The sequence below is a fragment of the Nuphar pumila genome, chromosome 10 (genome assembly GCF_984573655.1).
Source record: "Nuphar pumila chromosome 10, dmNupPumi1.hap1.1, whole genome shotgun sequence".
Taxonomy (NCBI): Eukaryota; Viridiplantae; Streptophyta; class Magnoliopsida; order Nymphaeales; family Nymphaeaceae; genus Nuphar; species Nuphar pumila.
The window spans coordinates 114,900,965-115,045,143 of record NC_143258.1 but is presented as its reverse complement, the minus strand read 5'-3'; the positions used below and the strand labels follow the sequence as shown (position 1 = coordinate 115,045,143).

At 37.2% G+C, this 144,179-nt stretch overlaps 2 protein-coding genes and 1 non-coding gene across 3 annotated transcripts; 2 read left to right on the top strand and 1 right to left on the bottom strand.

Moving 5' to 3' along the window:
• The first annotated feature begins 24,688 nt into the window (after positions 1 to 24,688).
• LOC149827996 (DNA-binding protein) lies at positions 24,689 to 124,830 on the top strand. The gene is made up of 15 exons (XM_090019788.1): positions 24,689 to 24,950; positions 35,927 to 36,031; positions 36,167 to 36,235; positions 67,944 to 68,033; positions 68,172 to 68,255; positions 71,543 to 71,704; positions 78,426 to 78,613; positions 81,858 to 81,930; positions 82,054 to 82,107; positions 82,251 to 82,508; positions 108,156 to 108,362; positions 108,494 to 108,597; positions 121,794 to 121,938; positions 123,099 to 123,233; positions 124,215 to 124,830. Exons 1-15 carry the CDS (start codon positions 24,861 to 24,863, stop codon positions 124,389 to 124,391), a joined length of 1,941 nt encoding a protein of 646 aa, XP_089875914.1. The 5' UTR covers positions 24,689 to 24,860; the 3' UTR covers positions 124,392 to 124,830.
• On the bottom strand, positions 32,035 to 32,116 carry LOC149827997 (small nucleolar RNA R16). Its single transcript, XR_016438307.1, has one exon. It is a non-coding gene; the product is annotated as a small nucleolar RNA R16 (small nucleolar RNA).
• A 6,166-nt stretch (positions 124,831 to 130,996) lies between the features above and the next one.
• Positions 130,997 to 131,863, top strand: LOC149827995 (Integrase-type DNA-binding superfamily protein). Its single transcript, XM_090018617.1, has one exon. It carries the CDS (start codon positions 130,997 to 130,999, stop codon positions 131,861 to 131,863), a length of 867 nt encoding a protein of 288 aa, XP_089874743.1.
• Positions 131,864 to 144,179: the final 12,316 nt, after the last annotated feature.

Genomic DNA, 144,179 nt, shown 5'->3' with positions numbered 1-144,179 from the left:
CTTTTGTCTTAAAATATATTTCCCTTGATATTTAGATCTATTTCTTTGAACTGTTGTACGAACTAAGATTTTTTTTGTTTTTTGATTTTTTTTTAATTTTGAAAATCTAACCATATGGATGTGTAGGCTCTTTGTTATGAGACCCACAATGGCTCCCCTTATCTGATAGGGGTGACTTTTGGATGTCCCCAAGTTGACAGGACGTCACAAGTTCCAAACCCACGGTGGTGTCCCATGTGGCAAGGTCAAAGCTGGTGTGTACTCCCCTGTGGGCAGGAGGGACCTTAAAGGTTTTATTAGCGGCAGGCCAGCCAATGTGAGGTCGGTGTTGAGGGTTTTCCATTGGACTATTCCCCCCAAAAAACATAAAAGTCATCTTGTTATGTCACTTGAATTGGCTTTTAGGACTTGTAAATAAACAACTCATAATTTACATAAATTTTCAAGCTTTAAAAATCGAGCCCGAATGCAAAAACTGAGCTCACACCAGGATTGAAGACCATGTTCAATCACTAGGTTTTGGGTATTTAGACTTTTATTTTAAATCAATGTAATTTTTATTTTTTTAGATTAGTTTCGATGGCCTGGTAGGATCCGTTTGGGCCATCTGTGGGTGTATGTAGAATTTTTTGAGTAGCTTTTATTTTTTACCCAGCTAGCTAGATCCACGTGAGTTTGAATTAACCGGCCCGCTTTTTAGACCAGTCCAACCGTTGGACTCAAGGACCTCTCTCCCCTCTCTTGCTGATAAAGTCCGAAGCAGATCAGGTCATGCTGAACATGAGCTTTTTGCTCATGCCACTCTCTGTTTGCATTTTGGATGAATGACACTTAGCGTATAACTGTTTTGTTGACTTTTTAACTTTTCAAAATACACATGTTCAGCATGACGCAGATTAAAGCCCTAAAAGAAACACCCCTTGAAGGTAATTGAAGGAGACGACGTTGAACACTATTCTCTCTCTCTCTCTCTCGTGCGGTGCATCGTGTGGATGCTGTCCTGCATGGAGCAGCCACTCAAAACGACAGCCGGCTATGTGACCATTGTGTCCAGCTGTGTGCCGGTGTCGGAGCTAAGGAGGATGAGAGATCTTTGGCTAGCAACGATCTAGCAGGTGCTAAGGGATGTTTCCCAACTTTGCTGACCCCGTCTTTATTTTATTTTTTTTGCTATTTTTTTGTATGCGATTGATTTAAACAGTAAGAACACCCTTAGTGCTAAGTTTAGTTGGAGCAATGCCATCGATAAGACCTTATACTAAAAAAAACTCATATATTTTCAGGTTAATATTTTGAAGCATTACAGACTCTATATCGAAATTAAATCTCAAAATGAAATTCAAATCAATTCGAACTCATATTCAAATTCAAATAAAAATAAAAATAAAAATTCAAGCCAAATTTGAGACAAAAAAAATCATCTTTATTATTAAACAATTATAAAAAATTCTCAAGTGTTACAGTATAAGCAGGTTCATGAATGAATAAATAAACATGTATATAATTGTTCTTTTGTGACTTACATTTTAAAGTTGCATCTAGAGTCTATTTTGATTTTGTCGAGTTTGATGTAAGTTCCCCAGTTCAGGTGAATCAATACCCCGAAGGGGCAACCCGTATACTTGAACTGTAATAAGCCTGCAGGCAAAATTGTGAATGAATCAAATGTGTTGAGCTTTCTTTTGTTCACCCTCATTGTGATTGTTTCTTGTGATTGCAATTCTTCTCCTTCTATTCTATTTTGCTCTCTTGCACTCTGATTACAAGCTTCCGCGATTGGCAAGCGAGCGATAAGTAGGCTTGCGACAGTAAGGAAGGATTGTCCCGCCACGCTGGCCTATTGAATGAAATAGGCTCGTGACAAGTGGTACCAAAGCTCATTCTCGTGCTAGGTAAGGGACTCTAGAGTCGGTGTTGACAGACGCATCGATAGGCTATGATTTGTGAATAAGACATCATGGCGCCCTATCAAAACTTGCGTAACACCAAAGGCAAAGTAGTGGCCAAAGTTGAGGAGATGGGTTTACCTAGAGGCCAAGAGCAGATGGTTGCAACTGTCAACAGGCTGGTAGAAGATGTGACTTCGCACGAACAAGTGATTTCACGCGCAGTTGAATCATTCGGTGGACTGAATGATGTGGTGGTGAACGTGCAAGAGCAGGTGATCTTGCTGATGAAACATGTCACTTCGTTGATGACTACAGTGTCCGACTCGCAGACTAAAGTAAGAGAGCTTCAGTTGAAGAACCGCGCATTGTAGCAAACAACGACCCTAAATGGGAGAAATGGTGATAGGCCATCAAGGATTGATGTGCCAAGACCAGTAAAGTTCAATGGTTCTCGCGATAGCAAGGCCATTGAGAACTTCTTATTCCAAGTAGAAACTACTTGAACATTCAGAATGTGACAGTTGAAGATCTCAGGATCAAGGCTGCAACAGCCCTACTAGATGGAGATGTTATCACTTGGTGAAGGCGAAAGTGCAGTGACATGGAGAGGGGTCAATGCATGATAGATACCTTTGACGACTTCAAAGTGGGACTGCATAACTATTTCATACCGAGGAATGTGCAAAGATAGTCTTACAGATTGATGGTGAATCTTAAACATATTGGTTCGTTGCAAGACTATGTCAGAATGTTCCGAAAGCTTATACTTGAGGTGCCTAACATGCCAGACGAGGACAAGCTCAAATGGTTCATTGTGGGTCTTCAACCTTAGGTACAATCTGAAGTAGAAAGGAATAACTCCAGAACTTTGGAAGATGCATATGTGACGGTCGAGCGCTTAGCTGATACTCAGCGCAAGCCCTTCACCCCATCAACCAAAGTCGGGAAGAAGCTTGACCACGGAGGCAAAAAGAATGAGTGATGCGACAGCAAAGGTGAGACATCAACACACCACTAATCCAACAAGAAACAAAACTACACAAAGTATAACAACAACAACAACAGGGGTGCAATTGTGACATGTTGGATCTGTGGTGTTAGGCATATCACCAGACAGTGTCCAAAATGTCTTGTAAAGGATGATCGGCAAGCCAATGCAACGTAGGTAAAATGCAATGACATTGAGACTATGCAACCGCAGATAGGAGTCATGCGGTCAATTAACGCAGCTAGAAGTTGCATAATTGAGAACATACAGGTTAGCAAAGAACTGATGTATCTTGAAGTTATTACGAATGGAAAGTCTACTTCAACAATGGTAGACTTTGGGGCCACACACAACTTCGTCTCACGGGAAGAAGCAGAGCGGTTAGGCTTGAAGCCTGAGTCAAAGCAAAGGACCATCAAAATGGTGAACTCTGAGGCCAAACCCATCCTTAGTGAAGCAAGAGATGTAGTTATCCAAGTGGGGAGTTGGGTCGACAAAGGCAACTTCTCTGTGGTGCCTCTGGATGATTTTAAGATGATTTTGGGTATGGAGTTTCTGCGAAGCCAGAATGTTATGATGTTGCTAAAGTTTAACATATTGACGATCATGGGGTCAAACTTGTCCCACACAGTGCAGTGCCTTACACAGAAAGGAAAGTCTTCAGTGTTATCGGCAATGTAGCTGAAGAAGGGTGTCAAGCATAGGGAGCAGACATTGTTAGTTGTCGTGCGCACAGAAGAAGGGATGGTGCAAGCAGCAATGCCGCTGACCCTAGCCCAACTGTTGGAGGAGTTTCGGAGGGTGATGCCTTCGGAATTGCTGAAGTGTGTTCCACCAAAACGCAAGGTCGACCATAACATTGAGTTGACCCTAAGAGCGAAGCCTCCCGCAATGGTTCTATATTGCATGGAGTCAGCTGAGTTGAAAGAGTTGCGCATGCAGCTGGATGATATGTTGGATGCAGGCATTGTTCATCCATCGAAAGCCCTAGTTGGCGCACCAGTTCTATTTCATATGAAACATGACAACTTTAAGCAATTATGTGTGGATTATCATGCTTTAAATATGGTCATGGTGAAGAACAAGTACTCGTTGCCACTGATAGCGGACTTGTTCGATCAGCTACGCAGTGCCTATATCTTTTTTAAGCTAGATCTGTGATCGGGTTACTGACGGGTGAGGATTGTTGAAGGTGATGAGCCGAAGACAACTTGCGTCACCCGCTATGGTGCTTACGAATTTTTAGTAATGTCATTCAGGTTTACAAATACTCTAGCCACATTCACGACTTTAATGAACCAAATCTTCTATCCTTAGATAAATTCGTGGTAGTCTACTTGGATGATATCATGATCTACAACAGCAATATGGAGGAACATGTCAGGCACTTGCGAACAGTGTTTCAGGTGCTAAAAGAGAATAACTTTTGTGTCAAACAAGAGAAGTGTCTCTTCGAAAATGAGGAGATCAGCTTCCTTAACCACATTGTGGGGCATGGTATGCTGCGTATGGATTGACAAAAGATAAGGGCCATCCAGGAATGGGTTCCATCAAGTAAAGTCTCATAGTTGTAGTCATTCCTTGGTTTGGCAAACTACTATCAGCATTTTATCGAAGGCTATTTTCTCATTGTTGGGCCCTTCACAGATTTGTTAAAGAAGAATCGGGTATGACTCTGGACATGAGCGTGCCAAGATGCCTTTGACAGTTTAAAGAAATTCTTAGTGAGGGAGTGAGTGCTACGACTACCTAATCACTCAAAACTTTTTAAGGTCCACACAGACGCTTCAAACTTTGCCATCGACAGAGTTATTATGCAAGATGGTCATCCGATCGTATATGAAAGTCGTAAGCTAAAAGATGCAGAGAGGTGTTACATGATGCATGAACGTGAGATGACCACCATCGTGTATTGCCTCAGCACTTGACGTCACTACCTTCTAGGTGCTCAGTTTATCGTCAAGACAGACAATATTGCCATGAGTTATTTTCAGACACAGAAGAAGCTAACGCCTAAGCAATCTCGGTGGCAGATGTTTTTGGCTGAGTTCGACTTTGCCTTCGAGTACAAGATGGCGAAGACCAATGTTGTGGCAGATGCCTTAAGCCGCAGGGTTAAACTGGCTGCTGCACATGCGGAGCCTTCTGAAGTTCATTTGAAGGGTGTTTTGTTGAGCCGCATCTATGAAAGTATACAACAAGATCTAACAGCACAACACCTTGTTTCTTTGGCACACGCAAGAAAGACTCGACAATTTTGGCTACAAGACAACCTCCTCATGACAAAGGGGGGATGCATCTTTGTGTCGCGGTGGGGAAGTCTCTGTCGAGAACTGCTTAAAGAGTGTCATGATACACTATAGGTCAGTCATCCTGATCTGGAACGGACCTTAGCACTCTTTGAGCGCAGCTACTATTAGCTACAGATAAGGGATGATATGGAGAGGTATGTGCGAATATGACTCGTCTGCCAGTAAGACAAGGGGTCCAACCAGAAGACTGTCAGCCACCTTGAGCCTCTACTGATTTCAGAACGTCCTTGAGAAAGCATCTTCATGGACTTCATTGTTAGTCTGTCAAAAGTAGAGGGCCTCAGTTCTATCCTAGTTACGGTAGATCATTTCTCAAAGTATGCCACCTTCATCTCAGCCTCGAAGGAGTACCTTGCAAAGAAAACTGCAAAGTTGTTTGTAAGGCATGTGGTGAAGCACTGGGGCATACCAAAAAGCATTGTGAGTGATTGCAATGCTCGCTTCACAGACAAGTTCTGGCATGAAGTATTTCGGCTACTTGACTCTGATTTGCTGTTTTCAACAAGGTTTCATCTGCAGACTGACAGGCAAACAGAGTACGTCAACGAGATACTTGAGCAATACCTTAGGCACTTTGTTAGTGCCAATCAAAAAAATTGGGTGAAGCTCCTTGACGTGACACAATTCTGTTTCAATCTGCAGAAGAGCGAGTCTTCAGGCCACAACCTATTTGAAATAGCCATGGGACTGCAACCGCTGACCCCGCACACTCTTGTCATGCAAGAAAAGGGAAGGTCATCCTTCGCCTATCAGTTTATTCGAGATTAACATGAGCAGAATGAGTTGACGAAAGCATTCCTACATAAGGCGGCAAAGAGAAGGAAGAAGTGGGCGGACAAGCATCGTCGGCCCGCTGGGTTTCAAGTTGGGGACCAAGTGTTGGTGAAACTTTATTCTGGTCACATAGGCATTTTCCGTGGGCGGCAGCGCAGACTGATCAAAAAGTATGAAGGATTATTCACCATCACAAAGAAGGTGGGCAAACTGGAGTACAAGCTGGAGTTGCCCCCTCACACGCGCTCTCATTATGCAGAGGGTCCCGACAACACAACGGGCTGAGAAACACATCTGTCAGATTCTTCGCCACAAGGTCAACTACTTGGGCAAAGTGAAGAAATACTTAGTGCAGTGGGAGAAAACAGCAGAACCTATGTGGGAGCCAACTTTCCGGATAAACAACCACTACTCAGCTGAAGTTAGATCTTATCATGAAGCAGATGACGTCGAGAACGACGCATGAGCATATTCCCTTGTGACTTATATTGTAAAGTTGTGTTTAGATTCTATTTTGCCTTTGTTGAGTCTGATATAAGTTGTCCGGTTCAGGTGAATCAATACCCTGAAGAAGCATCTCGTATACTTGAACTATAATGAGCCTCCAAGCAAAATTGTGAATGAATCAAATGCGTTGAGCTTTCTTTTGTTCACCCTCGTTGTGATTGCTTCTTGTGATTGCAATTCTTCCCCCTCTATTCTCTCTTGCTCTCTTGCACTCTGATTATAAGCTTTTGTGACTGGCAAGCAAGAGATAAGTAGGCTTGTGGCGGTAAGAAAAGACTGTCACGCTGCGCTAGCCTATTGAAAGAAATAGGCTCATGACAATAATATTTACTGTATATATAAGCAGGTTCATGAATGAATGAATGATAACGAGAAAATAAAAAAAAGAGATTTTTATTGGCGTGAAAATCTATTTACTGATACAAATTTTGTGCCATTAAAGATATTTTTTTTAGAAAAAGTTGTGCCGGTAAAGATCTGTTTATCAGCACAAATTTTGTGCCAATAAAGATCTTTTTATCAGTGCAAATTTTACACCAGTAAAAATATGTTTTCACATTTTTTTTAAATATCTTTACTGGCACAAAAATTGAGCTAGTAAAGAACACTTTATTGGCGGTAAATATATTTTTTGTATTTTTATTTAAAAAAATATAATCTTTACAAATTTTGTTCCAGTAAAGCTTTGCCGGCAAGGGCTAGACTGGTGCACTTATCGACGCTTCACCAGCGCCAATGAAGACTTTGCACGATTTTCACACTAGTAAAAGTGGACTTTTTTATGGTGGCAGTTGGCACCGTCAATTATTTTCCAACTGAACTAACATTGGTGGTTTCTATCGTTATAAAAAGAATCTTTTTATATTAAATTATACGGGTCAAGTTTGGGCTCTCAACCTCTTGAACCAAACATAAGTTGAATCTGAATCCAACTCCGTGTTATCTACATAGATGCGTAAGTGTTGTTGTGTGATGCGTCTAACTAAAACGGATCCCATCCTTTCGCATAGGATACAAACTACTCTATGTCAATCCTAGCCGTCTAGACGACTAGGGTCAGTTTACATTCCAACATTTAGAATAGGATATGGATCAATCCTAGGTGTTGGTTGGATAGCTAGGATCGAATGTAAGATAGAACCATGACAAACATTTTTTTTGGCAAAATTTCATTTTTCAAAAATTTGCGAGAAATTAAAATTTTTTCATAAATCTCGCATTTTTCAGCAAAATCTCAGCAATAAAAAGATAAATTAAAAAATATAAAAATAAATTTTATAAGAAAATATTAATATAATTATTTAAAATAAAAATACATGGTTTTTTCATGATAAATAGCCGTTTAAAATGTAAATATCACATTTAAATCACAGTATTTATGTTTTTTCATAAATCTCATGATATTTTGAAAATCTCGAGAGAAATTGCCGTTTTAAACTTTTAGGCAATTTCTCGTGATATTATCATGAGATTTTCATAAATCTCACGATATTTGTCACTATGGATAGAACCCATCCTATGTGAAATGATGGGATCTGGCTCCCTATTTGACCCATTGACAGTCCACAATTTCACTCTCAACATGTTTATTACATCTTTAATGATTCGGGTTTCTTTTATTAATCAAAACCAATTATCTTCCTTTCCATCTCAAACCTAGGTGCTAGATTCACAAGCAGAATTGCTACATTGGATATGGATCTTTCTCACAATCTGTTTTTTATTAATGAAATTCAGATTTGGAGACCCATCTCAGACCAACCAGTAATCTATTTAATGTTGAACCAAAGTAAATGGATATGTATGCGTTATGTTTTTTTACCCAAAACACACCTTTGACATCCCCAATTAATAGGCTGGTAAATGATCCAAACAAGCCGAGTTTTGGGCATTCAAGAGGTTTATTTTAAAGGTTGCAAAGCTTACAACCTTGTTTCGAGCTTGTCAAGAGTTTTTTTATTACTCCAAAGCACAATTATATATTATTTTTGCATTTTTTTTATATAAAAAGGAAACAAGAACTTTTTTTTGTTTTGAAAGACAAACTGGGGTTTAGCAGACCCTACCAAATACATCTTAAGCCTCATGTGGCATAGGGATTCGAACATGGGCCTTCAGCTTGGCACAGGACACCACTTACCACATGGGATACCATTTTGGTGCTAACAAAACAAGAACTCTATTATATATAGTTATCAAAATTATGGTTACCCTTCCTTTTCTTATCGGATGTTGCCCAAAGGTTATAAATGGCAGCTTCTTGTTGAGTTTAATCTTTACGGCTCGCTCGCTTTGCTTGCTCACTCTATTGCTCGCTTTGCTCACTCAATTGTTACTTTCTTTATTGGTTGCCTTACTCCCTCTTTTAAGCAAGAAAGGATCGATGGCACAATGGTGGTGAAACAAATCATACTTTTATGGGTTCGATGAAATAAATTTTTATCGGTCGCTTTACGTCTGTTTTTTTTTATAGCCAAGCTGGGGTTAAGCAGACCCACCAGTTATACAACCATATGCTTTATAATCTGAACTTGAAATGTCCCAACACAAGGTGACGGGTACTAACTGCTGCTACCAGACAAGCGGAGACCCCCATTGGTGCCTTTACGTCTAAGTTTTTTTTTTCGACAGAGAAAACTGGGGTTACGCAAACCCCTACCAGTTATACAACTAACCCCTACCAGTTATACAACTATACCATTGGGATTTAAACTTGCAACATTCAAACACAAGGTGACCTGCACTAACTGCTCCGGCACGAACTTGTTAGTTTAGCATGCCTTTACGTCTAAGTTGTGAATAGCTTTTGACAGAAATTTTCTCATGCCCAAAAAACTGCTTTAATCATGGCAAGATTGTGTCTAATAAGTCTCACATCTAAGTTGTTAAAAAACTGTGGTAGTATTTACTCACACAAGTGCCACATGTTAGATATTTTGTTGGCCCTTACATAACTTTTGGTGAAATCTACACATACTTGAGTAACATTTTGATTATGCTAATGGACTATTAGTTTGGTATTACATGCAATTGTGGCTAATGCAAGATTTCATCTTCCTATTTTATTAATTGTGGTTGCAGGGCGAGTTCATTTGAAAACTTATATAAGTACTATCACTTTGGATAAAAAAATGGAAAATGATCTTATTATCTTATTATCCTTGTAAAATGGCATATTTTTTAAAATGCCTACCAATTTGCCAAAATTCTCCTCGTGTCCAAAATTGTTGATTCTTGACTTTTTTAGAACATTTTAACTGTTCGCACAAGCAAACCTAGTGAGGTTCACTCAATAAATATGTACGTTGTTCAAAGTTTACAAGGTCTCAACAACTAAAAAATCATCAATTTTGCGGAGTTGACCACATTCACATAAAAAAAGATAGTGAACCTCGCTATCTTAAATCCCAACATAGGAGTTTCACATCTAAAATGCATGGATCTTATGAGATTCTCAAGCCTCATGCGAACCTTCTAGAGTTTAAAAGTTCGAGCTCGACAAGTTCGCGCTATAAATTTATGAATGCTCTCGTGCAGTCGACATGTGAACTTCCTTTAACTAAAAAATCGAGTTTCTAACATTGGCAAATATGACATGCAAGCCTTCTTTAACTAAAAATTGCAAATTCACAAGACTCACAGCTCATTGTTGCGAACATTCACAAATATGACAAGCGAGTCTCCTTTAGTTAAAAATCACAAATTCATGAGATTCGCTTCACGTACTTGCGGATCTTATGACATTTGCATTAGCAATCTATAAACCTCTATTAGTTAAAAGGTGCAAATTCACTAGATTTGTTGTTCATTATTGCGGGACATTCACAAATATTATATGTGAACCTTTTGTTATTGCAATACGAATCTATTTTAACATGCGAATGTCATATGGTTATTTTGCAAATGTCCTTACCTTCATGTTTCATGATATATATATATATAAAGTCATTCAGTTTTGGTAATTCTTTTTTCATTTTTGTCTCTTTAAAACCCTAACCCTAACCCTTTTCTCTTTTTTCTTGTGTCAATTCATGGGCATTTCATCTTTTAGCATTCTAGTGAGGTTGCGACAACTTTTGGGTCAACCTTCCATGTCTTTCAGCTACTGACAATCCCCTAAAAACATAGTACAAAAAGTCATTTCCATATGTTATCTTGCATTCTTAAGTTTTTAAGTTATATATATATATATACATATATATTTGTTGGTCTTATAACATTTGTGTTTGGTTGTTGCCGTTGATGATTTTTTGTTTGTTTGTTTTGCGTTTTGTTTAATATTTGGCATTGAATTGTATGTTTACAGTTGATTTATTTAGGGGTAATGGGGTTAGGGTTGATTGTGTACAAACATTCAATTAGTTTAATGGGATTAGGGTTGAAGTGACTAATTTTCAGTGTGAGACAACAACTGTGGGTTTCTTATACATAAGTTGTGTTGATTGAATTTATAATAATTATATGAATGAGCTTTTGTTAGATGTCATTTTCCTTTGATGCATGATATATTGTGTAATTGGTGTAGGCAATTCATGATGGCCTTAAAAATGGTTAAAGTATATTATTGTGTCATTAATGTCTTTCATTGAAGATCTATAATGGTGTCAAAGAACAATAGTTTTAAGGAATTTATAACCTTAATGTTTCATAAAAATGGATATGTCAAAGAGTATATGAGCTTCTAGTATAGTTATTTTAAAGACATAAAAAGACCAAAAAATTTTGACATACATTTTGGATTATGATTATGTAGATTCTAAGTTATGTGGTGGTGATATTTACTAAATTGTTTCCATCATACTACATCACAAAATTAGATAAGAAGCAGTTAGAAGTGATTTTAAATAAGCAGTTGATAGACGAAATAGCCACCAAAAAAGCAAGGCTTCAAATGATTATGGGATTCATATGAAAAATGTGCATTTATCGCATGCAGTTAGAAATGTATTTGTTGGGGGAAGTCATGTGGTGAATATCTAATTCTCTCAAACAATTGGCAATATAGATGTTTGTAACATGCATGTGAAAGACATACAATTATCCTAAACAATTAGGAATATAGAAGTCATACGCGTAAAAAATGTTCAACTTTGACAAACAATTAAAGTTGTACATGATCAGATGATACATAAAAAGAATGTGAGGTACATCAATAAACTAGTTGTAAACAAATTAATTTTGACCAACCATTATTGCATGAATTTTGTCCAAATGTCAGATTTCTCAAAACACCAATGTCTCGTATTCAAAACTATTGGATCCACTTTAAATAGTTTTTTGGCTTGAAAATTAATGTTTTCAAGCTTTTCATGTAACACCTGCGAATTCAATTCATTTTAACTTTTAAATTTGAGCAAAATTTAAGTTAAAATCAAGTTTAATTCAAGCAAAATTTAAGAGTTTAAGTTGAACTAGGTCTCTAGTTAAATGCATTATGAGTCGTAGATATCGTAGAAGATCAGATTTTGTGGTTTTGGATATGGGTTGGCTCAGAAAATGCGATTTTTAAAATTGACTGACCTCTATTTTGGGTTTTTCAACTTTAATAAGGTTCAGAATTTGCTTGTTTAAAATTGAATGAGTTGTATTTTGGACTCAAACCAAGTTCTTTATAAAACCTAGAGGGTCATGCTCAACCCAATGGTGTGCCATGTGCCAACGTGGTGTCCCACGAGGATTTAGGAGTGACCAATGGCTTTGATAGATCTTGAATGAATCATATTCATATTCAAACGTTAGTATTTGGATCCAATATTGATTTTGACTTCATTTATAGATAATGACAATTAATTTAAGTATTAGATTTGAAATTAATGTATAGTACATGGATATAACCCAACTGAGATTTGATATGGTCTAAGGTTTTTGGATATGAATTACTTGGATTAGACCCAAGTGGAATGCTCTAGGTGGGGCCCACTTTATATTCTAAAGTCCTCATGAAAGAGGTTCTCTAACTAATTTATGAGGGTTCTAGAAAGGGTGGGATGCCCCCTCCTACTGGCCCCCACATTTAGTTAGAGATTAGGAATTTTATTTTAGGACTATTAAAAGACCTAGGGGGTTAGGAAGTCTATAAGAGGAGTTTGAGAATAGTCAGAAGACTTACCTAGAGGAGTCTTCTAGGTGGGACGTCCCACCTAGTGAGGCCCACCTCTTGGTAGTTAGAGATAGAGTTTTAACTCTAGAAGGAAAGGGAGAGCCCAATAGGTGGGGACGCCTCCCCCCCCCCTATTGTCCTTATTTAAACTTTCTCTCCCAATCCAATTGCATCTCTCTCTTCTCTTCCTTCTCCTATTCTATTTTTTATCTTCTTCTTCATTTCTAAAGTTTTTTCAGCAGCCATTAAGATGAGAGACAAATGTATTAGTTCATTTGAGAACACAATTCAGGTAGGATTCATCTTACTCATAGCATAGATCGGATGCAAACACATAAATCGTGTCTTGCCGATTCTACAAGCTAATCCAGGATGGATCAGATCTGAAACAAGTTAGAAAAGGGTTTTAAAGTTGTTTTTAAATCAATACCATGTTTTGAAATGTATTTAAAAATATGATTTCAGTAAAACTATATCCGAACGGCTAAACCAAAAAATCAGTTAATGTGAACCGCATAGTTTCGCATTCCTATGTGATTTAAGATTGTTATATACTTGTTTTTAGCATAATTAAATAAATATTGATTTTCTTTCGTGTGCTTATATTATAAATCATGTTTCTGCAAATTTATTTCATGTGTTTTATGATGATTTCACATGCCAACATCTTAAATTGGTTATTTCGTGTATAAATCATGAGTTATATAGATAGTTTAGGATCCGAAGCATGTTTTATGATCATATGATATTTTTATGACTTAATATGATGTTTAGATATTGTTTATATGACTGATGCATGATTTAAAATCAATATTGCATGTTGATGCATGTGTTTTTCTTATTTTTATCATTTTTATTTTATGATACACATGCTCTCATGATGTCATGATTTTCATGACATACTCATTATGGAAAAATAATTATAACTCTCAAATATATCACATCTAGCCAAACTCTTTTTAGAAGACCTTCCAAACATCTGGGATGTATCTTAGAAAAAAATTAGGCCTTAGTGGTGGTGAGGGTCATGGCTGCAACACAAGACAAAAATCTTGTCATGTGTGTAGAACAATATTTTTAGTCAATTTTGCAGAAACTCTAATAAATCAAAGGTTTAATGTTTATGACTGATTTTTTGATATGTGATGGTTATTATATGCATTAATAAAAAAAAATAAGTTTAGTTTTTTGTGAATCTTGGAGTCTAACACAAGTCCTCAAAAATTCAAGATTTTGCAGAAATTCTGGATCTAGAAATGTTTCAGATAGAGTCTGATCCAAAAAACAATAGAAAATTCATATGATGGTGTTTTCCTATAAGCTTAAATGCTTTTAGAAAGTAACAAGTATAGCTAACATCAAAAAAATTGGGAGGTTGAGATCACTCTTGAATTGGGTCTGGTGATTGCTTCTTTATGCGATAAGTTTCAGTCAGGTTCTGATAAAACTGAAAAATAGTTTTTTGCCTGTGAATTTCTTTGGGTAAACAAAATTATTTTTCTTTTAGCTATCATTTGGATATGAGAGCTAAGACATTATATATGGCATGACTATAAATATTTATGGGTTCATATTTATTCGGGATGATGGTTTAACAGATCCATGAACAACATAAAAACTCTGATATATGTAATCCCTAGTTTGAAACAATATCTTGGCTTGTGAACTTATTTTGTTTAAAATCATATACTTGCTTATGATCTAAGATGTTAATCATGTATATTCTGATATGTGATGTTTCATGTTTATGTCGTATGCAAGCAAGTTGATTATTTGTGCATAGTGACATATGAGATTGCATGTTATTACATGAGATTTAAGCAAGATGATTGGGTCATGTAGTGTACATAGGCATACATGTGTTATTTTATTTTATGAAATTCATGGTTCATACTATATTGAAATGAATTTTATGCATCATATAGTATAGTATGTAGCATGTGATATGTTGTAAGTTATGTAAAGCATGCATACATAGGGCGCGAAGGTGAGCCAGATTCAGTGGAACTAGGGGTGCTAGTGAGCACCTAGCTAGTTAAGTTATAATAAACATACTCATACACACTTAAGCCTTAAAGAGACATAATTCTTGGGTGCTCCTTAAAGGGGAGTACATACCGTCAGATGAATCAAATGGACTATTTTTAGTTGCACCTCAGGGAGTTCAGGGGGTGTAGGTTCATGCCTTATGAGGCAATGGATCAAGCTATCCAGAGCGAAGCTTGGGCTATCCAGAGCAAAGCTTGGGCTATAGAGCCTAGTATCATAAGACCTATTAACCCAATTGAACCATGACCAACTTTGAAGATGGTAGGAGGTACACATGCTGACTGGCAGTTTTGGTTTCGAAGGGCAAAGGTGTCTCCTTGGTGCCTAGTCGTTGGTTGTAGGAGATTGGGGCTGCCAATAAGTCTTAGGTAGGCAGTTAGTGGCTCTACAAAGTAGAATTCGATTTCCTGGACCACTGTAAGTCTCTCTCGGTTATGGACCGCTTCAGTAGATATTTTTCAGACTCTTCAAATCAATGCGGTAGTTAAAATATATGCCATAATAAAACCTCATCTAATTATAGAGCTTAAGTAGGTTCATAGGAGTGTACCCTTACAAGATAGAAAATAGAAACAATACATTAAATTAGGTTCACAAGTATTTAAATGTTTCATTGAATATTGGCATAAATTTCTATGCATGTCATGTATGATTTTGAGTATGCATATAGCATATATGACTTGTCTTATTGTAATCTTGATTACTAATGATATGGATGCAAGTTCGTTACTTGAGGGTAAGAATGATTAATTGTAAAATTTGGCATGTTTATATTTATCATTATTGTAATTATGATCCTTGTTGTGCTTATATGTCATGACATGCTATGATTTGTCTGTTTGGAGAAAGATATGCACTTTATGTGTTTGTATTCTTTCTATACCTATGTTGTAAGGTATTTTCTACTTGGGTCATTATTGATGCCCCTACTTTTAATATTTTCAGGTAATGAGTAAGCGGGCTAGTAATGATGGGAGGCTCGGGGTAGCGTCAAGAGAGTCACACTTATTTTAGGCTTTTGGGAGGACTTGATTATTTTTATTATTTGATTATTTTATTAAGATTTATAAACTCTGATTATGTGAGACTAGTATTTTGATTTATTTCAACCTAATTAATGGTTTGATTCAATTATTTCTAGTTTTACATGTGTGAGTTGGAAACTATAACCCACCCAAGGCTTGAACTGTGTTTAAAAAGATTTTCCATTGTTTTCTTGAAAATTGTATAAAGTGATTAAAAATTTTCCTAAAGTTTTGGTTTCAAATATTGGATCATTACATTTCATTCAAAAGAAAAGTTAAAGAGGACATTATAATATTTTCAAAGCACAAAAAATTACCTTAAAACAATATTGGGATTAAAAGTTATGACCAAAACAAAGTTTTTAATATGTTTGAATATGGTTCTTAATCCTGATCCATCCTAGGTTATTGTCCAAATTCACTTGTCATCCATACATTATCATCTAAGCTCACTTATCATCCTTACTATTTGGATTTGGATCGTACTTGTTGTTCCAAGATTGGGTATGAACCCGGATTGTTGTTTGAACTAAATGAATTTGTATCAAATATAGTTTAGTTGTTGCCTTTGTTATTTATATCAGGATTATAACTAAACTTGGCTGTCAACTAGACTAGTTGGAACCAAGCCCGATCCAGTTTAGGTTGTCGCCCATATTGTTTGGATTTGGATAAAATCCAAGCTTAGTTGTCACTTATATAGTTTAGGTTGTTGTTGCAGGGCGGATCCGAACCCATTTCGCTAGAACAACAACTTAGGTTATCACCCTTACTGGAACAACAACCTAGGTTGTCGCCCAATCTAAAAATGATCTATTTTAACCCATAACCTATCATTTTTTTTGTCCATTTTGCATTTCAAAGGTATTTTAGACCCAAAAACTCACCCCAAAACCTTCATAAAACCTAGAACTTATCCCCTCACACTCAAAAAATCTGATTTATCAACCCCTAAGCTTGATTTTTGGCCAATATAAGCTTTTCACGTTATTCTTCTGGCCAATAAGATCCAAGCTCCTGCATGACACCTGGATATAGATCCTTTGGCCCAGAAAACTCAAAATATAAATTCATGACTCAGTCCTACACCTATAAATAGGTGTCTAGCCCCCTTAGTTCAATATCTATGATCTTAAAGCCTTCATAACTAGATTCTACCAAACTTGTCACTTGAAGCCTAGATCCATAACCACCTAAATCTAGATCATTGTCTCACCAGTCTTCAGAGCCTCTACCTAGCTAAAGTTCTTCTTGTCTACCATCACGCTCTCCATCGTCATCGCAGAAAGGGCAACCTAAGCTTGAGGTGAGACTCATATTCATTGATTTTTGTTGTTTTATTTGTTATTTTAGTTGAAATAAGTGTAGATTTATCTAGCAGATCGTATACTTGTATCTTTTGGATCTTTTCGAGCTTTCATAGTGTTTTTACACCATCATACTCACATTTTTCTCAGAATTCGCATATGAAGTACGTAGTGTTGCACGCTAAAGCCAAGATCAAAGATGAGCCAACGTTTTTGGTGAGGTTGATCCCTTTTCATTGAAAAAGGAAAGACACTCAACTTGCAAGTGGAGATCCCACATCTCCTGCAACCAAATCAGAATCCAGCTCAAAACTTCTCTTTGCCAAAAACCCATCGGATCAGCATATTCACAAAAATGGCATGCCCGATGGAACTCCGCTTCCGCAACTAAAGAGCCTCACGATTTTGGAATAGCGTGCAGAGGTCAGTTCACATCGTATTTGTGCCTTTGGATTCGGATCCACCTAGGATCCAAATTTTGGTTATGTCCTCTGTTAACTATGCACACTTTGCATGGTCATATCTCTGCATCTAGGTATCCATTTTGCGTGTTCTTGGTGTTGTTAGAAATCTTAGTCATAGTACTTTCTCTATTCTTTTCGTCCAAACTTGGATTCATGCTCCATGGCATCCAAAATCACATGAAAAGTTGAAAAAATGCATAAAAACATTGTTATTCAGCATGCATCTCAACTTTCATTCATTGTCGGACTGTTTTCTATACCTTGTTGAAAAGCTTATATGCATTCCTTTCTTTTCTCTTTTGGGTGTTTTTCCAAAATCCATCATTTTGTTCTGATTTTTTGACACAAAGATACAACAAAAATCTATCCCCGAAATTTGTTACGATAGAATAGTCTACTTTTTCGACACTCTATCTGAGTGATCCCTTGATAAAATCCAATGATTCATGTCTTGTTGGAATGCTAAGATAACAAACCTTTTTGTCACTTTTTTGTTTTCTCTAATTTTGCATCTAGATAGGTGTTTTTGTCTTTTCTACTGCATATAGGCACCGGTTGCCTATATTTTTCAGTTTTTAGGCACGTAAATAAGGCCATATTTTCATCCTTGTTTGTTATTTTCTGATGAGTTTAGTGTCGTTGGAAGTATGAGAGGATTAACTTTCTCTATTTTTTTGGCATCTTTGTCAAAATATGTCCCTATTTGGCATGAAATGACAATGAACCAATCACTATCAAGACTCAAAAAATTTTCTACAATAGTCCTTTTTTTGGGACCGGAATCCAACGACCATTCACCATAATCTGGTGATTCCAGTGACATTTGAAAGATGTCGCATTGCTTGACGATTTTTATTTTTAGCAATTTCTAAGATTCCTTTTAGGTGTGGTGTGAAATCTGTCTCCAATTCGACAAACATGTTTCGATCTAGGACAGTACCACGACAGACCCACTTTCCTAAGATCAACTCAGGTCCCTATGACATTTCTTGAGTAGTGAAAATTATTTTTTCATTCAAAACTAATATCCTTTTTTCAAAAATTCTTAGTATACAAAAAAAAAATTGTGTTGTTGTATTTGCGTTTTCAGGTAGAAACCCTATGTAGGAATCAGGTTGTTTGCATGTTTGAAACTTCCTTGGAAAAGCACTTCAGAATTTAGAAACCCTTGTCAGAAAAACATTTCACTTAAAATTTAGAAAAATGTCAAGTTTCAACAAGTTAGGCTAACATTTTGATTGAGACCTTGTTTACTTCGTCTATGTTCATTCCTATTTTATCCTCTCTTTCTTAAGACTTTGATTGTAGAGCTTATTATTTTTTGCATGGACTTTGTTTTTAATTACAAAAGTACAAATCATTTGAAATTAGATCCACTTAGATATGCTTAAATATATTAATCATCTATAGATAATCTCTTGTATTAATTTAGAATAATGATTTGAGCACGAAATTTTCACTTGCGTATTTAAATTGCTGTCTTGTGTGTAAGAATGTATAAATTCTCTCATAAATATGATTATTTATCATAAAAGAAAATATAAAGAAAAGAAATGTGATTGTTTCTTACAAAACAAAGTGATGAAATAATTAAGTTCTACACTTAATCGAAACTATGCATGGATATACCATACTAAATTTTACTCAATTAATAATATTCATTATAATATTTGAATTTTGTAAAATTTATAAGTCATCTTTAATATCTTGACCTATCACATTTTTTCAATACCACATGACCTTATATGAAAATCTTCTTCTTACTGCCACCCTCTCTCTCTCTCTAAATTGCCACACAATAGCGTTTTAATGCATCCAACTCAAGGTATTTGTATTGGGTGGAAGTTGGGATTAGGGATGGCAGTGGATAGGGGGCATGCGAGGGATGCCTGCCCCATCTCAAAATTTTGCCCTCCATCCCCGCACATGTTTTGATTTTAACCTCCATCACCTGTCCATTTCTTATTTCATGTCGTCCATCCCCCGCCCAAACAAGGCGAGGCTTCATTTTTCTGATCCTTCCGTCACTACCACCTTTCACCGTTAGAGAAAAGAGAGGAGAGAAATGAGAGCTTACACGGCTTATTAAAGGAAGGAGATGAATGAGAGAGGAGAGATTTGAGAAAGAGGTTTATGTTAGGGTTTGATATATATATATAGGATTTTATAATATGTATAAAGGTATAATAATAAATTTCTTAATAGGTATTAGGGATGGAGCGGGACAGGGCGCTACGAGGCGGGGCAGGGTGGGGCAAGAGTAAGTCCATCCCCTGCACATATTTTGATTTTAACTTTCATCACCGGTCCATTCCCCATTTCATGTCCTCCATCCTTGGTCCAAACGGGGGGAGGCGGGACAGGCCCCGTTTCCGCTGGTCCACTGCCATCCCTAGTTGGGATCTTATTGGACTTGACTTATGTAGTAACTGACTCAGTATGAATTCAAAATCCATGACTTATATCCAGCAAACATATATTCTCTTAATGTTTTTTAGTGCATCATATTAGAGCTGCGAAACAAACTTAGTTGCTTGTCGCTGAACTCCTAGTAATCACATTTTTATTCGTAAAATAAACTCGTCAAGCCAAACAAGAAAAATAAACGTTCAGCTTGGCTAGGCATAGTTTGTATAAGCTCATTAAGTGGTAATAAATATATTTTATTTCATGTAAACTAATATCCAACACATAAGTGAAGTATTTGGTTTGTAAGCAATAATTTTGAAAATAAAATCTTATTGTTTTAGGTGTAACTTTTAGCAAACTAGTATAGTCTGGTATATGGCTAAATTTGAAAATGGTAAAAGTTTTCAAAGAAAAATTAGAATTTTCATATGAAAATCATGTATAGGTGAAAATTTGGCAAAAAAAAAATTTTCCACCTCTTTAAATGGAGAAAATTTTCATGTATGATCAGAAAAATCATACAAATCATGGAAAATTTCATATGAAAAATGATTTTTTTTTAAAGGCAAGCTGGGGTTAATCTGACCCCTACCAGTTATACAGCTATACCATTGGGTTTTGAACCTAGCTACTCCTACCAAACAAACCGAGCACCCATTGGTGAAAATTGATTTTTCTAATGACGTGGAATCTATTCTTCACATTTATGACATCTCTCTCTCTCTCTCTCTCTCTCTCTCTCTCTCTCTATATATATATATATATATATATATATATATATATATATATATATATATATATATATGTGTGTGTGTGTGGAAAGTTGGTAGCTGCTAAATGCTTATGTACTAAATAGGTGGTCAATCGCACTGGCTGCCCACCACGCGTGTTGATTGATGGTCATGAAAAAAAATAGCGTCAAAATGATGAGTTTTTTTCTGTCAAAGGGGAATTAGCGGCGATAGATGAGTTTTTCCACCAAAGGGGAATTAGCGGCCACAAAATTGTCACCACTAAAGGTTATTAGCGGTGCGGCGATACTTTTGTCGCCTCTAATTGCCCTTTGGCAGAAAAACTCGTCAAAACGCTATTTTTTTGCTTTGTTTTGTGCTGGTCTTCCATCAACATACAGTAAACGCGTTTGACCACAGATTTAGTACCTATGGATTTGGTAGCTACCAATCACTCATATTGGATTTTACAGCTACCAATCACTCATATATATATATATATATATATATATATAGGAGAATTGGTAGCTGCGAAATGCTCTCGGCCAAAAATGAGCATTAGCAGCGATAAAAATCGCCGCTAAAGACCTTTAGCAGCAATTTTTGTTGCTAATGCTCGTTTGACACTTTGATGGTGTGTTTTTTTTTGCACGTGACCGTCCATCAACGTGCATGATAGACGGCCAACACAATTGATCACCTATTTAATACCTAAGCATTTCACAACTACCAATTTTCCCCTATATATATATATATATGTGTGTGTGTATTGATTGCATCAGATAAACAAGTCAAGGGCTTCGAAAAGACGAGGTTGAATATAAGGCTGGTAAATGAACTTGGCAACCCGGCATGGTTAGGCTTGTCACAAACTCGTTCATGATCAGTTTGTATAACTGGTGAGCTAAGCCATGAGCAGCTCATTTAGCCTAAATGAGTTGACTCCAAACACAGTGTCTTCGGCTCGACTTGGCTCGGGAGAGCTTGTATAAATAATATTTTTTGTATAACATTTATTTTAAGTGAAATATATAAAATGAAGAATGCATAAAATATATATACAAAGATAAGGATGCATAGAAAATTATACATAAAACGTGAACTATTAAATGTAATATATATATATATATATATATATATATATATATATATATATATATATATATATATATATATATATATATATATGAGTGATTGGTAGCTGCTCACAGTTAGGTGCCTAGGGATCAGCTCTTGAAGCGTTTGATTCCGACACATGGGTGGGTTTTTATAAGGTTAAAAAAATCAATGGTCCAAAATCTTTGTAAATTTGTGAGGCTCCAAATAACATTTTTTTATTGAAAACACATGATCCAGATTCCTCGTAAATCGACCATGTCCGCTACATTTATAGGGCCAGAACTGCAAAAAAAACCTCGGAAGGGCAGAAAAACCATTTAGCTCATATAATTTTGCACCTAACTTATGAGCAGCTACCAATCTCTCTCTCTCTCTCTCTCTCTCTCTATATATATATATATATATATATATATATATATATATATAGCAGAGCATAGGTTCTTGTGATACATGGTCGATTTACAAGGAATCTGCACCTGGATCATGTGTTTTTTATGAAAAAATATTAATTGGCGCCTCAGAATTTTACAGAGATTTTGGACCGTTGATTTTTCAAACCTTATAAAAACCACCCAGGCATAGGAATCAAACACTTCAAGAGCTGATCCCTATAAAATCAAGTACATAGATCACATCTGTATGGTCGGAATTTAAAAATAAAATAAATAAAACCCTGAAAAACCCATCAAACACTTATCACAAACACCTAATATTCAAGCACATACTCTCTCTCTCTCTCTATATATATATATATAACATGAAATATTTTTACACAAGCCAACATGTGTTCATCTCGTATCGTTCAGGGACAAACTGAGCTTGAGCTCAGGCCAGCTAAACAGGAACACAAGCTCAATCCACTCGTAAATGAGCCGAAGATACCCTGTTCAGTTCATTCAGCTCATTTACCAGCCCTAGTTAGAATGAAATAGTTGGATGGTAAAGTCACATTATCATAATCCCTAGTTTTTTTTTTTGGATTTATAACCAGAAGAAACTGCACCCGGCATGAAGACCGGGTCACACTGGCTCAGGCTGCCATACCTACCGTCATTGTGCCAGCAGCGTAAAACTCCGAGGCTAGGACCCCTGCCCGGAGGCCTACACAACACATTGGCTTGCGCAGAGGGGCGACACCCATGCAAATTGAACCTTGACTGCCCATCTAGCAGCCAAGGCCCCACCCCACTAAGCCAACCCAAACTTTGGACAGCCATCTCTAGCTTACCAATAAAAAAAAGAGTCCACAAAAGACTAGTTAAACTGAATCCAACTAAGTATCTCATGTGCAAACTCAAACCGGTGAACATATAAAAAGCTTGAATTCGGTTCACCAGCAATGACAATGGATATCCATTGAGAAATCCATTCAATTTGGCTTTATTTTGAAGACTCATTTACAATTAATACCTTTTTCAAGCAGCCTGGTATTCCAATCATAAATCTCTAGATATATTTCATTTGATTCTATAAAATGCTTTTGGTCTGTAAACTTTCATTTGTCAGGATCAAGAGTATCAGATCAATGTTTTTTTGGATCCCTTAGCAATCATAAGTCATCATGTTTTTTCATATGAAACTTTGGATATCCTTTCTTGTTAGGTTAGTCTGATTTAGATAAAAAGCTGAATTATGTGATTCATGATATGTATTGTTTTTGGGATCGTAATAGCCAGCAACTGTGCAGCTTGCATAATTGATGGCTGATTCTATTTCAAACTTTCTACACTCATACTGAAGTGGACAAGTTATGAAATTTGATCTTCAGATCCTAAGATACCATGGGTTCTTTGATTTATGAATACCAGAGGTTATGTTGTTGAAATTGAAGGATGGATTTTCACCTTGTAACAGAAAAACTTGATGCAAGCCTCCTGTAGTATCTCCAAGGATTGGGATAATATTGATCACCAATGACTCATAATTTAAGCTCTTTGATTGATGTTGCAATAAAAATTTCTCTTCTCACCTTCACAATAATCAACAATTACTGTAGTTTTGTTAATATATTTGCTATTTTGTTTGAGACAGGCGCATAGTCGTTGGATTTCACCCATTGATAATTTGTCAAGGGCCTGAGAACACCATGGCACTAATATATTTGATAATTTGTTGCATTACCACTAGTGAGCCTAAATTTTTTTTTTTTTTTTTCATTAAGTTAATAGTTAAACACTAAGAAACTTATGTTCTGTGTTCCAAAAGTAATTGACACGTACACAAAGATAAATAATTTAGCACTACTCTTCCACATAAAGCAGCTTATGTTCTGTGTTCCAAGTGTGATAGACACGTAAACAAAGATAAATAATTTAGCATACTCTTCTACATAAAAAGACCTTATGATTGAATAGTCTCAACATCAGTAAGCTCTTTGAGTATGGTCCAAACAAACGCTTGGACTTGGAACAGTTGTTATGGAATGAACATAACCAATGTTCTGTTCGTTTTGTTCATTTGGTCCAATCTTAGACAAACTATCAAACATACCCTAAGGATCGACATATGTGACAAATGCAATGTTTTAGTTGCCACTTTAAAAATAGCAAGATATTTTAAAAACGGTCATGATTTTTACTGTAGTGGTTAACTTTATGTAAATTACCTTCTTTTTTAGATATTATTTAATGATTATTATTTTTATATTCTAACTCATTTAATTTTGCTTATATCTAAAAATAGCAGAAGAAATCATGATGTTTTTTACGGCCGTTAAGTTTCTGTTCAAAAAAGTTTGTCACGCGAGGGATGGCAGTGGGACAGGGGGAAACGGGCCCCGCCCCGTTTCAACCGGGGGTGGAGGGCATGAAACCAGGATGGAGTTATAATCAAAACCATGGACTTACGCTTTCTCCCGCCTTGCGCTGCCTTCATTCTTCTTTAGGGATGGCAGTCGATAGAGGAAAAAACAAGGCCCCTCCCTGCCTCACCACGTTTTTATCGGGGATTGCATCGGGGATGGAGGACATGAAACGGGGACGAAGGTGAGGATGGAGGTTAAAATCAAAACTCGTGCAGGGATGGAGGGTAGGACTAGGTGCAGCTTGGTTCATCGCCGAGTTGACCGCACGTGCTGCCTACCGAGCCGCAGTCTCGCACATGCCGACATCCGCACATCTTTAAAGTGTTAGAATAGAGGGCACAAAGATAGGGAGAGGGAGAGGGAGAGGGAGAGGGAGAGAGAGCATGGAGGTAGGCAAGAGTAAGAAGGGTTCTTCCTCAATCTCTCTCCAGCAATTCATAACCACCATGATGCCCTTGATCGACATGGAGAAGGTTCTCTCTCTCTCTCTCTCCATCTTTGCGTTCTTGTTCCCTGCATGCTTTTAGCTCTGTTTTTGACAAATTGGGGCCATTAGAAACGCACTTGATGCTCATAATAAGGCACCCATGAGGTTTTATGGTGAAAATTGCTAAATCTCACCCATTTTGTCCACCAACTGTTGATGTTGGGTGATATTCCTAGTATAATTATGGAATTGATGCTTTTTGAGAGGCACCCACTTGTTTGCTTGCTGTGAATTCGTGAGACTCATAGTTAGAAGAAGCTTCTTTATGGGCTTGTAAGCTCGTCTTCCGAAATGGTTTCTCTCCTCTGCTTCTTACTTCATCCTATCCCGCTTACTGTGCTGATTTCCCCACGTCTTAGTATATGCATTGTTCATTCCCTGCATTTTCCCCATTTCTTCTTCTTATTGTTTTTCTTTATGAGTGTTACGCTTCCTGGTTTGGGCTTTTGTATTGCTTATGGAAAAGCACCTGTTCCTGAGAGACCTTCTTTTGCATGTGGCAGGAGGGCGTGTGTGCTGGTTAAGGGGGTCTATTTAATACCTTCCCATTAATGGGTCTAAGTCGTTGTAACATTAACATGAGTATTTCTATCAGCCTCCGTGCCCATGCCATACCCGCACTGGTACTTGGCTACTTTAGATATGGCGGCAACTGGGGTTCGAAGTTGGCTCGACTGTCTCATCCATTTTATGATCCAGTTAATGTGTAGCCAACACCGAGGATAAAAAACATCTATATATACTTTTTGATTATTAGTTGGTAGCTAATGATATATTTTTGACATACTTTGGACTTTAGTTCGTAATTGACAATCTACAGTATGTGGAGCATTTTGTATTAGTATAGCTGTCTCCTTACTCCCAATATATATATATATATATATATATATATATATATATATATATATATATATATATATATATATATATATATATATATATAGGAAAAGTGGTAGCTAGGGATGAATATCGGGCCGAGCCGGGCCTGCCTGATAAATGGCCCATAAAGGCCCGACAAGCCTGAATGATTTGAATAGCCGCCGAGAGCCCGGCCTGACACCTATGGGGTCGGGCTCCTTTGAGAGTGTCCATGATCGGCCCGCAGCCCATATGCCCGATATTGACCATGGTGCATAAAGAATATCCACAAGAACCAGTTGCAAATAGTTCGCATTTCCTTGTCATGCAGCGATTGATCACTCCAAGTCCCACCAACAGTTCAACTTATACCAACTTAAACATAATGGAAAGCAAATATTAAAATACTGCAAGGAACTTATCACTTATCCTGCAAGATATTGCTTCTACACATATCCTGACAATGTTGTATAAGATGCACCGAACCCTATATATATATATATATATATATATATATATATATATATATATATATATATAGAGAGAGAGAGAGAGAGAGAGAGAGAGAGAGAGAGAGAGAGAGAACTCGATAATCGTTATTAGGGCCTCTCTCTATGTTAAATAGAGAGAGGCTTAAAAGCATAATTACAACCAAGCCCCATTATAAAAGCAAAATTACAAATAGCATCTAATATAAAAGGACTTCACTTAAAACCACCTATTCTCAACACTCCCCCTCAAGCTGGAGCATAGATATCAATCATGCTCAGCTTGTCACAACATTTTGAGAAATTTGGTCTAGCAAGAGGTTTTGTAAACATATCTGCAACTTGGTCTTCCGACTTTAGATATTTGGTAGTGATATGACCAGCTTGAACCATATCCCTTACATAGTGGCAATCAACCTCAATGTGCTTTGTTCTCTCATGAAATACAGGATTGTTCGCTATATATGTTGCAACTTTATTATCGCACATCATGGTCATGGGAGAGGAAACCTTTACCTGAAGATCATGAAGAACAATATGCACCCACATCAATTCAGCAGCTGTTTGGGCCATAGCTCGATATTTTGATTCTGCACTCGACCTAGAAACCACATTTTGTTTCTTACTTCTCCAAGAGATCAAGTTGTCTCCCAGGAACACACAGAATCCTGTGGTAGATTTTCTATCCACTACAGATCCTGCATAGTCAGCATCAGAATAGGCCACTATCTCCAGAGTTCCACCTTTCCTGAACAATAACCCCTTTCCAGGAGAAGATTTTAAATATCTGAGAATCATAATAGCTGCATTCTAGTGTACCTCAGTTGGTTTGTCCATAAACTGACTAACTTTGCTTACTGCTAAAGCAATATCCGGCCTGGTCACAGTTACATACAGTAGCTTCCCTACTAGGGAGCGATAGCTTTTGCTATCAACCAGTTTTGACCCTTCTTCAGACAACTGAACTTTATGGTCCATGGGAATATTTGCTGGTTTAACTCCCAATATTCCTGTTTCCTTTAATAAGTCAAGAACATACTTCCGTTGAGACAAAACCATCCCTTCACGGCTCCTGGCAACTTCTATACCCAGAAAATACCTGAGTGAACCAAGGTCTTTTGTAACAAAGTGTTTTTGAAGATGAGCCTTTGTGGCTTCAATAGCTTTCACATCATCTCCTGTAAGAATGATGTCATCCACATATACCACCATAACAACTATGCCAGTGCTAGTTTTCTTTATAAATAGTGTATGATCTGCTGCTGACCTAAAGCCAAAGCGTGACATCACTTCAAACAACTTTTGAAACCATTCACGAGGACTTTGTTTCAAGCCATAAATCGCCTTTTTCAATCTACACACCTTCTAACACTCCTCCTCAACCTCGAATCCTGGAGGTTGTTGCATGTAAACAGTCTCAGATAAGTCCCCATATAGAAATGCATTTTTCACATCTAATTGGTACAAGCTCCAACCATGCTGAACAACTACTGAGAGAACAAGACGAATGGTACCCATCCGTGCAACAGGAGAAAAAGTTTCAAAGAAATCAATACCATATGTCTGAGTATATCCTTTGGCTACTAATCTGGCCTTGTACCTTTCAATAGAACCATCAGATTTGTACTTTATGGAATATACCCATTTACATCCAACAATGTCAGCATCTGCTGGGGAATCAACTAGATCCCATGTATGCTGAGATATTAAAGCATCCATTTCTTCTTGCATAGCCAGCTTCCAGCGAGTATCAAGCTCTGCCTGCTGATAGTTCAGAGGAATAGCTTCAGCAGATAAGGCTGAAATAAAAGATTTCATCTGATTTCCAATTCTGGCATCAGAGACAAAATGAGATATGAGATATAAGGTATATTGTCGTGTCCCCTTTCGTAGAGCAATAGGCCTGTTATCATCATCATGAAGATCACTATTGTCAGTAGAACTTACCTCAGGGGAAGAAGAAGATGAAGGCACTTGCGGAGGTGGATCTCTACGCATATATACCAATGGAGGATTATGAAATCTGGAAGAGGATGAAGTTTGTTTCGGGAATGAGGGCACAGATTCCAAAGGAAAAGGAGGTATAGGTAATGGACAAAACTCAGTTGGATTAACCTGCAGCGGGGAACCAGTACTAGAGTAATATGGAGTGGATTCCAAAAAAGATACATCCGCACTGACATACTCTCGGCGAGAAGTAGGATCATAACATCGATATCCCTTTTGATTTTTGGGATAACCTATAAATATGCATTTTGTAGCTTGAGCAGCTAATTTATCACGGTCAGGCCAAGTTTGTGTACAAAATAAACACATCCAAATACTTTGGGCGAGAGGGAGAAGAGGGGGGGTATTGGGTTTTAGGATATGAATTGGAATTTGATCACCCACAGAAGATGAAGGCATGCGGTTGATCAGATAGCAAGCAGTTGTAATCGCATCACCCCAGTATAACGCAGGAACATTGGATTGAATCATAATGGTCCTGGCAACATCAAGCAGGTGACGATGTTTTCGCTCAGCCACCCCATTTTGTTGAGATGAATAGGCACAAAAAGTTTGGGGTTGGATGCCATTATCTTGGTAAAATTATAACAGACCTTTTGATTTAAACTCGAGAGCATTATCAATGCGAACAATCTTGACAATAGATTCAAACTGAGTTTTTATTTCAAGAATTAAAGATTTGATAATACTTGGAACGTCAGATCGTTCCTTTATTAAAAACACCCATGACAACTTAGAGAAATCATCAACAATAACTAGATAGTATCGACACTGAGTCCTAGTAGGAATCTTACTAGGACCTCATACATCTGCATGAAGAAGTTCAAAGACTTTATTACTAGACTGACTCTGACTCGAAGGGAACAAACTTCGATGATGCTTGCCCAGCTGACATGCTTCACATTGAAATGATGTGGTGGAAGGAATCTGAGGAAAGACCGAACGGAGCTTTGACAATGAAGGATGACCAAGACGACGATGCCACTGAACATGACTGAATGAATGTTCCACTGCAGCATGAACAATACCCATTGGATGATGTAGGTAGTAAATTCCATTTTCTTCATAGCCTCCACCAATCTTCTTCCCCGTCAGCAAATCCTGAAAATGACAACCCATTGGATCAAATATAACTCTACAATTTTGTTCTTTTATAAGACAACTAACAGAGAGTAAGCTTTGAGGAAATTTTAGAGCATGAAGAGCATTTTTCAACTATAATGAGGAGGATATAAAAATATTTCCCTTACCAACAACCGTGGAGGAGCTCCCATCGGCTAATGAGACTCCAAGCTGAGCCTTAATATCCTTTAGATCTGAAAAAACAAGTGAATTTCCACACAAATGTCTGGAGGCACCAGAGTCAATAATCCACTTACTGTCAGTCGGATGAACATGATTTCCGGTTGAATAGGCAACACCAGCTACAGGAGGGGTGGAATTCAAAGGACTAAGAGCTATCAGCTCATCATATTCAGCACGACTGAGGGTGATACTACTATCACTTGCAGAGATATTTTCCTGTGCCTTTGTTGCCTCGAGAGTAGTAACATTTGCTTTAGAAGCATATGACTTTGATGAAGAGGAGGTTGGCCGGCCATGCTTATCCCAGCAATGATCTTCTAAATGTCTAGATTTTCCACAGAATGTACATTGAAGCTTTCCTCTGCCTCCCACACCTCGTCCGCGACCTCGTCCTCTGATGTTCTGAAGATTTCCACGCCCATAACCAGATGAGACAACTAAAGCAGATGACTGAGAATGTGGAAGAGAGATCGCAAGTCTACTCAGACGATTATATGCCTCAGCAAGAGTAGGTACATCTGAACCAGTCAACATTTGGACTTTTGCAACAGAGAATTCTGAAGATAAACCTGTAAGAAACCGAGCAACCATAGTTTGTTCTTGATGATCCTTTTGTTTCGAACAACAGAGGGGTCTGTGAGCATTAAGTCTTTCAAAGGCAGCTTTTACGGAGGCATAGTACTGGGCCAAGGTTTGATCTCCCTGCTGTAAATTATATATTTCCTGTTCAACTTGCAGGATACGACTCACATTAGTCTCTTGTGAGTACGTATCCCGAAAATTGTCCCACATCTGTTTGGCTGTATTATAGTAAATTAAACCATCTGCAATATGGGGTTCGACACTATTCATAATCCATGACATAACTATGTCATTATCTTCATCCCAGGTAACATATTTTCCCACCTTTTCAGTGGGTTCGTCTTCCAACAAGACATGTTTTCTACGATGTCCAGATACCGACATCATAAATGTTCTGGACCACCTGGCATAGTTAGTTTCATTCAACCTTACAGACGAGCCGTACGAAAATGGATTGGCAAATGCCTTATATTCTCCAATATTTTCCATTTTTGAATCACGTTTCGAAGTTTCAGCCATACTTCTGGTTCAACAAACAAAAAACTGGACAGACTCCAATCAACACAGGGAAAAACGTGTGTTACACTCACACACCAACCGATATGACAATCAGCAGCTGTTCACACACGAACCAAAAACCACGACAATAAGGAATAGCAACCCACAACAAGAGTACTTTCCCAGCACAGCAGGGAATCTAGCCTGCAGTTTCCACGACAGTAGTGAACAACAGCCCACAAACATGAATTTTTTTTTTCAGCACGTCAGTGAATCACGACCAACATAACTCTGCATACGCAGAACCTGTTTCATAACAGGGGCTGCTCCCCAGACATATACAACCAAATTGCCGTTTCATAACAGGGGCTGCTCACGAGCAACACCACTACGAGTTTGATTGCTGTTTCTCCAAAAAAAACCAGGAAGCGCGACATGAAATCACGATACAAAAAAAACTCAGGGCCCAAATATCAGGGTATCACGGCTGAAATAAAAGCACTGATATCGTTCACACATTCACGGCAAATCAGAAAGCAAAGAGATTAACACACAGGAGCTAACGTGGTTCGGTGCAAACTGTACCCATGTCCACTATTTCAAGATCTCACGCGATAAAAAACATGGCCCAAACATTTGCAGAATCACCAACAGCAACAACAGAATCACCAGGGAATGAAATAACCAACAGCAGAATCACCACTAAACAACATTCGTCAACACTTACCAACAACAGAATCAACCGGAATGAAATAAGACTCGGCAACAGAGAATCACGGTAGGAACTCACGGCGGAAAAGGAAAAAAAACTCGGCAGCAGGTAGTCACGAAAAAACAACACCGAGGAGCTACGAAACCCACAACAAGCATCCACGACCAGCAACACGCCCAGATCTGTCATCAGATCTTAAAAAAAATTATAATCGCTGACCTGATTGGAAAAATATTTTCAATGGATTGAAGTTTGATCACGATCAAGAAAACTTCCACGATCGACTGTGCTTTGATCACAATCGATCACGCTCCCACGATCGGCTATGCTCTGATACCATGTAGAAGATGCACCGAACCCTAGAGAGAGAGAGAGAGAGAGAGAGAGAGAGAGAGAGAGAGAGAGAGAGAGAGACGGCTGCACAGGAAGAGAGAACTCGATAATCGTTATTAGGGCCTCTCTCTATGTTAAATAGAGAGAGGTTTAAAAGCATAATTACAACCAAGCCCCATTATAAAAGCAAAATTACAAATAGCATCTAATATAAAAGGACCACTTAAAACCACCTATTCTCAACAAATGTCATTCATATCATTAAAATATTTACCCTAGAAAATCACAAGGGCTTCCAATAATAAGCGGAGTTTGACCCCACATCACAATTCTGTGTGTAGGATAAGATGAATAACATTATATGCCACTTGCACATGTATATACATTAAATTCATACATTAGTATGATTCATGTTGAATCATACTCCCAGCTTCTTGAATATAACAATGCAAATACCAATTATAAGCAAGCAAGAACCAAATAATTATTCATAAAAAATGCAAAAACTAACCTCAAGCAAATCTAAACATATAATCCTAATGAATCCTAACAAAAGAAATCACAAACCCAATTCCAAACATAAAGCAATCATAGAATAGTTTGGTTGCATTTGAGTACAACATAATAAAAGGTTAAAATTTTTTCTGATACAAAAAAGTTTTTAAAGTTCAAAAACAAAGTTTTTCTCCACATTCTGACATGCCTGTACATTGATCACCATCTCCCATCTCTTCACATTCAATACATTAGTCAACCTACAATGAACACAAAAAAATATTAAACATTTTGGACAACATAAAGATGCCAAATTAATACATTAAATACTATAAAAGAAGAGTAAAAAGCAAGAGTTTTATCATAGTGCCACATATATGAACAAGCTTTACCTACTCATCCGAATCCGAGTCATTCTTAGATGGCCATGACAAACTATATAAAAGATCCAAGTCATAAGTGAATGTTGTAAATATTGATACATACCAGAGTTGCCTCTCGAGGAAGCAGGAGCAGGAAGCAATTCAGGAAGCGAAAGCAAGAAGAGAGGCACTTCAAAAATTTTAGGGAACGGGAAGCGCGGGACGACTTAGAAGCGAACCAAGAATCGTCTCGGAAGCGAGAAGGAAAATGAACCGGAAGCGTCCTAGGAAGTGAATCAGAAGTGAAGAGGGAAACGACCTAGGATTCAAGTGGGAAGCAAATAAGAATCGAGTTTTTCCGATATTGGCAAATTTTTTTTGTTAAAGGCTCCAGGCCCCCCAAAAAAGAAAATTCACTTCTTGATATTGGGAAGCAAGTGGAAAGTGAGTGGGAAACGAGTGAGAAGTGAGCAGGAAGCGATCGGGAGAAGAAAAATGGGAAGCGCCCCATAATGGGAAGTGCGCTTCCCATTTAAAAGGGTCCCTTCTTCGTGCATTTCAGGGAAGCATGCTTCCCCGAGTGCTATAGCGTTTCCAGTAACCCTGATACATACTAAAGAAACATTTAGAATATGAGCTTAAAAAATTAGACATACCTCTCAAGTGAATCATCAAATGATTTGTCCCCTTCGTACTCTCTCCCATAAGAAACTCTTTGCAATATTTGCATTATGCTTTTACTACGCATCTTTGTTTCACTAGTAAAAAAATATCCCAAACTTTTGAGGTTCTTTTTCTTTTAGGGACATATTCTTCTACTTCTTCAACTGTTTGGTCGACTTCTTCAACATTCAACATGCTTTAGAAAATGATAGTTCTAAAAAGATTATCAATACATAAAAAAAATCAATATTATGTTTTAAAATAAGAGCTCAATAAACAGAAAATAGCATAATAGAGCATGAAGAACTGCATGATCAGATTCAAACACTAAAACACTTAAATATCAGCATAACAAAAAATGAGTAGTTAAATGACCATATTCAAATGATTACAGCAGGAACCTTAACAAACTACTAAGAAAAACCTAACAAAATGATTGCACAATCTAAAAGGTAAAATCCCTAAAAAAACACTTATTTCACACACATATAATGAAAGAAAGAAAAAAAACACAAAAAAATCAATACAAAAAAATCTGAAATAAGAATAGATTGTTATCCTTTGGTTGGGTAGAAGATTGGAAATGATCGTCCATCTTCTTCCAGTTCCCTTTGTATCTGAAAAATGAATAAGGCAAAATAAGGCACATGCAACACAAACACACATAGAAGGGCATATATTATTAACAAACAACCCAAACAGCCAAACCACAAATGAGAGAGGGGGCACCTAATACTCTGCTTTTGTGAAACCAAAGCCCTGCCTAACTGCCTAACCTCTGTGAATATGTGATTGATTCAGTGATCCTGAACCATAAAGGAAAAACTTAAATTGTCAACATAAAAATAAAAAAAGAGCATAAACTAAAACAAAAATGGAAAATTGAGGAAGAGAGCACATTGAACCCCTTCCCCTTCCCCTTAGAGATTCTGATTAAATGACATAATGACATTATAGGAGCAGCTTATGCTTCATCAACAAATTTACAGATACATTCCTCACTAAAGGCACAAACTCAAATCACTGTTGTTTAACATAGATTAAACCAAAAAACAAAGAATAAAAGGGGAAAAGGATTTAGATGTACCGAAAATCACACCCACCAGACCCTGACCCTCGCCGCTGAGGCGTTGACCATTATTACAGACCCACACACACCATCAGGTCCAACTAGTCGGATCCAAATCCACCCCAGACCCGCCCAATTGGAGTCCTGCCTAGCTGGGGATTGGGAAGAAGAGAGAGGGAGAGTTTTCGAGGACTCTCATAGAGTGGGATGCCCCCCCTAAAATCCCACTTTCCTTAGGACTCTCACTTTCCCTAGGACTCTCTGAGAGAGTGGGACGCCTCCCCTGGAATCCCATCCAGGGTGAGACTATAGATGGTGTATATTATCCTTTTATCCCCCTTTTGTTCTATAAATAGACATGTATATTTCATTTATTCTTTAATGAGATTTATTGAGTTCAACATTTGAATTTCATTATGGTTTGTGTGATTACTCTCTGAGGGAAACTTTTCTCCCTCCCTCACCCGTCCATCCATCCTCGCTCATCGTCGATTAGCCAGGAAGGTATTTCTTCCTTCCATCAGCACCTTCTCTTCCGCTTCGATCCCCGCACCCTTCAGGTGAGATCCCTGCCTCTCTCTTTGTCGATTTTCCCCTGTGGCCGTGTCCTCGACCTGGGAGACACGCCCATCCCCCATGCACCTACCTTCCTCCTTGCCATGTCCCCCACCTGAAGACTCGCCTGCACGCTGCAGCGTGTTCGACACTTGCGTGGACACGCCGCCGCCACTGCTGCCGCACCCCTAGCCTCCGTTGCTGTAACCACCTTGTGACGCCCCCGGGATACATTTTGTAATTTTGTATAATGACCCTTTTTTTTTTTATCAAAAACCTTGTTTTAAATCTACGTGGTTTCAAATGATTGTATGGAGATATAAACCTAAATTGTTGAAGGGGAAGTTTACCTGTAATCCGCTCAAGGTCCGTCGACATGTTCTTTTCAAACATTGTTTTTGCTGAACTATCACTTTTAATTCTGAAAAAAGATTGATTATAAAGTTTCAATTTTTTCTTAAAATTTACAAGTTCGGGATTTTGCGTCATTACACTATGGATCCTTTCCATTGGTTCCATGATCCAACATAGGATCCACTCCTAAGATCTAACGTATTATATTAATCTCTTTATTAAATAAATAATCATTAATTATAATGAGCCTACACCTACAAATCTTTCAAATTACAAGCATTTACATAAAAAATCTTATTAATTTACGAAAAAAATTCTCATTAATTAAATTTTTCGGGTTTTAGAAAATGTTTATTATTACAGTACATGGGTGAAAATTACGTGTATGTGTTGGGATTTTACTACCTGTTCTTTGTTCAATAATGAGCCTAGGTTAAATTTATTTTTCCGGTTAAAGGAGTTGGAGTGGGGAATGGGCAGAAATTCCTAATGCCTGATTGGCTTTTTAATGTAAGTTACCATGATTATACAAACCTAAAATATCTGGTTTGTTAACAGTGAATATAATTTGTCAGATTATACATGCAATACAGAATCTGTGTTTTTATTGAAAATTTATGTTCTTGAGTGTAAATTTTTGCCTTTACTCTTGTTGATTCTGTTTGTGTTTACTATTAATAGGAAGCTGAAATAGCGACATCTTTAGATTCAGGATCATCAGTTACTACAGCAAGTGCTCAGAAACGAGGCTCTATGCTTCTTAATTTGAAGTGCACCGATGTTCAGGTTCTGTGTGTGTGTGTGTGTGTGTGTGTGTGTGTGTGTGTGCGTGTGTGTGTGTGTGTGTGTGTGTGTACAAACTATATATAGTCTTGTCTTATATCTGGCAACAAATTCTGTAATTTCTCCTTGTGGCCTTAGACAGGATTGATGGGAAAGGCCCTTCTTGTCTTCCAACCAAATAAAGGAGACGTTCTTCCTGCTCATAAGGTGGTGACTTCTATATATTTGTTAAGCAAATGTATTCTGTTATCTTTTTTTTTCTGCTATTACACTTTTGCTTTTTAAGAGTTTACTGCTTTTTTAATTTTAGATGTATATTTGTACGGAAAAAAAGTCAGTCAGCATAAGGATGTGTGAGAAATATGATTTTTTTTTTGGTAGCAAGGGACGGCACCTGTGGTTTGGGTCATTCTTGGTTGTAGTATTGTTCAATGCTTTGAAACTTATTGACTCGTGACTTGACTCAGCAAGGGTTGAATCGAGACTCATCCAGGTTAACTCGGTGTTTGGCCAGGTCATGACAACTTTGTCTATTATGTAACATGCACATAGTTTTATACAATATACATCATTAACATTATGCATAATTACATATATACATACATGCAATATATTGATCGTGCTTATACATACATATTGAATTGTATAGGGTGCACTTGAATGCCTTGCATCTGGGATTTGAGGTGATTTGATATCCTAGGATCTCAAATCTAAGGTTCTTAGACCTCAACAAGGATTTGAGATCGTGTGTTTGTTTGCAAAATGTATTACATTATTGGATTTATAATCCCATGTTTGATGACCACCTGGGGTTTGCGATCATATTTTTTTATATTTATCTATACAGCGTATGATTTTAATTAATTTGTGTCAATGTGAGATGGGCATGTCAAAACTTTCCTTGGGATTTGTGGCCTGCAGTTCACACGTGAAAGGGCAAAGAAAAAAAAAGTTAGAGAGGATGGGAAAAATTGTGGGTCATGCATTCTTAGGTCACATCCCAATATATATAATGAATAGGTACAAAAATACCCCTTATACGACATGACAATATAACATACGCCCAAAGAAGTCAAAAGACACAAATGTCCTATAGTACAATACATTGATTTCTCTATCACGCCCCCTCACACTGTACAATTTTCTTTTAAGTTGCCAATGTCTGGCACAAGCTAATGGTTTAGTAAACTGATTTGTAACTTGCTCATATCCTTTGATAAAGAGGGGCCAAATTTCTTCGCTCTACTCCTTTTCCCGCATGAAATGGTGATCAAGCTCCACATACTTCATCTTGCATTGCTGGACTGGATTTGTCGCAATTGCAATTACACTTCAATTATCACAAAATAACAATAATCTACTAACTGACTGCTGCAATGCTGTAAGTGGTTGACAAATCCATAGTATTTCTGTTGTCACTGCTGCCATAGTGCGATACTCGGCCTCAGTACTAGATTTGGCCACAATGCACTGCTTTCAACTTGACCATGAAACTAGACGATCTCCAAGAAATACTCCATATCCTGTGACTGACTGTCTTGTCACGGGATCTCCTGCCCAATCAACATTTGAATGTGCTAGTACGAGCAATGAAACAGCCGAAAGCTTGTGAATGCCTCTTTTATAAACCAACCCATCAATGATAGTTCCTTTAATATATCCGAGGACTCTCTTAGTCCCTTCCATATGACTTTTTCTGGGGTGCATGCATGTGTCGGAAAATTTGATTTACAAAAAAAACTAAATTTGGCCTAGTAAAAGTCAGGTACTATAAAGCACCAACCATGCTTCTAAATACCTGCGGCTCCTTAATAACTTCATCTTGGGGATCATCATCTAGAAGCTTCATGTTCAAGGCTACATGTGTTGAAACTGGCTTGCAATTCGCCTTCCTAAATCTGTTGAGTAAATCAAAAGCATACTTGCTTTGTGTAAGATTCATATACTTCGACGCACAATCCACTTTAACTCCAAGAAAATATCTCAAACTGCCTAAATCTTTCATATGGAATTTAGAGTTGACTATACCCTTTAATTTGCAATACGAGACAGATTGCTACCTGTGATGATAATATCATTGACATATACCAGAGCTAAAGTGATGTTGCCCCGATCATAATGAAGAGAATAGTTGTATTGACTCTGAATAAATCCAAGACTATAACGAGCACTACCGAATGTCTCGAACCAATCTCGAGACTCTTGCTTCAACCCATATAGAGCCTTTTAGACGAAGAATAGTAGTTTGGGGATCCCCTTTTGATTTTCCAGGTGGATGCTCCATGTAAACTTTCTCACGAAGCACCCCATGAAGAAACACATTCTTCACGTCCATCATATTAGACTTCCAATCTTATGTGGCTGCAAGAGAAAAAACTACTCTAATTGTCCCCGTTCAAACTATCGAGATGAATGCCTCATCAAAGTCAAGGCCATGCTCCAGAGTGTAACCTTTTGCTACCATGCATGCCTTATAGAGCTCTACGTTGCCATCAACTTTGTATTTTATTTTGTATACCTAGCAGCACCCACTACATTCTTGTCAAATGACCTTGGAATGACTTCCCATGTGTTGCACTCATACAATACTGAAATTTATTCATTCATAACTTCTACCCATAGCCTATTCTAACATGCTTTATGGTAGAATTGTGGCTCTCTCTCATGTAGAGTGCTGGCTGCAAAAATTTGTAATTCTGATGAGAATGCACCATAGCTCACCTACCATGAAGGTGGATGTTTTGGTTGGGCTGATCTTAACTAAATAGATGTTGAAGAATCTGATCCACCTATACCACCTCTCACAAACTCATGGCCTGAGGTCGATTCTGTTATTGATGATTCAACTGACTGTTGTAATTCATTATTCAATTGTTGTTCGCTGCAAGGAGCAGGCTGCTGAACTTGATCTTGCTGGTTACTTTCTGTTGGCCAGGTATAAACTAATTTCATTCGGTTATATACATGTGGATAGAATAAAAAATCTGTCAACAATTTTTGATTTTGGATTGAGGTGATTCTTGAGATCTATGTCACATGGGTGCGGGTGCGGGGGTGCGGCAAATATATAAAAAATTATATATATATAAAGTCCAAAAGTTGGACATAAATGACCCTGGGTGTGTTGACTGCACCAGGGTCAGGTTGACCGCATCGGGTGCGGGTGCGACACCCAGTTGAAGAGTCCCTGTGACATAGCTTGTGGGTTCAGCTTTCTTTGGTCATTTATGGGGAATTAACTTTCTTTGCCTTGTCTTTAACACCAAATCTTTAGTGTACTTGTGGATAGTTATAGTCTCCTTTGTGAGTATGCTTATAACACCTCAAAATTTTAACCTGAAAATTTGATCATTTTTTTAATACACAATTTAATACGATGTCTTGTCAATGACATTGCCTTAACCGAACTAAGCTCTAAGGGGTCAACTTGTGTGCAAGCACTAGCGTTTAATAGTTCTTTAGAATATATTCGAGAAAAGACAACAAAGGACGAGTCCGTACGACATTTCTCTACATAAGTAAGTTCTAGGGAGTCAGCTTGTGCGCAAGCGCTAGCGTTTAATAGTTCGCCAAGTGAAAGTCGTTTGCAGACTATTTTGGACAAATCCTTTGTGTGAGGATGCAGGCGCGATCTGAGTTCATAGATCGTATTGAGGAGCTTCAGTCGGCTGATCCAGACTTCGAGAGGTTGTGCGTGAGTGCCCAGAAGCCATATGTGCAGTTCCGCCATGAGCAGGATGGGACCATCATGTTTTAAGATAAATGGTGGGTTCTGAAAGCACTGTGAGAGGAGCTGATAAGTGAGGCTCACAGGTCAAAATATTCTATTCACCCTGGTTCTACCAAGATGTTCAAGAATCTCCTGTGGACTTATTGGTGGAACGAGATGAAGCAATATATTATAGAGTTTGTGTCTCGGTGTCAGATCGAGCATCAGAGGCCTGATGGATTTCTTCAGCCGTTAGATATTCCAGAGTGAAAGTGAGACGACATCTCAATGGATTTCATCGTTGGTTTGCCGAGGATCCGTCGTCAGCACGATGCCATCTGGGTGGTTGTGGACCGGTTGATGAAGAGTGCCCATTTTTTGCCTATCAGGGTCATTTAGAGTTTGGAGACCTTAACAAATCTTTATGTAGATGAGATTGTTCGACTTCACGGGGTGCCACGTTTGATCGTGTCAGATCGAGACCCTCACTTCACGTCTCATTTTTGACGCTAGTTGTAGAAGCTCTTTGGTACCACGTTGAGGTTCAACACGACATTTCACCCACAGACTGATGGGCAAACAATGCACATGATATAGACATTTGAGGATATGCTTAGAGCGTGCACGCTGGATTGGGCAGAGGAGTGAGATATGTTAAATTCTGTAATCAAATCTTGTAATCCAATATATATTTTATATATATAAGGTAATAGATATACATATATATAATATATGTATATGTATCTACCTATTATATATATATAATATATATTTATTTTATTTCAGCCGTAAGGGTGTATTCATCTTTTTACACATTCTTTTTTGAGAATATGTATGTAATTTTTGCTTTTTGTTTTGTTTTCTTTTTATTTTTTCTTATTCTTTTTGGTTTTAGCACTTGGAAGGGCCCACTCAATGTGATCGTTGGGGCCTCCAACGGTTATAATTATAACCGTTGGAAGGGTCCCAACGATCACATTGGGAGCCCCTCCAAGGCCTCTCATCATGTATAAATAGGGGAGTTCCCCCTTGTGTTTTGGTATGGCTTTGGGTCAAAGCCCAAGTATTCAATAAAGCTTTTATTCTTTTTTTAGTGCATTTGTGAGATTGATTGATTTGTGCTTTTGTGCACAAGTGTTCTTTGTGTTCTTATTGTGCATATGTGCACTTGTCTTTCATCAAGAACATTGGGTCTTGATTATAGTATCTTGTTGAAGATATTCTTACTTGGTACCAGAGCTTGGTTTGAGGAAGAAAGCTCGTGCATTCTCCACATTATTGGGTGCTTTTATTAAACATGTCCCATAAATGTAGGCACATTGTGAACACCCCAAAATTTTCAAAGGTTTGTAAAAATGACCATTTTGCCCCTGGTTCTATTTTCTGAGAAAATCAAAGCTAAATTTCAGTCATTCTTCAGATTTTCTGGATTGAATTTCATATTGATATATTCAAAATTCAATTCCAGATTCGAACCCAGTGTTTTAAACCCAAATCTGAGCCTCGTTGTCCAATTTTCAAATTAAAATTACAAAAATACCAAAAAATGGTTCTAAATGGCTCAGACAATTCATCCGGCACTCTGTTGGATCCCCAACCTTATATTTCTCAGTTCGAGGTTGAAAACCTCAAATATCTCCTAAAAATCCGGATATAAATCCATTTTCTGAAGAAATTTTCTAAAAAATCGCCTTGAGTTCTCAGAAAAACTCCCTTTTGTAAATACTTGGCAAAAATACCAAAAAAATTTATTTCTAATCTCTGTCTTCTCGTGAAACTTTAGAATTTTATTCCAAAAATACAAAAAAATGAAAAATAACACAAAAACCAAAAAAATCGGAAAATTTACGAAGAAAACAAATTTTTTTGAAACCTTTTAAGTTGATTTTTCTAAAAACCTCACTTTTTAAACCATTTTACAAATTTTTTTTAAAAAGGAAACCTCCTTTTTGAAAAAAAGAAAAGTTTCCAACGGACTCCCTCCCGCGTTCTCCCTCTCGTTTCCTACCCGTCGATCTTCAACATCTCCTTTCTCTCTCAACCTTCAATCCTTAACGGATCCTCAAGCCTCTTCAAAGGATCATCTACGTCCAGGCACCCACTCTCTCACATCGATTTTTCCACCACCCATCTTCACCCCTGTTACCTCTTTGATCCATCGTCTTCCTTTCTTCCTCTCGATCTCCTTTTCCAAGTTTTCTTCTTCATTTTGGATTCTGAAGGAAAACATACAGCAGAACATCATCTCTATCTTTTCCTCTTTCAGAACATTTACAGCTGCAGGTAATCAAACGTTCCCTTTCTCTCTTGACAATAAAATCTCCATTTGCAGCTTCTTTTTTTCTTCTTTCTATTTTTCTTCTGTTTTTTTTTCTTCTTTTATCTGTTTCATTTTGAGCATAATTCGTAGGATCGACCTGCATATAGCAGGGTCGATCTACGTAATGCAACAGTAATGGAATAACCTTATTCCAATATTGTTTTAGATTTCCATTTCTTTATATTCCAATATGCTATTTCTTTGATTTCCTTCATCCGAGTAGATTTTTTTTTATTGAGTCTGGTTCTGATGACCTTATTTTGTAGCATTACCTTTCAATTTGCCATTTATGCATTAATGTATCCTATAACATTGGCCGATTCGTTGGGTCTGATTCTTGATACATTTGTGAGCGTTATCTGCCTCATACAGCATTACATTGGTCGTATGTTGAGTATATTGCATCATTCGATGATATGTGGCATCGCATGTCATTCCTCTTAGGCGTATTAGAACCTCTTGTACCAATATTCTGTGTATTAATGATATATGTCTCACTGTTAGATTGTATTCATTCATCATGTTGATGGTTTCCCACATTCATGTTATAAACTCATATCAATCTTGAAGTTAGGGTGATACAATGGGTAGCTTGAGATGCTCCTGAAGGGGGTATATACGATGTTCTTACTTGCTGCAGAACAACGTTGTACCTAACAACAACATTATTTTTGATCTTTATGTTCATAAAATCTTTTGAAGTGTTTCAGGGACTTGAAAAGGTTCAGGTTAAAACCTCAATATAAGTATTCACTCGGAAGCCTAGTAGTCATAACTTCTTATGATCCATCTTGGCCAACCCTATAGTTTGTCAAAATCTAGTTCTGTCAGATAGATAATTCGGAGGATCAGTCGGTCGAAAACCCTTGGGCTTCTCTGATAAAATAAGTCTGGTTTATAGCCTGGGCTTGTTGCCCTCATTTGATGGCGTCGAATGTTTTACATTATTCAGCGTATCAAGATGGACATTTTATAGAAATCATCGGTGTCTCTACTGTTGATTTAGCCCGTTGTAAAAAGTCTGTTGTGCTTAAGAGGACCTGACATCTGTTATTTGGCCTCTGTTCAGAATTTCTTAACGGACTTACACTATCTTGGCTGAATCCTTTGTTGGTACTTGAGACCAGAAAGGCGTCATACCTAGAAGAGGCCCTTGAAATCATTAATAGATATAATGCAGAGTCCATTTCTTTCATCTCTTACAGTTGATTCCTCAATTAAGAAAGCATCAGATAGTGTTTTATTTGTTCTAGTTTATCATATCTTGTTCATTTGCATATTGAATCTCGTTATATATCCATGATGTTTGTAAAATTTACTTCCTGGATATCCCTCACTTTGGTATCTCATCCTGTTCATCTGTGATTGTCATGTCAACATTATCATTTTGATTCCTGTGTTTGTATTAAGATTTTTTTTATATCAATTTCTTGTCCCCTGTTTAGATTGTCCATTACAGGTGACTTCTTATATGCATCCTCATTTCCCTGCGTTATTTTCTCGATTCATATTTGGTTCCCTGTATATTGCACCATACGTGTTTAAACTTGTTGAATGGTGGTATTTGGACGATAGGAAGTACCTCCATGATCTTCACCCAGCGACTTACATCCCTACCTTGCCAGCGATGAACCATGGGGAAGATGGGTCATTAGAACCCTGGTGGTCATCGCCTGAAAATCTTCAGCAGCCAGTTAAAATTCAGGCCTATGCCAAAGTTTTAGTGATAATCAATGGCGGGACCCAAAATTTTTTTTTGGAGTGAATAAGACATGACGTTGGAATGCTTCACCATAGCAGTGAAGTCAGAAGGAGGACTTACGAGCCCTCCTAAGGTTGAACAGTTGGTTTCTTTGATAAATCAGGGTATTAGTCCAAGGCAAAATTAACATCGACATTAGCCTATTGTGGCAAACATCTTATCTGTTATACAGAATCGTGATTGCCTAAGATAGTTCATTTGATTAGGTGATGTGAAATCATGAGATAATTGGTTCCAAGAGGCTCAGAGTGGTGAAGTCAATGACATCGATATGCCAATAGAAAGCTAATAGGATCAAAGAGGCTTAGAACCATGTGGGATCGGGAATACTATTTCATATCTCCTTTTACATGAAAATTTTGAGATCCCGAGCCAAACAACTTGACTTCTGGTTGGGAAAATTGCGTCTGTAGAATCATCACAAGAGAAGCAAATCAAGCCCTCATCACCTGCGCCGCAGAAACCTGTCTCATCAGTATCTCCTGATGTTATCCTCACCATATCAGCTCAATACCATGTTACTACCCATCATATATCTGTTGCATTATTCACCTCTGCCACTTCGTCTCACTCTGGCGCACAATCCCTCACACCTTCATTCAGTCTCACAGTAATTTGCAGTTTTCTGCAAGTAGCACTATTCACCAGCACCATCCCCATCCGCCAAGGAATCAATGCATTTTTTCTTCGGCTTAATACGAAAACCCCATCTACTTGGTAAATAATGCTTTTGTGTTGCTTGACTATTGACTGTATAAAAAAAGAAGAGAGAGAAAGTGGGGCTTTATACTGTAAGTATTGCTAGATATTCCATTTTTTTGATCTCTTTCAGCCTGCTTGTTCATAATGCTTGTTCCTGGTAATTACGAAAACTTCTGTAAGAATCTTGCTCAGATGTTACCTGGGGACAATCCAATAGTTGCTCCATGACAGAAAATTATTGATATTTGGATGACATCATGTATTGTAAAATACCTTTAAATGCTTGCTTAAGACATCATGTCACAGTTAGAAGTTGTAAATCATATTGGTGGAAATGTGAATAATTGAAAAGATGTATCATACATGAGATTTTCTGTAATGAATACCAATTTCAACATTCTTTATTTGTTTTTAGTTAATCATGGTAAACTGAATGGTCGGGTGGAAAAATCACGTTAATTGCCTTTATCATTTGCCATCCTAGGAAAGAATGACCCTCTTCTTCTGTTTTAGTACTTATATAAACTGATATTCAAGGTACTGTCTTATTATAAATCCATGACTCTGGCCTTTCACTAGTTTGTAAGAATATGCCCTTACCATTTCCAGCAACCCATATGTTGCTTGTATATATTTTGCCGCATCATCACTACCTATCGCAAGTGAAGAATCTCCCTTATCTCTATCCAATGGAACATTTTTTTTTGAATAGGCATTTGCTTAGAATCAATTTGCTGTATTGACAGAATATGTTTATTTCCAGAAACCTTCCTGTTGGATTTCACACTTGAATTATCCATACCTGTAATATAAACTATGGCAGCAGATCAATTCAATTTAAACACAGGGGCTGTTACATGATATGGCGTGGGAGATGAATTAATTGACATACCTTGAACAGTAACAGAGCTAGGTTTGCATCCTGAAGAAGAGCAATCCTCGCCAGCCTCATCATGGAACTTCTCATCCACACATGCCATTCATCTGCATTGTTACTGCAAATGAAACTGCTCCTCACAGCATAGCATTGATGTCATCTTCTTACAACAACATTTTTTCATCTCACATACCCCCCCTTTCACCTCAACACCTATGTTCAACATACAACCATTCATTATTCACTTTTTGATTTTTGCATCAATGAACAAATCTCAGCATGCTTCACCACCATCACGTTCTGGTTCACAGCAGCACTACCATCTCCTCATGGCTTCTTAACACTGTAAAGGCAGCTGTAGTTTCAGCATAGGTGCACCTTGTCACCATCACCCACAACAGCACTCTTACTGTAACGCCCCGAAATTTAACCCAAATTTTCAAGGATTTTTTTTTTTTTTTAAGCGGAAACAACTAATAATTCCCGGGTTAAACATTTTAGAACGATACAGGAAGGTAAAAGCAAACCACACCATTTATTTTCACTTCAATAATAATAAAATCCAACATCAGAGTTTTCACATTGTGAGTCTCAAAACAAAAATCTCAATCTGAAAGAAAGCAGAACCGCCAGGGAACAAATAGATCAAGTCTGGGTCAGCGCCTCATCCCGCATCGCTCATAGAACTACTCTTCTCCTGAAAATAATAGAAATTATAGGAATTAGACTACCACGTCTAAGTAGGAAAACTGTAATTATTCTTGCAAGTAGATCATGTGTCAAGTGTGATGTGGGTGTCGTGTTTGAATTTCAGTCTAACATAAACACATAAGGAATTCGATGCAACAGCAATCATAGACATATATCTGAATAGAAAGGTAGATTATGTAACAGTTATACTTAAGCACAAAAAGCATTTTATGCAACTACAACAATTAAGCAAGGTATTAAGCAATTAAAGCAGAACTTACGCTAACATGAATAACATCTATATAACATCCATAATATGAATTCAATTAACTAATATATGCACAGTTTAGGATGTTCTTTTATCATAAGCACCGAATATACAGCATGATGAAAAAGTAAACAGTTGTCTCTTTAATGACTCCAACACCGTGATACCTAACTGTTCTAGTTAATGTTTATCTTTTCTTATCCCGCGGGTACACACGGGCCAAGGCAACCATCACAGAAGAGAACGTTCGGGGGTATATTATTCAAGGTTGTTTTATTAACCCGAACCTTCTAACTGTGACTGAAATCCCAAGGGAGCGGCCAGTGACCGAGAAAAACTCCCAAAGGCCAAAACCAAACCGGGATGCATCCCTAACTTCTGCAGAAGAACATGGAACTACCACCTAGGACATATTGGTAGTCCGGGTCCCCCAACTCTGAGGACTGGGACCAACGAGTCACTTTAGCTCGAAACTAAAATTATGTCCCCGGAGTTTTGTACCACTTACCCTCTCCAAGGTAAGCCCGAATCTGAGTGAGTAAATCTTCTCATTTAGTTAACCTTTCAGGGTGTAGGAGTATTTTTCCCCAAACCTGCTACTACCACAGTTGTAGATTTCCAACCTTAGTCATTTTACCCCAGTGTATGAATCAACCCCATCATTTTCCATGTTGTTTTCATAAACTCACTCAGGGTGCTCCGGTGCCTTTAAACCAGTCAAGCACAAGAGTTAATATTTTAATTTTCTTACCAAAATAATTGAATCAAACCACGTACCTTCATTAGGTATCTAACCCATATCGCCCATTGAGCAAGGTTTCCCAACCAAACCCCTAGTAGAAAGGGATAACCATGAATTACTTAATCATTTGCCCATTTAGGTTACCACTAGATTATTTCCTTTCAATTCAGAATGCTCCAAGGAAAAGAAATTCACATACTCTGAACACAGCAATATACAATGTCAATACATAACATTTCTTTGATATGTCTCACTCATTTTCTACATGAAGAGATCAAGGAATTGTCTTAAGACTTTAAAACTATCATTGGTGTACAACTGCTACTCTAAGGCGGAAGTTGGAATGTAAGAGAACTTGCAGTTTTATGTGGAATCTAAGCCAAAAATCACAAAGACTGTAAACCCATTCAGCCTATTTCAGTAATACAAACACAGAAATTTCGTGCACAAGAGAAGTGACAACTAGGTATTATTCAGCTAGCATATTGAAATTCTAAAATCCAACATGAACCACTCAGCCATTCTACTGTATCCCACAAGTTAACTAAGTGATGCACAACACGCTGGGTTACACAGAAAATAAAAGAAGGAACCAGAATTCATTCAGCACCATGAACTAAACACATATTTTTTGTTTCAGTTTAGCCACCATACAGCATATACATCAAACAATGGTTTCAGCCATTCTACTGCATTTTATAGTATTGTTAAATATCAAACGGCATGTTGTGTTATACAGAAATAAAACAACAACTAGACATTCATTCCGAACCTATGGTGTGATCAAGATAACTCAGCTGAACCCCAAAAAAAAAACAAAAGTAACTACCTATTAAGTTCTTCCACAGGTTAAATCGTAGGGGCAATCACCACCCCTAAGTATATCAGGTGCACACGGTCATAACACAGAATTGATAAACATAAATAAACGATTATTTGAAGGTATGATATATTCATCTTTTAAGTATCCCAAAACAATTTTAGTGATGATTCATACAACATCAGACATAATTTGAAACGGTCATGCACATTTCAGGCTTGAAAGGATAAAAAAAAACACACAGACTCTTAGTTAGGGCTTTCAATACCAAGGTCAAGAAAAACACAATTCGAACTAGGGTTTTCGATTGAAAAGGATATAGATTTAACATCTAAATTTCATACTAGTTCACTAATCCGAGAATGAGGAATGAATCATCAACAAACACCCAATCGGTTAAAAGAAAAAAAGAAAAAAACAGTCCCCTCTTTCTCTTCCTTTTTTTTTTTTCCATAATAATTTGAACCCCCCCCCCACACACACACACATGCTCGATCCCTAAAACAGAAATCCGAAACCCCCAAATTAAAAATTTGGGGTTTTCGGTTTGGGGTGACAGACAACCCCAAATTGGGGATTCCCCCCCCCCCCCGAGTCGATTGATTTGGGTTTTGGACAACCCACATCCCACCAACCCATGATTGACCTGAAAAAAGTTACAGACCCTACCATTTTTCCTAGGTTGCGGCAGCTACGATAGGAGGTCGGTTGCGTCTCCTGTCAAGGCTTCGAACAACAGGCCCGAGCTCGGGGTGATCCGAGGGTTTAGAGAGAGAAGAGACTGAGAGAGAATAGAACAGAGAGAGAGTGAGGTTCGGGGTCCCCTCTTTGTAGGAGGGTGGCCTCCCGAAAAGGAAGGAGCTCCTCCTCCTCCCGGCGGCTGCGGTGTGCTCCCCCTGTAACGCCCATCACCTTATGTGTTAGGGTTCGGCTGAACCCTAACACCCGATGTCTCGGGGGAGAGGGTTTCCCCCCCCCCCCCCAAAAAAAAAACTTTTTTTTTTCGGGCAACCCATATCGGGTTGCCCCCTTATTAACCCCCCCCCCCCCCCCCCCCTTTTTTAATTTAACAGTGTGTGGGTCGGTCCGGGTCCGACCCACGACCCGAAATGCTGGACCCAAATTTGATTTGGGTCCGGGTCACTTAACCAGCAGTGGACCCAAGAGTTGGATCCACTTGGGTCCGAACCGTGGATTTGAAATATCTAATTTCTTAAATATTTATTTATATACTATTACTAAAATACTCTAATATCCGAAATTTTCTTTTGGGTCCAATAACAGATCCTAGGCCCAAATCCACATAATTCTTAAGTTTTTAGTGTAAAATTTGTGGTTCTTACACTTACCCATCTACGTTGAGTGTGTATCACATGTGATACACTTATATATATACATATATATATATATATATATATATATATATGAATACATACATATATACGTATATATATATGTGTATATTCATATATATGTACGTAGATATAGGCATGCATGTATATAAGTATATATGTTGTTTTTCATCTTTTCCATCATTTATATCTTGGTATATGAACATTTTTTTTAGATATCTACATGATATATGCCATTCTTCTTCTATTTTCATATTAATCCAGTTGTTTTGCAGGAAATATGAGGGGCATATCATCATTTGAGATTTGTATTTTCAAAGTTCAAACCTTGTAATAAGTTAGGCCTTAATGAGAATTTATATTTTCTGTTTTAGATAGAATGAATGAGCATTATAAATATCATAAATTGCTTATTTTCATGCTTTTCGCTTTTATTTCTCAAAGTCTCACAATGGTGAAACACGAATGGCACACGCACCATTTCGTAGGAGGTAAATTAATCCTAAGTTGATGATTTACATCAACGGCCATAGTCGGGATGTAAACAAAACTTAGTATTTTTATCTTTTATAAAATAACACTGGATCCACACTGGATCCTCTTCAAAAAATCATCATATTTTATTTAAATATTTTCTTCTTTTATCAGAATTTAATCTAAAATTAATTCAATATATACACCAATGGCCATAGTCAGGGTATATTGAGAGTTAATTTTATTTTAAATTTTATAAAAGCACAAAAAATATATTTTATTCTTCATTTGAATTTAAATGTGGTTATTATATAATATATTCAATGACCATAGTCAGGAATATATTATATCTTCAACCTTATTCTTAATTCACTTAAAGAATGAAATAGCTCTTCAAAGTCCTATTTCAAAATCATTCAAATTCATTCATCATTTAGGATAGAATTGCATCATATTTTCAAAATTCTTTTTCAAAAAACCAAGTGATTTTGAATATCTTTCTTCAAATTTCTATTTCAAATTCCAATTCTATCTCGATTTCAAAGTCCAATTTGACTTTGGAATTTCAAAACCATTTTATATTCAAAATTCTAATTCAAATTCAAAGTTCAATTTAAACTTTGAAGTTTCTGATTCATCTTCTGATTCAAAATCAAGTTTTCTTCAAATTTCAAAGTTGAGATTGATTCCGAATCTCAAAATCTAAATCTTCCTAAGCTTTAAATTCAATCTGGCTTGCCAAAACCCAGATCCATCTTCAAAAGCCCCATTTGGATTTTCAGAATCCAAATTCAAAGTTAGATCCTAATCCCAACTTGGATCCAGACTTCCAAGTACAATCTCCATTTTGAATCTCAGGCTTCAGATCCAGAATCCATTTAGGGTCTAGAATTCAACTTCCACTTTGGCTCTCAGACTTCAGATCCAGAACTCAATTTCACCTTTTGGATCTCAGGCTTTAGATCCACAATCTATTTAGGATCTAGAACCCAATTCTACTTTAGATCTCAGACTTCAGATCCAATTCCATTTTAGGATCCAGAACCCAATTCTACTTTGGATCTCAGACTTCAGATCCAATTCCATTTTAGGATCCTGAACCCAATTCTACTTCGGATCTCAAACTTCAGATCCAATTCCACTTTAGGATCTCAGATCTCAGATCCAAATTCCATTTAGGATCCAAAATTCAAATTCCATCTTAAATTCTAGATTTCAAAATCCAATTCCATTTTTTTAGATCTCATCTGAACTTCTTAAATCCATTTCTATTTTTAAAATACCATTTGGATTTCTCAAATCCATCCTGAACTCCAACTTTCAAATCAATCCCATTTCTCAATCCTATTTAGATTTCCCAAATCTCTTTCAGATTTCAAACTTCAAAGCCAGAGTTCAACTTCATTTTTAGATATTCATTTCCTTTCCTAAACCCAAGTTTAAAATTTAAGATTCAAAGTCCGTTTCTGACTTTGAAACTTCATTTCAGCTTCAAATCATTCTCTCTCAGAAATCAAGATTTATTCTTCCAACTCTAAATTACTTCAAAGACTTAGAACTTCTCTGATCTATCTTAAAAATTCTAAGTTGGATTTTATCATCCAGAAACCATTTCTTCACTCTATTTATGAGAAACACTTGGAGATTTCCAAATCATTTTCAAAAAGAGCATACATCTTTGCATTGCACAGACATGATTCTTTGTGCATTTAGACTTATGATAAATCCTTAGATAATTTCTTAGCAAAGCAAAAGGCATGAATTCGACCCTTGGTTCGGTTACCCCTGGTAAAGGCGCCAGGAACGGTCGAACCTCGTACCGACGAGCGAATCTCGTCTTCCAGTTTTCCCGCAAATATTTCAAAAACGGAGGCGAGTTATTTTCTAAATATCTTCAAAATTAAGGTCAAGTGAGACCCCGCAAAAGAGTTCCTCTTCTCTCTTCTTTTCTCTTCTCTTCTCTCTTCTTTTCTTTCTTTTATTTTTTCCCTTCAAAAGGGAGGAAATAAAGGTTAGAAAAGGAAAAGAGAAGGAAGAGAGAGAAATACCAAGAGAAGAAAATTTTTGCGATGATCACACACATGAAACTTTTCATTCGTCACATGTGTTAACATCAATTATGACCTCTATTTACTTATCAAGTTACAATTCTTACTATCAATAAAAACTTAGTGTTTCACCTTTAGGTAACATCCCACATTTCCAACTACAAGTAGAATGCCCATACGCAATTTTATAGCGAATCACAATTCTTAATGGCAAATAAAGACCCCACCCATTTTCAGCTATAAGCATAATGCCCATACACAAACAACAAAGGACTGACTCATGTTGCACCAGTGTTGACTCTTTGTTCTTCCCAATATGCCTTACTGCACTAGGGGTCAACTCACTAAGGGGTCGAGTCCCATGCGTGGTATGTGGGTGTGTGTTTAGTCATAACATCAATGGGAATCACATATTTAATTATCTATGTAGGTGTAGCAGAATGACATTTTATAAAACTGTAGCACCTAAACAAGGGCAGCAAGGAGGATGGATATGCTTGATACTTGATAAGCTTATTTGCTTGAACAAAAGCCTTTCTTTTTCGATAAAGAACAAAACCTTCACTTTTACAACCAAACAAGTAACAACTCGACCAGACAACTATTACCAAATAACATTGTCAGAAAGGGGACCAGGTATGATAGAGAGGTGAATCTTATGAAAGAAACAACAACTCTATGATCCAAAAGGGCTGCCAATTATTCCTGTGAGCTCAGACTGACAGAATCTTTCAGCTCTATATGAATAATACAACCCGTAGTAGGACACAATGAACAATAGAGTGTGGTCACTTATGTAATGAAAATTAACATCAACATTAAGTCTGGTTCAAAACATTCAGATTGCAACCTGTTAGTCCAGTATGGCTTCACATATATACTGAAAATCGACATCAATACTAATTCCGGTGATTGAGGGTAATCCTCCCTAATCCTGATATCAAGTCCTAAGTTCGGCCACAATGACTGAACCAACATGCAACGTGCAGCCAGATATAACGGGGATTGATCCACGGTTCATAGCACCCATGGATTGCTTTTATTAACAGCTATTATATAGCAGGGTCTTGTGCAACTATCAGAAATTTAATGGTTGGCAAACAAATTCTTTATATCAAGCCCACACTACAACTACGTCAGGTAGATACTGAAGCTACAACATATAACTAAAATTCACTGATTCCTCGCAATTATTTAAAATTTATAAGAAGCTAAAAACCGATCTTTCATGAAATTATTTAAACCTAACATATGAACAAGCATCCCTAGTAGTATGAAGAGCCAATGTAACGGGAAAGAGCTAACAGGGCAGATCGGCTATTACAAAAGAACTTCTCAGGGAAATAAAAATAGAGAAATCACGGTTTTCACGATCGCAGGGCATCTGCCCCTATCAGAAATCCGTAAAACCCCCTTTTGAACAACATACTAAAACCCCCAATTCCACGATTTGGGCTTTTCAAACTGGGGTTCACCGAGAATCCCGAGTCCGAGGATCTGGGACTTTCAGCAACCCACACATCTTACACGACACCATGTTATCACCTCAAGCAGAAAAAAACTACTGTGGATCCTACTATCGGAAATCCAAAATCCATAGCTCCCTTCATAATAACAATCCGAAACCCCAAAATCTCCTCTAGGTGATTTGGATTCTACAACCAACCTCCTGTACCGGAGTGCGTATACCCAAATCGCAAAGGACAGTTTAGTGACACACACCCATTTTTAGGATTTCAAAATCCCTAATTCTAAGATTTGGAACTTCCGACATCGAAAGCCCAAAATCCCCCTTTTCATTGAGGGATTCTCGATCACCCCCACACAACATGCTCGACATACGATATACCCGAAGAAGACAAACAGTAAAACCTACCTTTTTTCGGCGAGATGGTTGCTACTACAATGAGTGAGAGGTCGACTGGCTCCGGTGACCCAGCTTCTTCTGCCGAGTGGAAGGAGGGGATACAGAGGGTAGAGAAGAGAACAAGAGAGATGAGAGGGAGAGACGAGGTGAGGAGATTTGTAAGAAGGTGGACCCCGAAAAGGAAGGAGGTGGTTACCTCCTTCACTCCTCCCGGCGGCTGCGCTGCACCTCCTCCCCATTACGATTTTCTTCTTGCGGGGTTAGGGTTCACTCTGAACCCTAACCCTCTCTTTTTATCGGGCAACCCGTATCGGGTTGCCTTTATCCTTAGTTTTTTTTTTCTAACGTGTTACTTACCCGGTACGCGGGGCGCGGCTCGGGTCCGGATTTCGAGACCTGCTTGCCTATCGCGATCTGGATCAGTGGATCCCTTGCTTACCCGGGTCCGCGATTTGGATCCGAAGTTCTCCAACAGTGTGGATCCACATATTGGATCCACACGTTATGTTTACTTTATTTTATAACTCTTTATGGATCCTGGATCCGAGATTTGGATCCCAGGCCCAAATCAAACCATTTACGCATTATATCTATAAAATTTCAATTAATTCTCCCAAAAAAAAGTGGTTATTACATGTGAAGCTTGCGGAGTTCTCGTACAACAATAGTTACCATGCCAGTATTGGTATGACCGTACGAAGCTCTGTATGGTCGATCTTGCAGATCCCCGGTGTGTTGGGATTAGGTTGGAGTGCGAGCAGTGAAATTTTCAGAGGCTATCTAGCACTGTTTAGATCAGGTGCGGTTGATCCGACAGAGGTTGGTTGCAGCGTAGTGCAGGCAGAAGAGATATGCCAATCAATGGCGTAGGAAGCTTAGTTTTGCTATGGACGATCACGTTTTTGGTCAGATTTCATTTATGACGAGTGTGTTCAGGTTCGAGAAGAAGAAGTTGAGCCCTTGGTTTGTTGGACCTTTCGAGATTCTCGAGCGCGTTAGCGAGTTAGCTTACCGTGTGACGCTTCCTCTTCAGTTTTCTCAGATTCAAGTCTTCTATGTCTCAATGTTGTGGAAGTATGTGCTTGACCCCTCACACGTGATCCACTATGAGGCGATTGAGGTACAACCTAACTTGACGACAAAGGAGAGACCAGTGAAGATTTTGGATCACCAGGAGAGGACACTTCGTAGTAGGACGATTGCATTCATGAAGTTTCGTTGGCAACATCACGGACTGGACGAGTGCACCTGGGAGCTCGAGGCCGATATGCGTAACCACTACTCACATTTATTCAGTACGTTTTTAATTTCGCGGACGAAATTCTTTTAAGGGGGTAGGGATGTAATATCATGTGTTTTTTTATGATGTATAATCTTGAAAATCATGAAAATTTGGTTAAGTATTTAATGTATATGATAAAAATCGTAAAAAATATCCTTAAATATGGGTGACATCAGCTGGGTCTGGGCGTGGCCCACTGACAAGACCAAGTTGAGCCAACTATTATTTGAGAAAATTTTTGTTTTTAACCTTTAAATTTGAGCAAAATTCAGATTATATTGAGGTGAAATTCAGTGACGAAAATCAAGTAAGTATACTATTAGATGCGTCTCTTAATTCTGAGAATGTTGGTACCTTATTTTTTTGAAATCAGGTTATGATTTTTCCCGAAAATCACATTTTTCAAAAATGACCCGCCTCTATTCTTACCTTTTTCTGGATTGGATCAGACTGGATCCGTTCCGTTTGATCAAAGTTAATATGGATCTAGACCCAGTCTAGGACACATATTAACTAGGATCTAATCCAGGTTGGATCCATATGAATTTTGGACATGGATTTGGATATTGGATCCGGATATAGATTTAAAATCTAAATATGGCCAATTTAAAACTTTAAAATCAATTTAAAAGTTAATTTAGGATGATAGAGTCCTACCTAGAGTAGAACCAGAGTTATCAGAAGCGCCTAGGGTAATGGGGAAGCGCGCTTCCCCGATACACGCTTTGGAAGCGCGAAACGTCGCACTTTCAAAACGTGTGGGGGAAGCGGCCCCTTTTTTGGGAAGCGTGCTTCCCTTTTATGGGAAGCGCGTTTTCCTTTTATTGGAAATGCGCTTCCCCCTCGCTTCCCCCACACTTCTCCATTTTTTCATTTTTTTCGCTTCCCCCTCGCTTCCGGTTCGCTTCCTAGGTCGCTTCCGAGATGGTTCGTAATTTTCTTCTAAGTGGTCCCACGCTTCCCCGCTTCCTACATTTTTGAAAGTGCCTCGCTTTCCGTATCGGTTCTCGCTTCCTCAACTAGCAACTCTGAGTAGAACTCTACTCCAGGGATACTTCCAGAGGGGGGCGACATTCTCTGGAACATTCTATATATATTATATTTATAATAAAAATAAAAATGATTAATAAAATAATTAATTAATAAAAAAGAGAAGTATTTAGAGAGGTAAAGTTCTACCTTTGGTAGAACTCTACTCTCTATTAGAGAGTTATCTAGAGGGGGACGTCCCCTCTAGATAAGAAGTTAGTTAGAAGATAAAAAAACAAAAGAGATAACATTATATATAGGGGCTGGATTCCCTCTCTCTCTAGAATCTTGATTCTAGAGAGAGAGGGTGCCCAACTCGTGAGAGAGAAGAGAGAAGAGAGAAGAGAGAAAGAGAAAAGAAAGAGATAAAGAGAAAAAAGAAGAAAGAAAGAAAAAAAGAAAAAAAAAGAAAGGAAGAAGAAGAGGAAGGGGAGGAGAAAATCCATCTCCCTCGTCGATCATCCATTGTTTTTTCTTTTGGTCTTTTCCACTTCCTATCTAAGGTACTGAGTTTCTCTTTAAGTCTTACGAGAAGAAATGAGTATGAATCGGATTTGATGTATACATATTAGATGAAAAAGGAAAAATCTGACTTTAAATATATATATATATATAGGTTTATTTCTCAGTGACAATCGATTTTCCCTATGTGTACAAATCTGGAAATGCATGGAAACATATTCCAGATTTGTTGATACTTATGCTTTCATTTTTACATGAGAAAAAAAGGAATCATGTAGATAGATTTTCGATTTTTTGATGCTCACCTACTGTTGCCAATGGATTTAATGGTTCACACATATAGTTGATAGACAAATTTTCTGGTTCTATAGTTATCTCATCTGGTACATATCTGCAACATTATATATATATATATATATATATATATATATATATATATATATATATATATATATAGATCTCATGCAGATCTGGTAGAGATAGCATATATATGTGTGCAGATCTGCCAAGTTTCCAAGCATGCAGATTAGGTCAGACTTGTCGATTCCTCTTGTGGTCAGATCTGGCCAGATATGCTATTCTCTTGAACACGCAGATCTGGATTGAGTGGATACTCGGGCCGATCTGGTCCAGATCTGCCGAGTACGTGTTTGTTCAACTTGTGATCAAACATATGATTTTGACTGTAACGACCCTAACTCATACCCATGAAACAACAACAACAACTACTATGCCTTCATCCCAAAACAATTGGGGTCGGCGATATAAACCAACAAAGAAAATAATTCTGGGTCTTCCACATGAATGCTTCTCCTCCAATCATTTCTATCCAATGCTATGTCCTCGGTGAGGTTCAAAGCATTCATATCCTTTCCTATCATCTCCATCCAAGTCTTCCTAGGCCTACCCCAACCTCTTTTAACTAATATATTTTCCCATTTCTCCATCCTTCTAACTGGCGCATCATTAGGCATTCGCCGAATATGTCCAAACCACCGTAAACGATTCTCTCTCATCTTATTTTCAATGGGTGCAACGCCTACCTTCTTACGTATCTCCTCGTTCTGAATCTTATCTTTTATTGTATTTTCACACGTCCATCTAAGCATAAGCATCTCAGCTACACTCATTTTTTGAATATGATGTCTCTTGGCAGCCCAACGTTCCGTACCATATAGTAAAGCGGGCCTAATAGTCGTCTTATAAAACTTTTCCTTCAACCGCAATGACATTCTACGATCGCACAACACTCCAGTTGTACTTTTCCATTTCATCCACCCAACCTTTATCCTATGATTTACATCTCCATCAATTTCTCCATACTTTTGAATGATAGATCCCAAATATTTGAAACAATCATCCACCGATATTTCTTGCTCACCAAGCTTCACTATACTCACTACTTCGTTGCCTACTAAACCAACATTCCATATATTTTGTCTTACTCTTACTCAACTTAAAACCTCTTGCTTCCAATGTCTGTCTCCATAATTCTAACTTAGCATTAACCCCAGCTCTAGACTCATCAATCAAAACAATATCATCAGTAAACAACATACACCACAACATATTTTCTTCTCGTAAGCTCATCCATCACTTTAGCAAATAGGAAAGGGCTTAAAGCAGATCCGTGATGTAACCCAACTGTTATAGGAAAATTGGTTGTCACCCCTCCATAAGTGCGGACATTGGTTACTACTTCTTCATACATATCCTTAATTATACTAATGTACTTGAGAGAAACACCTTTCTTCATCATTGTCCACCAGAGAACGTCCCTAGATACTCTATCGTATGCCTTCTTTAAATCAATAAAAACCATATGCAAATCTTTGTTCCTCTCTCTATTTCTCTCAATAAGTTGTCTAAGAAGATATATAGCTTCCATAGTTAATCTTCCAAGCATAAAACCAAATTGATTCTCCGATATCATGACAACCTTCCTCAACCTAGACTCAATCACCCTCTCCCAAAGTTTCATAGTATGACTCATGAGTTTTATACCACGATAGTTTGTGCAATCTTGTATATCACCCTTATTCTTATATAGAGGCACCAAAGTACTCTTCCTCCACTCATTAGACATCTTATTTGTCCGCCAAATCTTGTTAAAAATATTTGTCAACTATTCTAAACCTTTATCTCCCAAGCATTTTCAAGCCTCGATAGGTATACCATCTGGGCCAACTACCCTTCTTGATTTCATTTTCTTCAAAGCCTCTGCAATTTCTTTCTTTTGAATCTTGCGCATGAAGTCACGATTCATCTCATGAAAAGGAATGGACAAGTCTCTAAGATCCTGAGCATGACTTCCATTAAATAGCTTATCAAAATAATCTTTCTATCTCTCCTTAATTTCCTAATCTTTGACTAAAACCCTTTGTGTTTCATCTTTGATACATCTAATCATACCTAGATCCCTCGATTTCCTATCGCTCATCTTTGCAAGCCTATAAATATCCTTCTCGCCCTCTTTGGTATCCAACTTGTCATAAACCTCCTTATATACCTTATCACTCGCGTTTCAAACTACTATTTAGCTTCCTTCTTTGCTATCATATACTTCTCCAAATTCTCATTATCACGACTCTTACTTAGATTTCTATAACACTCTCTTTTAACCTTAATAGCTAATTTGACATCCTCATTCCACCATGATGTATCCTTACCTAGTGGTGCACCGCCTTTAGACTCACCCAATACCTCCTTAGCTACTTTTCTCATACCACCCGCTATCTTATTCCACATTGATTCTGAATCCTCCTCGAGACACCAATCAACTTCCTTAACTACCTGCTCTACAAACATTCCTTGTTTAGCTCCTTTCAGTGCCCACCACTTAATTCTAGGATCTATCCTATGTCTATCCCTTTTGCGACATTGTCTAATTTTAAGATCTAAAATTAAGACTCTATGTTGTGTAGCTACACTTTCTCCTGGTATAACCTTACAATCGATGCAACAACCCCTATCTCTCTTTCTAAGTAGGAAAAAATCTATTTGACTCGTATTAACCCCACTTTTAAATGTTACTAGGTGAGACTCCTTCTTCCTAAACCAAGTGTTTGCTAAGATCATATCATAGGACAAACCAAAATCTAAAATCCTTTTTCCACTTTCGTTTCTTTCTCCTATACCATAGCCTCCATGGATACTTTCAAATCTATCCCTACTAATGCCTACATGCCCATTAAGGTCACCGCCGATGAAAAGCCTTTCTCCATAAGATATCCCTTGTACTACTCCATCTAAATCTTCCCAAAATTGACGCTTAATGGAATCATCTAAACCTACTTGAGGTGCATAAACACTAATAATATTAATAATATCCGTACCTAATACTAATTTAATAAGTAAAATCCTATCACCTTTCCTACGGACCTCAACTACATTATCTATAAACTCACGACTCATAACAATCCCTACTCCATTCCTATTTCTATTTATTCCTGTATACCAAATCTTATATCCCCGAGGTTCTATCACTTTTGCCTTCTCACCTACCTATTTGGTCTCTTGTAGACATAAAATATCAATCTTTCTCCTACACATAACATCTACTAACTCTACCAATTTACCCGTTAAAGACCCTATGTTCCAAGTGGCTAACCTAATTTTATGGTCTTGGACTAACTTCTTTACCCCCACCCGTCCAACAAAGTGAGGGAACCCTTGCTTATTTGACACCACATCCGGGCGCCAGTGTGACGCGTTGCTTCTGGGCGACGACCTAGCAACCCTTGCCCATTTATCACTACCTCCAGGCCTATAGAGTACAACGCGTCGCTCAGTAGGGAACGCCTCAACGAAATTCTCATATTGGTTCATATTCATAGGGTATGACTAAGTTTTTATGCTGGCTGTCACTGGCCTACCGCAACCCTCCTTCTTTATCCGGGCTTGGGGACCAACAGTGTATAACTGGCGGAGTTAACTTATACTCATGAAACAATGACAAATTTTTTTATTTTTTTTAAAAAAGTGCGAAAATATTCTTAGAGACCTGACCTTTACAATTATATCACATCAACAACCACAAGGGATCTTATACCCATCTTTCAAACCAAATCAACTTTATTTATTAAAGTGATAGAGTCTGAGACATAAGCAAATAAAAAATAAATAAAGTAGAAAGAAGAGCCACATCGTCCCAAGAAAAGTCTGACAAGTAGTCGCATAACCCTCGTAGCTCCTCGCAAAGTAAATCCCTTCACTGGGCCTTAGAAACTGTAAAAATACAAAAGTAAGGATGTCAGAATTCAAAGAATTCTGTGTATGAATCCTTCTAATAAAACAAATAAGTAAAAAGAATACAAATAAGATAAATGCAATATTTTAAAGGGATGCAATTATAACAAATTCATAATCCATTTAACAATTCATGCAATATGGAACAAGTGCTAAACAAGAGGGAACAACTAATAAGCAATAACGAACATTAACTAAGCAACAAAGACATTTATCGTGTAATAACCAATACATCACAAATAAGAAAACAAGTAAATATGCATGATCTAATGCATAGCAGGAATATGCCTGATTTCAATGCACATGCATGAATAAATTATTATCTTTTATAAGAGTTTTTTTTCATATGCATGTCCCTATTAAATGCACACAATTTAAGTTCTTATTTTTATTACCGTTGCCTGCGAATACTCCAAACGGGTAAAAGTTTTCGAGGTCAAGTTAAGTTCCAAATTTTAGCTTAACACAATTTGTATTTTATTACTGAGTTCCAAACTTAGCCCTCGACAGAAACAACCTTCGGAATATTAGAAATCAACATCTAATGTCAAAAAACTATGAAAATCAACAACCATAATGCTACTTTCTTGGTATACCAAAACAACAGTTGTGTCTATACACCACTCTCAAGTAAACTTACTGATTCTCTCTAAAACCGTGGTAAGGAGAACAACCTCAATATCAGGTTCAGGGGCAACAATAATGCACATAGAGTTTTAGTATCGTCACGGTTCCCTAAAACCGCAATGTCCAAGATTCTCATACTATAGAAGAGACATCATGAAAACACAAATTATACTGTTCTTTTAATTTCTTTTATCTTGTTATTAATTCATCTTCTTTAATTTGCAATTCAACATACAAAATTAATAACACAAGCTCGCAAATCAACATGCGAAGTTCTTCACGGGATCACAACCCATGACAACATCGAACATGACAATTAAAACAATAATTTCACATTTGATTTTTGCAATGCATAAAACAACTAAAACAAGACCTACGATGATCAATTTTGATCACCAATGCATTCCTATGCAAAAATCATGAATCAGATGCCATTATGCATTCATTCCACATGCCTTCCAATGTACAATCTTGTATGCCAATATAGAGAGGTGCATAAAACAACAGTATTTATAAGCATGTGTATGAGTTCACACCTGTATGTTAAATACATGCTTTCATTCAATTCACATATTTGTGTCAAATGCATGCTTTCGTTCATGAATCATTTTAAATCAAACATGTGAACATTCATGCAAATCATCTACATGAAAAAATATATCGATTTTCATGTATGCACGCATAAAACCGAATTTAATTCAAAACACAAATCTGAAAATTTACATGCATAATTGAATTTGGCTCCAGATTACCATAATCATGAGTATAACTGAAAGTTTAAGTATTTTAAGTTGGCCCTTATGCATAAACTGAGTATAAAGCCACTTATGAAATCTAAATATATTTTTTGTTGCACATGTAACTTAAACATTCAGTTCAAGAGAGGATGTAAATTCAACCCACTAAAATCATCATATACACCCTTTTTTTTCCAAACTGACTTGGGCCTCGGCTGGGTCCAGTAGGCTCGGCAGGCCTGTCTAGGCCTAGCTGAACAGTGCCAAGTTTGGCTGGTCTTGACCAGCCGATCTAGTTCGGTTGGTCTGCCGACCAGACCACACACACACACACACCTATTCATTTTTTTTTTTTGAAAACAAAAACAGTTTTTTTTTTCTTTGAAAAGAAATCAGTCTCGCTTGGCAGGGGGCCTGCCCAGCCTGCACTTGCCCAGCCGAGCCAGTCAAACTTTCAATCATAAAAAAACTACAGATTTACCTGTTAAATATGTATGCATATGAAAGTCTAGAATCAGGTATGCATGCATTTACAACTTTATATCACAAACATGCATGTATAGGCAACCTGCATTCAGGTATGCAGTTTAGCGTGCTTACACAGGTCTTTACATTCCGATTTTTACATGGATGTTAAAAGAGAATGAACATGCAACTTTACATAATATTTTAACGTGACACAATTTCTATTTTAACATGGAAGTAAGAATACATGGAAATTGTTCTAACATGCAAACCACAATATGTGACTTTTTTTTTTTGACAATATGCCAGCCCAGCCGACCAATCAGCTGGGATTGGACTGTTCCAGATTCAGTCCAGCCGACTGAATCGGCTGAAGTCATATATATATATATATATATATATATATATATATATATATATATATATATATATATATATATATATATATGTGTGTGTGTGTGTGTGTGTGAGCAATATACTGTTTTCCACATCAACAGCGGTCCAGCCCAAATATGGACAATGGTTTGGGACTGGACAGCAGATTGTCCTATCCCAGCCGACTGTTCAGGCTGGCACTGGACAACCGTCCATACTGTCCCAGACCCGAAAATCATCCAAAAATTTAAATTTATCGTTTTAACTGAGTATGCACATATTTTATTTTCATAGATCTGGTTCTGTTTTAAGAACCACAGCCCCGTATCCACTTGTCCATATATATATATACACTTGTCTAGGGGACAAATCTGTTCAGAATGGACAACATGGATAGGGGCTCAAATTTGGCCGGATTTACCCATCATCACTGTGGCCAGATCTGCCCGCTAAAAGAACGGAACAAAACTGTCCAGACCTGTCCAAAGTGTCCGTATAAGGCAAAAACATATATATATTGAGGAAAACATAAAAACATGCAAAAAATTGTAGAAAAACAAATATCACATGATCTAAGCCTTCCTACATTGATTCCCATGGATTAAACCATGAAAAATCAAGATAGAATCCATGGTTCCCTATAAAAACATTGTTTAAAGCTTATTTAGGTTTTTTTCCTCATTCGAGACAAAAGAAAGACCTATACCTTAACCGTAGATCGAAAAGAAGTTAAGGATGGATGGGTAGAAAACACCGAAGGACTGGAGATGAATGAATCTCCAAGCTTGTTCTTCTTCCTCTTTTCCTCTCTTTTTCCTTATTTTCTCTCTTTCTTTCTCTCTATTAAGTTGCCGATTTTTTTTTGTACTTTATATAGACAAAGAGGGGGGTGACTCCCCCCCTTTCTCCAGTCCCTTCTAGATGGGCTGGAGAGAGGGATCTCTCCCCAAGATGGACTCTTTTCACTCTTTAGAGTTCCAAAATTTTTTGAACTCTCGGGTTAACTTTTCATATTTTTATTTCACTTGAACTCTAAGTCTCTTAAACCTTCTTAGATCCTTCTATGTGTGTTTAAGGACTCTACTGAGAGTCCTAAACAAATATCAAAATAAAATTTCAGAATTAAATAAAATTAATTAATTAATTAATTAATTAATTAATTAATTATTAATTATTAAATAATAAATAATTATCCAAAAGCTTCCAAAAGTTGCCATATTAACTTGGGAGACTTCTTAACATTAATAAACTTCAATTTAAAGGTACCTAATGAATTTAAAGTTGGAAATTCGTTGGGCATGGATTTAGATCTGAATCCAAATCCAAAATCCAAATTCATCTCCAAAAATCCAAATGGGTCTAGGGCTAGATCAAATCCAGATTAATATGGGTTTTGGATAGAGTCCAGATTCATATTATTTTGGATCAAATCCATCGGATCCAGTCCGATCCAAATTCGGATCTTAACCGACAAACTGCTCATTTTTTAAAAAAATGTGATTTTCGGTCAACCGTTGCCCGAATTCAGAAAAGTAAAATATTGTTGTGCTCAAAATTTTGAGATGCATCCAGCGATATATAACATGAACATAAATTCCGAATTTTGCCCGAAAATAACCTGAATTTTGCTCAATTTTTCTTGAATTTAAAGGTTGAAAGCAAAACTTTTTCTCATGTTTTAAGTGGTTCGTTTAGGCCTTGACAATGAGACCTGGGCCCAGCCTAGACTCAAAAGTATCGTTTTAAAATCAAGAATCTATCAATTTTTCTTCTATACTTAGTTAAGTGTGAAAATACGTGATATTACATTAATACTTAACCATACATGATTTTGAGGGCTGTTAACTACCTACACCTGTGGACTGATATTGAACTCATTTTGGTCATATTCTTAGTTGATACAAGATTTGATCAGATTATATCAAATCTGATTTCTTGCCGATTGCCATTAATATTATTGTTTGTCATTAGATTTGATTTCCTATAATCAAATCTGATTTGACCACAAGAACTCTTCCTGTGTAAGGACTCTGCAAAATTTTGAATAGGGTGAAGCAGTTGGCTGTTGAAAAAAAAATCTATTTATGACTATCGTTAGAGCTGATTTCCTAAATATGTTGTTATTATTGCCTGAGTTCATAAACCCGACTTCTGTGAGGGCTATTAGCAGGCTGTTTATACCCTCTTTTATCAATGTTATGTTTGGTATCATAACTTTTTGATACTGTCATGTGGATTGGCATCAACTAAGTTTTGATGTTGTGATGGTGACTGCTGTCAGCACTCTGTTGGAACTTCGTTTATACCGTCATGTTGACTGACATCAAACTGTTCTCAGTGCTGCCATATGGACTGTAATAAATGCTGAAAAATATGTTGTACATATGTGTTTATGTGGACTGTTGTTGGGTATTATAGTGTTGCATATTTTTGTGTAACACTGTTTCGTTGTCCACAACATGTTGCTGTATGTTTCTGCAGCAGCAACATGCTGTCAACATGTCACTGTCCAACGACAACATGCTGCCAACATCATGTTATTTCCCAACGACAACATGCTGCTGCACATGTGATGCAGCATAAGTCTGGCCTGCCGGTTGGTGTTCAGTCCAATTAAATCTGGACTAGATTTGCCCCTTTTCGGCTGTTGTGCAATCTGATCAGATTGTCATGGTTTTTGCACATGGATTCTGATCAGATTAACCATGATTTGAGTGTGAAACCCAATAATAAAATGCAATTTGTTTATTAAGCTACAACTGAGAACCTAACTTGGACTTCAGGAATGTTGTGCCTATTTTGAGTATTTACGGGTTTAAGGAAAAGTGAAAACTAAAATTGTGTGCATTTAATAGGGAATGCATACAAAAGCAACTCTGATAAATAATTTAATAAGTTATTCATGCCGCATTGAATCATGTATATTTACTGTTCTGCATTAGTTCATGCATATGCATATTTGTTAATGCATGATACTTGTTTAAATGCTTGAATGATAAGTTCGTTATGAAAATTGTTATTGTGATATTCCTCTGAAATTATGCATGAATTTGGTTTATTCTATTTTCTTACTGTTTGGATTTTTAGAGTAATTCATATAAAGGACTTTGGTTCTTACCCGCTTTCAAAACTGTTTTACAAGACCGAGAGCTCAGTGATAGGGTGACTTGTTAGCTGGAGATTGCGAGCTTTGCGTGACGTGTTTTGGGTTCTTGACAGAGTGGCTTCTTGTGACATACTATTTCATTATTTTTGCTTATATGACATTTATTCAAGTGATTAATAAAGTTGATTATTTCTTCGTTGATTCAATGCACTATCTCTTGTGGTCTATCTCACATGGGTGCGGGTGTGGGTGTGGGTGCGGCGCGATTTAAAATTTTTTGGACACGGGGACTCGGCTATATATATATATATATATATATATATATATATATATATATATATATATATATATATATATATATATATATATATATATATAAAAGTGCAAAGACAGCACAGTCTGTGACTGTGCTGTGTGCACAACACAGTCCACTGTGCAAGCCCCCCCCCCCCCCCCAAGTTTTTTTTTTAAATTCTGTAGCCCAGAATTTTTTTTTTTTAAAATTCCAAAAAATAGACCAAAATGACCTTGGGTGCGTTGACCGCACCCATGTCGGTGCGTGTCGACGCGGGTGCTTCGACCTTGGAGCCAAGTCCGTGTGACATAGCTTGTGGTTTGGTATAATTAAATTTGTGAGACCCTAGATCCTTGAGTTTTGTTTCTGCAATTGTTTTAAAAATAAAAAATTCCACTTTTTATGAGGATAATTTGGGGGCGTTACACCATCTTCTATCAATCATGTCTCAAACTAGGCTATATCTTCCTTCATCGTTGCACAAATTTACCTATTAAGTAAAATAATTAAAAGTAACCGTTATAAAAGCAAAGTTAAATTTATACTTAGTAGAATATAAGAAACTTAAATTTATACTCCTTTTGACGACCCATTTTTTCGTATATGTAACACATAACAGGCTTTTCTTCACTATCAACCATTCGAGAAACACATAAACTAATTGAGCCATTGTTTTAAGAACATGACTCACCCCCTTGTGCTCAAAATTATGCTTTCACATATTTTACTAAATGATGTCCTTGAAAAACTGCTTTTGGACTAATCATCTCCAACAAACATGGACCTCAATCCTTTTTTGGATTTGTATATGCTTTAAAGGGTCAAAAACCTATTTGCAAACCTTGTTACTGCTGGCATATGTAGGTCCCTCTGTGTGTAGGTTCTCATTATACTCAACACTTGAGTATGTTTATATATAAATAACATCAATTGCTTTGCTTTTTTGAAGACATTCTTCAAATGTTGCAACTCTCCTGCATCTTCCAACGTCAAATCCACACGGTGTGCAACACAAAGAGTCCAAAACGTGCTTTCTTCTGTCCATCAACAATTTTTTTGTACTACTTTTGAGTCAACCACATGACAAAATGACTGGATGCCCAACTATGAGATGTGACAAGTTTGCAGGCCTTTAGCCCCTATTATGTATGATCATGTTCACTCAAATGCATACTTATGTTTTGATTAGTTTGATGTTTACATCTTCCTATTTGTTGCATTTTTATTAACCTGTATTGTGTGTTTGTGAATATTACATGTCCACATGAATCTAAGGGCATCTATGGGCGTCTTATTGCATTTGCTCTATGGTTAGTGATGATTTTATCCTGTCAATTTTTCCAGTTTGTTGTATCTAGTGCTGTTGCTGGTAAAGATTACCAGCATTGCAGTCTATATATGTGCTTGTTTCAAGAAATCCATGTTGAAATGTCACATCAAGCAAACACATACGATGCACACTTCACATGTACACACATGCATGCACAGAACACAAACACACACAAAGTCTCTAACATGCACATAAAGACGTGCTAACCCTGCATTATTTACATGCCATAACAGCCTTCTTTTTGACTCTCGATTTGCCATCTAGGTGGTGTTTTCTTTACTCTATCATAATTATTTCAGAAAATGAACTTTGTCCTCTTCTAATGCAGTTTGGGCCTCATGATGTGGTGGTTCTAAAACTGAATAAGGCTGAGTCTGGGAGTGCTTCTCTTGGACAGGGAGTGGTTTATCGTCTAAAGGTGTTTTCTTCTGCATGGATTGTGTGTTATCCATTTCATGTACAGTAGGAAAATGATGGTTTTTACCTTTGATGTTGGAAAAAGGCTCCTTTTTCTTAGCTTCTTTCTTTTTCATTTTTTTTTGTTGTTAATGTTCAGGATTCTTCAATTACAGTTGCTTTTGATGACATTCCAGAAGATGGTTTAAACGTTCCCCTCCGGCTAGAAAAAGTTGCAAATGAGGTGATCAATGGTTATTATTTAGTTTGCTTTTATTGAAGTTTAACCAAACATGTTAGCATAGACTTATGATTATTCCATGCATGTACTCCTGTTGGGTATTTGATTTGTTGTCTTTTACTTACAAGCTTGTTTTAGGTGTGATGCTTCATTGGTGTGACCTTTGAACCTTCGAGGATATGAACAGAAGATGTATGTTAGATTATTGCATGATTATTAGGGAATGCATACTGAGATTATCATTGACTGTGTGGATTCAAGGTACCATCAGCAAGTTCCTAAAAGATGTGCGCATAAGCTTTGGCTTATAAGTCCAGCAAATCATGTTTTCAGGAACCATAATACTTAGAGAACCTACTAGAATTTGGTGTGTCGAATGTCTGAATATTTATTGATACTTTCATTAAAATTTGAGATATTTATGAAGCTTCCCAATCTATGTCGCATGAATACAGATATGGACAGGAAAACAATATGACACAAGAAACAATTCATGATTTTTTATGAAAGTTAGGACATGAGGTCACACATTTTTAAATGTTTAATTTACAAAAATATATTGTTTATTTATATCAGATAATATTCACTTTCCAATAGTATATATCCACAAACTAGTAAGATCAAAACTATTACATAAAACAGAAAAATAACCATTAAAACCATTAATTGTACCCTTTTCAATGTTCCCCTTGGCTTGGTTCCCAACATGCATGTGTGAAATGACCATATGTAACGACCCCAAACTGATCGAAAAAAATGCAGATTTTTTTTAAACATTGCAGAAAATATCTCAGGGGCCTAGGCACATTATAGATTTAATTAATACAACCCAACAATCATTCCAAACATAATATAAATCAAATCATGAACTGAATTTGAATTTATTTAAATCAAATAATCTCCATTGAGGGTTCACATAGTTCCCCAAAAACAAAGACTCTCAAACACGTCGGAACCCTTACCACCATATCATAATCCTCGCTTCCTCCTGCTAGCTGGTCTCTCCATCACGATGTCTCGGTACCTGAAAAAGATTTTTAAAAACAATAAAAGAACCGAAGTCGTCACATGAGACCCTCTCGAAATCCAATAGTAAGGAAAATTAGAATATATTAAATCAAATATAAGTTTAAGAGGACACAACAAACATCACACATTTAGAACATGCTTACAATATAAGCAATTCAAATCAAACAACCAACAGTTTCATGCTAAATTAATCATTTAGGGATGCATGAACTATCGCAACATGCATTACTGGCTTTTTAAGTTCAATTACTAAGTATCGCCTTTGAATGCATGTCCCTTCTCAATGCAATACTTGCGTCAATCACTAAATATATATATTATCAGTCCAAACAGCAAAAATATATTTATTTAATAAAAACTATATTTATTAAATTTAAAAATAGGCACAAATTTATGAGATATTACACCGTATTAATGGATATGGTATTTTTATACATAGACAAATATGTCTTTATACCTGTGATAAATAACAAAGTATCTGAAAAATGACCATGTAATTTTCATATTAATATTTCGGTATGCAATGAAAGCAATATATTACCCATATTATTCCTGTGAAAATTTCTTACTAAGTTTCCAAAAAGCTGGCCTGTCGCTTTGCTGTTAATGTTGTCGCTTTTGAATAATAGTATATTGTTCATCATATATGGAGTATGAGCACATGCTTTAGTAAATGAGTGCCCATTTATTTCATGGAAGGAATTTGTACTAGCTTGAGTTTGCTTGCCATCCTGGATATGCATACACACATTCACAATTCTTAAATTACTATGTGGTTTGTGGATTCCTTGCTACTTATGCTAATCTTTTTGTGCAAATTCCAATGTTGTGACCTTTGGTCAGCCTATCCAGGTTGTGGGTTTTATGCTTACAGTAGTAATAGAGGTGAAATCTTGTTCTTGTGACAAACAAACTCATCCTTAACTTGGATTAGTGGACTTTCATTCATATGCCTTGTAATCCTTGATCGGAGTGCTCTATTATTTTCCATCATGACAAATAATAGACTACATTACTGGAGTATTGAAAGCTTGGTAACCAGTTCTTTTCTAATGGGAGGTTATTTGCTTTTGTCCTTGACCTTGTTTCTGTGATATAGGAGTAGACAAGAAATGCTCCACGCTTGCAGGGTAGTCAAATCTTCATTGTATAACCGATCCAAATAATAAAGACAAATAGTTCAGAAGTAACATGGTGAACAGGAGCATATGGTCATGAAGTATCAAATCAACATTCATGGACAATAAAAAAAAGAATATATCTGCAATATGAAAGACCAAATAATTCAAAATGGCCATCTGTGATAATTCTCCTGAGACCTGCGAGACCTGCATGAGTGTTTAGGATGATATAATAAAGTCAGCCCGCCATAGTGGACTCGGAACACATTGCAGCACAACAATTCTTACTGCATATATACCATGGATCAGTGCAATCTTGATCTCAATTTGCTTAATCTATTCATGTAGCTTAACATATGGAAACATCACTTTGTCTTTAAAAAGCTGAAATCATTGACTAAAATTGTCAGGTCATGGAAGACAATGGTACTAAACATCAACAATTTATATACATGTCACTGCTCTTAGGTTTCAGGAGTCTGATCAGAAAGTGTCTTTGTTTCTTGTGTTTCTAATAGTAAGAATATCTCCTTTATATTTGCAGAAACCCTATTCAAAGTGATGGGAGGAATCTCCAATTAAATTGGCATTTCAGTAAGCCCACAACTAAATCTTTGTAGTGATAGGAATTGTGATATGCATTCACACACAAACATATGTGTATGTGTATATATGTATGTGTCTGTATGCATGCATGTATGTGTATATGCTCATGTCAGGTTGGGGGAGTGTTTTTTTGTTCAGAAATATTATTGAGCAAATTTTGGTCAATTAGAAAATTACTGGGTTTATTTTATTGATGAAATTATTGATCATTCTATGATCATTGTGTGATATGCAGGAGGGGATGTGATAACATAATAAAAGTTGGTTGTCTTTTGTTCTGTTCTTATCAAACAATAGTTTTGTGCAATCATACATTAAGATTCCTTGTGCATAAAGTGAAGATATTAGCACTTGGCTAACATAACACGGTCAGGGCTGAACCACTCTTTTGTTCTTGTTGCATGTGCATGGGCTGCTGACATTCTTCAATTTTTATTAATATTTTTCCCTCTGGTATCGTTTATATTTTGTTCCATCTCACAATGATCTTCTGTTCTTTCTTAGCAAGGGATTTACATAAAATTATTAATGTAGGTTACCTACCGCAGGATGAAGGATGCCTTAGTACAATTAAGCAAAGCCATAAAGGGTCCTGCTGAAGATTTAATATCTGTGTTGTTTGGTGAGAGACCACCAACAGTGACAAAAAAGGCTGTCTCATTCACTCCTTTTAATTCAAATCTTGATCATTCACAGGTAATTTAAATGATTAATGTTGATGTGGTGCATTTTCCAGTAGTTTTCATGAATTAAGAAAAAATTGTCCCATTTATTCCTAGTCAGATAAATACAACAACAACAACTCCTACGCCTTCATCCCAAAACAATTGGGGTCGGCGATATGAACCAAAAAAGAAAATCATTCTGGGTCTTCCACGTGAATCCTTCTCCTCCAATCATTTCTATCCAATGCCATGTTCTCGGTGAGGTTCAAAGCATTCATATCCTTTCCTATCACCTCCATCCATGTCTTCCTAGGCCTACCCTGACCTCTTTTAACTAATATATTTTCCTATTTCTCCATCCTTCTAACTGGAGCATCATTAGGCCTTCGACGAATATGTTCAAACCACCGTAAAAGATTCTCTTTCATCTTATTTTCAATAGGTGCAACGCCTACCATCTTATGTATCTCCTCATTCCGAATCTTATCTTTTATTGTATTTCCACACATCCATCTAAGCATACGCATCTCAGCTACACTCATTTTTTGAATATGATGTCTCTTGGCAGCCCAACATTCCGTACCATATAGTAAAGCGGGCCTAATAGTCGTCCTATAAAACTTTCCCTTCAACCGCAATGGCATTCTACGACCGCACAACACTCCAGTTGCACTTTTCCATTTCATCCACCCAACCTTTATCCTATGATTTACATCTCCATCAATTTCTCCATACTTTTGAATGATAGATCCCAAATATTTGAAACAATCATCCACCAGTATTTCTTGCTCACCAAGCTTCACTACACTCCCATCATTGCTTCGTTGCTTACTAAACCGACATTCCATGTATTCTGTCTTACTCTTACTCAACTTAAAACCTCTTGCTTCCAATGTCTGTCTCCATAATTCTAACTTAGCATTAACCCCAGCTCTAGACTCATCAATCAAAACAATATCATCAGCAAACAACATACACCACGACACATTTTCTTGAATTGATCTCGTAAGCTCATCCATCACTATAGCAAATAGGAAAGGGCTTAAAGCAGATCCTTGATGTAACCCAACTGTTATAGGAAAATTGGTTGTCACCCCTCCACAAGTGCGGACATTGGTTACTACTTCTTCATACATATCCTTAATTATACTAATGTACTTGAGAGAAACACCTTTCTTCATCATTGTCCACCAGAGAACGTCCCTAGGTACTCTATCGTATGCCTTCTCTAAATCAATAAAAACCATATGCAAATCTTTGTTCCTCTCTCTATTTCTCTCAATAAGTTGTCTAAGAAGATGTATAGCTTCCATAGTTGATCTTCCAGGCATAAAACCAAATTGATTCTCCGATATCATGACAACCTTCCTCAACCTAGACTCAATCACCCTCTCCCAAAGTTTCATAGTATGACTCATGAGTTTTATACCACGATAGTTTGTGCAATCTTGTATATCACCCTTATTCTTATATAGAGGCACCAAAGTACTCTTTCTCCACTCATTAGGCATCTTATTTGTCCGCCAAATCTTGTTAAAAAGATTTGTCAACCATTCTAAACCTTTCTCTCCCAAGCATCTCCAAGCCTCGATAGGTATACCATCTGGGCTAATTGCCCTTCTTGATTTCATTTTTCTTCAAAGCCTCTGCAATTTCTTTCTTTTGAATCTTGCACATGAAGTCACGATTCATCTCATGAAAAGGAATGGAGAAGTCTCCAAGATCTTGAGCATGACTTTCATTAAATAGCTTATCAAAATAATTTTTTCATCTCTCCTTAATCTCCTCATCTTTGACTAAAACCCTTTGCATTTCATCTTTGATACATCTAACCATATCCAAATCCCTCGATTTCCTATCTCTCATCTTTGCAAGCCTATAAATGTCCTTCTCGCCCTCTTTGGTATCCAACTTGTCATAAACCTCCTTATATACCTTATCCCTCGCGTTCCGAAATACTTTTTTAGCTTCCTTCTTTGCTATCATATACTTCTCCAAATTCTCATTATCACGACTCTTACTTAGATTTCTATAACACTCTCTTTTAACCTTAATAGCTAATTTGACATCCTCGTTCCACCACGATGTATCCTTACCTAGCGGTGCACCGCCTTTAGACTCACCCAATACCTCCTTAGCCACCTTTTTCATGCCACCCGCTATCTTATTCCACATTGATTCTGAATCCTCCTCGAGACACCAATCATCTTCCTTAACTACCTGCTCTACAAACATTCTTTGTTTAGCTCCTTTCAGTGCCCACCACTTAATTCTAGGATCTATCCTATGTCTATCCCTTTTGCGGCATTGTCTAATTCTAAGATCTAAAATTAAGACTCTATGTTGTGTGGCTACACTTTTTCCCGGTATAACCTTACAATCGATGCAACAACCTCTATCTCTCTTTCTAAGTAGGAAAAAATCTATCTGACTCGTATTAACCACACTTTTAAATGTTACTAGGTGAGACTCCTTCTTCCTAAACCAAGTGTTTGCTAAGATCATATCATAGGACAAACCAAAATCTAAAATCCTTTTTCCACTTTCGTTTCTTTCTCTTATACCATAGCCTCCATGGATACTTTCAAATCTATCCCTACTAATGCCTACATGCCCATTAAGGTCACCGCCGATGAAAAGCCTTTCTCCATAAGATATCCCTTGTACTACTACATCTAAATCTTCCCAAAATTGAAGCTTAATGGAGTCATCTAAACCTACTTGAGGTGCATAAACACTAATAATATTAATAAAATCCGAACTTAATACTAATTTAATAAGTAAAATCCTATCACCCTTCCTACGGACCTCAACTACATTATCTATAAACTCACGACTCATAACAATCCCTACTCCATTCCTATTACTATTTATTCCTGTATACCAAATCTTATATCTCCAAGGTTCTATCACTTTTGCTTTCTCACCTACCCATTTGGTCTCTTGTAGATATAAAATATCAATCTTTCTCCTACACATAACATCTACTAACTCTACCAACTTACTAGTTAATGATCCTATGTTCCAAGTGGCTGACCTAATTTTATGGTCTTGGACTAACTTCTTTACCCCCACCCGTCCAACAAAGTGAGGGAACCCTTGCCTATTTGACACCACACCCGGGCGCCGGTGTGACGCGTTGCTTATGGGCGACGACCTAGCAACCCTTGTCCATTTATCACTGTCTCCGGGCGTATAGAGTACAGCGCGTTGCTCAGTAGGGAACGCTCTCAACGAAATTCTCATATTGGTTCATATTCATAGGGTATGACTAAGTTTTTATGCTGGCTGTCACAGGCCTATCGCAACCCTCCTCCTTTATCCGGGCTTGGGACCAGCAGTGTATAACTCAACAGTTATACACAAGCGGAGTTTCCTAGTCAGATAAATATACACTGCCGGTCCCAAGCCCGGATAAAGGAGGAGGGTTGCGGTAGGCCTGTGACAGCCAGCATAAAAACTTTGTCATATCCTATGAAAATGAACCAATATGAGAATTTCGTTGGGGCGTTCCCTACTGAGCGACGCGCTGTACTCTCTAGGCCCGGAGGCAGTGATAAATGTGCAAGGGTTGCTAGGTCGTCGCCCAGAAGCGACGCGTCACACCGGCGCCCGGGTGTGGTGTCAAATAGGCAAGGGTTCCCTCACTTTGTTGGACGGGTGGGGGTAAAGAAGTTAGTCCAAGACCATAAAATTAGGTTAGCCACTTGGAACATAGGATCATTAACTAGTAAGTTGGTAGAGTTAGTAGATGTTATGTGTAGGAGAAAGATTGATATTTTATATCTACAAGAGACCAAATGGGTAGGTGAGAAAGCAAAAGTGATAGAACCTTGGAGATATAAGATTTGGTATACAGGAATAAATAGTAATAGGAATGGAGTAGGGATTGTTATGAGTCGTGAGTTTATAGATAATGTAGTTGAGGTCCGTAGGAAGGGTGATAGGATTTTACTTATTAAATTAGTATTAAGTTCGGATATTATTAATATTATTAGTGTTTATGCACCTCAAGTAGGTTTAGATGACTCCATTAAGCTTCAATTTTGGGAAGATTTAGATGTAGTAGTACAAGGGATATCTTATGGAGAAAGGCTTTTCATCGGCGGTGACCTTAATGGGCATGTAGGCATTAGTAGGGATAGATTTGAAAGTATCCATGGAGGCTATGGTATAGGAGAAAGAAACGAAAGTGGAAAAAGGATTTTAGATTTTGGTTTGTCCTATGATATGATCTTAGCAAACACTTGGTTTAGGAAGAAGGAGTCTCACCTAGTAACATTTAAAAGTGGGGTTAATACGAGTCAAATAGATTTTTTCCTACTTAGAAAGAGAGATAGGGGTTGTTGCATCGATTGTAAGGTTATACCAGGAGAAAGTGTAGCTACACAACATAGAGTCTTAATTTTAGATCTTAGAATTAGACAATGCCGCAAAAGGGATAGACATAGGATAAATCCTAGAATTAAGTGGTGGGCACTGAAAGGAGCTAAACAAGGAATGTTTGTAGAGCAGGTAGTTAAGGAAGTTGATTGGTGTCTCGAGGAGGATTCAGAATCAATGTGGAATAAGATAGCGGGTGGTATGAGAAAAGTAGCTAATGAGGTATTGGGTGAGTCTAAAGGCGGTGCACCACTAGGTAAGGATACATCATGGTGGAATGAGGATGTCAAATTAGCTATTAAGGTTAAAAGAGAGTGTTATAGAAATCTAAGTAAGAGTCGTGATAATGAGAATTTGGAGAAGTATATGATAGCAAAGAAGGAAGCTAAAAAAGTTGTTCGAAACGCGAGGGCTAAGGTATATAAGGAGGTTTATGACAAGTTGGATACCAAAGAAGGCGAGAAGGATATTTATAGGCTTGCAAAGATGAGAGATAGGAAATCGAAGGATTTGGGTATGGTTAGATGTATCAAAGATGAAACGCAAAGGGTTTTAGTCAAAGATGAGGAGATTAAGGAGAGATGGAAAGATTATTTTGATAAGCTATTTAATGATAGTCATGCTCAAGATCTTGGAGACTTCTCCATTCCTTTTCATGAGATAAATCGTGACTTCATGCGCAAGATTCAAAAGAAAGAAATTGCAGAGGCTTTGAAGAAAATGAAATCAAGAAGGGCAGTTGGCCCAGATGGTATACCTATCGAGGCTTGGAAATGCTTGGGAGAGAAAGGTTTAGAATGGTTGACAAATCTTTTTAACTTGATTTGGCGAACAAATAAGATGCCTAATGAGTGGAGGAAGAGTACTTTGGTGCCTTTATATAAGAATAAGGGTGATATACAAGATTGCACAAACTATCGTGGTATAAAACTCATGAGTCATACTATGAAACTTTGGGAGAGGGTGATTGAGTCTAGGTTGAGGAAGGTTGTCATGATATCGGAGAATCAATTTGGTTTTATGCCTAGAAGATCAACTATGGAAGCTATACATCTTCTTAGACAACTTATTGAAAGATATAGAGAGATGAACAAAGATTTGCATATGGTTTTTATTGATTTAGAGAAGGCATACGATAGAGTACCTAGGGACGTTCTCTGGTGGACAATGATGAAGAAAGGTGTTTCTCTCAAGTACATTAGTATAATTAAAGATATGTATGAAGGAGTAGTAACCAATGTCCGCACTTGTGGAGGGGTGACAACCAATTTTCCGATAACGGTTGGGTTACATCAAGGATCTGCTTTAAGCCCTTTCCTATTTGCGATAGTGATGGATGAACTTACGAGATCAATTCAAGAAAATGTACCGTGGTGTATGTTGTTTGCTGATGATATTGTTTTGATTGATGAGTCTAGAGCTGGGGTTAATGCTAAGTTAGAATTATGGAGACAGACATTGGAAGCTAGAGGTTTTAAGTTGAGTAAGAGTAAGATTGAATATATGGAATGTCGGTTTAGTAAGCAACGAAGTAGTGATGGGAGTGTAGTGAAGCTTGGTGAGCAAGATATACCGGTGAATGATTATTTCAAATATTTGGGATCCATCATTCAAAAGTATGGAGAAATTGATGGAGATGTAAATCATAGGATAAAGGTTGGGTGGATGAAATGGAAAAGTGCTACTGGAGTGCTGTGCGATCGTAGAATGCCATTGCGGTTGAAGGGAAAGTTTTATAGGACGACTATTAGACCCGCTTTACTATATGGTACGGAATGTTGGGCTGCCAAGAGACATCATATTCAAAAAATGAGTGTAGCTGAGATGCGGATGCTTAGATGGATGTGTGGAAATACAATAAAAGATAAGATTCGGAACGAAGAGATACGTAAGAAGGTAGGTGTTGCACCCATTGAAAATAAGATGCGAGAGAATCGTTTACGGTGGTTTGGACATATTCGGCGAAGGCCTAATGATGCTCCAGTTAGAAGGTTGGAGAAATGGGAAAATATATTAGTTAAAAGAGGTCGGGGTAGGCCTAGGAAGACTTGGATGGAGATGATAGGAAAGGATATGAATGCTTTGAACCTCACCGAGGACATGGCGTTGGATAGAAATGATTGGAGGAAAAGGATTCATGTGGAAGACCCAAAATGAATTTCTTTTTGGTTCATATCGCTGACCCCAATTGTTTTGGGATGAAGGCGTAGTTGTAGTTGTTGTTGTTGTTGTTGTTGTTGTTGTGATTCCATTGATTTGGGGTTTTTTATTCAAACTCTAAATAAAAAAGGATCTGTGTGTGTGTTTTCAATTTTTGTCTGGTCCAGTTGCTTATCCCCATGATTTCATTGCAATTTGCTTCCTCTTAGAGAGATGCCATCACAAAGGCTCTCTCATCGCAGAATGTATTTCTTCTTCATGGACCTCCTGGAACGGGAAAGACTACGACTGTGGTAGAAATTATCCTGCAAGAAGTGAAACGTGGTTCAAAAATACTTGCCTGTGCTGCTTCTAATATTGCAGTTGACAACATTGTTGAACGGCTTTTCCATCACAGGTAGATGGTTGTATCCATTTCATCATGAATCCTCTGGATCTATAACATATGAAAGTGATTCATTCTTACACCTGTACTGTAGATGTCATTTCTCATCATTCTGTAAATCTTTGAATGGCAATATTTTTAAAGAGTGTGCTTTAGTTGTTTTAAATTTTCTTTCCTTAATGATATGCCAAGTACGATGATTTAGAATGTTGTATGACTTTAATTCTGTACCAAGGTTGCCAGAATAGGAATCAGAAGCAAAAAGCGATGCATTTAAAAATGTATAGGAAGCGGGAAGCGAGAAATAAAAAAACAACAATATAAGAATTTAATGGGAATCGAAATAGAATGCAAGTAAAAACTAAAATAAAAGTGATTATTCTTATATTTCATGATTTTTTAGTGTAAGAATTAATTTTTTAATAAAATTTAAAAATGATGACTGCCAATTTAGAGAAGGTACATGAAAGTAGTGAGAAACATGAGAGGAAACACATAAAAAACATGAAAAGTAGAGTGAGAGAACATATAAGAAGAATAGATAATGCATGCGAAAAGCATAGAAGCGTGGGAGAATCATCAAGTTTCGGAAGCGAGGAGTATCGCGCTTCCAAAGCGAGTTTCTGGGAAGCGGGCTACCCACTTATCTAAGAAGCTTCCGGTAACTCTGTTCTGTACACTAGATACACTAGTGCTTTTGTTACACCAATCTTCTTGCTACTAGCATTTCGATATCTTTCATGCTTGGGGCATGTAACTGATATTTGAACAGTATTGGATGAGCTGGTCAGGCATTTTTGATTTATAATCTGTCTTTAAGCATGTATATAGCTGCTTTAACACTTTCCTCATTTATCAATATATTATGCTACTAACAGGAGTGTGATGCTCATGTTTGAACTACATATTTGCCTCCTGAACCATAAAGTATGACCTTGATCAGGAACTATGAAAGTCAGAAAGTGGGCCTTTTTTTTCACCATTTGAATCTTCCCCGAGGAAGGCTTTGCATATCAGGCAAAAGATCCTCATGTTGCCAGGATATGATTTTGTCAGAGCAACTCATTGGCAAGAGAGTAAAACAATGATGACAGATTTGATTTAACATGGAAATACTGTTTGTGATGATGGCTTGTTCACTTATATATAATGTCATTTGTCGTACCAGAAATTGGTGGAGTGTCTATTTTTTATGGATTTGTCCGTGTATGTCTTATTAGAGATGTAACCTCCCAAAATTTTCTGGGAAATTTTGAAGGATTTTTTTTTTAAATTTCGTTTATCTAATTGCAAACACAACATAACAATAGATTGAAAATCGATTCAAACTTTGGGCGGGTTATAATAGCACATCAACACACACAACTGTATTTAAAGGATTTAATTAAAGAGATTAATTCAAATCAGTACTCAAATAAATTCAGAGTTTACAAGTCTAAAAAAAAAATCAACTTAATATAAAAATATCCAAAATAAAGTTGGATCTCCCGGAAAAAGAACGGTGATGATCCGTCTGATGCTGCCAAGCAACCCGCTATCACGACAGTTCATGCATTATCTGTAAAATTTTAAAATAGAGGGCATTAATCCATAATTGAGTAGATTACACCTTATAGCATAAATATGTAAAGAATCCATTTACAAGGGATATACATTGGTCCATCTTCAGATAATTAATCAATCGTGCAAAACAAAGGTATAGACATAAGCACATTTCACAAATTCATAACTGAGTCGTGCTCACAGGTAATATTCATGATAAGAATTCTACTATGGCAATAGTCATAAGTAAATACACAGTTTATAATAAACCATATATGCATGTATAATATGTATTAATGCTAGTATGTCTATATTCTAATGTTTTGTTTCTCTTTCCTTGCCCTGAAGGGTACACACTCAAAGATTTTAACTTCGATTCAACCAAGTCAATGGGGGTGTCTCTTATGCCATGTGATTTATTAACCCCATTGATTAGAAGAATCTACAAACTCCTCTCGGAGTTTTTCACTGAGGCGGTTCGTGACCGAGAGAACTTCCAGTGGTCCATACGAAATCGATTCCTACTCTGAAGAGATTCGGGACATACCACCTAGGCCACACGGTATTCCAACCCCCATACGACCGATGACTGGATATCAGCGGAGACGCCTAACTCTCTAAAGCAACAAAAGGTCGACTGGTCGAGTGTACCACCACCCTCTCCAAGGTGGTCCTGGGTTTGAATGGGTCATTAGATGTTATTTAAATTTAGGCTCATAAATTAATTTCAAGTGCCCTCAGTACACTGTCTCACTTGCCCAAGCTCTACTCGAGGATGCTTTGTAATATCTCGCAAATTTTGCTTAATTTTAAAATTTAATAAAAGTAAATTTTATTAAATAAATGTTCTTTTATTATTTAATTTGATATTAAAGTGAATCTTGGATCCATTGCTACGATCCATGATCCATTTATGATATGGATCTCGGACCCATTGCCAAGATCCATGATCCGATTGTAATATGGATCTTGGACTTGTTGCAAAGATCCATAATCCATTTATGATATAGATCTTGGATCTGATGCCAAGATCCATAATCCATTGGTGATATGGATTTTGGACCCATTGCCAAGATCCATAATCCATCTATAAGATAAATTAATTAAAAAAAATTATATTAAAGATACGATAATGACTAGATAATATATATAGTATATATATAAGAGTTTGATTTAGAAAGACTTCTATTTCCATTAGGAAATAGAAGGGCATTTTGCATACTTGTGGTGATTCAATAAAATATTATTTTTACATATTGTGAGCCTTCTTGTGTGTACTCATTTATGGGATTTATAAGTGTGTTCCTTAGATAATACTTGTGTGTTGTTTACTTGATATTGGCAAACACTTTGGTTCATGATTGAAGGCGATTTGATTCTTTACAGCAAATGGTTCAAGTAAGGTTGGTTTAATTGGCGTGAAAATTGAGTTACTCTTAGACATTGGGGTTGAATACTTGAGCTTTAAATTTTCTTACATAATGTTTACACAAACATATGCATGTATGTATATATATTTGTATCCTCATCCTAATTTTCAAAATTTTGTCGAATCAGTGTCTCGTCTATGAGTCACATACATAGTCCACCACTAGATCTCTGCATCATATTTGATGACCAGAGCAGATAATCCTTTTCACAATGTTTTTCTGATTCATATTTTTGATGAAAAAAGGATTGAGTTATTGTTGGCCTGAGTTGCATGTTTTTTTAGGATAAAGTTAGTGAGATTGGGGCATCCTGCTCGTCTGCTTCCCCAAGTATTAGAGAGTGCACTTGATGCACAGGTATCTAAGTCTTATACTGTTCATTTATCATTGCATTCTAGGGGTATGATACTCCTTCCTGAGGGGGCATAGGGACTGATTCAGCCAGGGTTCATATCTTGTATGTGTGTTTTCTTTTGTTAGGTCTTGCGTGGAGACAACAGCAGCCTTGCAAATGACATACGGAAAGAAATGAAGGTTACCTGTGGACTCAAAATTTTCTTCTTATGTTCTCATTATGTGTGCATTTACATTTTAGTCCACTACTAAGTAGTATCCTGATTTATATTAGTGATCACTTAATTTTATTATCCTTAGTCTTCTTGACTGGTCTATATTAGGTTCTGAATGGGAAGTTGTTGAAAACAAAAGATAGAAATACAAAACGGGACATCAGGAAGGAACTGAGAACTCTTGCAAAGGAGGAGCGAAAAAGGCAGCAACTAGCTGTTGCTGACGTCATCAAAGATGCAAATGTGGTTCTGACAACTTTGACTGGTGCTTCTTCCCACAATCTGGAAGGCCATGATTTTGATTTGGTTGTTATTGATGAAGCCGCCCAGGCTCTTGAGGTGGCATGCTGGATTTCCCTACTGAAGGTCTTGTGACTTCTGCGGACTTCTTTATTTGGTAGTCATGAACCACATATGTGCCATTACAGGATTTGTTTTATGCCAATATTCTATGCTGATTCTTTCCAGATCATGTATTTTGATATCTTTCACTCAGATGCTTTAATATTTTCAGTGTGCTTCTGTGCCTATGTTATCCTTCACTTTTAAAATGTGGAAGCTAGTTGATTCCTGTTGAGCATAAATGTCAATCTAGAATAGATGCTACACGGTTTCCCGAAAAGAGAAAAAAAAGGTGAAATCAAAATCTCCCTGTGAATTGTTTACTATAATTTATTTACCATTCCATAGTACTTTTACATTTTGAAGTCGGTGGCTGTCATTATAAATGGTCATCATATAAATAATAATATCAAGTTTGTAAACTAATCAAATTCACTTATAGCTGATTTTAGGTGATTTACAAACTATATGCTATCACCAAGAGGCCAACAGTAAATGGTGCATGTACTTATATATATATATATATATATATATATATATATATATACATTTATATGTACATATGGTTATGATGTAATTAGTAATGCCCTCTAGGGGCATTTTAGTCTTTTTCTTATTTTATGTAATAGTTGCTGCCCATTAGGGGCAGCATTGTAATTCTTCCTTTTCTTTATTTTTCTCTTGTTTTGTCCTTTCACTAAAATGAAAGGACATTAATGTAATTGGCTCTTAGAGCCGTTAGGGACATCCCAATGACTATTTATAGCTTTTGGGAGTTCTCAAGGGCTATAAGAGCCCTCTTGTGGCCTATTTAAAGAGGCTTCTTGCCTCTCTCTTTTATGCTTGTCTCAAGCATTTTCAATATATATTTTTTCTATATTTTGTGAGTTGATTGTGCTAGCCCTTGTGGCTTATTGTATCTTGCACATTTGAGGCTTTTTGTGTTTGTGCACTCTTTGTAGCCCTTAGTGGCATTGTATTCGTGCACACTTGGTTTCATTACATAGTATCAAAGCACTTAGGTGTCTATACACTTGAGCCTTATTGACTGAAGTACTTGTGAAGGTTCTTGTAAGACCCATGTCTTTAAAAAAAATTGGATCTAGGTTGGGTCTGACCGGATCCAACTCGGATCCGGGTGGCAGACCCCCCCCCCCCCCTCCCCCCCCCCTCCCCCTCATGTCCTCTGTGTTTCAACAAGAATGGAGGTGCTCCATCTGCCGCTCTCCTCATTCCCCTGTCGATCGTGTGGGGCGGCTGAAGCCACGACCCCCACCCCCTATTGTATTTCTCTTGCCAGGAGAGAAGGTGCCGAGCACCCTGTAACGACCCCAACTCGTACCTATGAAAAAGTGGCATTTTTTTTTAAAACAAGTGCGAAAACAATCCCAGAGATTCAGGGTCTTACAGTTAAAACACACCACCACCACAAGGGATCTTATACTCATCTTTTATACCGAACCAAACCAAACTTTATTTATTCAAATGCATAAAGTCTGAGATATAAGTAAATAAAATATAAATAAAGCAAAAGAAACAAAAGAAGAGCTACGTCGTCCAAAAGAATCTGCCAAGCAGTCGTGTAATCCCCTCGTGACTCCTCTTAAAAGCAAGTCGCCTCACTGGGCCTCTGCGGCTGAAAAAAAACACAAAAATAGGGTGTCAGAATCCAATAAATTCTGTGTATGAATTTTTCTAATAAAACAAATAAGCATAAAGAATACATATAAGATTCATGCAATAATTTAGAGGAATGCATTTATCACAAATTCATAATTTAATTAATCATTTATACAATAAAGAACAATTGTTAAGCATGAGGGACAATTTAATAATCAACAGGGACCACAAGTTAAGCAATATAGACATTTAGCATACAGCAGAGAAGAAACATCATGCATTCATCAATATATCACAATTAAGGAAACGAGTAAATATGCATGATCTAATACATAGCTGGATTATGCATGATTTTTATGCATATGCATGAATAAATTATTATATTTTACCAAAGTAATCTTTTCATATCCATGTCTCTATTAGATGCATACAATTTAAGTTTCTCTTTTTATTATTACCGTTGCCCGCAGATACACCAAATGGGTAAAATCTTCGATGTCAAGTAGAGTTTCCAGGGTAACTTAACACACAAGTTGTATTTTATTACTGGGTTCCAAACTTAGCCCTCGACCGAAATAGCCTTCGGAACATTAGACCACCGATCTAATGTCGGGGACACCAAAGACCACCCATCCACAAGTGTCACTTTCTTGGTATACTAAAACAACAGTTGTGTCTACACACCATCCCTAGGCAAAATGGCAGATCCTCCTTAAAACTATGGTTATGAGTAGAACCTCAATAACGGGTTAAGGGGCAACAACAACACATACGGAGTTTTTGTATCCTTACGGTCTCCAAACCGCTAAGCCTAAGATTACCTTTCTGTAAAAGGAACATCAAGGGATTGTTAATTGCACTGTTCTCTTTCTTATCTTGTTATTAAAATCAATTCCATAAATTTGCAAATCAATATGAAAACATAAACTCACAAGTCAACATGCGCAACTTTTTACGGTCTACCACCCATGACAACAATAAAACAATGCAATTGAAACCACAATATCAAATATGATCTTTGCAATGCATAAAATAGTAAAGTAAGGAGCACACCGGCTCAAGGCTTCCACAACGATCCATCTTGATCATCTATGCATTTATATGCAAAAATCTTAAGGAATACACCAATGCATTCTTTTCATATCACATGCCTTTTGATGCACAATCATGTATAAAAATTTAGAGATGTGCATGAAACAACAAAATTATTCATATGCATCTGTACGAGTTCACATAATCATGTTAATTGTATGTTTCTATTCAATGCACATATTCATGTCACATGCATTCTTTCATTAATGAATCATTCTCATTAAACATGTGAGCATGCATGCAATTATGTACATGCAAAACATGTCTATCACATGCAGTTGAAACAAACTTTGCAATTTCATCTTGAATTAAGCATGTCATACTTAAGTTAAACGAGTAAAAACTTCAGGCTTAACCCGCATAACAAGAATGTTATTATCATTTGCAAAACTAATGCAAATAACAAATATGGAGGCTAAGTTACATAACTGAACACATTCATTTTATACGTGCACGTGCATTTGAAACAATCCTTAACTGCATATCATAACAAGTGCAGGCATATGGAACAAAATCTCACTCATAACATGGAATGAAACCAAATACCTACACTGAACCAAATCTAAAAGTTTGCATATATGACTGGATATTATATTTTATTAATTAATTTTGAACATGACCCAGCCGACCTAGCTGGGTCGGTGTCCTGCTGAACAGGAACCAGCCCAGCCAAACCCAATTGGCTGGGATTGAACTATCTCAGTTCAATCCAGCCAACTGAGTTGGCTAAAAACTCAAATAGACAATTTTTTTTTGAAAGATACAACCCCCATGCCAACAACTGGCAGCTTGGCTAGCCTGCTTGCAGCTACCTACAGCCTCACGCCAACAGTCGGCTGCTCACATGGGCAGAAACAAGGGCCTTATATGTATCTATGCTATCTTTTCTAAAATCATTTATGGTACCGATTATAGTTAAGGAAATTAAACAAGTTAAATCAACTCTATAAACAAGAATCATAAAACACATTTTCAAGGACACATGTTTTACATCAGAATCGCTGTTAGAATATACACTATTAGATTCATTAATTAATTTGGTTCACACAATATGTATATACATTTATATATACTAGATACTTTCATCCTTATATATCCGTTGATTTTGGGATTTACAAGAATCATGTTGCAACTATTGACTCAAACTCATATTCACATATGTACTAATCCAAAGCAGCAATTAGTCCAAAATAAATTATAACCTTATGGATGCATAATGATTCATGTTTTAACATGGCAATATGTTTTTCTGGGACTATAAACTATCCAACTTTGCGAACTTTTCATATTAATTTTTGTATAATTTTTTTTTCTAGAACATGCTGGCGGCAGCCCTGCACGGGCTGCACCTGCAGGTCTGCCAAGCTATGATAGGCCAGCCGAGCCATGCTTGGCTGGGCTGTCATTGAGGCCAGTAACAGCTATATAAAAAAAACGAAACATGGCTAGCAATAGCAGAAAATTTTTCAGGGCCTTTGAAAGCATGCATATTAATAATGCAAGTATGCATTCATATGCATATTCCCACTCAAATATATTATCATATGGGAATCTACACCTAGGTATGCTTGTATATACCTATTTACACAAATATGCATGTATGATCAAACTTATTTTTAGGCATGACAGTTTCATACATCGAATATGCTTCTATATGCATGCTTATATACAAACATATAAGGTATACATTCATAGGCATGATTGAAATCCAGTATACAATACTTTTCACATGTTTCACAATTTTTTTTCTTCTTCTTTTAATACATGCATTCAACGGCTCTTACGTTGGAATATCCATGAAAATCAATATTCATCAAGAAGAAAGTCTAAACAAACACCTTTACCATAAATAAAAATTCTGCTTTATCATGTACAGAATTTTATTTCATTGAAATGATTAAAAGAATCAAGAATACAACCATGGAGGAAGATCCATGGATCATCCTCTGTATTTTTGAGAAAATATCAATATAAACACTTTTTCCATGGATTTCCATCAAAATATTGCATGAAAATCCAATCTATATCAATTTCTCACTTGATTCAAGAGATAAAACCCATGCCATGAATAAAAACTTGAAGAAAAACGATGATGGAAGTTGAAAAACGTAGGTAGATGGTTGAGGAAGTCCAAACTTTTCATCTTTTTCCTCCTTCCTTTCTTTTTCTCTCATCCTTCTTTTTCCCTTTCTCTTCCTTTCTTTTTTTTATCTATTTATAGGGCTCTAGGTGGGCTCGAGAAGAGAGTGCAGCCCCAACTAGAACTCTCTTCTCTCTTAGAGTTTTTCGAAAATTTGGGAACTCTAAAGTTTGACTTTTCAAATTTGAGTATTTTTTTTTAAAATCTTTCTTAAAGCTTCTAAGGCATGAACAAGGGCTCTATAAAGAGTCCTAAACTCTCTAAAAATAAATCTCGAAATTAATTAAAATTATTTATTTATTTATTAATAAATAAATACCTAAAAGCTTCCAAAAATCATATTATTGAACTAGAACACTTCTAAAGTGATTTTATATGGGTTTAAGGGCTCTACTTGGAGTTCTAAACAATTGTCAAATTAAATTTTTTGAATTACATTACAACAACGACAACAACAATTATTTATTTAATATTAAATAATAAATAAATTTTCAGAAGCTTCAAAAAATTACCAAATTAACTTGGGAGGCTTATTAACATTAATAAACCCCAATTTAGAGGTTTTTGATGAATTTAAAGTTGAAAAAATCATTGGGCATGGATTTGGATTTGGATTCGGATCCAAGATCCAAATCCATCTCCAAAAATTCAAATGGGTCTTGAGTTGGATCAAATCCAGATTAATATGGGTCTTGTATAGAGTCTAAATCCATATTAATTTGGATCAAATCCATCAGATCCACTCCAATCCAAATCCGGATCTGAACCGACAAACTGCTCAATTTTTGAAAATTGTGTTTTTCAAGCCAACCATAGCTCGAATCAAGGCAAATAAAATATCGTTGTGCTTAGAATTTTGAGATGCATCCAACGACATATTACACGAATTGACGAATATCAAATTTCGAATCACTCAAAAAATAGCTCGAATTTCGCTTGAATCTAAAGGTAAAAAATAAAACTCTTTCTTACGCTTCGATTGGCTCGCTTCGACCTAATCGATGAGACTTGGGCCAAGCCCAAACTCAAAAGCATCGGTTAAAAATCGAGGTTCAAACAATTTTTCTTTTATACTTAGCCAAATTTTCGAAAAACCTAAAAATGACCAAGTATGAAAATACGTGATATTACACACCCTCTTCTCTCCTTCCCCTGCAGATTAGGTGGGGCGGTTGAAGTTGCAACCCCCCTTTTGCCGTTTTTCCGAGAAGGGGCAGCCGGATGCAGGGCTTGATGCCTCTCCCTCTTGCCCCTTTGACAAAATGGAGGGTAGGCTCCTCCTGCGCCTGCCTCGCCCTCTCGCTGAGTTGGCTGGGTGGAGGGGCCGAGCCAGCTCCACCTGACACCCACCCCTCTGATTGTTGCCCCAGGTTGCGGCGGCAGCTGCAAGGCTGCTGTTGTGTTAGCATGGGTTCGGTTTCTGCCAGGGTGCCCCAAGTTGGAGTGCACCCTAGGGCTCGGGATGGGCTCGGCTTGGCTCAGTCGAGCCACCGAGATGTCCTGCCTACCCTCCCTTTGGCCTGCCTGGTCAAGTGTTGCCAGGCTGAACTCGGCTAGCATCGAACCCGGCTCAGTCCGGTCGGCTCGAATTGGGTTTAGGTTCGATCCCTGCAACATAAACGTCGCTTATTCTGTTAAATTAAGTTTGCTGCATCGTTCTTTTTGCAGCACAATAAAATATCTTTTAGCGCACCACATCGGCGCAATAGACGATACACACTTACCAAGGCACAAACCTATAAGAACCTATGCTCGAAATCGTCAGGAAGTCAGACCATCTTTGAGATAGGGGAAACTTGCATATGAGGACAAATGACAGAATACTTCTACTTATATATATATATATATATATATATATATATATATATATATATATATATATATATGCTTTTAACTCAAGGGCACAATTTTGCGTATTCTTATCATTTAAATTATGTCATTTACTTTTCTGTCGCGTTATAATGTGTACAGGCTCCTGTTTACATAATTTATTTAGCCGATATACGATTTCGTATATCGTGCATTGCTTACGCAATTTATTTAGCCGATATATGGTTTCATACATTGTGCATCGCTTACGCAATTTATTTAGCCAATGCACGATTTCGTACATTGTGCATCGCTTACGCAATTTATTTAGCCAATGTACGATTTCGTACATCGTGCATCGCTTACGCAATTTATTTAGCTCGATGTGTGGTTTCGCACACCGGGCCTTGCTTTATGTCATTTACTTTTCCACCACGCTACAATGTGCACAGACTTATGTTTTACTATATATGTATTCTATATACATATATATAACTTTATAAGGTGTGCAATTTCGCGTACTCCTGCCTAGTTTAGATTACGCATGCATTTAAAGATGCAGAATTGCGCATCCTCGATAAGTTTCTATTTTTAAAAAAGGATTTCACATGCGAGATTTTAAGCTCGTATTATTCATTGTCTCGAAAAGCAAAACAAATATTTGGCATTTGCGTTTTCGCAACTGGGTTTTTTCCTCAAACCTGCATAATGGAAAGACTTTGACTACGTAGCCCAAGTTGGTACGTACGTCCGATCCTTCTTTTTGGTATCTGAAATGACCCGAATATTCTTCGGTCCGTCTAAAGCATGAAACATTGAAATTTTTAATTAAATATTGGGGTTTCTTTTCGAGAAACCATTATCCCTTTCATCGTAGTGGTACTATCAGACATGCACGACATGTTAGTACTACGATGATTGGATGAGAGGTTTATGGTAACTTCATAGTGTGAAAATGCACGATGATTAAAAAAAATTGCATAAATAGTGATGATCGCCTTCATAGGCAAGATATTCGATTTGGTTTAAAAGACTAGAGCATGTAGAATGAGTTGTCAGTTAAAATAGAACCTGACATATACATTTGTCTCTTTTGTTCTTTCAAGAGAGAGGATGGGATGATACAAAAACTCCGATGAACAAGTTGTTAACTACTTTTCTCGAGTAGCAATGACTCGGTGTCCTCGGTCATTGAAGTTTGAGGACAGGGCTGCCAAAAATTATCCTAGGTGGTAGATTCTTTTGGCTTCCGCAAAAGTTTGGATGCATCCCTTGCCATGTATGCCTTTGAAAAATTCTCTCTTGGTCATTGGCCATGCCCTTAGAAGCAGACTTAGCTAGTTATCCGGGGTATCAAAATACATATAATAACAAACCTCCTGACAGTCTCAGTTGTTTCTACGTTTCTTCTGTGCATACCCTCAAGACAGTTAATATCGAAATAAAATTATCATGCTCGTTTCTAATCACAATTTGAAATTTTGCATAAGGGTTTCCTTTGAAATCCCTCTTTTGTATAAACTTTAATTATCAAAAACCGTGTTTTGAATCTATGTGGTTTTAATGCTTATACGGAGATACAAATCTTTTGTGTAAAAGAAAGTTCGCCTGTAATGCGCCCAAGGTCCGTTGACTTGTTATTTCAAACACTATTTTTCTACTGAGCTGCTATTTTAAACTCTAAAAAAAGATTGATTGCAAAGCATTTAAATTTTTCCTAAAAAAATTCAACTTAGGGATTTTAGGGCATTACAGTTCTACTCTTCAAGCAAACCTCTTTTCTTCATCTTTCTTCTCTCCTGCTCATCATGGCCAACAACAATGCAAAGATCGATCTTTCATTCAAATTGAATGGAACCAACTACATGATGGGGGCAGCTGCTATGGAGAACAACCTCAAAGATAAGAAACTTTGGGGTGATGTTTGTGTAACGCCCCAAAATTTCGACTTGTGATTTCAAAAACATTATCGAAAAACCTTTCAAAGATTTAAAGTTTTAACTTTTGAAAACGACAGCGGAAAACATTTAGAAAGGAGCACAAGCCAACAATCCTGGGTACGTTAGCTGAAAAACCATCATTCACATAAACCACAACTTAAAGGAATTGAGAAAATAAGGCAATAGATTAAAAATCTGCAGTTTATTACAAAATGAGCATCTTCCCAAAGTTCAATAATCTAAAGAAAAACTCAAAAAGACTCAGAGCCAAGCCGCCAACAGAAAGAAGATAAATCTTGAGCCATATTGCACCACACCATCGACCGTCTGTGAAGTCCTACTCCTCATCTGCCCATGAAATGGGTCAGTTTCATAACAAACCAGTAGGTGCACGAATAGATAAGTAGAATGAAAATAAAGCAGAACATTCATGAGATAAGCAGTTATTATATTAAAACAATCAATACAATTATAATCGATTCTAACACGTGTAACATGTGCAACGAGCTATTGTTTGAATCATTTCAAGCAGTGTAAGTCTCAATCATCTACAACTATTCAAGAAGAAATTCTTTAAGTTCTGATATTAACTGGCCTGTGGGTACGCACAAACGCGAAACGTAGAAACAACCGAGACCGATCCGGGGGTTTATTATGTCAAGTGTTTTCATTAACCCGGATGGCTGACTGAGTCCGCTCCTAAGAGGACGGTCAGTGACCAAGAGAGTAAATCCCCAAAGGCTTTCGTGGCCCATGGATGCATCCAACTTCTGCAGAAGTACCTGGGAGTTACCACCTAGGATAATTTATGGCAATCCCAATTCCCCTAACTCCGATGACTAGGTAAGCCGATTCTTTTGCCCGTGGGGTGGTTGTTAACAACCTGTCCATCGGAGTTTTTGTACCATCTATCCTCTCCCTTGATGAACCGAGAAGGTCGAATGGGTACGACGGAGGTTTCTTAACCGCCGCCCCATCCTGCATGCTCTGGTCTATTAGACCCACTCGAGCATCTTGCCTGTGAAGGCGAGTTGTCACCATTTATGTGATCTTAGCATTGTGCTAAAAGCACGCATCGAGGTTGCTGCAACCTCCTCATCCAACCATCGTAACACACATGGGACGTACTTGTCCAAAAGTACGATCATACCTTCCTAGAGGTACGACTACGATGAGAGGGTAACAATATAATGTTTTATAATTCTTTTGGTTCATACATGACATGTATTGCTCTTTGAGCAATTGGTCTGTGGAGGCCGACATTATCTCATCTATATTAATCCAAGTGTTGAGTTCCCACTTCAAGGTACTCCATGACCTCTGGTCAAATTTATACCATACCTGCCTTATGGTTCGGTTATAATAGTAATTGCAGTGGGTTTCTCTCCAGAAATGAGTCTATTCACAAAGTTTACATTAAGTATGCAATTTCAAAAGGATAAGAATGCAGGACAGACAATCACAAGTCAAGAAGTCCTACAGGTAAACAGGTATACCAATTAAACTACTCGATTCTCTCTAGAATGAGTCTACCCATAGAGTTTACTCTAAGCATGTAGTTTCAAAAGAATCAGAACGAGTAAAACACTGACTAACAATTCATAAATTAAATACTTCTTCAGTAAAATAACTATTCTATCTCAAGAGTCTTATTTTATTTTATTCATCCAAAATCCTCGTGCGACTTTCCCCTACCTCAGGATGTCGTGCAGCTGCGTGCGTCTACGAGTGTAGATGATACGAGGCTCAGGTCGCGGAGCCAGAGCGGGGTTCGATGCGATGTCTGCAAAAGTATGAGAATTCAGCGTTACTCTATTTATCATGCGGAGAAATAGAAAAACAGGTCTGTTGATCGAAAAAGAAAGAGGCAGCAGGGGTGTGCCCTGTTAAAATGTATCATTCGACAATTGTAATATTATATATATATAAAGGATAATACATATTCATATATGGTATATATGCATATGTATTATCCTAATTATATATATAAAATATATATTTATCTATTTATAGGCATAGGGGTAGTTTAGACATTTCACAGTTTTTACGCATATTCCATTTGGAATATGTTTGTAATTTTATTTTTAATTTTCTTTTTAATTTTTCCCTTTTTTTGTGGTTTGCGCCACCTAGGGAGGCTCCCCAAAGAGTCGTTGGGGAGCCCCCAACGGTCACAAATGTGACCGTTGGGGGCTCCCAACGACTCCTTTGGGAGCCCCCTTGGTGGCCCCTCTCTTGTGTTATAAATAGGGGTCTCCCCCTTTGTATTCTTCACTCCTTAGAGGAGCTTATGCTCCATTGTATGGGGTTTATACCCCCTTCCTTCTTCTTCAATAATATTCAACTTATGACTTTATGTCATATTTTTGCCCTTTGTGTGGGTTTATGTGTTAGCACATTATATGCTTGTGTTGTTCCCTTTAATGGGTTTATTCGCACTTCATGTGCATGTGTATGGGTTCTTTATTGAACCTAATGTATTCAAAGCCACTTTCTAACATGGTATCAGAGCCAAGTTGAGATCGAGTTGCTCTTTGGTGCATCGGGAAGCGTGGTATTCAAGAAATTTTTAAAGAAAAATGGTGAAGTATTTATTTCTCTCTCTTTTCTTTCTTAAAGTTATTAGGTATGCATTCTATTTCCTTAAGTATTGTATGAAGAATTTAATATGTTTTTTTATGTGTACTTTTTGTCATTATGTCTTTTTATAAAAATTTGAGTTACTTGATACTCTATTGAATCTTTTTCGTATACATACTTTTTCGTATGTTTTTCTTTGAAAAATTTGAAAATGATAACTTGTTTGGTGAAAAATTAGATATATGATTGCTCAAAACTTAATGGGTCGGTAAAGATTTATGACCATTGGAGCCTTGAATTTATATTTTAAATCTAACTTTGTTTATAAGAATACCTTTTATATATGGTAAGTCTTTAAAGAAAGGTATGTTAAGATTAAAATGTTTGTGAGATGTAGTTTTTCGAAAAATGCTAAATTCCTTAATAAGTTTTGATTCACTTATCTAATGTGTCCTTTTTATATGAGCAACATTTAATTAAGAAAGTTTTTTTTTTTTATATAATTCCGGTTGAATTAAGTTTTAAAATAGTCTTATGGAATATGGTGATTTTCTTTGCATCTTTATACTCTTAAAAGATTTTTCAATTTGATTTAAAGAGCTTGTCTCATTATAAAATTTATGGTCTACACTAATGTTTGTTGCGTACTTATTACATTAGGAGTTCGTAATAATCTATTAAGTCATGTTTTTTGATAAAACTTAAAAGCTTTTGAATTTTTCCTCAATAAATGTTTAATTTTATAGATTTATGCCATAGTGCAATCTTACTTTATCATAAGGTTTTTTTAACAAATCTATTATTCTTCTTTGTTGGAATTTCTCTCACTTTAGTGGAGTTTCTCCCTTCTTTGGGAATTTTGTGTGTTTTGAGCTCTCTTTAAGGAGCCTTTCGGTCCTTATAATCTTCTTGTGAGTATATACTCTTTTATGAAGATTTCATGATTGTTGTGAGAAGATTGTCTGTGAGTATCTTTTTCCTTGCATAATATCCTTCAACGATTCATTAATACTTGTAACCCTTTGTGGATCTTTTGAGATTGGTTGTGAGCATCATTTTTCAAGTTACAATAGTGGATTTCATAAGATTTTTCAAACTTCACCATCTTTATGAATGCTTATATTGGCCTAAGTTTGTTATTTGCTTATTCAAGATTATTGTCATTTAAAAATCTTGCATTGCATAAAAGTGCATCTATTATCATTTGGTGTGCATTTAATTGCACTTTATATCTATCATAGTTGAGGTTTGTTTTTTTTATTATTCCAAATCGGTTCTTACGCATGATGTTGCTTAATATTTCATAATTGTGTTAGTTGCATAATAAGTCTTTTTTGTATAAATGACTTCTTTTGAAGATTAAGCATAATTCATGTTTATGCAAAATTGTTGTTATAAAGCATATTATTGTGATTGATTATATTGGACCTTTGATTCAATTTTTAATCGGTCTTTTCTTTGAAAAATGATTCCTAAAGTGTTTATTGCCTTTTTGTGGCATTTATATTTGTCCATCACATGTTTCTTTAATGCATCATTGTTTTGGCCTTATTATTGTTTTATTAGAGATGTTTGTTGAGGTGAGTTATGGGCACCTCGTGTTATATCATTTTAGATTGTCCAAATTGCCATATTATAGATGGTGGTTGAGGTGAGTTATGGGCACCTTGGGACTCTAGAATGATTTGGTATATGATCTCTAATTATGAGTGTGACACTCGGCTGTATGTCTTTTTAGATTGTCCACTTACCATATTATAGATGGGGGTTGAGGTGAGTTATGGGCACCTTGGGACTCTAGAATGATTTGGTATATGAGTGTGTCACTAGTTTGATGTTGGCCATTGATCTTATGGATGCTCTTATTTATATATAAATGTGATGGATATATGATGTTTGAAACCGTAAAATGTTTTAAGGTATATTGAAATCAAGGTTTTAGGGATTATTGCCCAACCTTCCATTGTTTATGAAAATTATGAGTGCATTTGCACATTTGTGATTTTGTGCTTTTGTGCACAAGTGTTCCATATGTTCTTAGTGTGCGTATGTTCACACATTTATTTTCAAGAATATTGTTCTATCGGTTGTTGTATCTTGTTGAAGATACTTTTACATAGTTTATTCCAAAATGTTATTTTATGGGTATTCTTTTTTGAAGAATTTTGTTTTATTGATTCAAGGTTTGATTTATATATATGTTTGTCATTACAAGTTTGATTACCTCAAAAGTCTTCTCCTTTTATGCCCCTTATCTAAGTGTCATCATATGTAGAAAAGAATTTTAATATACCTTCGTGTGTTGGTAGCCCTTTGTTGGCTTTTGCTCTCTTGGTCTAGTAGCTGAACACACTTGTCTTGAGTGTTATTTTATGTAGACAAGGCATGTTGATTCACACCATGGTGTGTGATTTTAGTCCATGTTGGCGTTTGTGTTCTTGCTCTAGTCGCTGAGATGTATGCCCATGGATGGCTTATTTCACTCATTTCAAATGCCATCTTATGTAGACAAGAGATTTATTGTGTTTTAGCCCATGGTTGACTTGTTACTCTTGTTCTAGTAGCTGAACATACTTGGTTTTGAGTGTATTTTTACGTAGACAAGAGATGCTTTTGGTCCATGTTGGCGTATATTCTCTTGTTCTTGTCGTAGATGCACTCATTTCAAGTATTATTATATGTAGACAAGAGATTCTTTTGCACACCTTTGTGTGTGTCTTTGGCCTTTAATGGCATTATATTTATATTCTTGATCTAGTAGCTTATACACTTGATTTATGGGTTTTGGAGGACTAATGAGGTAGTTGTTTGTAATGGATGAACTATTGTTGAAATTTGCAAAATTTCATTCATGACTTGAGTTTTAAGATATTCAAGTGAATCATATTTTTGATATGCATATTTTAAAATCAAGTTGATTTTTTGGCATTTAATCTATATATTAAGTGCTTATGGTATTTTGGCCACTTTTGTATGCAAAATGTGTCATTTTTGTCAATTGAGTGAGATTTTCCTAAATGGGTAAGATTCTCTACTCAAATAACACTATTCGTTTTGCCTCGTAAATGGATTTAAAACCTTGTGAACTCTTGTGTTTATTTTTTGTCTAAAGTATGTTTGGAGACTTCGTTTCTCTTGTTTGGCACTTCATTACATGTTTGAAGCATGTTCATTAATGATTCCTTTACGTATTAATTTATTTCATGATAATATATGCATATGCCCTTTATGGCCTTTTAGGATCTCATTCAATAAAGTATATGTTGCTTATGCCTCTTCGTAGGATTATTGTGGTGTCCCTTAATGGACTATTTTGTTATTTCCCCATTATGGGGTTGTGTTTGTCCAATATTGGACCTTATGAATGCATTATGCATTCTTGCAATATGTTTCCGCTCACTCTTTAAACATGATATATGATTTTGAAAACTTTGGTTTTCTAAATTTTCTTTTCATGCTAAAGTAATTATCCTATTATGCATAAATTTTGCACTTTGTTAGGAATGTTCCTTTTTGAGTAAAGTGCAAAGATATTTTTTACTTGTTCTTTGTTGTTGTTCCTCAGGATCTTGAAGATAAGAGGAAAAGAAGTACCTTGGATAGATCATGGAAGGTGCTCATCGTTAAAGACATTGGAGGGAGACATTTACAATGGCATTCGTCCTGAAGGCTCTTGAAGCCTTGAGATTCTTCCTCTTGCTTTATTCAATCTTTTCGTTCCCCCACGCAAAGCTTGAGGGAGGGTGTTAAAATGTATCATTCGACAATTGTAATATTATATATATTTTATATATATAAAGGATAATACATATTCATATATGGTATATATGCATATGTATTATCCTAATTATATATATAAAATATATATTTATCTATTTATAGGCATAGGGGTAGTTTAGGCATTTCACAGTTTTTACGCATATTCCATTTGGAATATGTTTGTAATTTTATTTTTAATTTTCTTTTTAATTTTTCCCTTTTTTGTGGTTTGCGCCACCTAGGGAGGCTCCCCAAAGAGTCGTTGGGGAGCTCCCAACGGTCACAAATGTGACCGTTGGGGGCTCCCAACGACTCCTTTGGGAGCCCCCTTGGTGGCCCCTCTCTTGTGTTATAAATAGGGGTCTCCCCCTTTGTATTCTTCACTCCTTAGAGGAGCTTATGCTCCATTGTATGGGGTTTATACCCCCTTCTTCCTTCTTCTTCAATAATATTCAACTTATGACTTTATGTCATATTTTTGCCCCTTGTGTGAGTTTATGTGTTAGCACATTATATGCTTGTGTTGTTCCCTTTAATGGGTTTATTCGCACTTCATGTGCATGTGTATGGGTTCTTTATTGAACCTAATGTATTCAAAACCACTTTCTAACATGCCCCTGTTGGCCGAAATCAGAAAAGCGACAACAGCGGGGCGACAGGGGCTGAGCCCCTGTCGAAAGCAATGAGGCGGCAGGGGGGCCAGCCCCTGCCGACAGCACGAGACGGCAGGGGGCCAACCCCTGCCGACAGCATCGAAGCGGCAGGGGGGCCAGCCCCTGCCGACAACATTGAAGCGGCAGGGGCTTAGCCCCTGCCGACAACCAAGAGACGGCAGGGGCTAGCCCCTGTCGACAGCCAAGAGGCGGCATGGGGCCAACCCCTGCCGACAGAGAGAGGGAGAGAGCTCGGGACGGGGGTGACAGGGGGACAAGCCCCTGCGTGCCGAGAATCAAGGGGCAGCAGGGGGATATCCCCTGCCCTCCCAGAAGCCAAGAGGCGGCAGGGGGCGAGCCCCTGCCAGCCCAACGAAACAATGGGCGACAGGGGCATTGCCCCTGCCAGCCGAGACAGGAAGGCTGCAGGGGCACTACCCCTGCGCGCCAAAACCCTAGAGGCAGCGGGGAGAGCCCCCGCCTTCCTGGAAACAGTAAGCGGCAGGGGCATTGCCCCTGCCTACCGGTGATTGAGAGCTGGCAGGGGACTAACCCCTGCCAGAGAGAGAGAGAGACCGGGGCGGGGGGTGACAGGGAGGGCAACCGACCTCCCGTCGGTTTCCCTATCACTCACAAGGGTGAGGGGGGGGTGTCATAGGGGCCTCGGTCCCCTGCCGGCACTCCGGCGAATTCCCAGAGGGAAAAGGGAACGACAGGGGCCCCATAGGCCACCTGTCGGGCCCCTGATGGGCACAAGGGAGGTGGGAGGCCGCGGCAGGGGCTGTGAGCCGCCTGTCGGCCTCCCGACGAGGTGACAGAGAGGGGGGTGTGAGGAAGAGAAGAGGGAGGAGAACGACGTACCTGGGAGGCGGTGGCCGGCGTCGGCGGCGTGCGCAGCAGAGGAGGAGGGGGGTCGTCGCGAGGGGATCGAGGGCGGCGCTGGTGGCGTGCGCAGGGAAGAAGGAGGTCGGCGCGTTGGGGGCGAAGGACTGCGAGAGGGAGGCGTGCCTCCCCTCGCCCTCCTACACAATTCTTAAAGGGCACAGGGGGGCGATGAATGGGGAAACCCTCGAGGGGTTTCCCTAATTCGCCCGATATCGCAGGTGGGGGGGGGGTGTGCGGTGCTCGGGAGTCGGGTTACTAAAACCCTAATGAAAAGGGGCCCGGATCAGGTCCGAACCCGACCCGGCCCGGCCCGGCCCGGGTCCAATAAAATTTTTTTTAGTGGGTTTTACAGTTTGTGGTATGATTTCGGAGCCCAAATTAAAGCTCACAAGAGATAAAGGACAAGAGAAATCTCTAAATGAATAAGAGAAGGAAAAGGCTATTCAAAAATATCAATCCAAAATGAAAGATTGAGAAAGTGAACATGTTAAGATATTGGCATGGTTCATGAGCAACATTGAGCTTAAAATTTGTGCAAATCTTGTAAAGTTTAGAAAAGCCAACGAAGCTTGGTTATTTATGAAAAGTATGTACACAAAAAAAGACCTTGCTCAACATTATTTTTTACAAGAAAAAGTAAGATCTACAAAGCAAGGAGATATGACTATTCATGACTATTATAGCATTTTATTCCCATTATGGAATAAACTTGCTCTTCTTGAACCTCAATGGGTTGTAGAAGCTATTGAAATGAGGCAATGTCAAATAGAGAAAAAAACAATTCTTTCAATTTTTTCACTGCCTTTGTCCCGAATTTGAATAAGAGGATCTTTGCTCCATAGAACCTCTCCTCCTCTTAATGAAGTACTTGCTGAGCTTTGCTAAGAAGAGACTCGTATATCTATGAATATGGAAGTTGATAAAGTACATGCGGTTTCTAGACTGGGAAACAATGTAAAAGCGTATAAGCCTCCACATTTTGGAAGGAATAAGTATGGTGGAGGTAGTAAAATTATATGCCATTTTTGCAATGAGCCATGACATATCAAACCCGATTGTCTCAAGCTTAAGTAGAAAGTGGCTTCTATTGGAGAAAAGACACCCAAAGCAAATGAAGAATCAAAGAAGGATAGGGACATTAAAACATTGCTAAACTTACGAAAACTATCCAATAGTTTATGAAGAACAACTCCTCTGCTTCATCTACTTCCGATGGCGCATTCTCATCTCCTCCTAGTATGCCCTGATTCTTAACTCGAGTACTTATTTTATATGACTCTGAATGCCTCCCTTTTATTTGAACAAAGTACCAACTCTTTTAAATCCTTTGTTTCTACCACCGATGGTACATCCTTAGATGTTAAAGGAATAGAAAACCTTGAAAAGGTTTTGAGCACATCAAAAGAGTTTTTTGTTCAAAAACCTAATTTAAATCTTTTTTAGGCATCTCAAATATCTGATCATGGTTGTAGTTTCTTTTTCGTCTACAGATTGCTCTGTTCAGTATTTTTGGCCTGGGAAGCTGATTGGGCAAAGCCATAGGAGAGGGGACCTCTACTATATGGTTTTTTTGTCATTACCTTCCAAATCCTTTTGTAATCATGTTCAATCTAAGGATGTTATCACTTGGCATATAAGACTTGGTCATCCAAGTGCCTCAAAATTGTATCTCTTTCCATTCTTAGAAAAAATTTGTAATGAGGAGTTTACTTGCAATGATTGTAATTTCGGAAAACTGCGTTCTTCTCCTTTTTCTAATAGAAGCATTGTTTCTGAAAAACCCTTTGAGTTGGTGCATTCGGATGTATGGGGACCGACATCGGTCATGTCAAGGGAAGGATACTCTTACTATGTTATCTTTGTTGATGATTATACGGTAATGAAATACAAGCTCACAAGAGGCTATAGAGAGATCTCAATGATACAATAATGAAGTCACTAATGGGCAAGATACATAAAACCAAATAGTGGTTAAGAGCAAGATCACAACACAAAAATAAATAACAAATTTATTAATGGAGTGCTAAAAAGCATAAAATGAAGAAGGGGGCAATGGCCCCTATTTATACATCGTAGAAGACCAAGGTGGGGCTCTCGTAGAGCCATTGGGAGCTCCCCCAACGATCATATTTATGACCATTGGGGAGGGTCCCAGTGACTCTATGTCAAGAGACCATAATGCCCTTGGTCAATAAACAAAAAGAAAAGTAATATATATATATATATATATATATATACATACATTTTAACACCCTCCCTCAAACTTACGATGAAATCACTAAAAGTTTATTAAGGATATATATGAAACGAGGTATAAGAAAAGCTTTGGTGAAAGAATTCACAGCTAGTACTTCGATGTGGCATACGACAACTCAATAATTCCTTTTAGATACTCATCACGAACATAGTGGCAATCCATCTCCATTGTTGTCGTAGTCATTGCTCGATATTCTGTCTTAGTTGAAGACAACGAGACCTTCAATTGTTTCTTGAATCTCCAAGAAATTAAGGAATCTCGTAAGAAAACACAAAAAACAGTAGTTGCTACTCTATCATTTGGGTTACCACCCCAATCAACTAAGAAGATAAAAAGATCCCTTTAAGATTGCGTTTTTAATAAATCTAATAATCCTCATAACTACACTCATGTGCACTACAGTAAGAGCATGCTGGAACTGACTTGCTGCATGGACTGCATGAGCGATATCAGGTTGGATGATAGAGAGATAGGTGAGAGATCCAATCAATTGGGGATATGGAGTAGGGTCTTCAAGCAGTAGGCGATCTTCAAGTCTTAATTTGCTCTGGTTCTGCCCCTATTTTCAAGAGATTTTCTCTCTTATGTAACCGAATATTAAAATGGAGCCAATTCAGTTTCCTTGCTTCAGGCAATTGATAACTGGGCCTATGCTGACAAAGTTCCCATGCAAGTGGAAGAAAGTCTGGAGGTGATGGTTTATATCTGCTTGGTGGAGAGTTTGGGAAGAAAGAAACAACATAATTTTTAGGGGGAAGAAGAAACCTGCCATGTGAATTCTGTTATTTATCCAATTCGACCTGTTTTGTGTTGTGAAGCTTAATTGGAAGGATTCAAATCTCTCATGGCTAGGCCACCAGCGAAGAGGGTCTTTGGTGCGTCTTGGTGTCTTGGAGGTCGCTCAACCTATATGATATCGAATACTATAAATTGCGATGACTCCTTGCCATTTGGCTAACCTGGATATTTCTTTCTTACTACTAATTATTGAATCTTATTCTTCCTCGAAAAAAAAGTCTTAATTTAGTATTTATGACCTCTAGAGTCTACTGTAACATCCCAAAAATTTTTAACCCAAATTTAAGAGGATTTTTTTTTTATAACAGCGTAAACAAGAAATAATATAGGATTAAGCATTTCGAGACATTACGGTGGAGAGAAAACCCAACACATTTATTTCCTTCCATTTATCAAGGAATAATGACATCAGAGTTTTAAAAACATAAAATGAACTCAACCATCCCTGGAACAATAAATCCAAAAATCTCAATCCGATGCCTCATCCCGCAGCCGCTCATAAACCCTAGTCTTTACCTGAAAAATAGTAAATTAATTGGAATTAGACTACCACGTCTAAGTAGGAAAACTGTGACTCTTAATGCAGGTACATCATGAGTCTAGTATGTGATGTGGGTGTCAAGTGTAAATCTTTAGTATATACAATAGCACGTAAAGCAACAACAATAATCAACAGTCATATACATGAGCAGGTAAACAATTATGTAATAACAATAACTGAGCAGGTAAGGCATAGTATGCAACATGAATAAGCAAGTGAGGTAGGCGATGTAACAGCAATAACAATAACATGCATAACTTTCATGTAATAGTTCAATCACCTCGTATTGACCCATTTCAGGATTTCAGATCATTACAATATAAAACATGCTGAAAAATATGCAAATGTCTCTTTAATGACTCCATCACAGTGATACCTAACTGTTCTAATTGATGTTTATCTTTTCTTATCCCGCGGGTACACGGGCCGAGTCAACCATCACAGAAGAGAACGTTCGGGGTATATTATTCAAAGTTGTTTTATTAACCCGAACATTCTAACTGAGACTGAAATCCCAAGGGAGCGGTCAGTGACCGAGAGAACCTCCCAAAGGCCAAAACCAAAATAGGATGCATCCCTAACTTCTGCAGAAGAACAAAGATCTACCACCTAGGACATATTGGTAGTCCGGGTCCCCCCAACTCCGAGGACTGGGGACCATCGAGTCACTTTAGCTCGAAACAGTAAAACACATGTCCCCGAAGTTTTGTACCACTTACCCTCTCCAAGGTAAGCCCGAAACTGAGTGGGTTAATCTTTTCATTTAATTATGTTCCCGAAGTATGGGGTTTTTCCCCAACTTCCTTCTACTATCATAGCAGTAGAATTCCCAACCTTAGTCATTTTACCAAGGTGTATAAACCAGTCCCAATCCTTTGTCATATTGATTGCATAACCCACCCAAAGTGCTCTGGTGCCTTTAAACCAGTCAAGCACGAATGCCCCGGTGCCTTTAAACCAGTCGGACAACAATATTATATTTTCATTTTCATGTGGATTCACATCATAACTTCGATGGTCTATGCATGACCCTCAATACACTGGCTTGACATTCATATGCCCACCACAAACCGACCCATAGGTTCGGTTACCAGATCATCATTCCTCATCATTATTATTTATTTATTTATTCTTCAATTGCAAATTGCCACAACGTACCATTAGGTTTTGACTTGTGACATCCCAACACAGGGTGGCATGTATTAAAAACTCTGCCAACAAGCAAAAACATTGTCGGTGTCCTTTATTGAGCATGCAGGGTAATCTTAGAAATTTGGTAATACAACTATATACATTTTTCCAAACACCTTCTCATTTGAACATTCCACAAGATATACAGCTTAGTTGGCATTTGATACTTTCAGCAAATATGTAGTGTTAGGCAATAGTATTTCAGAAAAATATACAGTTTAACAAGCATATGAACATTGGAAAATAAACATCTTCATGGTTATTTGAACCTTCTAGATGATATACACTTAATGGCATTTTGCTTATTTTAAGAAATATGCAATTTAACATGCTAAATTATGCAGCTTAGTATATAAAATTGAATATCATTTTACCATGCCACTCAATAAGCATTTGAGCATTAGTTTAATATACAGTTTCACGTAACAGTGAATAACAACCTAATATGCAGTTAAGTTTGCATTGAATATTAACTGGATATGCAACTTTGTACGAAATTTAACATACACTTACTATGCCGTTACATAGGCATTGAGCATCTAACTAATATGCAGCTTCATATGGACCCGAGCATCCACCTATAAGCATCTAAATAGGAATTTGCATATCAACTGAATATGCATGTAAATGTTAACTTAAATTTCAACTTATCATGAATCCAACTAGATTCTATGTATAATCCACCTATAAGCATCTAAATAGGAATTTGCATATCCACTGAATAGGCATGTAAATGTTAACTTAAATTTCAACTTAACATGAATCCAACTAGATTCTATGTATACTTGCTTCGAAGATTTCTCCCACAACAGATTACCAGGTATGTATATTCAGAAACAACAATTGTTTCAATCCGTTTCCAAACAATTTTAACGATCCCATAAAATAAGCATGGTGATTCCTAATCCCTACACATGCTATTAGGACCCTATAGATTTCATTTATTAGAGATCACTGATATCACATACAGGGCTAATCAAACTAAATTTCAGAATTCATATGATGAGACAACAACATAGATTAACATTGATGACAAGAACGAACAACTTTCTGTCCAGTCCCATTAGCGGAAACAGTGATAACGTTTGATTGCCAAGTAGATTTTTCATTGCTCGATAATCTAACTTATTTACATACTGTGAATCAAATTCAGTTACTTAGAGAAAACAAATACAGATGATTCAAATATAGATGTTCATAAAAACTAAGGAGCAATATGTTTGATTCTCATGAACGAATCAAGCCTGCGAAATTCACTACCTAATGATCTCATTGCATTTTAGAAAAGATGATATAGTCGAGTAAACAAAAAGGGACTGAATCAACATCTAGCAGAACAACGACCCCATAAAATTTTTCTTTCATTTAATCGAAACAAACCCTATCGAAAATACAGGCACGTAGCTGGCTTTACCAGAAGAAACCAAACACCTATCGTTGTGGTTTCACATGCCGAAATTGCAGACCAATTCAAATAGGCCTACAGACGCATGCTATTGGTTTTCAAATGCAGAAATGAAAAGTTACATTTAGACACATTGATGTGAAGAAGATCATATATCAAGTTGCCGGTCACAAAGGAGAAGAATGCAAACACAGAATGCTGTGTATTAAATGCGGGAAGTACAGTTCCTAGTAGCATGTAATAGATGTAACATCACATATCAAGGTTAGATATGTTCAACCTATCGTATCCATTCTGTGAAATCACTAGCAATCGTATATATATAATTGTAAGGACATACAGTATCAATTTATAATCCTAATAAGCACTTTGATTTCCCATCCTAATACCTACTCTTCAAAACCTATGAATCACATTTTTAATAAAGAACGGCTGAGGGTAACGGTTCAATAATTGATGTCACTTGAGAGGGTTAATCAGTCAAAATTTTCCGTACCAAAACCAAAATTAGACTAACACCATCCCATAACGTCCAAGCAAAAGATGCAGATCAGATGTCATAATATCAAATATAAAGCCCGAGCATGCAGTTCCAGAGCTACAGTATATATACCTTACAAAATTTAAAGCATGCATTCATGATCTTAACAAATTCCAGAAAATATACATAACCCCCACATCTAGAACATGTTCTCCAATGCCCCTAACGCAGGCCAGACCTTTCACATCAATATTCCACATGCAAAATCTAAAGCAAAATAGGCAGACCCACACATCTGCCTCCTGATTTCCAGCCGATCAGTGATACCCAATATATTGACCGATTAGTTTCACAGAAATCGCATTCTTTTTGCATCTACACAAAAAGCCCCTTTTTTTTTCGTTTTGAGATTTCTTGGACTCTCACACACACACCAGCACACTCAATACCCAAAAAGAAATACACAGAACCCTACCTGTTCCGGCGCTTAGAGGTTGCAGTCACAGGTGGAGGGTCGCCGACGACATTGGTAGCTGCCGATGGTCGGGGTTGTCGACAGGGATGGGAGCGAGCGAGCGAGAGACAAAAAGTTTTGCCGGCGTGGGGGTCTCCTCTGACAAGCCGAGGAAGTCGAGGGAGTATGTGAGGGAAGGAGGAACAGAAGCAGCCTTTTCCGGCGGCTGGTGGCCGGAAACGAAACGTGAGAGAGTTGAGGAAGACCGAGAGTGGGAGGGTTCGGCTAAATGGGAGAGGAAGAGTGCGGGAGGTAGAGAGGAGCGAGAGAGGGATGGAAGAGGAGTCGATGATCCCTCTTTAGTAGGAGGGTGGCCTCCCGAAAATGGAGGAGGCCGGTACTCTCACCCCCGGCGGCTGCTCTCCGGCCCGCCCCCTCCCCAAGCGATATCAGTTAGGGTTCACACTGAACCCTAACTTTCTTTTTTTCTTTTTGTTTTATCGGGCAACCCATATCGGGTTGCCTTTTTTTTTTTTCCATTATGCAGGGTGCGGGCCGAGGTCCAAATCCGAGACCCGGGATCCAACCTCGTGTTGGATCCGTGTCCCTCAAGCGATGTGGATCCGTGACAACTTTACGAAGTGGATCCGAAGGTCGGATCCAAAGAGATCCAACTATGGATCCATGCGATATGTTTATTTATATATATATATATACATATATATATACTATTATACATATATATATGGTTCCTTTATGGATCCTTATTCGACTTATCCGGATCCGTTCGTGGATCTGGATCTCTTTCTTAGGCGGTAAAGTATTATATTCTTAATACATTTGGTTTATTCTTCAATACGATCTTGTGGGTCTTTCATAGTTTAATATAGATCCATTTACGTTATCCAAAAATTAACATAAATTAATATGGATCCAAGATCCATTGTGCTTCGTCAGTCCTTTTAATAAATTTGGATCCAAAAATCTGAAGTTTTGATCATACTCTGATTTAGAACTACGGATCCAAATGAATTATTACGGATCCAGCTAAATGTACATTGATCTTTATGATTTCAATTCAAGGATCCAGATTAATATTTGAAATTCTGATATCGAAGATCCAAATGCAATATTGTGGATCCGAACATCGCCTCAATTCTCACTAAAGTGGTATAGAAATTGTCTCATAAAAATCCGATTTACTTCAAGGATCCAAATAGGTTATCTAAGATCTAATTACGAATAAATAATTAAAACCTTAAAATATTCGTGTATTACCTTAATGACTTAAAATCTACATTTATTTATCTGATAAAAATCATGGGTATTACATCTACCTTCTTTTCATCAGAAGCTCCTAGCCTAGCACATATGTCAGCAACCAATTTCATTTGAGAGAGAATATATCCTCTGGGTGAGTAGGCAACCTCAATTCCTAAAAAACATCTCAAAAAACCCAAGTTATACATATCAATTTTTTTTTTTTAAAACAAATTTAATTTTAATAACTCCTTTGTCATTCCCTGATCATCATGACATATATAAGAAGAATCACAATTTTAGTACCTGTTTTCTTGACAAAGAGCACAATATCAGTATATTAAGAGATAAATCCTAATTTAATTAAAACATTACTAAATTTATCATACCAAGCCTTATAAGCTTGCCTACGATCATACACGACCTTTTTAAGCTTTAAATTTTTTTCATTAATATTAACTCCTGGAGGGGGGTCCATATAAACTTTCTCACTAAGTTCTCAATTTAGAAAAGCCTTTTTAAGGCCTAGTTGATAGATGGGCCATTTAAAAAAGCCTTTTGCATTCTCTGGAAAGAATAATTTCAATTTCTGGTGTTATACAGGCTACAAAAGTTTGCAGGGGCAGTGTTTATTTTTGTTTGACCTTGGCATTCTTATGACTGGTGATAAATAGTAGGATTCAAGTGAACTTTCTTCTTTTAAGTTTGTGTATAGATAGCATTGTTTACCTCCAGAGCCCTTTCAGTTGTCTCTAAGAAACATGGGTCAAGGTAAGAGTTTGTTTTTCCTCTGTGCTGTTGTGCAGGGATCAAGGTGTGTACTTGCAGGGGATCATCTCCAGCTACCCCCAACCATACAGAGTCCTGAAGCTGAGAAAAAGGGCTTAGGAAGAACCCTTTTTGAACGCATAGCATGCTTATATGGAGAACAAGTTACGGCAATGCTGACTGTTCAATATCGCATGCACAAACTTATAATGGATTGGTCATCCAGAGAACTCTATGACAGCAAGGTGCAAGTCATGTATTTGATGCATCATTCATGAAACATTCATTATATTAAATACCTTAATGCAGTTGTAAGTGAGGGTGTTGCACTATGTATTGTAGCACTAACTCATGTTTAATGTATCATTGTGAACAGATTGAGGCCCATTCATGTGTTGCAGGGCATATGCTCTATGATCTAGAAGGTGTGCAGAGGACGGCTTCAACTGAACCAACTCTTCTCCTGATAGACACTACTGGGTAAACCTTTCTGCTTCTACAGATGGATCTTTCACCAAACAAAAGAACTCTTGCACACTTCCATTATTTAATTTTCACTACGTCAAGAGCTCTGATTTGATGGACTTTTCAATGTTTTACTCTATGTCACATGGGTGCGGGTGCGGGTGCGGGTGCGGGTGCGACACGGGTGCGGCACAATTTTAAAATTTTTGGACACGGGGACTCGGCAAAATATATATATATATATATATATATATATATATATATATATATATATATATAATTTTATTTTATTTTTAAAATGCCACAGGTGTCTGTGCAGTCACAGACTGTGACTGTGCACAGGCACAGCACTGTGCACTGTGCACAGTCACAGACTGTGCACTGTGCACACTGCAAAGACTGTGCACTGTGCACAGTCTGTGACTGTGCACACTGCAAAGACTGCACAGTCACAGTGCCTTTTTTATATATTTTTTTTTAAATAAAAAATATAAAAAATTAGTTTTTTAGAGACATTTTTGGACTCGGTCAAAGTTGACCGAGTCCAAAATGTGGACGGACTCGGCCTGGACTCGTTGACCGAGTCCGACTCGGCGTTGACCGAGTCCGGGCCGAGTCCGAAGCCGCACCCGAGTCCGCACCCGTGTCGGGGCGTGTCGACTCGGGTGCGGCACCTCCTTAGCCGAGTCCGTGTGACATAGGTTTTACTTTGGTTAGTAATTGATGCAATGTATTATTCTGCAGTGAGGGATTATCTAATACAGAAATCTTGGTTTATAAGGTCCCCAGGCCTCTCAGCATAGCTATCTGTACTAAGAAAACTACTCTGTATGCCACACACACACACACACGTATGCAAACCCATGTACATTACAAGATTTTTGTTATAAAGAAAAGAAAGTCCATGTACACACAGACTTGTGTGTGTACGTTCCTTGAAATAATGAGAAATTTCTTTCATGTCTACATTACAATATTTTTGTCATGAATCAGAAATAATCATTTTCAGATCTTCTTATGAAGATCTTGGAACCTATTGTTGTAACTGTTGAGAGCGGTTAGAACTCCTTTTCTTTTGGGGGTTGCCTTCTTGGGGTCCAAATCCATTACACATCCTTCCAAGAGCACACACGGTGGTTTGCTCCTGGAGTTTAAAAACGCATGATTTTTATACCCTGGCATCCTGTGGATTAGATTTCAAACAACTCTCTCTCATGGATGGGAACTCCATAGGCATGAAAGACAGAAAATTTGTCATGACCTATGTCACATAGGTATAGGTGGGGGTATGGGGTGCGACATAAGTATGAAGGGTATGGCACATGAGTATGAAGGGTACGGGATATCAGTTTCTAAAAGGATTTGTATATAGGTACAAATACACACACAAGCACATGAAAAAATGCACACTTATACTACATTTTGCAAAATGCTCTATATATGAAGCTATATACTAATTATTGACTAACAATTAATGATCAGCAAATATATAGTTAACAAATAACATTTCTGGTGTCGTGTAGACCACACATAGATTAGATCATAAGATGGATAAAATAGATAGAGCTAATTTTGGAACCCAGTTGACCTATACCCAAGAGTGTCCAGTACTAGTAAGGTATGATACATGTAACATTGGTAAGGTAGCCTGGTAGAAGTGCCCATGTTGCATAGGGCATTGACATGCTACTATTGGAGGCTTTATGTTTTATTAAGTGTAAAATTTTCATGTTCTTGATACCAGAAAAGTTCTAGCATCAAAAAATCAATAACATGATAATTTTATGTGGTCAATTAAGACTGTCAAGCTAGAAAGTTTCCTGGCATGTATATGACTTGGAAAAGAGAAAGAAAACAGGAATATATCTCTGCATGCACACATGCATGTGTGCAGAAAAGAATCAGGAAACAGCTTCTAGTGAATAACTATCTGTAACTTTAAATTCTACGAAATTCAGAAACTTACTGTGAGCACCTAAAATGCTCTTTTAAAATTGCCTTACAAAATAGAAAATCTCTAACTTGAATGAAAGAAACTGCAAATCACAAGTAAAATAGTAGCCCCAAGGGATTTGGTGCAGTGGAAGGAGCCGTGGCCACTAGACAGCTGGTCAGCGTTCCATTCACATAAGTGCCAAACCCCTTTCATTAATGAAGGCAAGGGATAAAAGTCAAGGGGTAAGCCCTTGCTTATCCCTTGCTCAGCTGAAGCTGGGCGACTCCCTGGGGGCAAGGGATGCGCCACGGGTTTACACCATCGGGAAAGCGACCGTAAGTATGGCATGCTTAGCCAGTGTGACTAGGTTTCTGATCCCGAGGGTGGTTTCCCCGTCCTCCATGAAAAAAAAAATTACAAGCAAAATAGTAATCTTACATCAGCTCCATGAGAGGGAGAGGGAGAGGGAGAGGGAGAGAGATCAGATTCATGGGGAGATTAGGGAAGAATACCTATCTATAATGAAATGGTATCTAACAAAAACAAATAGATTTCCAATCCAACCAACACAAATAGGTCTCAAGAGAACTAACAAATGTAAAAAATGAATATTTTTTGTTGATCACAAATTCATTTAAAAGCTGCATGATAAATAAAAATGCAAAGGCGGTTTAGCCTCTACACACACAAAGCTAGCTGTTAGGGCCCCCTAATGGCTAGTTGACTGAACGGCCAGCAAAACTGGCCAAAAATACCAAAATTCCCTTTAGGGAAAAAATATGACAAAAGTAAAAATAAAAAATAGATGATTATACAACAAAAATAAAAAGTAAAAAATGAATGATTATACAACAAAAGTAGAAAAATAAAAAAAGTAGAAAAATAAAAAAAGTAGAAAAAACAACAAAAGTAGAAATATATATATATATATATGATTATAAGGAAAAAGAAATACCTAAGTTTCTATGTACTTGCTAACCTAGAGTGTACATTACTTATGAGAAATGCCTAAGCTTTCCTAGTCCTTATGTGCATGCTATATTAGAGTGTACATTACTTATGACCTAAGGGCACAGTAATGTACAAAATGTATATTACTTACGACCAACACAAAGGACACATTGTAACGCTATCTAGTATGGCTAATGCAATGGTAGAAACTTGGGGCCTTGGCTATGTGCGAGAAAAGAGAGGTAGTATCTATGTCACATGGTTACAGCTGCAGGAGCGATACACATGCTGTCGATACACACAAATGCATGCTTGTGTGTGTATAAAACAACAATTCTAAATCGCCATAATTGGGAGTATCAATTAATGAAACCTATGTCAGAAGAATACACCCCTTTGGCCATTGTATCCGTATTGAACAGATACGGTTCCGATATGGACAGGATACGGTCAAACCCTTATTAGACAGAGTGCACTTGTGTTTGTACTTAAGGTTTGGATCTGGACCCTGATCCAAACTCCCCTTGTGTAACATATCCAACTGATATTGGACAAACTTGTAAATATTGTAACTTATTACGGCTATTTGCATTATATAGCCATGTATTAGATTTTACATTATAAGTATTGAAGAGTTCACGATTTTTCCATTATGGAAAAACGTGATTAGTTGCAGCCCCATTCCTTTTCTTCTCTGCGGCTTCTTGTTCATCGATTCTGGATTATTCTCACATGGTATCAGAGCAGATCTGATCCAAGGGCTGAAGGTTTTCCCAGCAGGTACGTCCCTAAGAGATCTCACTCTCCTCCTTATCTCTCTTCTATCCATTCACTGTTTTGTGTCTTTAATATTTACTCTTCATTCTATTCTTCTCCACTTTTCTCTAGATTATGATTCTGTTATTCAGATCTGAAACTGAGCATCACGGTTTCTATCTTTCATTCTCTAGATTTTTGTGTACCGCATCTCTATTTCTGAAACTGAGTTGGGTTTGATTTAACGTAATCATCATCTCCCTATAACTGAGTTGGGTTTGTGCTAAACCAGTTTCACGATACTTTTGTTTACTAAAACTTTTCTGGGTTTGCGTCAAATCAATTTCACGACAACCCTATTTCCTGAAACTGATTTGTTTTTGCACCAAATCAGTTTCACGTCATTTCTTTGTTTGATTCCTTTCACGTTATTCTTGCATATCGGGTTTGTTTGTTGGATTGGGTTTTGTTTTCCCAGATCTGTGCATCAAATCTGATAACGGGCTAGAATCAGATCTGTAGTCTATTTCTTTTTTTTTAGATCTACCTTTCTTCATCTACTTTTCTTCCTTAATCCTCGATTTTAGCATGTTGCTTCTTTATATTTGTTACTGCTGTGTGCAATCTTAAGTATAAAACTTTGAAATTAGATTAGATCTGTTATTTCTCATTCAAGTTAAGTATTCGAGTTCCCAACCCCCCCCCCCCCCCCCAAAAAAAAAAAAAAAAAGAAAAAGAAAAAGAAAAAAGTGAAAAACGAGACTTATTGCATCGTGATCTGCAGAAACTTTCATTCTGTTGTACTGATTGCACACGCCAAAAAATTTTAGCCATGGACCCTTCTTCTCGGTCATTTCTCTCATCTAATTTTCTCGGTCAACTCATTTCTTAAAAACTTACCAATTCAAATTTCCTGATCTGGAAAAGACAAATTCTTCCTTTTATTAAAAGTCAAGGTCTCTCTGGACATCTCACTGGATCAATCCTAGCCCCTTCAGAATTTATCATACAAGAAACTAAGAATGAAAATGAGGCTGATTTCATACAACAAATTCCAAATCCCCAATATGAGATTTGGATGAAGCGTGATCAAGCTGCAGTTGCTTTTATTATCTCCACTATCTGTCAAGAAGTATTGGTGGGAATTCCAGACGAATGCTCAACAAAAGAATTGTGGGACAGACTAGTGAAGACGTACTCTCAGATATCAGAGGCTAGAATTTCCTTTCTTTAGCGTGAATTTCAACTTCTGACTAAGGGTTCCATGTCTGTCATGGAGTACTTGAATAAGGTTAAGACCATCAGTGATCAACTTGTAGTTGTAGAGTATGAAGTGGCAGATAAAGACAAGGTCAGGCAAACCTTGAATGGATTGGGACCGGAATTTCATGTTCTCTCGACTTCCTTGCTATGCCTACCTGATCTACCATCATTTGAAGACTTGCAAGCAAAATTACTTCACTATGAGATGACTTTGAAAGGGATGTCACATGAGACTGACAGACAGGTTCTTGCTACTGGTGTTTCTTTTGGCCAGGGATGTGGTGATAATAATTTTGGTGGCGGCAGAGGACGAGGACGAGGTACTCCAGGAGGATGTAGACTATTGCCTACCCCGAATGCTTCATCTCTCTATAATGTAAAAAATGTACCCCACATGTTATCTTTGCAACAAGCGAGGCCACATAAAAGCCTATTGTTGGCACAATTCGCAGAACAAAGGAAAGTTCCAAAAGGGTGAGAGCTTGTCAGGACGAAAGGAAAACTCTTCAAAGTTCGGTGGAGATGTGAAAGCGCTTCTCTAGGAAACATTGTCTGAACTTGATCTGAAGCGTGATAATAAAGGAGTGTGGTATATTGATTCCGGGGCAGCTACTCATATCACAGTTAATGCGGGTAAATTCTCTACTTTAACTCCCTATTTTGGAAAAAGTAACATCGTCACTGGAGACGGGTCCCACCATCCCATCACCCACATTGGAAATGTTTCTATCCCCTTGCATAAATCCCCACTTCATCTTTTCAATGTTCTTCATGCCCCAAATATTACAAAAAATATTATTTCTGTTTCTAAGCTTGTTGATCATACCAATTCTTTCGTTGAATTTACTCCATCTTTTGTTTATGTCAAGGATCTACAAACGAAGGAGATGTTCGCTAAAGGGGAACGTCGGGGAAATATGTATGTCTTCCAGGAGGATCCTTCTACTTGTGTTCGACCTACCTTGAAGTCATCTCCTCAGTCTATGTCGTCAAAGAATATTCATGTGTTCAGTTTGCAATCTTCAAATAAATGTAATAAGCTCGTTTTTTGGCATTTGCGTCTTCGTCATTGTGGTTGAGTCTTTGTTGAGCGACTATAATCTGATGGTCTTATTCCTGAGTGTAGCTTGATTCCTAGACCAGATAATAAAATGTGTTCAAGTTATCAAATGTGTAATAGTCATGTTCTTCCCTTTTATTCAATAAATGAGAGAGCTTCAAGGCCTTTTGAAATCGTCTGTTCCGATGTATGGGGACCGACTCCTAATCCCTCTAATTTTGGCAGCGAATATTATGTTATTTTTATTGATAATTTCTCCCGCTTCACTTGGATATATTTTATGAAGAATAAATCAGAAGTCTTCTCTATTTTTCGTTGTTTTCATGCATTTGTCAAAACTCACTTTTCTTGTAATATTTTACATTTTGAATATGATGGTGGGGGGAATACTCCTCCAGGGATTTTATCAATTACCTCCAAGATAATGGGATAAATCGTAGAGTATCTTGCCCACATATGCCCCAACAAAATGGAGTTGCAGAACGAAAACACCGTCACATTGTGGAAAGCACTATGAGCATGATGCACGAAAGTCGTACACCCATAGGACTCTGGATAGAGACTTTTTACTCTGATGTTCACATTATTAATCGTCTGCTCATGAAACTTTTAGAAAATACATCACCTTATTTCATCCTATTTGGGACACATCTTGATTATGATGAATTAAAAATTTTTGGCTGCATGTGTTATGTTCATATTGACTCTTCTCTGCGAAACAAGTTTCAGGTTAAGGCATCAAAGTGTAGATTTGTTGGATATGCAGATCATCACAAAGGGTACATGTGTTATGATCCTGACAGCAGACAAATCAAGATATCTAGAAATGTAGCTTTTGATGAAAATGATTTTGGAGATGGAGAATATGTTTATGCCCAAACCAATATGAATGCGCTATTTTATGATCCACGGATCAGTGTAGAGCTCTTTCATGCAACCAACAATGAGTGTTCTTCTTCTTGTGCTCAAGGAACATCCTGTCAAGATGGAAGCAGTGGCATACAAGAACTTGAAATAGAACATCCTCTAGAGATTAGCAAGTTTGTTGGGAAAGTTTATAGGAGAAGAGAAAGGGACTCACTCTTGACTCCGGATGATATTGAACGAGAAGAGCCTATGTTTCATTCATCCAATGACATTACTTCTCCAATTTCTAATACAGTAGCCATTCCGATCAGACGATCTGAAAGAGCTCGACATCCTATTGAAAGGTGGGTCAGTTATGAGAATTTCACCATGGATTTTCAGTTATTTTTGTCACAGATTGAGAAAGAGACCGAGCCTAGACATTTTCATCAAGCCATTAACTCCAAAAAATGGATTCAAGCTATGAATGAAGAGATGAAAGCCTTGTACTAGTGTCAAACTTGGACAGTTGTCCCTCGACCTCCAGATAAGAATGTTGTTGGGTCACGATGGGTCTACAAAATCAAATACAAACTGGATGGGAGTGTTGAACGATACAAAGCTCGTCTTGTAGCAAAGGGATTCACCCAAGAGTTTGGACAGGACTATGATGAAACCTTTAGTCCGGTTGTGAAAATGGGCACAATTCACATTGTTCTTTCATTGGTTGTAGATTATGGTTGGAGAATAAGTCAGCTAGATGTGAAGAATGCCTTTCTTCATGGGATTTGAAGAAAGAAGTATACATGGAACAACCACCAGGATACACAAAAGGAGATTCAAAGGAGTATGTATGCAAACTAAATCGAGCACTCTATGGACTGAAACAAGCGATCTTGGTTTGAGAGTTTTTCCCTAGAAATTCAAAGACATGGTTTTTATCGATCACAATTGGATCACTCCATTTTTATTCTTAGAGGTAAGGAGTTTACTACCTTCTTGTTGATATATGTTGATATAATTATTACAAGAAGCAGTGAGAATCATGTTCAAGAAACTAAAGATCTTCTGAGTCAAAGGTTCAAAATGAAGGACCTTGGTGTTAAATTATATAATCAAATCATATATATATTTTATATATATAAGGTAATACATATACATATATTAATATATATGTATATGTATCTACTTATTATATATATAAAATATATATTTCTATTATTTAGCCGTAGGGGTAGTTTAGTATTTTTCTCATTTTTGCGCATATTCATTTCTTGAATATGTATTGTATTTTTTCCCTTTTTAGTTTTCTCTTTTTTCTCTTTTTCTTTTTTTGTACCCTTTGTACCTTGGGGGGCCCACCACTAGTCGTTGGGCCCCTCCAACTGTTAAAATGTACCTATTATATATATGTATATATATATATATATATATATATATATATATATATATATATATATATATATATATATATATATATATATATATATATAAATTCTGTATATTACATCAATACCCGATAGGGGTATTTTTGTAATTTCACATAGTTGTTTTAGAAAACAACTATTTTTCTTTTTTGAATAAATGTAATTTTTATTTTTATTTTTTTCAATTCTTTTTTATTCTTTTTGAGGACCTAAAGGGACTCCAACATAGAAGTCGTTGGATCCCCCAATGGTCACAAATGTGACCGTTGGGGGCTCCCAACGACTCTATGGGAGCCCCCTTTTGGCTCTCCTTTTGAGGCCCTTTGGCCCTCATTTTTCCTCCTCTTCCTCTTGTATAAATAGGGGTGACCCCCTTGTGTATTCTCATCTTGGAGAGCTTCTCTCTCTTTTCAATAAGAGGCTTTGTATATTGTTGCCTTCTTAAAGGCTTGTGTTTGTATTGTCCCTTCGTGGACTTGTGATATTTTCTCTTTTATTCATTGTTGTATGTGCTTGTATGCACTCTTTATATTTCCGCAATATCTCATTACACCAACAACTATGTGGGAGCCCCTCCAAGGGTCTCTCCAAGCCCTATATAAAGGGCCCTCCTCCATTGTATTTTTCAAGGCTTTGGGATTATAGCCCAAGCTTGTGTTAGTGGAACTTATGACTTTTGGGTTCGTATTTATGCATTTGTGAGCACAAGTGTTTCAAGTGTTCTTGTTAGGTGTTTGTATACGCATTTATTTTCAAGAATATTGTAATATTGTTCGTAGTATCTTGTTGGAGATACTTTCACATGGTATGAGAGCCTCGTTTGAAGGAGGATCGTGTGTTTCTTGTTTTTTGAAGTGCCTCAAAAAACGTGCCTTCAAGCTATTGGAGTAGATTATCTCCTTCGGGAAATATTTTAGAAGCCTCTTTTGTCAAGAAAGAGTTGAAAAGCCTTTGAGGTACGTATTGTTTTTCATAATCTCTCCTCTCTAATGGGTGAAAAAGACTCTCATTTCTCTCTTGGGTTCAAATTTAATAGGTCCAACTATCATGTTTGGGCCGGTAACATGGAAGCTCACATCAAAGGAAAAGGGCTTTGGGGCTATGTCCAAGGCTCGATTCCCAAACCGGAACCCAAGATAACTTTAATAGAAGGAGGAGAGATAAAGATTCTTGAAGGAGATGAAAGAACCAAGGCCCTTGAAGAATATACGAAAAAGCATGAAGAATGGGAAATGATGAATTTTAAAATCCTCTCTTGGATATTTTCATCCGTAGAAACGAGAATCAATGCAAACATCATAAAGTTCAAGAAGGCTTCTTAAGCATGGGAATATCTTGAGAAGATGTATACCTCCAGGGATTTATCCCATAAATACTATCTCCAAAAGAGGGCGCTAACACTTCAACAAGGAGAAATGTCTATTAGAGAGTACTTTGCCGAGCTCTCTTGTATTTGGGATGAGCTTGCTATGCTCGAACTCAAATGGAGTGGTGAATCCATAGAGTTTCGTCACAAACAATTGGAAAAAGATAGATTTTTTAATTTTTTGAATGGGCTTAGGCCCGAATTCGAATAAATCTGATCTTCTCTTTTATCTGTTTTTTCTTCTCCCCCTCTTGAAGATGTATTAACTAAGTTAAGTGGGGAAGAAACTCGGATGAGTATAAGCAAGAATACCCCAAGTATATTAGCCATACCTTCAAATAATGAAGATAATGAAGGTGTAAATGCTGTTTCAAGACCGGGAAACAACTTAAAGACATACAAGCCTCCTCATTTCAAAAACCAAAATCCAAGTGGAGAAGGAGGAAGGAAGGACTATAGCAAGCTTACTTGCTACTTTTGTAAGGAACCGGGGCACATCAAACCTAGGTTAATAGCCAAGGGATACAGTCAAGATTATGGGATAGACTATGACAAGACATTTACTCTGGTCGCTCGAATGACCACTGTTAGAACCCTTATTTCTATAGTATCAATTAAAAAATGGTCAATCTTTAAAATGGATGTAAAAAATGCTTTTTTGAATGGTAATCTCAATGAGTAAGTTTATATGGATCCTTCACCAGGTTTAAGTTTAGCATATGAAAAAAAAAATTTGTTACAAAAAGCATTGTATGGTTTAAAGCAAGCCCCCAAGGCTTGGTATGACCGTTTCGGTAGTGTGATGACACAACTTCACTTTAAATCTTGTTATACTGATATTGCATTATTTGTTAAGTTTTCTAATGCAAGAATGATAATATTACTTTACGTTGATGATATGATTATCACAAGAGGTGACAAGCAATGAGTTAATCATATCAAAGATGTACTCAAAGATAACTTTGATATGATAGATCTTGGTTTTTTATGATATTTTCTTGGAATAGAAGTGGCTTACTCACCTCGTGGTTATTTTTTGTCGCAAACTAAGTATGCAGTAGAGATCATAGAACAGTCAAGACTTTCAAATGAAAAACGAGCTGATACTCCAGAGGTCATAAATGCAAAAATAAAGAAAGATGATGGAGAACCTTTGAAGGATCCAACTCCATATAGACAAATGATTGGAGCTTTGTTTTATTTCTCTATTACTCATCTTGATATTTCTCATGCTATTCATTCTGTTAGTCAATTTCAACATGTTCCCACTACAATACATATGAGTGTTGTAATGAGAATTATTAAATATATTAAAAATTCTATTAATTATGAATTATTTCTTTCATCTTCTTCCTCATTATAAGTTATTGCATATTCTGATTCTAACTCTAGGGGATGTAAATGATAGATGCTCAACTATTGATTCCTGTGTTTTGGTAGGTGATTCTCTAATTTCATGACGATGCAAGAAGCAACAGAAAGTGTCCCTCTCTTTCACTGAAGCAGAGTATCGTGCCATAACAACAATTATGTCTGAGTTAGTATAGTTGAGATAATTATTAGAGGATTTGAGAGTTCATATTGCAGAACCCTCAAGATTATGTTGTGACAACAAGAGCGCAGAATACATGGCAAGCAACCATGAAATGACCAAACACATTCAAATGGATTGCCACTACTTTCGTGATGAATTTCTGAAGAAGACCATCACGTTGCCTTATATTCCATCTGAGTATCAACTGGCAGATTTCTTCACTAAAGCACTCCTGTCACCTGGGTTTCACTTCCTACTAGGCTAACTCTCGATTCTTACACCGTGAGTTTGAGGGGGGTGTTAAGATTAACCCTCTAATATATATACTTGTATGTATATATATATATATATATATATATTTATATATATGTATATCTATATCTATGTAAACCGGAATACCCATCAAAGGCATTTCGGTCATTTCTCAGTATAATAGGCGTCAACCCATTAAGGGCTGACTGTAACTGTATTTTTATTTTTATTTATGTTTGTTGTTTGTTGATGTAATGTGACTGACTGTTGGAGCTGCCCCCAACGGTCACAAATTGTGACAGTTGGGAGCAGCCCAACAGGCTACTCCCTTTTGCCTCCCTTGTATTATAAATAGGACTTTAAGCCCATGTATTTTCCTATGCCTTTAGAGCATTCCATGCAATACAAGAAACATTAGTTTGACCCTTGTGTGGGTAGTGCGGCTTGATCAATCAAGTGTTCTTGTAAGTCCATAAGTGACATTTATTTGCTTTTGTTCTATTTCATTACAGTTTGCACCTCTTACTAGACCACTTAAATCCAGTCTGCCTCTATCATCAATATAAACATCACTCCTATTTATATATGCCCTTTTCCCCGAATCTGGTTTTATGGAAATTGTTGTCCGTATGATCCGAACCTATGTCGTATCCTATTTCCGTATCCATATCCATGTGACAGAGAATGAAACTGAGTTGAAATTAAAATGGCATGTAATTGATGACAAATATTAAAAGAAAATGAATTCAAGTGAATACTAAATAAGTAAATAAGATCATAAAAGAAAATAGATAAAGTTAATGACACAATGTTGATTGTGTGTGAAATTGGTTTGACTGTCCATGAAGTGTCCAAGTCGTGTTGACACGGAATGCACATGCTAAGTGAAGTGTGTGTGACATAGGGTAGTATAAAAAAAGTAGAATTGCTAGACTACATATGGTCCATGCTATGGTTGTACAATAGCAAGTCACTTTTTTGGGGGAATCTAGCCTTACAGGTGTGATCTACATGGTTTGTTTAGTGGAAAAGATATTTTGGATCATGTGATTGTGTTGCTGATGTTGGCTTTTCAAGGGCATAAAAAGTAGACTCAAATGTACCCAGAAAAAAAATATTGTATGTCACACAATCCAAGATGCAAACCTTACTAAAAAACAATGTTGAATGCATCTATGGGGTTGGATTGACTAGACAAAGCTTGCATCTATGATTTGTAAGAAAAAGTAGGTTTTCTATTATTTTTCTTACAAAAATATAAAAAAACAAGTTTTAAAAGTTTTTAAAATACAAAAGAAACAAAAACTAGAAAAAGTGAACTTAAATTATATAAAAATAAGATTATTTTGAAAAATATTGCAAATATTTTCAAAATATCGCCGATATTGGTGACTATGCTAACTACATAGTATGGTACAGTAGACTGTAGAAGATATATACCATATACATATATATAATTTACTTATTTATATATTTGTAAATACATGTATATGTGTATGCATACCAAATGTATCTATTAGGAATTATGTTTGGTTGTTAGTGAAGAAATTGATCAAACACGGACTGGCCATTACTTGGCTCTTATCACCTATGAAATTTCTTTATGGTAACAAAAAAAAAGATTTTTCTTTATTGCATAATTCAGTTCATATGCTGGCACTAAGCGCTTTTGAAAGATTATGACTGTATCTGCTGGGACTGCACATGAATCATGGTATTCTGCTTACATCATACTTGAGTTGCAGACTTGCAGTCTCCGGTCCAGACACATCATGAATAGGCATGGGGTTGTATTGTTTTGTTACATATGACTATTTCAGGTGTGATATGGAAGAAAAGAAGGATGATGAAGATAGCACAATGAATGAAGGTGAAGCTGCAGTAGCCATGGCTCATGCAAAGCGACTCATTGAGAGTGGTGTTCATGCATCTGATATTGGAATAATTACCCCTTATGCAGCACAGGTTTTAGCTTGCTTCCTTCCCAAATGTTAATGGTCTGATCTAGAAAATTTGTAGTTTTCTGTTATTTGTAGAATGTCAGTAAGGGCCTGTTGGACCTTAGCTGCTATTGTGGAGAGGTGACTTTTGATGTTGGGTCCACTTTCCTACCATGTTCTTTCCCCACTTTTCCCTCCAACAGCAGAAAGCAACTCTTTGGAAAAGATGGACATCTTCCATCATTTCTAGAAATCTAAACACAGCCCATTTTGGTCCAGAACTCCAAAACTGTTGCTAGGTCTTTTCAAGACAGGCATTCAAGCTGAAGAATATTTAGACACCTAGGGTGTGCACCGGTTGCTGCAAGGCCTAAGTGATGATAAGACTTACCCATTGGGCAGGGGAGGGGCAATTCACAAAGAGACGGTTGAGGCTGTGAATTCTTCTACAACCTCTCTGCATGGGTGGTCTTTTTTATTATGAAAAAAAAAATAATGTTGATTTATTACCAACCAAATGCTTAAACATTTTAAGATTTACAAATTATGGTTGAAAACTCGCTTAAGTGATGAGTAATGAGTTCATCAAATCAATTAAGGAAGCCACTAGTCCTGTTGCTTCTATTACTTCTAGATAGCACCTGACCACACAGTTTCAAGAAGGCACCAATGCTACTATGGTATTTATATTCAGAGTGCATAAACCACTTCTTTTCCCTATTTGAACAGAACCCCTTGGTATTTCTGAAAAAGTGATTAGCTACACTTCTCTGTTGGTTAACCAAATGATTCTGCATCTTGTTCATTTTTTTTAATCTTAATGTCCACTTTTTTCACGTTATTATTGGAAAAGCATTACTAAAATCTTTTTCTTTATTTTTACTTTAGTATTTTAAGAGACTCAGAGATTTTCCTGAGATTTATAAAAAGATTAAAATTGAAGTTTTCCTTAAAACCTGCCTTGTCAAGATACTTTTGGGACTGTGTGTGTGTCTGTGTGTATGTTTGAATATATAAAGGAATTCTATCATCATTTGTCGTGGCCTATGTATTTTGTGTCCTGTGACCCATAACTAGGCAATGATCTATTTCTTCCTGGTATGTGACTGGGATGTCAGTACATTCTTGCTACTGATTTTCTATATGCATGCATTCTTAGGCATTTAAATGGTGCTGCTTATATAGGTTGTGTTGTTAAAGATGCTAAGAAGCAACACAGACAAGCTGAAAGAGATGGAGATCTCTACAGTCGATGGCTTCCAAGGACGGGAAAAAGAAGCCATTATCATATCAATGGTCCGATCAAATTCAAAGAAAGAGGTATTACTTGGATTCTCTTTTGCCTCCTATATCATAGCATACCTCAAACATGACAAAGACTTGCTTACATAGCGGACACTCAAGGTTTGGTTCCCAACAAGTAGAAAAAGTGCTAAACACCAGAAACGCTCACCTCAACTGTGGGTTCTGTTGTTGGTGTCTTATATGTACTTGGATTCTCTTTTGCCTCCTATATCATAGCATACCTCAAACATGACAAAGACTTGCTTACATAGCGGACACTCAAGGTTTGGTTCCCAACAAGTAGAAAAAGTGCTAAACACCAGAAACGCTCACCTCAACTGTGGGTTCTGTTGTTGGTGTCTTATATGTTAATGCCCTACTATGGTTTAAAAAAGTGGTTATGATTTTGATTTTAAGTCTCCTGCAAGGGGTTACTCAGCAGGGCTGCATGGCTCTGAGTCAAAGCTGAGCAGCCAAGTCCATCAAGTTCATGATGAGCTTGCTTCCAGCTTGCGTCAGACTCAAGATAGGCTCAAACTTGCTTGTGGTTGCTAGGTCAAGCTGGACTGGCGCTTGAGCTGGACTTATTTGAACTAGAGTTTAGCTAAGATGTTTCTTTTTTAAAAGAAAATCTATGCAAGAGAAGCGTACCATTGGAATAAAATTACATGTGTGATAGGTTATCTGAAGAGATACATAAGTGTAATATTGCCTTAATTCACTTCAGTCAAGCCTATCAAACCCTGTGGTAGCTCAATCTAGGCTCTGTTTGCCAAACAGCCACAACACTGAGCTCAATCTTGGGTTGTCAAACTCATAAATAAGATCAAGTAAGCTCTTATACAAGCTGATTTTTTAAGTCTCACTTGTTCTGCAAGTTGGTGGCTGGTTCAGATCTGCACCAACTTGTCCAAGTTCGGGAATCATTGTTATGTGATTTTTTTGCTGACTTCCAGTCTGTAAGACATTCCTGAACTCTGCTGTTGAAACGTGTTTGTTAAACACCACGTATTGCAGGTTGGTTTCTTAAGTGATAACAGGCGCATGAATGTGGCTGTGACTCGAGCAAGAAGGCATTGTTGCCTTGTGTGCGACTCTGAGACTGTAAGCCATGATAGTTTCTTAAAGCGTCTGGTGGAGTACTTCGAGGAGCATGGAGAGTATTTGAGTGCTTCTGAGTTCACCCAAGATTGAACCCGAGACTGGAACTTTGAGCTGTTACAGGAAAGGGGAAACTCTTAATCTTCAATGGCATGAAAGTCATTCGTGCTTCTGAATTTTCTTAATAATTAATCTTAGTCTAATTGGCGGTGAGTTTCATCTTCTACCTTCCCATACTGTCAAAGAGTAGAAATTCTTAATCTTGAGGCAGGTTGAATAGCTTCTGTCACATGAAAAAAAGGGGACTCTGGAATTCACATCAATATTCATGTCAACAATGGCGTGGCTTTCCAGAGTGATGGATTAAGCTTCCTACTCCCTTTGTATAGTGTAGTTTCACCCTGTTTGTCTACATTGGCACTTTCTGCATCAATACTGCAACTCCTAAAGAATACAGATGCTTGAAGCTACTATAATCATGTTAATTGTTTTCAAATATAGTAATTTATGCTCTAATCCATGTTGTCAATCATTCTTTGGATTATCTGGTATATTTGGTTGTGGGTTGCTTATCAGTGAAAATTTGTTAAGGTTTCATCTTCTAGTCTGGCAGAATTTTCTAGTAGTTAAATACAAGGTTCTCGTTTTTCTTTTCAGTTTAGAAGACCAAAAATTCAAGTCTTCCAAAATAAGGTTTTCTTGTTTTCCTGGTTTACAGGATCATGTAGATGTTATTCGTCCTTGCAATACATATCTTGGTTGCAAAATTTTTAAAAACAGCAGAGATCTCATTGTTGGGATTTTTGCAGAAAATCTTGCAATAAATTTGATTTTTAAAGAAAACTTCAGAAAAATCTTGGTAGATGCATAGTTGATATAATAAACTTCTATCACAACAAAAAACAATAAAAGAATAAAAAAGAAGAAAACTATTTATAATTCCAATATATTACGAATAAGAATTTTAAATTATTTTGTGTAATAAAAAAATTCTTGTTAGCAAGGGGGACACTGAGGAGCTTGCAAGTGTGTGAAGTGGTTTTCCCTGATTATCTCCCCCAAAACAAGTCTTGTTATTTTATTGGGATCTTTAGGGCCTGTAAATTTCCCATGATAAAATTATGAGAAATTCAAAATTTCGTATGGCTTCGTTTAAAACTGAGAGAGAGAGAGAGAGCTTTGATTTTTAAACTCGTAGAGCTAAACCATCCAAATTTCAGACGGATATTGAATAATGCTGCAAAAATATATTCAAGTTCTCCATGTCTTCGGGACAGAATTCGGTAGATGGTTCCAATCCAGAAAAGATGGTGGCACAGCAAATTCTCGTCCATTAATCGCCAAGATTGACGGTCCAGCTGGCACATTTAAGGATGCAAAACCCAATCAAACCTGGGCTGCCCCAAAGGGGTTTGGTGTAGTGGGATGGGACCTAGGCTGCTAGGTGGGCAGTCTAGGTTCAAATCCCATAGGTCACCCCTTGCGCAAGCTGAAGTGTGGCGACTCCCTGGGGGCAAGGGTTACCCAAGGAGTTTTATGCTGTCAGGACAGTGACCCAGGTGGTTATGTCTCTGATCCCGGGTGGTTTCTGTGTAAATATAAAAAAAAAAATTCAAACTTGGGCCTAACCCAGCTTGAGAGATCTTAGTGTGAACCTGAATGAAAATTTTGCTTTTATTTTATAACCGGGTTTTATCTGGGTTGGGCACTTGGGAATTCCCTTATGTATTTGAGCTTGACACTGACATGTATCAATGCTATTTTATAATTTTGGGTAATTTCTAATTGTATTTTTTATGTATTAAAATATATAAATACAATCTTTTGTTAATTTAATAATAAAGAATCTGTATCTTGGTGGTAGTTTTGAGAAGAAAATATATATTGGTGTCTCGAACTCATCTTGGCTTCATGGTTGAGGCCTAGCCAATAGGGCTTTACTAGGTATTGGGTCATGTATGATCAACCCTTTATAACATAAAATGATTGTACTATATGACTAATTTAACATATTTTTTGAAATGCTCTATAATTTTTTATATTCTTTTCATGTTCAAAATTGTAAATATTTGAATTAAAAAAAACCTTTTTACCCTTTGTACATGTGAACTTTTCATATATGTGAACTTCTTCCTAAATATATGACTGTTTTTTATAGAATAGCCTTTTTTCTCATATATGTATCTCTCTGATCCAACATTGAAAACTTGTGTTTTTTATAGTTGTTGGAAAATTGAGACACAGAATTATAATTTTCATGTTTTGAGTCGGAACAAAAAACCTCTTTAAGGTTTTTATTTATGAGTTCAAAAATCGAAATAGAAACATACTTTGCAGACTGAAACAACCTAACAATCTATCTTTAGAGGACATTTAAACTTATAAAATAAAAGATTTCAAAAAAAATACAAAAATAAAAAAGAAACTAGACAGAAATCTTTCTAACAACACCTAATTCAATGAAAAATGTCAAACAAGTGTCGAGATACAACCCTGACAGTGTTCTTATAATAAGAGATGAATACGCCTAGTTATGCCCTTTTAGTTTGTTCTATGATATTTTTTGGCCATCTATGTTAAAAAAAAAACTGCAAAAAAAAAAATCAAGATGTTAGCTTTTCAACTTTACAAAAATCACCTTGATCTGATAAATGGTTGATGAGAAACGCCTTCTAAGAGATAGACTGTTCAATATAGGCAAGGATGAGGAAGTCCGCATAAAATATATGCGAGAATGAGATAATTCACATAAAATATATGCGAGGATGAAGAAGTTCACATAAAATATACGTGAGAATGAAGAATTCTATATAAAATATATGCGAGAATGAGGAAATTCGCATAAAATATATGCATAAAATGACGAAGTCTGCATAAAAATAAGTGTAAATATCCTGTTAAACTCAAACCTCAAAACTTCGCAAATATCTGACTAAGTTCACATAAAAATAAGTGCAAACATCCTATTAAACTTAAAAAACCGCAAGTATTTAATAAGAAATCACATGTCTAGGAGAATATATATATATATATATATATATATATATATATATATATATATATATATATAGGACAAACTCTACATATATTTAGGAAAAAATCATATATATGGGAGAAACTTTACATATATTTATGAAAAATCACATATTTAGGAGAAAATCACATGTTTAGGAGTAACTCTGCATATATAGGAGAAAAAAACACATATATTTAAGAGAAAAATTGCATATATATTTTTTGCAGAACATGCGATGTTCTTAAACCTGTATCTCTTTGATCCTATATCGAAAACCTGCATTTTTATAGCCATTGAAAAGCTGGGACACGTGTGCCTATAATTTTCCTGTTTTGAGTAAGAGCTAAAAACCCTTCTAAGGTTTCCATTTTTTGAGTTTCAAAATGAGAATAGAAGTATATTTTGCAAACTAGAAGAATTGAATACTCTATATTCTAGAGAATATTTCTTTCCAGTTGTTCATCAGATCAAGGTGATTTTGGTAGCATTAAAAAATTAACTCTTTCTATTTTTTTGTTTTTCTCGATTTTCAATGTAGGTGGCTAGAAAATAATATAGAAGAAACAAAAAAGGCGCGATTACTCAAAGACTATTTGTGAAGATTCAGTGCATAAGTGAATGTATTTTTTGGATTTGAACCCCCGTGTTAGTGTTACTTAGTCTTAGTTAGTTTGGGACCTAAATAACATTAGCTTTAAATTGAGAATCATAATTGACCTTACAAATACAACAATACACTCTTTTACTTCAGGTGGTCATAGTGTGTCCATCAGCATATAGAAGCCATACATTAAGAGCCATGTGTTATATCAAAGTTTTATGAGTGATATGGAGGCAAAGTTCAAGTCACATAAAAGGTGACCTCACATTCACACTCACATAAGTAAGTCTACAAAGGATATAAACCTATTTGAAATACCCCAGCTATAAGGCTTATAGATCTTATTAAGAGTTTAATTTAAACTCAACCCCCTTACACCTGTTCTCGTTTGCATAGCATGCTTCTATTTTAGTTTTATAACTCAGAAACGAAGGGTTTTCAGTTCTAAATCAAAATAGAAAAGTTACAGGACAATGTCTCAACTTTTCAATGACTCTAAAAACACAAGTTTTTAACGTTGGATCAGAGAGATACAGATCCAAGAAGAGAGATTGTTCTACATAAAATACATATTTGAGAGAAAATTCACATATATTTAGAAAGTTTGCATGTGTGAAAGGTAAAAATGACGTTTAAAATAAGATATTTGTGATTTTGGACATTAGAAGAATATCATAAATTATAGTCTATTTTGTAAAATATGTTAAATTAGCCATACAATACGATCATTTTTCATTTATATAATGTCCACCTTTAGCTATGTTCAACCCAAAAGTAATGTCAATGGCAGGTAAAAAACAAGGCAGATTAATTTATGTATGGATCTTCTTCTCAGGCCGGATTGGTCCATTCTAGGTCTAGCACAGATCTGTCATGGCTCATGATTAGCTTGAGTTTGACTTGGACCCGACCTATACCAAAACTATAGGGTAAGGTCCGATTAAAATCCAGGTCGGACTCAAAATGTCTAATTAATATATGGAGCCAGGTATGGTTTGTGAGATTTCATACGAGATCTAGGTCTGACCCGAGTTTCAATTAAGATCCGTGGGTTTTCAATGTAAAAGAGATAAAAAAATATTATTTTATAGGATATGGACGGTCTGGTTCATGTAATCCTTATAGGACCTGGGTATGGTTTTCTTTATTGGTGGACCCGATCAGACCGGGTACCTTAACCTCAAAGTCAGATCTGGGTTTGGACCCACCTGGATCTGTACGTACCAGATCCGACCTGTTGACACCCTTAAAACGATATCCATTCCTCATTGCCTGAGAGAGAGAGAGAGAGAGAGAGAGAGAGAGAGAGAGAGAGAGAGAGGACTCGTGTGTGTGTGTCTCGTGAGTAGGACTGCAATGGATGATGATGGTGAGTCTCGAGATTCATGGCTATTGTGTTGCAGGACTTGCAGTACAACATGTGAATTTGAAGAGCTCGTGAAGAGACCAAATGTGGGTGGTGGTGGTGGTGGCGACACCCTGACGTGGACCAGAGTGATGGGGAACACGTGTGTCACAAACTCAAAATTACGTCCATAGCCCTCTACATTTCTACTGCAACATGATCCAAGGACGTCTCCCCATTTGCTACAAATGCACCATAAAAATATCTTAGAAAGCCTGAGCTGCGGAAAAGGATGAGGTGGGGCCCCCCTCACAATATTGGAATATCGATCCAGATTCAGATCATCCTCCAAAGAGGGTATGTATTATTTCCTACTTTTTCATATGAAAATAATCTCATCTCGTGAGCTCCTTCAAGACCATAATTTGGCATGAAACTTGTCATTGTTGAACATTTATTTTAGGACCAAAAGATGCCCCAAAATTACCTCAATTCCCTCTCATCCCTTGATGTTGGAATAATACATTTAAGCACAACATCCAGTACTGACCCATCATAAGAAAGCTTGCTTCATAATTGAACTATCCTAACAAGGGAATGAGAGACTCACATCAAGTGATACAAAGTTGGACTTCTGATTACTTACATGACAAAAATTAGCCTATGAGGTGATAGTTCACAGGTCTAATACAAAGAAGTGGCATTACAACTGTGTAAAAACTAGAGTCTATCCAGTTCCATCAGTTCTGAAGTGGATGTCCCACTTGTACGTCTACGGGACATATAAAGTGTATTTACCCATTTGATTTTCCAAATAATTGCAGTCATAGGCTCCTAGCATCATTTGTAACAAACACACCACGGTGGGATCCAATTGTCTACTTGTATAAGTTTACACCTTACAAAATCTCAGTTATAGGACGACACTGACCATTACAGCATTTATATGATCATCTAGGCCAATTGGTATGGAATAAAATTTGTATCGAAGTGTCTAATAATGTGAACCAAAATCTACACATCAATAACAGCCCGACTCTTAGTTGTGCTTTATTTCACCAACCCACCATTACTAACAAGGGCTCTGCACACCTGGCTAGGTGCATGGGTCACTTAAGTTCAACAATGTTGAAAGTTGGATACTCGGAGTTTTACACTGCAGACACCGACTCAGGTCCATGGTCAACGCGCCACCTTGCATCCGATAACAGGATGGTGGTTTCTTTAAGTTACAAAAAGAAAAGAAAAGAAATCCTCCAATATCAACGGTCTATATGGGAGCCTCTTTGGAAGCGCTGCCAACTTTTTCTTACGTTTCACAAAGTACATATCTAACTCTAGAGAAGGGTACTTTTGTCATTTTGTACAAGTCAAAGGTCATCCTCGTCCTAAAGAGGGGTTCGTGCTACTTTCACATTAACAAAGAAACTTTGACCTCCCTCCAAGCAGCCTACAAAATGCATGAGTTGAAGAAAGACATGCGTATTTTTGAAAATCTCCCCAAGCAAACAACGGTCACATGGGGGCCTTCACTCCCGGCTAACGTGATTGCATTAAACGACCACTCCTCTCACACTACATATGGAGCGTCCTCTTCATGAAAAAGGCCAACAAACAAAGCTCGTTCCAATCCAATCCCAACACCCCACAAATAGAGAGAGAGAGAGAGAGAGAGAGGTCTCTTGCACCCTCCCTACTTTTCCCCTTCAATTCCCACCTTTTGAGCCACTACCCACATGGAGAATTACAAGAAATCCCCACTAAAATCATGGAGGAAGGGTCCTACTAGGGGGAAGGGAGGACCCCAGAACTCGACATGTGAGTACAGGGGAGTGAGGCAGAGGACATGGGGCAAGTGGGTGGCTGAGATCAGGGAGCCCAAGAAGAGAACCAGGCTGTGGTTGGGGTCCTTTGCCACTGCTGAAGAGGCTGCCCTGGCCTATGATGAAGCTGCCCTGAGACTGTACGGCCCAGAGGCCCACCTTAACTTACCCCACCTACACACAAAGCTCAATTCTCCAATCAAGCCTCAAAAACTGAGCTGGGTGCCTTCCAAGAATTTCATGTCCATGTTCCCATCAAGTGGGATACTTAACTTGAGTGCCCAGCACAATGTGCATGTCATACACCAGAAACTCCAAGAGTTCAAGAGGAAACACACCAACCACAGTGAATTGCTGCAGCAACCTGTTTCTAACCCTCTGCTCACCGTGAAAAAGGACAACCAACATCAAGCTAGTGCAGAAGAAACTGTTTCTTCAATTACAGAGTCGTCTTCTGATCAAAGGGAACCAACTCTGCCCCACATTCAACTGAAGCAGATTGATCTCAAGGAGTTCCTGCAACAACTGGGATTGCTGAAAGAAGAAGGTGGTGCAGATGGAGGTGACACTGCGAGCTCGTCTCTTCCAGCCGTTGCCGTGGCGTCATCGGAGATTAACCAGCTGGACTTTGAGGTATCCATGTTTGATCAGCAGCAGTCTCTCAACTGGGATGAATTGTTGGAGATACAGTCTTTTGAGCATAAACTCGATGACCACCAAGACTTTCAGCTTGATATGCATGAAGACTTTAGCTTTTCTACTTCAATCTGGGATTTTTGAAGTCTGATAAGTAGTAGTAATTGGGTTCTATAGGTGGAAGAAACAGCTGTTTTCATTTTGCTAGAGATTTTAGTAGTTCGGATTTAGGGTGGTTAAAAGTTTACTATACTACTTTGGCTCACTGTTCCTTTTTCCCTCCATAGGCTGATGACTCACAACAAAAAAAAGTTGAGAAATGGTTAGGTTAGAAGAGAGTTTAGGCGTAGAATAATTTAAAAAAATGGTAATGTTTACTTGAAATTCTATTTGCATGCTTATCAACTTAGCCTTATTTGACATGGAAAGTGTTTATTTAGTAGCAAAACTTGAACTCCAACTGAAGATGTATCCATTGAATGCACACTATTCACCAATTTTCATCATCAATATATGCTGAAATTGTCAAAACAACGTACGATATACAATGAGCATGAAAATAGTTGGCTCTCTACAAATCTGGTTGCATATTCCCTGAATTTTGTCTGCAGACCAGTTTCACAACATAGACCAGATATACAAAGATCTCTTCTGTTCATAATCGGCAAATATGTTTAACATATGGGGTCCAGTTCTGGATCGGAGATCCAGCCACTTTCATCCATTTATTTTATTTGGTCGCCTGTAGTTTTTCAATAGAAATCTAGATGCATCTTAAACTAAAGTGCAATTAGTCTAGTGTTCTTGCTCCTCTTTGTTTTGCAAAAATTTTAATAGATTCCATGGAACCTCTAGCATTAAATTAAGTGAAAGATTCAGTTTGACACAACAAGACTTTGGCCCGATTTTGATTTAGTCCGACATCACCAACAAAGACCCTAATTGACTCGTCTTGGGCCCCTTGATTCTTTCTCTACAGGACAAAGGCCTAGATGAATGCTGTATTTCAATGTGCCTCTTTGCAGATCATGAATCAAACTGCAACGTATGATGCTGACCTGTGAGCGTCTTAGCATAAACCTTGATTCTTTCTACAGTCACAGGGCATAGCAGCCAAAGTAAAGCCTGTCCCAGCCCCCTCCATCCCCTTCAAATCCTTAAATTTCATAAATAAGACAAACCAAAAGAACAAATCAGAGACCACCGCGGGGTCGCCCACGTGGCCAGCGGGATGATTGTGAAGGCATTGAGATGAAGGTGCCAGATCAAACACTATTGGTGCACGGGTGTGTCCATAGCTTTCGGTAGGTGAGCTATATAAGCCAAGGGGGTTGTGGGCCCCACATGAGGTTTGCCTTGCTGGGGGGCGGGTCCACTAAGTGGCCCGGTTCTTGGTGACAAATCAAAGTGCACGCAGAAACCATCCAGTAACATAGTCGGGTTTGAGTTTAGGTTCAGGTTGGGCTGTCAATGGGTCCGCTACCCGTCCAGCAGGATCCATGGGAACCGGTCTAAATAACCAGTCAGGTCCAGGTACCAAACCCCGGTTACGTAGGGTCAAGAAAATGAACCTCAAACATAACTTGTATAACTTACGGAAAATGATCGTACTGTATGGCAAAAATGACATGTTTTCCGAAATCTGCCCCATATCCAAATTAATAAATGCCCAACTTTTTAGGATACTTTTATCCTTCGCACGAGTGAACATCCTAATGTTTGCGGGATATATAGGTATGTTGTCTAGATTTTGCAACCTCTCACTAAAAAATACATTCACACGATGATGTCATGGACCTCACGAAGTTCATGCAACTAAATTTATGAACCTCTTGCAACTGAAATCTATATGCCTTCATAAATACCGTACGAAATTTGCATATATAGATGACATCGTGAGCTACCATGCAAATCTCCTTTAAGTAATTAATCCTCAATGAGGTATGCAAATGTGTGATGACATTCACATATTAATGTATGCGAATGTCTCCGACCATCGCACTCAATCTGATATCTGCAAATAAGGTAATATATACATTCACATATATAGTATGACATTCATAAGCTACCATGTGAATCTCTTTTAAGTAATTGATCATCAAGTTGGTCTGCAAATACTATACGAAAATCACATATATAGATGATATTTGCGAGCTACCATACAAATCTACTTTAAGTAACTCATCCTTAAGGAGGTCCATAAATGTGTGTCGACATTCACGTATTAATGTTTGTGAATGTCCTCAACCTTCCCACTCTGATCATTCATAAATAAGGTACTACATTCGTATATATAGTATGACATTCACGAGCTACCATACAAATCTCGTTTGAGTAAATGATCCTCAAGGAGGTCCGCAAATATGTGACAACATTCACATATAATTTTTTGCAAATATTTTCTATATATGTCAAAGTTTTAACTCATTTATGGACTTTCCAAACATTTGCAAATTTGAGGAATGACTTGCCTGCAAATTTCTCCAGTTTTTGCAAATGTCCGTACGAGCACTACATGTGACAATCATCAATATAAAAATTGATGGTTCACATTTCAGGGCTATTTTCACATAAACTAGTTTTTCTTGTGGTCTCCAACGTTATTCCCCCCGTACATTTTCTAGCAACTTTTCAGTAACTATTTTCGATGATTCATCAATGGCACTTCATCGATGACTTTTTTAGAATCACCAACATTGAGTTTTTTTCAGTAACAATTGAATCACTTATTTTTTGAAATTGTGGTATGAATCAGTAAATAATTGAAACATTGGCATGAGTAAGTTATTTTGTGGAAGAATTAAATGATTTTCAAGTTATCATTACATATTCAATAGCATATTCCATTTGTTTTCTTGTTTGAATCATTTTTCAGTGAGTGTTCATTTGTCGCTTTGTTTTCTTAATGATTGGTATACCTCTATCCTCAAATTTGGTTGTTTATTTGTTGTGTATCTTGTATTATAAACATGAGTAGAAAAATGTAACGACCCCAATCCATACCCTTTGAAAATGCGGATTTTTTTTTTCAATGCGGAAACCTTCCCAGAGATTCGCGGTCCTCATAGTTCCAATTTCCATTAGATAGCCCAACCACCACAAACGAACTTGCAACCATCATCCATAAGAACCAACTAAAACTCTTTTATTAATGAACCAATAAGAGTCTCATACACAACTCAAAAGTGAAGTAAAAACTGCAAAAATTAAAAAAAAACTAAAAGAAGAAAAAATAGAGCCACTATGTCCCCTGCTGAAGCTGACGAGCTCAAGTATGACTTTCATCCATTTCCAGTAGTCAGTCCAGCCTCATTGTTCACCATGTTCTGTGAAAAACCAATAAAGTAGGGGTGTCAGAACCGAAATTCTAAGCACAACTACTTCTAAAGAAACCAGATGAGACAAAGAACATGGATAAGATTTCATGCAATGATTTGAGTGAGTGCATATATAAAATTTGCAGCATTCAAATATCCATACCTACCAACAATTACATATGCTCACCAGTCAAGAACAGTAAAGAAGTACCATATATCAAGAACTAAATAAACAAACCTTGCAGCATGATTTCAAGAAGTAAATCATATACTACCACCAAATCATGTCATGATATAGAGAATGATTCATACATGCATGATCTAATGCATAACAGGAAAATGCATGATTATGTGCAATGCATGATTTCTTCTGTTATCTTTCATTTAAGTTCCATCTTTCCATATGCATGCCCTATTAAATGCACACAGCTTTAAGTTTCTCTTTTTAATTACCGTTGTCCGCGGATACACCAAACGGGTACAATCCCCGAGGTCAAGTAGGTTCCCAGGGTAGCTTAACACACAATTTGTATTTTATTACTGGGTTCCAACTTAGCCCTCGACTGAATCACCTTCGGAACATTAGACCTCCACATCTAATGTCGGAGACACAAGGGACACCCCACGCCCACATGTGTCACTTCTTTGGTACCATAAACAACAGTTGTGTCAAACACACCACTCCCGGGTAAAGTAGTGGACTCTCTCTAAAACCGTGGTCAGGAGAAAGAACCTCAATATCGGGTTCATGGGACAAAATTACAGCACACAGAGTTTTTTGTATCATCACAGTCTCCCCAAGACCGGATCTCTAAGATTCTCATACTCCAGATGAGATATCCCAGAATGTATATTATATTGTTCTTATTATATTTTTATTAAAGTTAATTCTTTAAGTTTGCAACACCATATGCAAAAGTAAAGTGAAAACCCGCATCCTCCCTTGAGGGGACCCTTACGGAACTCCAACACGTATAATCAACTAGAACAGTGTAGTAATGTGTCAAACCATCTTATGTGGTTTAAGTGATGCAGTTAAAAACATATATGAAAGAAAACCAAACCCACGGCTCTTCAGGTCGATGATGGTCCATTTAAGTCATCGATGCACTACATAATAAAACCAAGGTAGTGTTCCATTCATAACACTAGGCTAAAGTGCCAAAAGGCATGTGCACTCATGAAATCATAAACCAAAACATATGCATGTCATTGCTCATTCATATGCATTTTCACTATGTGTGTGTTACCTACATCACATACGGGTATTAACCAATCCATGGTTTCTTTAAGTGTGTGAGTGTACATGTACCATTTCATATATCCATCAAGCATACATGCTCAAGAAGAAACATCAATAACCGAGACATGCGCACATTCCAGATTTCAGAACTAGTATTATGAAATGCAAAACAACATTTACACAATTACCGGCAGAAGTGTAAGCTTTGTCATATGCTAGGGAAGTTAGTCGGGCTTACCAATCCCAGACCCGCCAACCCCCTAGCTAGAAATATAGTCAATTCAGTCCAGCCAACACATATCAACCAATCATGTTGAAAGAACATAGATTTTCAGGAAAGGAAATACAATTTGCACAATTATCTTAATGCGCACAAGGTTCGATCAACATGATCAGATCATTATCCAAAGCTGAGGGTTTAAAGAAACATTTACATGATGCTTATACACAAACCCCATGATAAATCTGTCTATCAAACCCAAATATATGAAATACAGAAACAGACCTGATAACTGTCATGCATGAGCATCACTATCAACCTATCATAGAATTAACCGTATTATGAGCAGCATACATCCAATTTAAATAAAATCTAAACACAAACAATTGGCATCATATAGGTGTAACATATAAGCTGAATATTTCTTTCTTTTTTTCCAGGCTAACATAAGTATATCAAGCAATATTATCAAACAAAATTGCTAGTTTGTCAGCAAAAGCAACTCACCTACAGACTAAAAATGGAGTATACATATTATTATATTAACGCCTATTAGCATCATCACAGGGCAGTTTAACATAAAATGGTATGTATGTGCATACAAAGTCAACTTTCACTCACCTAATCTGATTCTGGACAAAATGTAAGATCATCAGTGTCATACCAAGTTTGAGCCTACAACATAGTTTTTATTCAGCTAGTAAGGTCTCTGATTCAGAACAGTACCCAGACATCTGTTGACAGGGGGTTTCCCTGCTGATCCTCGTAACTTTAAAATGAACAACATCTAAAGTGCATTATGTAAATGTTTTAGATTTAAAGCATGCAGAATGTACACTTAAGATATTTCAGAAACATAGGCTTAAGAGTGTTACTCTGGTTCCCCAACTATCCCCACTGCTCTCACGAACTGCAAATGCAATTAAGATCTACGAATCATAACTGGTTTAGTCCAACCCTCAACACCTTAATACAATTAAGAAAATCATAACTTCATCAGACCCATGCCATAAAATGACACTTCATGGTCCTGAAGTTATGATGAACCAAGCTGTCGATATGAAACTTTATCATATATAAACAAAAATTTAACACAACTATTGCCACTTAGTATAAAACCATTGATCAAGACTACTGTAGTCAAATGAACATTGTAAAAGAAATAATATACATAAAATAACTTACAGTTCATTAACAAAAACATACACATCAACACTTTGGATTGATATCAAAGGCATTGATTGCACATGGTTCAGCTAATAGCAAGCCTGAACTTAACCCATATAGTTTTAAGAGCATCTAATATATATGTTTTTACAAAAAAAAAATGCATACAACACACTTGGGTCAGCCATGTCGGTTTCATAGCCCAAATTCAACTAGGTATGTCTAAAAATTGCATAACGGTTCATACTGTGTGATGCACATAATACACATTATGTAACCAAACACATTCAAAATAAAGAAACCCCCAAATTTTTATTTTATTTTGATCAAAGCAGTCGAATCCCTCAATTTCTATTGATTTGGGGTTTCCATTAACCCTCATAACCTTCTCCCACTCCTTTATTCATGACAACCGAAACCCCCAAATCAAAGATTTGGGGTTTTCCAAAGTGGGATTCACGAAAATCCCCAACTACAGATTCTCTGTGGGATCTCCCCTCAAACCCCTCACACGAGATCGAACCCATGTTCGACCTCTCACCCAAAGTCATTAGAAGCACCGTACCTTTTTTTGGAGAAATTTCTGATGATCGGAGGCTATCGTGGCGGGAGTACCGAGTTGGCTGGAGTCGCCCCTCACTGCTGTCGTGACAGGTAGACTCAGTTGTTGTTTGCCGCAGGTCTTCCGGCGTGCCCTATTTCTCCAATGTGCACACAGACAGAGAGAGAGAGAGTGAGAGAGAGAGAGAGAGAGCTCAAGAGAAGAGGGCAAAGCCCTCTCTCCACTCCTCCTTTTATCGGCTCAGACCCCCTCCTCTGTCGAGAGGCGCGGGGTCGGTTACGCCCCGCGTAACCCCCCCTGCCCCCCTTTCTTGTTTCGGATTCTTGAAAACAAGAATCGTGCCCTAAGCACGATTCTATTTTACGCCCCCCCTTTATAAATGAAATCGGGTCCAGGTCCAAACCCGCGACCCGCGACGCTGGGTCCATTTTAATAATGGACCCGATTTTGCCTACGAGTGACGGATCCTCAGTTGGATCCAACTGTGGGTCCGACCCTATATACTAAAATTTATTTATTTTTTTCTTATAAATACTATTAATTATTTATTTAAATATTATAAGTATAATTTTAATACCCCATTGTGGGTTATTTACGTATTCTTTTATGGATCTGGTAACAGTAACGGATCTGAGGCCCAAATTTAGAAAAATACCTGTTATTTTCCAATAAACTTAAACAATTAGTTGTCAAAAATTGAGGTTATTACAGGAACACTTACATCATTTTTGAGTTTTTACTTTTTTATTTTCTATTAGCCTATTTTGTTTATTTTTTTAATGTTTTTTCAATAGCCTATTCCCTATCTCTGTTACCTCTGTTTACCTTTATTTCTTATTTTGTTATTATAGAAAATTCTAAACTTGTTTATTATAAAATGATGATTGAAGAGATTGTCTTGGAGGAGCCCACACCCACACCATGTGCTAATGGTAGAACACAACAGGAAAAGTCAAAGAAGAAAAATTATACACTGGTTGATATTTCCTACTATAAAGTGTGAAGTAAGCTTGACAAGTGGGTAGAGAGGGACCCTGCTCTATAGCCAAAAGCCTAGGTGTCCAAAATTTTCCATAAAAAAATGCAGCCTTAGTAAGTTGTGACCCAAAAATCTACACTAAAAAAAGCAACAATTAACACCTTTAATATGGCCCAAATTTAGGGTTGAAGCTAAAAACATGTTGAGTTTGTGGCCACATTCATGTCTCCCATCCTGAAAGTATCTAAGAATGGGGAGAGGGAGGAGAAAGGAAACTTATGTGTGCAATCAGTGGTGAAGAAGTTTGAGTCATTGGCTCAGTTTGAGGTTGTTACTCAATGCCTAACTAGAAGAAGTTGGAGATGCGGGGACCTAAAGTGGCAGTGATGAGATGGAGAGGGAGAGTGTGGATAATAGAGAGGAAGAAACTTTTACAAGGGTAGAGAAGGTAACTCAACAAGGGGAGGATGTGAAGCCTCAGGAAGTGGTAAAGAGTGAGGGTCCTTTGGCTGGATCAGATGCTCAACCAAAGTTTGAGGTTAGAGAAGGATCCTTAGAAGTCTGAGGTGGAGGTCCTGGATAATAAGGTTGTAGATCAGCTCTTGGAGGAGCAAGTGCATACTTTGAGAAAAAGTTCGCAGCGATAAAGAAGGTTTGGTGTTGGTGGATAGGTACTTTCTTTATTTTATTATTTTAGATATACATGTTTCTAAGATATTTTAGGATAACTAGTTTGATTGTTGCAGTTCAATGTTTAAAATGCTATATATATATATATATATATGTGTGTGTGTGTTTGAAGTATATTTATAAGATAACTATGTTGAGTATTGCAATTCATTGATTAAATTGTCATATGTGTATATATGTTTGAAGCATGTTTTTATGATAATTAGTTTGATTATTGTAGTTTAATGTTTAAAATACTACATATGTGTGATTTGAATTTGAGTCTTATATTTAATAATTAAACTGTGATATTTGACTGATTCCAACAAAACTAATTTTGAATGCAGGATCTACAACCAAAAGATTCAGAAGATCCAACATCCTGCATGCATCAATTATATTGGTTCCAAGCACACGAGTGGTTCCTAAGACTAACGGAGGAAGCAAAAGACTGGTTGGATCAAATGCATTTAAAAAAAAAAATTAGAGGTCACACCATGAAACATCAATCACAATCTCTTAAAGTATGTTGTGCATTTATAAAATCTAGCAATCAATACATTTCAGTTCAGAGATATTAAGATGACCATCACGTTAGAAGACATGACACACATCACTAGATTTAAGTGCTATAGAGAATCAGTGAGTGCACATCACTGAAAATATTTTTAGCACATATGTGATGTTTATTTAGGAGCGAATGAGGATGCGTTTGAAGGTGAAAAGCTAAAATTATCATGGCTAAGAAACCACAATAACCCTAATAGAGTGAAAAAAATGAAGGAGAAGTTATCAAATATTAGAAGAAAGGGCAGTGCTAGAGTGGACAAGAAGGTGAGAGCATTTTTGCTCTATTTCTTTGGCACATGTGTATTCATCAACACTGGTGGAAAGTCGATCCATGAATTGTAGATGCAATTGTTGCTAGACGTAGATCACAATGATGAATATACTTGAAGAGCAGCTTCACTTGCACACCTATATGCAAGTTTGAGTAATGTGAGGCATGAAAGAAAAAACATTGTCGATATGTTGGTGGTGTTGGAGGTATTTATCCATTAATTGTACCTTAACTTTTGATTAATACTTAAATATGATTTAACATTGTTGATGTATTATATTGTATATTAATTTGTTTATTGATACTTACAGGTTTGGATATAGAAGTACATATTGTAATGCGCCAAAATTTCTAACTTGTGAAATTTAGAAAAAAATTAAAAAATTTGTAATTAATCATTTTTTAGAGTTAAAATGATAGTTCAGCAGAATAGTATTTCAAAAAGAAGCTCTTCTAGGAACTTTGGCAGTTCTTAAATGACATCTTCATTCTCTATCTTTTCCTCTTCTTCAGGAATAGACTCTAAGACAACTTTGGGGTGAATAGTTTCTCCTTAAACAAACCTAGGAGGTGGTTTCAAAATATGTTTGGTTGTTACCTTCCATTTACCTTTTTGTCATATCCCATGCCTTCTCCTAAATCAGTCTTTTAATCCTAGACCAGATTTTAGATGCCTTGATTCACTTTTCTCAAGCCTTTGAAGGGCATATATCTCATTCTCAGGATCATTGGCCAACCCTTAATAAACTTTGCAAATTCATGATATTTTTCACATTTTCTGAATGTGGAGTCATCAATTCTGCCAAAGAGTTTGAGGAACTTGGACCTTTTTTACCAATCAACAGAGACTACCTTGGACAACTTGCTTGGAACAAACTCTATGGTCGAAGATGAGGTCTCTCTTTTTTTAACCAGTCCAACCTAGGGAACATAGGTTAAGAAACCTTGATGGTTAGATCATATGCAAATACAACAATAATCTGGTCCCCCATAAAATTTTGGCACACTAATGATAAGTGGACAGGACTGCTTTTAAGTGGTCGATCCAAGGTCGTTCCAAGAGTAAATTATAGAAGGTTGGGATGTCGACCATGTGAAATAAGGTTTTGTGAGAAATCAGACCAATTTTTACATCCAATATTATGGTCCCTAGAGTCATTATGACATTACCATTATAACCACTTATTTAGATGTGGTGATCTCCAATTTTTAATCTAGTGATGTCAAGATTCTGATGATTATATAGGGACAAGACCCTCCACCACCATCCACTAAACAACTAGGAATAGAGAATCCTTTTATTTGAATAATGATATATAGAGCCTTGGTGTGAGGGAACACATGCTTAGGTGAGTCATCTTTTAAAAATGTAATGGGCATCTAGGTCATGACTTGATACATTAGTGTCGCCAAACTGTATGGTTTTATAACTAGAAGGACTTTGACTTTGTTCAGAATGTCTTTAAGTGCTTTTCAGTGCTTAGCTGACACCCTGATCAGTTCCAGTATGAAGATAGATGTTGTGACTTTGGACAGGTGACCCTTGATGTCATAATGCCCTCTTTTTTTTTGAAAAATCTACCCCAATAGGGGCAGCCAGGACTTTCACTTCAAGTGTGGATTGTGCATGAGATCTCATTTGATGAGGAAAGAGAGGAACACCCTTTTATAGGTGCTCTGACTGGTAGACTCTCTCAGACCATGTGATGTAGTTGACCCCTCTGGTTGGGGCCCTATTCGGAGAAATCATCATAGAAGGTTGTGCCTTTGACTCCTTTTGTTGGGTTTACCTTACTTGGATGGCTTGAAATTTCTTTTCGTGGACTCGTTCAGGTACATAATATTTACCTCTTATCGGTTTTTTTATTCCTTCTGCATAGTTTGTTACACCTTAACAATTAACATGGTGGTCCATTTTGGAGTAATCTGGAATTGGTTTTTATCCTCTTGGCTGACATTGACCCAAAGAGTAATCATGATATTAGTCTGCATGCGATGTGAAGACTGATGTGGCTGCTCCATATGACCTAAAGATTTAACTGCCTCTAGACTATTTGTCTGCTCATGACAAGGGAATGTGTCAATCTAGATTCCTAGATTCTTGTCCCTACCGGCTACTCTTTATCTCCTATGAGCTTGAGGTCTAACTTATCCAAGAGATATTGGATAATATGTTAGAGAGTGATACACCTTTTGGTGTCATGCCCTACGGTCTGATGGAATTTGCAAAACTTGGTAGGGTCATTTCCCTTGATTGGGGGGGGGGGATTATGAACATCTGGTAACTTGATCATTCGAGCCTACAATAATAATTTCACGACCTCTGTCAAAGACTGTTGGAACTAGGTGAACCTACGATCCTATGTCCAATTAGGATTCCAGTTACAACTAGGGAGTCCCTACTTGTGATCTCCTTACGATCTGTATTGTCCCTAAGGCTTCTTATGGTTCTAGTTATGGGAAAACCCATATTGTCCTTTGCCTTTTTTAAAGTTATCACTGCTTACTTGGTTCTTGGGATCTGACCACTTGACTCTTGAATCTTTGTTGTTCTCGACCTTAACCAATAGACCATCATGCATTCCTCGTTTATGATTTTGACTCTATCCGGCCCGTATCTATGAGTTCCATAAATGTCTTATATTTTTCAGTAGCCGGGAGTCCTTTTAGTGGATGCTTAAAATTATTCATAATGAGGATCATAGGTTGGGATTCTCGAATAGGGTCTTTCATACAATGATACACTAATTAGTTAATAAAATTCTGAGCATCATCATCATTTTTTTGCCTAAAATCATAAAGTTGGTTGATCGTTGATAGAGCGTCTAACTTGAACATGAATCACTCAATAAACAAGTTCATGAGGGTTTGAAACTATCTTATCTGATGAACATCCAAGGTAGAAAACCATGACAACGCCTCTCTCTCTCTCTCAAGACTACTTGGGAACCACTAAATTAGGGCATGATCATTCTTCAAACAATCTGAATGAGTATCTAAGAACATAGTTACATGGATCTCGGGATTTCCTATTCTGTTGAACTTGACAAATTTTCTAGAGGTAAGACCCAAAGGTTTATTGTCCTGGCTTAGGACAAAATCCTGAATTTATATGGGCTTCTTTCACCTTTTTTTCTCCTCATTTGGTAACTCATGTTCCTTAATTCTTCCAAATTCTAATCTTGTTCCTCATATTTGTTGGGTTAAAAGGATTTGTTTCTGACTGCTAGGACTACTATCTCTGGCAGACAGAGACATTTTGACCCTTTTGTCTGTGCACTTGCTTGTAGTTCCTCAACTTGGCCTCATTTTTCATAAATTTCTATTGAATTTCTTTCATTATTAATTTTAGGGTGGCGCTGGAGTTTTTTAATTCCTCTAAGGTAAACCCCATGAGAATTCCTAGACTATTCATTTTTTCCTATCTGATATCTCATATTAAATCTCTTCATCTTTATTTTT

Coding starts and splice junctions, on each gene's coding strand:
- LOC149827995 (XM_090018617.1), top strand. CDS start 130,997: ATGGAGAATTACAAGAAATCCCCACTAAAATCATGGAGGAAGGGTCCT.
- LOC149827996 (XM_090019788.1), top strand. CDS start 24,861: ATGGAGGTAGGCAAGAGTAAGAAGGGTTCTTCCTCAATCTCTCTCCAG. Junction 68,034..68,171: donor GAGTGGTTTATCGTCTAAAG/GTGTTTTCTTCT, acceptor GTTAATGTTCAG/GATTCTTCAATTACAGTTGC. Junction 82,108..82,250: donor ACATACGGAAAGAAATGAAG/GTTACCTGTGGA, acceptor GGTCTATATTAG/GTTCTGAATGGGAAGTTGTT.